We start from the raw sequence: 136,326 nt of genomic DNA on the forward strand, positions 1-136,326 counted from the left end.
AGCTGATACATGGCCGTAAAAGGAGCCGACATTATAGCAGACATAAACATTGCAGGTGTGCAGGCATAAAAAAATAATGGCCAATAAAAATCACAACTACTCATTGAAGGCAGGGAGATTAGGGCAGATTCTGGTCTTAAAATGAAAAAAATCACAAACCCTTTCAGTACCATTTTAACCTCTTTTATTTCCCTATAGTGTGACTAGCTGTCACATAAATGTCCAGATCCACTCTTTATTCCAAGCCTTCATCAAATTCAGCATTCTGTGTACTTACAATTAAAGCTTTTCCAATGGGAAACTGAATTTTGTGTCTTTTTTTTCTAAACCGCTCAATCCCCCTGCACCAAAGACCAGTGAGAAAATATTTACTTTGACTAGTATTTTATATGCTTTTTCCAAAATTAGAAACACATACCAGCTAATGCAGCACCTGAGCAGCAACTTCTGTGGGCAGTTTGCTAAAACGGTCATTTAGATATAGAATTAAGACACAAAATGAATCAACAAATCTTAAATTAAGCCAATAATAAGTCTATAATGACACAGAAAAGCTTGTATATGTAATTTCATGTTTTCATAGTACGAGCCGCATGTAATCCATTGGGGGGGGCACATATGGCCCGCGTGCCACCAGTTTGACACCTCTGCTTTAAGACGATTATTTAAGAATTTGAGAAAAATAATGATGTGTTGAGGCCTGATTTAAATGAGCTGACGGCTTCACCTGGAAACCCATTGTATTATATTTTATTTTACTATCGTGACATGACAAAGCGCAGTCGAGTGGAATGAACTCACGGTATGAGTGGGGATTTAAAGCAGCCGCGCTCACCCAGTCATTAATCCACCGCCCTCTACCCGACCTGCGCCAGACTGCGACGGCACAAAGTCACAGAGACAAGCTGCTCAACGTAATGGAGCATTTAGCAGCTGAAAAGGCTACTTTAAGTAATGTCACGTCTCCCCCCCCCCGGTAGGACAGCAGAGTCTGGCTGTCCAGAACAGCAATAAATACAGTTGAAGTCCAACATGGTCAGACAAACCTTTCCTGCGTATATTTCTACATTTATTTCTTTTTTTTACGCCTCCTTGCCTGGCAACAGCAGAGTAGCTGGAGGCGTTATGTGTTCCTGTTGTCTCCGTCCGTCCATTCCCATTCTCGTGAAAACGATATCTCAAGAGCGCCTTGAGGGAATTTCCTTCCATTTGGTTCAGTTAGACTCAAGGATGAGTAAAACATAGTCATTTACACACACAGAAGTACACATATATATATATATATATATATATATATATATATATATTATACAGGTCACCGCTGTGTAAGTCCAGCGGAGTTGAGTGAAGAGGTGTCGGACTCCGGAGGCAAAAAAGAAGACGTGCAATCAAGTGAAAGCATTTCTCTAAGTTGACATCACTTTGATTTTGAAAATCTAACCTCCAGTTTTGCATTTAAGTGCCGTTTCTTACAGCGCAGTGCTCAAACGCGACAATCTGATCAGATATTCACAGCCATGTCGGAGCGCTTGACTTGATTACAGTTTTTTGACACATTCTTTAAAGGGACAAACAAAGGACTGCTGGTTTGTTTTCCACTCCACAAGAATAAAAGGACCCAAAGTTCTTATTCAAAACAACACCGACACTGCTCTTGATGACAACGTCGTATATGTTTCAAGCACCATCGAGCCGATGCAGCTGGGGGATTCGGTGTCCTGCTCGAGAACTCTTCAGCGCGTCAGACATTTCGCCAAAAACACTCGAGAGCGATTCTCCGTGTTCAGAGTGTGTTTATCCGCCGGGACGCGCTGCCACTCCACGCTGTTTTGCACATTCTTTCAAGTTAAAAAGTGTCAAGCGAGAGAGCAGATTTCCGTGCCCGCCTCACGTGTGCTGACGATGCACACGCAAGAGGACACCTCGGCGGATCTCCGGGACGCTTGGTGATTGGCAGGAAAGATATCGTGAGGAAAGGAAGGAAAGCAAAAGCAATTTTCAGGGGCTGAGGAGAAATATATTGAGGTCAAATGAACTTAATTTCTTTTCTTTTTTTTTTCTCTCCCCCCCAGATTCACTTTGCATGACGTCGGCTCTCCAACACATATCATTATGTTTGAACAGCAGCTCGTGGCCCCCATCCTGAATACTGATGTCCTGTGCTCTCCATGATTTCAAAATAATGTTTGTTTTTCAAATGAAATGTAGAAAGTGGAGGATCCACCACGATGTCATCCATTGGGTTGTAAAGTGCACACAGGAAGTGATTCCTTTTACGTCAAAGCGGTAAGCTGCTATTAAAGGGAGATGACTATTTTGGAACTTTTTCCTCCCCTATTTATGCGAAACCTTTTCCTTTCTTAAAGGCGTTTACGTCATGACAGAGACTTTCTCACGCTGCCGGTCTCAGGAAGCATTAAATATGGGCATTCGTACTGGCAATAAACCCAGAATTCTCAAGGAATAGGAAGTCATTTTCTCCACCATGCTTTAAAAAAACGGACTAAACTAAAAAAGGAACGCTGCATTTCTGTGACAATGTGAAAATCAGTCTACGGAAAAAAACCCGAACAAAGACATCAAAGAATCTACAGTACATCAAGCATTACATTTAAAAATTCAATTAAAACCACTATGTTACGGCAGGACATACAATGAAATGTGTTCAATTTGAATAACTAATAACTAAGAATTTGAATAACTTGAATAAAATAATTAACACATTTTCCCTTTGAAGTTTTGTAAATTGCTTGTTTGTCTGTGTTGGACTAAATTGATTCATTGGGATAAAGGGGCAGAGTGAATAAGATATTTCTAATTTCTGCTCCTTTTCATAGGACTTTTCAGGACAATTTTGTGTGTATATTAAAATGTGTTTTTGTTTTTTATTTGCGCATGAAATTAAATAAATGAAATAAACTAGACTAAACTAAACTAAAAACATTCTATTGTGGACTGGTCTCACAGAGGCATACCAGTTTGGGTGTGGTGATTGATTTCTGTATGATTTTGTATCTAAAATTCAATATATATATATCAATAAATATAATCACAATAAAAAAAGTGAGATGGCTGCAAACAGGATGAAATAAGACTGAAAACACAAAGACGTGTCGACAAAAAGGAGACAAATGATGTTATCGGTTCACGAAGAGTAGAAAAAAATCAATGCAGTGACATAATATTGCTACAATATAATATAGCAGTATCAAATATCAATTTTTCTAGTTGTTGCAAATAAACATTTAACTTTTTGTGGATATACTCGCAAATACTCAGTATATCGCAATATCATGATGTTATTGTATCGTGACTAAAATATCGTGACAATCCCAAAACTACAGAAATCAACAAACAGAAGTTATTCCCTATGGCTTTAAGTCAAATGAAATAACAAAATAAGCACAACAACAAAACAAAAACTCAGACACCGTGTTCAGCTGTACTTGAAGAGAGTCCAGGAGCCTTCACACCACTCACACACAGACGGTGAAATGTGCTGGGATGCAGGATTTTACGTGGGGTCCCAGCTCTTATGTCGTCCCGCGATTCTGCAAAAGAAAAAAGAAAAAGGCATCTCACTCTGTGGGTTTATTGACCGGCTCCTTTCTGCCTGGGCTGCAGTGACCATCAGATCAGCCATCCTTTGCTTCACAGTTTATGAACTTCAGAGCCGCGACAGACAGAAGTGTGCAGATGATGGACTGTGAGGACGTTAAAAAGAGAGAAAGCAGAGCGTGCCGAGCCTGCTGCTGCTGCTGCTGCTGCTGCTGCTCCCGGCTATTTAATTTCAAATAAGCGAGATGACAAGGCATGGCTGTGCGTGGAGAGTATGGGCCGGCCTGATGGGTAGTAAATAAATCAGAGCAACCTAAAGCACAAGGACTACGAGTTTTAGAGCGATTCACACGATAACAAACAGATAAGCAAAGTTGCACTGTAAAATATTTGACCGTGCATTCACAGTAAATCACTGGTTGGATTATCTTTACTATAGTTACAGTAAACTTCACAGTTATGCTTTGGCAGCATTTTCTTTTATAAATCACTATCGAGGAGTTTTTGTATCAGCTACCAGAATAAAGTCGCCGAGAATAAAGTTGTAATATTATGAGAATAAAGTTGTAATATTATGAGAATAAAGTTGTAGTATTAAAAAGTCATAATATTACGAGAATAGAGTAGTAATATTATGAGAAAAAAGTCCTAAATTACCAGAATAAAGGCGTAATACTAAGAGAATAAAATCATAATATTAAAAAAGTTGTAATATTATGAGAATAAAGTCGTAGCATGAGAATCAAGTCGTAATATTATGAGAAGAAAGTCAAAGTATAAAATGAAATCTTGTAATATTACGACATTATTCTCGAAAGATTCGATCTTTGTTGTTTGGCACTAATACTGCAGGCAGAATGGCAAATATTGCACTTAGGCAAGGGGACTTGTGAGAATGCTGGGAATGAGACCATCCACTCTCACAGCTACGGTCAATTTAGAGTGTCCAATTTGTCTAATCCCAAATCTGCATGTTTCTGGACTGCAGGAGGAAACTGGCGAGTCTGGAGAAAACCCACACACACACACACACTCCAAACCTCTTCAAGCTATTTGAGCTACAAAGACTGAAGATGGAGCATTGTTTTTTTTTTTTCTATCAATATAACTTATAACACACGAGCGAAGAACCTCAACACCAAAGATCTGAATATGTAATTCCCCACCTTTTTTTAAACGAGGAACACATTTGCTTTGTCTCCGGATCTTCAGATCTGCTCATTTCAGCGAGACAATTGAAAGTGGGGGCTGTGGCACACAGGAACAGTTTGTGTGTGCATGATGAATTTAATGAGTTTAAGTCTTTGTGGGGAGCGGTGACCTTCGGGAAAAAAAAAAAATGACATTGCCAGATAAAAAAAAACAAAAAACGAGAGTTTGTCTCCAGCCTGCTCAAACAAAACAACAGCAAATGTCACCCCACAGGTCCCACTGAGTCTGATTTCAGGTGATATTTCCTGCACACCTATTGTACGCATGCCCCCACACACACACACACACTTGGTGACACAGACAAAAACAACCACCCAAACACACAGTCTGCTTTGCATAAGGAAGAGGAAGAAGATTGCAGGGGAGTTTCTTTTGTCAACAACCTATTCTCCACTGCAGAGAAGCAGAAAATGTGCAACACACACACACGAAATCAAAGGAGGAAAATGGATCCTTCCTTCTGAATGTTGGCGTTTGCGGCACCAGCGTTGTGATCTAATCTGCACAGCCTTTATTTCCACTTGTAATTATAGCCAATTTAATCTTAATGAAGTCTTTTAGCGGCATATTATATATTCATGTATGCCATCAGGATGTAACAGGACACCTTCAAACTACAAAATGTTGAAGTCTATGTTTTTCCAACTCTCAAATTCAATTTCAAATTCTCACACAGACGTGGTGGTGGTCTAGGAGAGTGATGAAGAGCAAGAGTTCGATACCGAGCCATAGACCATAGATTGAAACCAAATTAAGATCTGACTTGTTGTTATGGATTTTACCCCTTCAACACCGTGCGTATCGCATGTTTTCGGACACTGAGACAACAACTCAAAACAAATGTCATTTTAAATGTGTGTACTGTGTGTAATGTATACTGTTCAAATGTCAAACACGTTTAATTAACGTACGATTTGAAATCTCTGACGTTTACCCCTCACACTACAGGGTCATTTGGACAAATAATCAGCCTGGCGCAGGCATAAAACGGCATAATACATTTGGATTTCACAGATCAGATATTACTTTATCAATACAAAACAGAGGTAAAAAGGTTTACTGTTTATATAACTGATCACCTTCTGTAAATTCAAGATAACAGCACTAAGTAAAATTAGCCTCCTGACGGCTGTTGGCTGTTTGTTATGTGACCTTCTCTTTTATATTAAACCCAACAAAGACAGCAGGAATTGACAAACCTTTCTGTTTCAACTCTCTTTTTTCCCCCTCTCTTCATTTCTATAAGCCACCATTTCTCTCCTTTTACGACCTTGTTTCTGCTGCAGTAAATAAATCCAATTTTTTCGAGACCTTGAAGGAACTCTGTGGATCTGTGAGCTTGGGAAAGCCAAAGATGAAAAGCGAGTCTTTGATGCATCTTGTATGACATCCGTCCCTTTACAATGAGTCACACTTCTTGTTTAAATAACCTTTCTCAGGATGAACCATTTATACGTGAGGAGGTTATACGTGAACTTGGAGTGAGATGATGACGACGGCTGAATCACCTGAACATGCTCCATTGTATTATAGTTGAGTGGCAAACACAACTCTACAGACCAACTCCATTGCCCTGTTTTTGCTAGAATCTCCCTAATATCAATAAGGCTTAAACTACAATGTCATTTAATGTAATATATTACAACACCTCTGCTATAACAGCTGTCTTTCTTAAAATCATAAAGTTTAGTTTGACTTTTAACGTGGTCATAGTCAAAGTCCACATCATACTATTATATTAAGGGGTGTAAAACTAGCTAAAACGATTGCTCACTAAAAGGACAACTTGCTAGCTAATGATAGAAAGATGGATAGATAGATAGATAGATAGATAAACAATTGCTAGCTAAAATGATTTCTTGCTAAAATGATAGCTCGCTAGCTAATAGATAGATGGATGGATGATGGATGGATAGATAGATAGATAGATAGATAGATAGATAGATAGATAGATAGATAGATAGATAGATAGATAAACAATTGCTAGCTAAAATGATTTCTTGCTAAAATGATAGCTCACTAATAGATAGATAGATAGATAGATAGATAAATAGATAGATAGATAGATAGATAGATAGATAGATAGATATAGATAGATAGATAAACAATTGCTAGCTAAAATGATTTCTTGCTAAAATTAATGCTCGCTAAAATGATAGCTTACTGAAATGATAGCTAGATAGATAGATAGATAGATAGATGGATGGATAGATAGATAGATATCCATTGAAGTACAGCAGGTACATGGACAAACATGGAAAGCATAATAAGTGCTGGTTTAAGCGTTTCGGTGAAAAGAACTATTGCAAGAGGAGTACAATATGGATAAGAAAATATCAAAAGATAATCCAGGGCCTTAATAACAATGTGTTCCTCATAGTCACCCAGCGACAGGGAAAGTCAATCCATGCAACGTTGTCAAGAACTTAATCTGTACTAACTCATGACTATTGGATGTGCTCCAGCCGTCCTATCTGCTCTCATTTGTGCATCAGGCATCCGTCAACCTCTCTGCTGATTTTTTTTTTTTTTTTAAAACAGTCCCTCTGATGCTTACTGTCACTCTCTCCTGCTCTCAGCCTCACTGAGCCCACGGAAGACTGACGTTACAGTGTCTTAGGTAGCCTACACCTGACAGCTCCCTGATGATTTCTTCAGGCTCGCCTATCCTCCACTGTCTGAGAGTAAGTCATTAGAGCCTGACACAGCTACGATCACTATTTCACTGGGAACAGGTTCATCTGTTTGTGTAGGTTCAACAGGGCCAAGATAAGATAAGACAAGACAAGATAAGATAAGATTAGATAAGAAGGAAATTATGGATTCATGCAACATCCTGAGGAAATGGCGTTGCATGAATCACAATCGATCAATAAAGCTGCATGATATATCATGTGTACATTATTTACCTGACAGAGACAGCCTTTCCGTATGGAAACAAATCATTTGCGCTGTCAATCATCACCTAATGAAATCACATACAAGCTGCACTCTGACTTGATGTTACTTCCTTCACACACTCTTCAGCTCGGACACATCGACGTTCACCAAATTCACCAAAGCCACAGTTTGACCTTAATGCACATGGAATGTCCTCGAGCCTTCACCTGTAAACAACGTGAGCCGCTCTGTTGACCATCTAAAATACACCCCTTACTTCACTTCCACTCTGGATGAGTCCAGACCAACAGTTGTGCTTTAACTCATTGGCTGCCAGCCATTTTCAACGCAGTGGCCGAATTGACGTCTATAGCAGTCAATGGCAGCCAATGAGTTTAATTAAACCTGTGTGTGTGGCATTGACGGCCTGTTAAACCTCAATATTAAACACAAATTCACAGTATACAGTTACTCTGCTAAAAAAAAAATGGAAAAAAAAGCCAAGTCGACCCTCCTTTTTTTAACCCAACCAAGTGGAGTCGCCCCCTGATGGCCATTCAAGAGTACATACAGGTTTCAGACACTTCATTTTTAAACATAGGATTGGAGATCCTGGAAAATAACAATTTGAGCAGGCTACAATTTGAATTCAAAAGTCCAAGAGCCTTTCTTCAGACTTCCCTCCGAAGCTACGCCTCCAGAGCACAGGAACAACGAACACAGATTCACGAGCACTGCGCGGTATCGGTAACTTTCGGTACTTTTGGTGACGCTAGCTTTTTTGGACACTTGTTCAATTGACAATTTGACGATGAAAAACAACAAATACACAAAGACATAAAGTTAAACTAACCATCCAGTCTTGAAGAGTATTTTAAGCAATACCGTAAAAAATGCTCCAGAAAAAATGATCTTCCACCCTACCTTTAATGATTTAACATACAAAGAAGTTCAAATACTAAATATGTGCTTCTACAAGTATGTGTTTTACTGTGTGAAGAAGCTTTATTGCATGTTTCCCCCACATCTTTTTTGACAATTTCATCTATTAGATGTTTCATACATTCATCTTCTGCTCTTAAGTATGACTCAGTCAAAGGGGTTGTCATCAAAGGGCTCTTCTCCAGAGCCTTTAGCTGCCTTAGGTTTTGTTCCCCCCTTTTTATTCTCTTTGCGTTCACTCAAACTCGTTCTGACAACAGCAACACAATCTCATTAGCTCGGTTTTATCCTTCAGATTTTAATCTGGAAAATGCCCTCAGATGTTGAGATTTAACAGGACCAGCTGACTGACAACTTCAAGGAGCAGCACTGAACCAATTCACTTTGTCTTTATCTTGAGGGGGAAATAAGGCAGAGTTTATGGCATTTGTGTAGTATACAGACCTTCAGGCCTCAGGAATTGATGCCAGTTTAAAAAGTTTGGTTTTTTTCCAGTTAGAAAAACTTGGTCAGATATTACCGTCAACTTTTTTTATTATTATTATATCCGGCTATAAAATACACTTGAGTATCAGCTCAGGAGTTTGCCGGTGGACAGTCTGCCACTGCTTAATTAGATACTTCACATAGAACCTATAATAATGAGGATATTTGTCCATAAATGTGTATCTCAGAAGAGTTCTCAGTTCACTTTTAAATATAAACAAATGCACACAATCAGGACTCTCTAGTGGCGTTAAGAGCTCATGTTGCCGCCAGCATTCCTGCACTGCAGCACATGCAGTGAGACGATTTGTCATGTGTCAAGACGGACAGAAGTGAATTCTCCTCCTCGGTCAGGACTGATAGTATTGCTTGACAAAGAATGCAGCGTACAACTGATGAATCATTGGTGCTCACATAGACCAAACAGAGGCTGAATAATAACAAACATTTCCAAAAGTTATGCACTGCAGACTGAAAGCCCCAACTTTAGCTGTCTGCAGTTAAATATAAATGCAGGCCCTAAAGGCAAAAACTCAGTTCAGTGTGTGCCCTGTTCATCCAATAAGGTGTGGGGAAGATTCCCGTTGACATTTAAGGCACAGAACAACACTTGTCAATGTGTCAGTCCCATTTTTGGTTGGTGTTTGTCTGGAAGACTGAAGAAAACATCGCTCCGCCAGAGCACAAGAAGCAAAGTTCAACACTTTATATCCAAGCAATAGTTCTGTTGAGAATCTCCAACGCTTTTAATAGCAACATACGAAACACTTCTATTCCCTGTGCAGCCTTTCTTATCGTTCCCATATTGCCTCATTGTTCCCCTGAGCCTCCCTCAGGCTCTGGCCTCTCACCGTCTTCCCACTCAGAGCCCGAAGGCTCGAGCTTTCTCACAATCCTGTTACGCTCTGAGTCCTGTCTATTCCTGCTCAAACTCTTACTCTCAGTTTAGCTGTGCCTGGCCACATTCAACACGACCTTCTCAGTTCTTTTTTTTTTCACATTTATCTCCTCTCCAAAAACTCCTGGCCCATTATTCAAGCTTTTTTCCTTTCTTTTCTCTATCACTCCACCTGTGAACACCTCATTATCCTTTATCTGCTTTTCTTATTCTCTCCCCCATCTCTCATTGCCATCTTCTCCCTAATCTCCCTCTCTTTTAGTGCCTCGCTGCATCTCCCTCTGCCATTTGCTCACCTCCACATTTTTACTGACCTCAATCAAACCCCACATTGTGTCCCTGTCAAGTGTTGCTGGTGCTAAGGGGATGCGGCTGGAAAATGAATTGATGAATTAACAGCAGAGTACATCTGCTCCATTGTTTCAGATGAGTACCTACAGCAGGCGATGAGGCCACTGGATCAGAAATGATGTTGTAATGTGACAGTGAAATAGGTCCACCATTAGCACAGCCAAGTGCATTTGTAGATAAGGGCACTAGATAGCGAGGGCCTCGGCTCAAGCGCTTTGCGAGGGCGATTTCTTCATTTACATTAACTGAATTCATCTTTACTGCAAATAGCTTCTGCAGGAAACAAGTCATGAGCCAGCACTTTTCCAGCAATTCCGAGCAGTTACAGAATGGGACTTCAAAATCTCTATTAGCGTGCAAGAAGAAGGGTATCATTATAAGGCCTTATGTTACTTTGGGACAAAAGCACAATCTCAGACTGGACGGAATGATTATCTCGACGAAGTAAAAGCTTGATACGTTTCTTCCAACCAGCAAACAACACTTGTTCACTTTAAAAACCCCTCTGCACTGTAACAAGAAGCAACCAGAGAAAATATAGTGTATACACATTTCCCATCAGTCAATGTTTTCAAACAAGGTTGTTTTCAAACTCCTCCATTGCCTGAATCAATGTGTCTTAATGACACAAGAGAACGCAAACACACACACACACAAGCAGCCACAAAGGAGCTGATGACTCATTGTCTGAGTCCACAGCAGCAACAATTGTGTGGAAACTTAAATGTACCTTCAATTCTACATTCCACCATCAACTCCCTGCAACCAAAACCTGATTCTAGCCATTTTCTGAAAGGTGTAAGCTCTCTTTTCACTCCCCCACACCAAAGTCCATCGAGAAAATCAGCGTTTTTCGCTTGCACAGACACAGGAGTTGTTGGTTTATTTCTATTTAAATGTGTGTCACGTGGGTCAATCCTGTCATAGTATTTCAAACACAGAAGTCACGCAATAATACGTTTTAACTTACTGATGCTGGCAGCAGTGGCTCAACAACGCCTGCGTGCCATGATGTGAAATTGATGATTTTCTTTATGGACTTTGGTGCGTTGGAGAAAAAGTTTTCTTCCACTGAAGTCCTTGGTTAATGTAAATTAACACTTAATAGGAGGGAAACACATCCGTGTCACATCCCCTCCGTACACACACTTTAACTAACACTTCCTCCTCGAGCTCCCCCGCTGAACACAGCATATCTGTAAGCTGCGATCGATGTACGTTTAACCGTCTAATGTGTACATTTAGCAGCTGCTGTGTGGACGGCTCTCCTGCAGGAGCGCGGCCAGAACCTGCTCAGTGCACAACTGAGCGTTCCCCCCTTGTCTACATTGTTTAGTCACATAATGAGGCGTACACTGTGTGACCTCCATTCAGAGATGGAAAGTGTGGTGTTCTTTTGTCGCCTTCCAGCTCTTAACGGCACACATTACTGTAGATTTAGATTTCGCTCTCCTGAGCCACGGTTTGTTCCCTCTGTGTCAACAGAGTGAGGTGAAACACTTAGGAAACATCCTCAGAATAAAAAAAGGAAAAAAAAGGCCATTCAGCTCTGATGAATAGGAAGACTCACGGTTGTTCTGATTAGTGTCCCTGCTTCTCCTCCTGCATGGCTGCCTTGTTTGTGTGGAGCGGTGTGCTGGAGCTGCAGTGCCCTCTGCAGGCGAGGGGAAATCACTTCACAGAGCAACAGTGATTTCCTGCAGGCTGTGCCTACTGCTGCGTAACCCCCTATTATACCTATTATCTTTCTCCACCCCATTTTAAAGACAGATGCACAAACCACAAGCCAGAACACAACTTGTTCATTATTGGATCTTTATTTAACCCTGAGGGCGTCGTGACAGGTGGAGAACTGTCGACTTACAGCGCACTGCAGTCATTCTTTTAAACCCATTACACTGTATAATAAGCATCCACTACTGATTATTCTGGGTGACACACACACACACACACACATAAATACCCGGTATAAACACACACACAGAGGGAGGAGGGCGGCGCACAGTAATGGCCTGGCTGCCACATTCCTCCAATATGGCCGGAGTCTGGGAAGATGAAAGGCAAAGGGATTGTCATCATGAAGCCGCCTCCTCTCCTTCATGTTTGTCTTCCTCACTGTCTTCATCACAGCGTGAGCTTCCTGCCTCCAAAGACATAAAGGTACGAGACAGAAGCGTGAGACGGATTCAGGCCACTGTTTTTCCAGGCCGTCAGAGAGACAGAGAGAGAGAGAGAGAGACACTTCCAGATTTGAAAGCTGTGGATGTTGCAGGATGTTGCAGAATCCATGTTGGAACACATTCGGTGCTCATCATTATTATTATTATTATTATATATTCATCCCAAGCAAAGAAGGGGTGGGGAAACTTGATAAACATGTACTTTAATATTCCAGCTGTGCAGAGAGAAGCCACTTCATATATAGTAGATCTTCTTCTACTTGTACAGAATGAGATCATTTGTCTATAAACTCTGATCAAACTTTTAAAGCCTCGTGATTCACTCGATTAACTTCAACTAGGGTTGGGTGGGCCATTAAATATTTAAGGCCACTTATGATAAAGTATGTGATACAGAGACATTCCAGCAGATTTGGATTTACATCTTTTCGCTCGCGCGGTGTGTGAACTTCATACTGCACCAACACTGGCGGTGACACAGCCGATTTTTTAAAACGACGCCAGCGCTCAGCCATCTTCAACTTTGCGGTGTCACTAAATCTTTCCCCGGGAAGTCCCACTGGTCGTCACATCTAATTGCTTTGCTGCTTTAGTTGGCAGACAGGATGTTACAGCCCCAACTCTGAGGATGATGCCCGAGGGGAAGAAACAAAACAAAAACAATAACTCATCAAGGCTCAAAACACAGCGCCGTATTTTACCCTTCTTTTTTTTTTTATAATTGCCTCAGTTGCCATCTTCAATTATTACCTGGATATTGAGCTACAGTGATTGGTCAGACTTCTGTTGTACTAGTATTATTATTATTATCATCTAAAAATGACAGCTAATTAACCTTTTACAAGACCAATCCCAGACAAGCACTACAGCACTTACATTTGCACAAAAGAAGAAAGTAATGTAAGGTGCGAAGTTTCTAAACCGCAGTGAATTTGACCATTTCTTCACTACTATAGCAGCAATTAGAACATTAGTGGAATAATATTAAGCACAGCTGGGATTTCTGCTCACTCATTCACTCACAAACCACTCACAAAATAAAGATAAAGTCTGCTATAAAACTAACACGGAGGGGTGAAATCTTTACAAATTGAGCATGAAAAGAGGTCACACCTCGCTATAAAGAGCGTGAGATGAAATAACAAAAAGTGTGAATACCTTGTTTCACAAAAACATCTCGACGGTTAGAGCTTCATGTAATATTAGCAGTCGCCCTAACAATTTAACCTTTCAGGCCATGGCCGTGATGACAGCGCATACACTTTATATTTAATAACAATAATTATAATATATTTTAAAAGTGGGGCCTTTCAAGTCACTCAAGGTCAGCGTACGGCGTTCTATTCAGGTAAACTGAATAGAAGACTCTTAACCTGGGCGGGGTTAAGAGTCTTGTTAAGAGTCACTGTTAAGTTTTAGGCAGTTGATGGAGAGCCAGGATCTGATTTCCTGTAGGTGGGTGTGAGGGTGTAGGTGGGTTTCAGTGGACAGGTACAGCTGGGTGTCATTCACATAGAATGTTGTGTTTGCGAAATATATGGCAGAGAGGATGGAGGTAGATGATAAACAAAAGGGGCCCAAGTACAGAGCCTTGGGGAACACCAGAAGCCAGAACAGAGGGGGGAATGGACGCGTTGTGAGTGTTTTTAACTGAATAAACTGAGAGCGGCCAGAGGAGTGTGTGAAATAGAAATGAAGGGTAGTTTGTGGAGGAGAATGGTGTGCACTCAGATCGATGAGGTTGAGGGTGCAAAGCAGTCAGGGAGTCAGAGAAGGGTGAGCGTGGAGCTGCAACTGTTCCACAAAACGTTTTTCATTTTACTTGCATTTTAATTCTCTAGCGAGGATTTTTTTTCAAACTAGTTTGACGTTCATAAACGACGTCTACAGTAAAGATTTGTGTGCACAAAAGGGACAGGAAATTAGCCACTTGTAGCATTTTTAAACTACATTTAAATGCAGATTGTACACGCCACTCACAGACTTCGTGTGAGACAGGTGGGCTGCCACTGGTATTGGTTGTATTTTTTCAAAGTGTAGCCTGTTATTGTCTGCTTTTCCTGGCCCCCAGCATGAAAGGTCTAAGGACACACATAATGGTGTGTATTTTTAAGCCCTTTGAGGCCATTTTCTTATTTGCGGCTATAAAAACAACATTGACTTGACTTAATTGGGTTTAGATCTGGTGAGCGTTAAGGCCGTCACTCTCCAACCAACCCTTCAATGAGCCCTGGCATCTGTACAGAAACTTCTCCTTTTGTGAGTCTGCACTCAACACTTACAGCACTTACATTTGCACAACAATACAGCAAGAAAAGCATTGTGGAAAATGGAAAGAAAGAAAGAAAAGAAATACAGCAATTTCTTCCGTGCCAGAATGCCTCAATAGCCTAAAATACAATTCACTTGCAACTGTTGCACCTTGGGACACATAATTGTGACCCACTCATACGTCTTTTTTTTTCTTTAATAAATGTTGTAGTGTTATGCTGAGAGCTGCGCTGCGTCGACCCAGGAGATCATGAATTAAAACAGATGTAGACGAGCAGATTCAAAGGGAGAAGGTGTGGGAAGGAAGTCAATTGCAACACTTCATCACATTATTGCTTCCGGAAGGAGCCAGACATCTTAAGACTGATGATATCAGTGGGTTTAAAGTGTACTGAGGGGACGGGGACGGGGTGAGGGGGATTATTGAGAGCACCTCTGCAGGACACAGTGCAGCTCCAAAATCAACGCCCGTTCACTGTGTGTTAATGACAACGACGACAGCACTAATGAGGCCGCACTTTACTGCAAAAATGACTCATTTTTGAATCATAATCTCAGTCACATGATAATAATAATTCATCAAGATAAAGGAGCGAATCAGCCAGACATATTATTATTATTATTATAACAGGTGTCACTTCTTTATTCCTGCTTTTTGTAGCATGAAACAACAGTTTTTGTTGGGGGGGGGGGAAATGCAGTATGTCTGAAATATGTTTTGCCCTTGGCTAATTCCATCTATATTCATGGCAGATTATCACTGTAGTGTGTGATTATGAACAGAAGGAACATTGCATCCAGCAGGTTGTGTGCGTGTATTCATTTTCGTCACTTTGCTGGTGTAGACAGAACCAGAAGAAGTGAACGTTCTGGGCCTGTAAACACACACTGCGGAGCTGCCGCTGCTTTATTAACACATAACAAAGCTCATTTAAATTCAAAAGCACTTCCCGAAGCCCTAAAGTCGTTTATCAAAACCACACAAAATGTTTCCATACTGTGGTCTGGCACTTTCATCTCGGGCTTTGATTTATTTATTTTTGTCTTGTGTTTTCTCCGAGGAGGAGGAGGAGCTGAAAGTGCTCGTGCAAAAATCCCCCTTTTCACTTCATTTAATCTCTCATTGTTGAAGATCAGAGTCCAGGTTGTACAGACTTAGATGAGGGAACGTGGCTGTAACAGACACAGATTATCTCAGTGTTCTAGGGGCCCTTATGCAGTGTTCAGAAATTATTATACCCAGGGGCATTTGCTCGGTTTCTTTTGTTGCAACACTTCAGATTATAATTTGCAGAAATTTAATTTGCTTGTGATATCAAATTATGTCTCATAAAAACACTTGGTTTGCTTTTTTTTAAGCTTTTGTAAATCAATTACTTTGAGCACAACATTATGAACACTTATGAACAAACATGTTTGACTTGTTACTGTTGAACGACGAGATTCAAAGACGCTGACGCGGTTGTTGTGAAGGGAAAGCACATCCAGAGATAAATCGGCACATTAACGACTCCCACGTTTATCAGCTGAAAAGCTAAACTCTTAAGTGAATACGCTATTGTGACATTAATGTTGTGTTAACTTGAGCGACACGTTGCAGCTGAATGTCCCTCGTCCCTCCCAAGTGTGTGGAAAAACCTCTGTAAAAGGCAAAGATGTGTAGATAGTCCATCGAGGGCGATATATGAAATATAAAAACGTGGTGGTCCAAAAGGGCGGCCTCGATAAAGCTAACCTGGGACCTGACAGGAAGAAGAAAGGGAAGATTCATGATCATGGAAATCCATATTAGTTACAAGCTTACAGTGTTTTAATGTTAAAATAACACAAACCTTTCTGTTTTAAAGTGACTTGACGCCACACGTGTTGAAGAGACACAAATCCACTACAAACCAGTCAACAATATATTACTGAAAACATATTTTATTGTGCCGTTATAAAATTCAAATTGAGTAAAAAAACAGAAGTCTTTTAAACACCTCGCACATTAACTTAAGTTAATGGACGGTGGTGCACTCTAGTTTTCATATACTGTGGTTTCAAAGTGATATTTCAGTGTCTTATTCTCAGGCGTCCTGACCCAGTATCCACTGATCCTGCCGCAACAAAGACCTAAAACTTGGGACGATTTATTTATTTATTTATTTTAAACCCTTTTCAGATTCAATGTTGGCTTCTGCTTCATTTGCTTTGTTGTTTGCCAAAGTGTCCACGAGTGGAGAAGAGTGAGCAACAACAAACAAACAAACAGGAGCAGCAACACTGGCTCCCTCCTTGGTGCCACCTGAGAGGGGATTATTGTGACTCATTTTCTGCCTCCAGAGAAATATCACTTTAAAAAAACAGGTACACAGTGTGAACAGTAGAATGCATAAAAACAATCTGAAGCCCTGCAGACACGTAGATTTTCTGTTTGCCTTTTTTTTAAACAATACATACAAATGTACAGTCCTTTATGATGCTGCTGGCAAAAACACACCAATGTATCATAGATGGGTTTTTTTCTCTTCGTGGCCATAAAAAAAAGCAACTTTACAATTGAAATGTGGAGACATTCAAGAATAAACCCGACCCATTAACATTCATAATGTAGTGTTACATGTCCGCACACAGGAAGATGTTCTATATTACAGTGTGGAGTAGGGATGGGCTCCATACTAATCCTTTTTTTTTTTTTCTTCTTACATTTGGTTTAAAAACAACTAAGCTGTTTATACCACATCTGTGCCAATGCATTTACCGCCGAACCATGAACAGCCACTTCAAAAACAAATATTTTCCTCCCATAATGGAAGAAACAAATTGCTGCAGTAGGCAGAATGGATTTTCCCCGAGTTAAATCTGCAGGATGTTAAAATAACTCCGTCTGTGAACCTCGGTTGTTTTAACTTTTAACTCTTTTTTTTTTTTTAGGTTTTCTTTGCAATTTCCGCCCAAAACATTGTCATTTTAAACAACACGGTTCAGTTTGATACAGCACGGTACATATTTTTGTGCGTTTCCATTAGGAAGAGTACTAAAATAACCAGCCCACAACCGTTCTATTGTTTGTAACAGAGTGAAATGACATGGTATGGTCAGAGTACGCAGAGCCTGACCCAGGGCTTTACCAAACCAAACCATACCGCTCTGTACCAAACCAAAATGTACCGTGACGTAAGCATTTATGGGGATATTTACAGATGATATCGAGTCTTTCTTTATTCTTTTTCTGACCTCCAATCTGGTGATTTTGACCAGTATCGGCCTCCAGAATGTCAGAATGGTGCTAACTTCTTTGTAAGCCTCCTTTCTCACTCCTGCTTTTTCAGGGGGAATATGATTTGTTCCAATTTGAAAAATACCTCATTTAAAGCACTTAAAACTCTTTGTTTCCACTACAAAACTGAAGATACCAAAAATAAATGAATAAAATATGACAGACAAATTCCATATACAGGGTCAGAATGAACATATTTACATATGTTTGTCAGTTTAAAAGCATTTCAGTCCAATCTAACACTGATACACGGAATATAAAACAAAGTTTCAGTCGTTAGAAGTGAAAACACTTCTGACAGATAAAAATAAAAGCAGCTCAGTACAAGTTCAGCGATTCACACCGACTTGTGTCAGCTTGTGAAGACAAATCTCAGCTTCCGAGGAAAGGACTCCATTTCCCATGATGCTCCACGTCACTCGCAGTCCACCACACGCTGGCTCGCACCCCCCCCTCCCGTGCCGTCTGCGCGTTTCGCTGTCTAGACTTCACTCGCTTGAGACAGAAAGTAAAAAAAAGAAAGAAAAAAGAAGGGAGAGCAGTGATTGGTCGGGAGTCAACCTCACTAAAGAGAGGTTTAAAAGATGACGTCATCAGTGTCGCCGTTAGGCCGCGGCCTGTTTGCAAGCGGAGGGAGAGGCTTGTAAAAGTCTGTGGAGGGGACGGAAAGAAAGCTGCGTTAGTAAGCTTCACTCAGCAAGTCCTGCAATAAATAACACTGGCAGTGAGAGCTCTATTTATGACGTGATGTGAGGGGGACAAAAAAAAAACCGTGACAGCTGAGTTACGGGAGGATGGGAAATACACTGGAGGAAGAACACACAGACAGACAGACAGACAGACAGACGAGCCTTTGAGTCAGTTAAGACATCTGCCACCATGAAGGACGCGCACACGTTCCAAAACACATGCCTGGGTGAAGAAGATGCAGAGGGGGAGGAAGAAGAACACAACAACATGTGAGTATGTTACTAATCAAGAGTCAACACACGTCTCCAAGACAGGTTTGTAGTGTTTCCTTTGTGATGCCATGCCTGAATAATCTACCACCACTGCTGTGACGCAAAAACACACAAGCACACACGCACACACACCTCCTGGCTCCTGGCACCTGTGCCGGAGCCGCGAGTGGATCCGAAACGCGGATCCAATTTACACGCGGCGAATTATGCACAGAGGAAACACTCAGAGTCAGAGCCATGACAGTTAGTGAATGAGTTACTCCACACAAAGACGAGGTGAGCGGGGAAGTTAATGGCCGATTGGGGCGATATAACAAAAGGAAGTAATGCATGAAATTAAAAATGCGATGGGCAGTGAGGGATGAAGTGTCACCAGACTTCACGGGCAGCTTTACCAGAATGTTTTGAGTCTCCCAGTGGCTCTAGTTTGGGCAGTCTAGAAACTTTGGGTGTGGCCCATCCCACTAAAAAAACAAAAAACACACAAAATAAGAACCAAAGAAAATTGTCAGGATGTTGAGGTTACAAAGCTAAAGGCAGAAGCTGGTATATGTGACACCTAAAGCCCGATATGAACTCCGTATTTCTCAACGACTTGACTGAAGCTGCAAAACCTCGGCCTACCTGGTGGAGGTGGAGGGGTGGGGCTCTCCGTTGGCCCGTCCTCTGTCCTCAGTGGGTCCACGCGGTGCTTCCTCTTGAGGTGAAGCTTCCGTGTCTTCTTCTTGTTCTGCTCGACAGATGTGGCTGAAGGTACAGAGATATATCGGGGCATTAATTTAGATTATGATCCTTTTTGACTTTTTAACCAGCACTCATACATAAATGTTGATGTTTTGAAGATGTAACACTCACCCGAACTGGAGTGTTCCGGCGTTTGCCTGGAGTCGTCTGGGTCTTCCTCCTCATACTCCTCTTCCTCTTGACCAACATCAGCCTTAGTCCTGCCCTCCTGCAGCTCTCTCTGCCGACTCCGCTCCTTTTCTTTATCCTCATTCTGAAAGCAACACAAAAAGGGCAAAAGCGATCTAATAACTGCAGCTTCAATCAGAAATGAGACGGAAAAAGCCCAAGTACACGAGGGCTAACCACCTCAGAGATGACACTGTTGATTGGCTGGAACGGGCTGAGCACGGTTTCATCATCAGGCTCTTCTTCCTGGATCGGCCTGCCTTCTCGTTCTGCCCCTTCCCGCTCCTGACGTTCTCTGTTGACAGAAAAAAGGATGTTAACTTTCCTGGTCGACACGGTTACATTTACTAAATATTCAGATTTCACTTCGCTGTGTTTTCCTCACCTCTCTTCTCGTATCCGCCGTACTCTCTCGGCCCGCTCCTTCTTGTCCTGCTCCTCCTGCGCGCGTTGCTCAGCCGTGTCCTTCTGCACACGCTCAGTAATTGTCTCGTAGTCTTTGGCGATGTTGCTGAGGAGCCAGTTCAGGCCCTTCTTGATGGACTTGTCCACCTTTTTGCCGTAACCCAGGACCGCAGAGCATGGCTCCTGGGGTTGGAGCACATTTTCAATGAATAATATTGTACAAACCTGTGTTGGTTTATTTGACTTTTATTTGACTTTTCTAATAAAAGCATCCTTGAAGCGATTCAAACTACTATGCTGCTATGGCAAACAAGGGAAAATACAACACAACCTAACCTGCATTGTATGGGTAAAAATGCCACTCAAGGGCCATCACACAACAGGTGCACAAACACTTACGATCTGACAGAGACACTTGTTCTCATTTACAAGCTTCTCTAACGACAGGTTCTCAATGATGTCTGCTTCAGCTAACGCTCCATCCTGGTCCTGTTTGTTTGCAAGTCTGAAAGCACAGACAGTAACGCACACATCATCAGTGTTGAGGTAGAGGAAAAAGCTAAAAGAAAATTAAATATAAATATGCTTTGTCCCAGGATTAGACAAGATTATATGCATTTTCTGGTGTGAAAGCGGCCTTAGTGTTGCTTTAACTCCGCTCACTCACACTAGCACCGGTTTGCCTGCGATGCGTGGATGCTGAAGGACCTCGGCCATGGTCTCCCGCGTCTCCTGGATCCGCTGCACATCGCTGGAGTCCACCACGAACACCACACCGTATGACTCGGAGTAGTAGTTCTTCCAGATGCCGCGGATTCTCTTCCCGCCGCCGAGGTCAAAGATAGTGACCTCGTACTTGCCCTGCTTCAGGTCGACCTTGGAAAAACCTACGGTCGGGGCCACGTCGTTGGGATCCTCTGTGAGAGAGGACAATAGAAGCAGATGAAGTGAAATGATATCCGAGCAGAGGAGCAAGAGGCGCTGTTTATTCACAGGAAACAAGATGGACTTTACTGTTATTTAAAAAAGATATTTAACAACATGAAAACATTTACAACAAAAGGCATTTACCTCCTTGGATTCCTCGTACCGTTGCCGTCTTCCCTGCATTATCCAGTCCCACCATCACCAGTGTCACTTTCCTGTAGGATCATAAAGGGGGAAAAATGAATGCATCGGCTTATACAGTACATTGTACATAAGCATCACTATTGTAAAATCTGATGCCATCTGTGGTGCCATGTGTCTCAATGTGCATCATCTGTGCTAAAAGACTGACCTGGCATTAGTAACCATGACACACTCAGATATAAGCCTGTTAATAATCTGAATGAATGACGCAATGAGAGACGCGCTCGTAAAATACACCGACCGAGCTGACTCACCGAGCGAGTCAGCAGCGGTCACAAGCAGTTACCGCAGAGTATAATAAACCAAGAAATCCAAAGTAAAATAAACCCGACGACCACCAATTGATTAATAAGCCAAATTGTGGACTTGCTTTCCGTGTCCAGTTCCTTAATCGATATATATCTGTTTACAACACAACTCGTCTTTAAATCTTTCTAAGGAGGCAGGAAACACAGCCAAACTAAAAAGGTTGTAAAGACATACACACAGTCATCTGGGCATTTCTGCAGAATGCACACACCAGCTACCAAGTTTCTCAAAAGTCCAGAGAACTTTGTGAGAAGCCTTGCAAGATTATTTCTGCACCGTAATTCTCTACAAGGCAATAGCATTAAAATATATAGCTAGCATCTTTAAAGGCCCCTTTTGTTGATATTTATCCTGTAATATTAAATATTGTTGCACATGAGTCCACTGAGTAAACATACACTGACATAAACACCTGTTGCTTCCTGGCTGCATACTTAACTTTGACACTTGCGCCGAAACGACAACAACTGCACAATCCATTTAACCGTCTTCTGGAGCCAACTGGCCTTCATCAGTGCCGTCTCTGATATGACCATCAAAGAAGGTGAAACGCTAACTCCCAACATTACCCACCTACTCACTGCGAGTACAAACAAACCCCTCACAGCCACAGGCCAAAGGAAAAAGCACAACTAAACAGACCTGCTTGTAGGATTAGGGAAGGATTTCTGACTAAGTCCACAGGATCAGATGCCTCACAGATACCACGTGAACATAGCACTGTCAATTACATCTTTTTGCTTCACGTTTTCTATTTTAAAATGGCTTTATATTTTGTTTATTAAAATAACAGAACAAAAAGATGTCAACACAATCCTAATACATAATGAATGAAAGGCCTACAACAACGCATTATCATGCAAATATATGCTCAATGTAAGTTAATGTGCAGAGTGTTTATTTGATTTATGAATTCATTTATCTCTAAGGTAAAGTCAAAATCCCCATTAATTACTGAAAGCCCTCATTTTGTTCAAAAACATCACAAATTACCAATAGATTTACAGCAACAGTAAATCTATTGATTGATTAGTACCTGTAACTGATCAAAAACATTCTCTGATTGACTTCAGCTTCTAAAACGTGAATATTTTCAGGTTTCCTCTGCTCCTCTGTGACATTAAACTTTCAACATTCAAGGACATTTTCATTTTGAGGTTTGGAGGGGAAACTGATCTGCATTTCTGACATTTTATGGCCCAAACAAACTCATTCATCAGCAAAGAAAATGACATTTATGTCAACACCATTCATTTACGACCACTTAATGAGCAAAAACACTGCAGGAGGGAACTTTTTAGTGCAGTGCTTCTCAAACTTTTTTATACCAAGAGAGACAATATTGAGCTCTCAAAATAACACCATTATCACCAAGGTTAAAATACAGTGGTGTAAATAAGCTGAGCAAATTCAACTACTGACTTTCCACGGGAGGCAGATTTATTCCATTCATTCATCTTCTGTCGCTTTATCCTCCTCTTGATGCCAATCCCAGCTGACATAGGGGGCGAAAGGCGGAGTACACCCTGGACAGGTCACCAGTCCATCACAGCGTCACATAGACACAAACAACTAGTCACTTTCACACCTACAATGAATTTAGAGGGTCCAATTTAACTAATCCTCATATTGCAGAAAGGCCCTTGTTCCAACCGGGTCGCAAACCTGGGTCTTCTTGCTGCAAAGGGGAGAGTGCTAACCCCCCATCACAATAAGATAATTTGCTCTCTTATAATCCTCATCTTCCTCACTTATAGTTCAAACACATTGAGTAATTAGATTAAGATAGAGATAGAGACACACTCCAGTCACATATCCTGGTATATAGTATTTCTGGAAGAGTACCACCGGAGGAAGCTTGTGTACCACTGATGGTACACGTACCACAGTTTGAGAGCATTTGGTACATCATCAGCAGCGTCACTCCATTTGTGGTTATTTTGAGAAAAGCATCATGACACCATTATAATTGAATGATGTATGAGTGAAATGAAAGGATTTGATCACGTGAAAGGAGTCTCCATCTCATTCTTGTAAAACTACTGAAACAAACCACCTGCAGCTCCGTTTATTTGGCCCCGAGACTATGAATATTAAAGGCTGTCATAACATCTCATAACTCACCTTGCGGGCTCTCGCCAACGTTTTAGCCAACTGCAGCAATTCGCCATGAGGCTAAACATCTCAGTTCGAGTCCAGATGGCAGCAGTGGAGTGGACCGTCACGCCACGATCCAGCCTTGAAGAGGCAGCTCATAGACCGAATTAGCTACATAGCGAGCTAAGTCGTGATAGCACCGACGTTTGCAACCTTCGTATAAACACTCGACATTAAACAGCGCCGATGAATCCAGCGGTTGTCACCAGGTGTTGAAGACACACCTCACTTCAGACAGCATCCATTTCCAGAAATGCTAAATCCGTGCCTCCGTTAGGATTTAAGGTAACTAGCTTGAGCATAAGAAGCTGTCTTTTCTCCTCGTTTAGTTCCAGCACAGGAATAGAGTATTCGTACAAAACGGGGGGGGAAAAACAACCGGTGTTAAAACAACAACAACAATAAAGCGTTTTTCTTAACGAACCGAATGTAGCTATACTGTTGTTAGTCGCGAAACATTAGCTAATTAACGTTAGCTGGTTGTGTTGCTCTCTGCTTTGTTTACGCCGTCCTCTCTTGCTGCTAGGCATGGAGCCTCTATCGGCCTCCCGTGGTATTGCAACCAGAAAATCCCCTGCGGCCCATAGGTTTTGAAAGAGAACAAACTGTTTACAGGACATTGAATTAATATTGTTTTAATATCGTTAGAACTTTCCTTAAGGCCACAACAACCGACACATCTTACAATATGAACAACAACTATATAATGTAACTTAATTTACCATGTTTATGCTGTTCTATATATAATATAATATAGAATAATATAATCTACTGTACAGATAGTTGTATTGGTCTACTTTACTAATTACAGCGCCACCTGCAGCTGCAGTACACCTTTTTTCAATTCAAAAAACTTTATTGATCCCCAAGGGGGAAATTCAAGCTCAGTAGACGAGAAGACCTCAGCTGGTCTTTACTGCGCATGCGTTGTTGTCATTCACCACCCTCCAAGATTGTTGTGCTTGTTCAGCTCTTCCTGAATCCGGAAAAGGACAGCGTGAACTAGTTTAGAACACTCCAGTAAACCGGTCTCAAGCGCAGGTGAGTTGCGGTTTCTTTTAATTAAATTACATTTCTCACGTTGTGTTTTTACAACCTGCACTGCAGTTAATGGCCTGCGTCTTTATTTTGTTTTACAATTCTTACATTGTTTGTTTTAATTCATCCAACCCATTCATCATCAATGGATTGTACGGGGAGCTGTTCACTGTCATGATCTGTGTTTGTGATCATATGTTCTAATTTTGCAGATGTATGGACTGAAAAACTTTGTTAATTAATCAAAAATTATGATAAATAAAAATAATAATGAGCCCGATTGGCATTTGGCTTCTTTTGGTCAGTTAAAAGTAAATCAAATATAAATGATGACTCTCTAACACTTGTGCTTTCCTTGTTTACAGGCGCGTATGTCCTCAAGCATCCACATGATTCGTATCTTTGTCTATGGCACCCTGAAGAAGGGGCAGCCAAACTACTTCCGCATGTTGGACAGCACCAATGGAAAGGCCGAGCTCCTCGCCTCGGCTCTCACCACCGAGAAATACCCACTGGTGATCGCTGGCAAGTGCAACATCCCTTTCCTCCTCAACATCCCTGGCCAGGGTCACAGAGTCCACGGAGAGATCTACAGCGTGGATGACAGGATGCTGAAATTCCTGGACGCCTTCGAGTGCATTCCCACCATGTACCAGCGGACTGGGATTAGTGTCGAGGTGAAAGCGTGGCTGGGGAAGAGCGAGGGTGAGGAGACTCTGTCGCCAGGGAGCATCACTGAGGTGTTTGTGTACAACACGACAACGTACCAGCCAGACTGGCCTTCACTGGCCAACTATGAGAGCTACGACGCCTATGGAGACCACGGCCTGGAATATGTGACCAGAGAAGCACGAGATTGATGCAGCTCGCTAGTTCTTTTGTAACCTCAGGGCATTGGCAATCAAATATGTACGAATGAATGAAGTTCAAATGTCAAACTAGAATGATTATATAAGATCGGTTTTCTGATATGTATTATGATCCTCTGTGTAACATTGAAACAAGTGTTGTGATAGACAACTGTGAATTATCTGATTCTTGAAATCTCTCATTGATGTACTTAAAGGACCAGTGTGTGGGATTAAGTGGCATTTCGAGGTGAAGTTCCCCACCAAAGTGTAACTACGGTGGCCGTTAGGTGGCCTAAAAACATGAAAAGACCTATTTTAAACACATCAGTCCAACTAAAATCGAGCTAGTCTTAGTCGGACTAACATACCTGGATAATGTGATTCATAGTCCAATTACACCTCCATGTATACGTGTATTCAGATTGGAGTTGGACTCGACGTTCTGCACATGCACCAACATTTCCTCCTCCGTCTTTGACCGAGAAGTAGGAGGAGACGAAGCATAAACTGCGACACCGGTAACCACAAGAGCCATGCTCAATCTAATTTGTATCACAATTACAAAACCTACAGAGCCTCGGCACGATCAATCAATCAATCAATCCCACCGTCTGTCATTTGTAACATAATTATACAACATTGATGTTAACAGATCCCTTAATTCGTCACTCTGGACCTTTTTAAAAGCGGCATGTACTGTGAATATATGTTTCAAAGAGCATTTGTCCAACTTGTGTCTGTAGTACCGTCATTTTTGTCATATTCAGTGTAAGCACTCCATTACCTGGAAACACATTTCAGTAATTAATGAAATTAATAAAAAAGATGACAATCTGCTTACTGCATCTTCTGAGGGTTGTGTTACCAGTGTTTGTGTGTGAATCAACTACATGTAGTAAATCAGCCTCAGGAGAAAAATCTGCTTACATGAGTCAACATCTCTAACACCGACTAAAGAAATTCAAAGATGCTTTTCATTTAAACTTCATTTCCTCTTTAAATCTCTTTTCTGCGTTGTTTACATGGCTGTTTACTTCATGTTGTGTTGTTCTAATCTAATCTAATCCCAGCAGGTGCTGTGTAACCATAAGTAAACAAAGTAAAATCAGTTTTCTGGGGCGCTGTCACTTTTTTATGAACACAATGTTTTCTCATCTTTATTTAAAATAGTAAAATAAAAAAAGAGGAATAAGAAGGGAAGGTTTTTTTTTGGCAGTGAACCAGTGAAATCTCTGTTGGCGTTGGAAGCAGTTTTGAAGCCATTTAAAGAGAACTTGCAGGGAAACGGGAAGAAAAGCAACAAAAAAGCAAAAAGAAAAGTCATGAGGGAAAAACATTTCACAGTGTATCAAAGGACTGTACAAAAAGTCGCTTTACAAAACCGGGGGAAAAAATGTTTGTTTTGTAATCGTGTCCAAACTGGCAGCGCATTTAATTCATCAAATTATTCATGGGTTGCCATGGAAACAAAGCGTGTTGAACGCGAGCGTGTTGCACATGCACGGAGGCTACGGGAAACCTGGTTCAGGGCTGAATTATGTACATTTTTTAAAAACCTTATCACAAACTCTGTTTGCTGTGTAGGAAGATTTAGAATAATACAAATTGGGATGGATCCACGCGTGCACGTCAACGCCGCTCAGTGGCACAAACGTAAGGTTGAAAATAAGGAAAAACACTGTCAGTGAATCTTTGTGTTGCCAGTTTGACAAAGCAGGAAATGAAATGAGATAATGAACATCAGACACTGGTCATTGTGTATAAAGGGTGTTAAAGGAAAGTGGACGGAGGAGGTGAAGTGGAAGTAACCTCGTGATAAGAGTGCGAATCAAATCCCAGTGTCAATTCGAGTGTTTGCCGTGTGCAATGTGATTCTGTGTCTGTGATAAAAAAGAGTCATTTCTAGTGTTTTCGGGGCAGTCTAAAGTCTGACGAGGAGGAAGGCAGGCATCGATGCAGCGCCGTCATCAGTAAAGGTCTTTCCTGGTGCTCGGCAGTGAGTGGCTGGAGGAGCAGGTGGCGCTGCGGATCACCTCCATCCACCTGGAGGACAGATTAAAAAATACAAATTATTAAAGCAACAAGTACACCGACCACTATAACCTGGTTTACTACAGTCTTTTACTTAGTTAATTGTTGTTTTTACAGTATATTTTAAGATTGCATGTTTTGAATAGAGTTCTGTGTAAGTACAGGGGTTTAATTGACACCAATAAAGTCATCCATTGTTAGTGATGAAATTGTACAACTTGTAATATTGTAAATAACAAGCATTATTCTATTATTTTGGTATGAGTTAGTGTCTAAAATGTTGTTTTTAACATCTTATGCTAATCATCTGAAAAGCATTCTGAGTTGTACCTGGTTTGTTTGAAAAGCGTTGTATAAATGAAGTTTTATGTATAGAAAAGTATTATTTTTTAATAATACTAGTTGTATTTGTAAAGACTGTAAAATAACCCGAACCCATATTTAGGTCGGAAAAATACTTAATATACCTTGAATGGTTATTCCACAGTGAATATGTCAGAAATACTGTACCTTTCAAAGGTGTACTCGCTCTCTGATCTGAAATAGTACACATGGGACTTGAAGTGTAGTTTGAAAACGTAATCTTTGTGGATGTTTTCCGACTCGGCCGGGACCGTAACTGAGTAGCCGAGCAGAGGGAGGCTGGCCAGAGGGTAATCGTCCTGCATGCAGGAAAAAAAGGACTTAAATTCAACACGTTGACGCTTACAAACGTACGCTCGCTAACCTGTTATTTACCCAGTGTCTTATCACACAGCTATAATTTGTAAAATGACACTCCCATGATTACACAGTCATTACAGAGTTACATCTTCAGTTCGTTCCTGTGAATCCAACCTGATGTGACTTGTAGAAGAAGAGGCTGAAGTTGGTGAAGACCACCCAGAGCTTCTGCCAGCCGTTGCTGTTCTTAAACTTCCTCAGCAGGTTCCCCGACAGCTGGTTCTGAAAACGCAGAACGGCAGACGGGGGAAAAAAAAATCAAATAAAACTTTACATACAGCTGGCAAATTCATTTCTTTCTTTGTAACTTTAATAAAACATCATCAAATAAACACTAAAAAAAAAGGGGTGATTTTTGCATGCAAAGGAAGGACAATTGTGGGGGAAAAAACTAATTATAACTCAGTCTCCTCTATTTGGACATTTTTTTCCCCCACAGAGTTATAATTTGATTTAATTATTAAAATAAAACTGTCTCGTTTCAGCCTTAGTTTGCTGCTGCAATACCTCTCTGCTCCAGTAGGTGTCACTAAAGGACAGGCTGCACATCCTGTGCCAGCAACCCACAGAGAGAGAGACACAGGCCCCTGGTGTCTGCTGAGGGGTCTTTAACTATGCCAGTGTGGACGGACAAGAGGAAGTCGGAGACAGAGAGAGAAAGACAAGTGGACAAGACAAAAGGGAATAGGAAAGGAATAATCTAAACACAGACATGGGAAGAAGAGTGAGACACCAGGACAACGACAACAACATGAAGAGGACGAGACTGCACGGCTGGAAGACAAGAGACAGGAGTGTGTGATGTGTGCAGAGGACTGGACGAGGGACACGCGGTGCTGTACCTCGACGGCAACGCTGAAGTCCACCATGGACACGCTGGTGTTGCGGTGCCAGCAGACATGCACGGTGGTGTTACCACGGTGACCCTGGCGTTCCAGGGAGGAGCGCGAGCCGCAGAGCTCCTCCTCCGACTCCTGCTCGGCCACACCGTCGTCCAGCAGCTCTGCGGAAGAAGAGGGACACGTGAGGTCTCACACATACATTTGAAATGGTGTTTCCTGCATTTTCCTCCATGGTATATATCTATATTTATCTATACCAGGGGTCTGCAACCTGTGGCTCTACAGCCGAATGTGACTCTTTAGCCCTTCAGCACCGGGTTACTAAAAATATGTGTCACATCCTCTATGTCAAATGCGATATTTAAACATTTTCAAGAAAAAACAACAGTTGTTTAGTAGTAGCTATTTTATATCGACACATAAAACTTATTACATATCATTATATGGGTCAAATAGGTTTTACGGCTCCATAATTAATTATATTTGGGTGAAGAGGGCTCGAAAATGGCTCTTCTGATTCTCGAGGTTGCAGACCCCTCATCTATATCCATAAATCCATTCCTATCAATAATTTATATCTCTGTATTTACCAACTGTATAACCATCTAGATCAATAAATGTACACCTATATATATATATATATATATATCGCTAAATCAATCCACACCCCTCAAAAGCTATAAATGTATACCCATCTACATACAGCATATTGAATCTATATTTGCTTTTGAAAAGTGCTTCATCTATAAAACAGTATTTTCCTATTTATAAATATGACATTTGATCTGTATCAGATGCCACATTGGTTTCATTCATGTGCTACTTGAAGATGTGCTGGAGCAAATAATGAAGAATAAATGAAAAATCTGATTTTTCAGTTGTCTGCAAAGTCCTGACAAAGGAACCTCGTGCAGATGTTTAGCACAGCCTTTAAAAACAGCACACAACAATAATAATAATCAAAAGCCACAGCTGTTATTGGGGATGCTCTGCAGCATCTTGTAGACATTTCTGTTCTGCTATAACGGTCTGTGTTTTAACCGGCTGCAGCTGGATGGTGAACATTTCCAGTCTTCTTTCGCTGGACCGCTTCACTCTGGCAGCAAACAGGGGCCGCTTTTACGAGGTTTCTGTGGAAACTTTGCAGCAACGCCGTAGCTTTAAGTGGGGATTTTGCAGCACTGCGAGTCCAGACGGATGCATAAAATGAGCTGATTTAGCTCAGAAAAAGTCATTATCACCTGATGAGGAACATTTACATGAGCCACAGAACAAAGACGTGGGTCCAAACGGTGATCAAAGCAATTGCAATACAATAAAAAAAAAGGACCCCTTTGTTGTCACTTGTAAGCCAATACTCTTTAACTAAAATTCATAGTGGGTGATTTAGCCGAGGCACAATGGAGACGTCAAACCAAAGGTCACCAGCTGGAGGCTTCATTGAATCGTGACAGGTTTTAAAGATAAAAGGAAGACGACTGGACAAAAATGGAGGCTGGTCCTATTGTATATGAATCAAGTGACGGTAAAAATATGATGAAAGAAAAACTGTGACAACTCAGTGAGGTTATTCACTTGGTGCCGACAGCTGATGGGGGGGGAAAAAGAGAGTGGATTGTGTCTACAGGTAGTGCGGGTTGGTGCGTTTCCCCTTAGAGAAAGGCCTTAACTGATGGGAGTGATTATTCCCAGTCACTAAAGCCAACAGCTGGAGTCTGTGTCATATTAGGTCTTCTGAGAGACACTGGCGTCACGGGTGACAAATCACAAATCACATGTGGAGTCAGTTCCAGAAAAATGACGGTTTTCTCACAGGACCTCAGACGCTTCTGCTGCACTTTGATGGTGAGGAGACTTGTGTGCAGAGTCAGAGAGACGGGCCGTTTTCCATTTGCCCAACTTACTGTTGTCAGTGAGGCTCGTGGAGAGCAGGTCGGTGCCCGGGCTGCTGCTCTGCTCCGCCAGGTCGATGGCCATCCTGATGTCCTCCACCCACCGCTCCATCTCTGACGCACAGCTGGAACGAGACAGAAGACGCCAACCGATCCCGTCTCAGTCAACACTTTTACTTCCAAGCTGATGTAACGTACACTTGTTGAATTGAAACGGCTGTTAGTAGTAGAAATAGTTCTATATTTTGACTGTTACTTCTGAGGTAAATCTAGGAGAATCTTTTCCCAGTATCCCATGATATTTTATCTAATCAGGAGCCAGAACTCCACAACGAGGCTGTTTTTAGTTTTCTCTGCTCGAGGGGCCAGACTGTTTGTCTGTGAATAAATCCCCAAAGTCAGCCAAAAAGAGGATATCACTGTCTGCAGCTTAAATAAATGTATTATTCAAGAGGACATCATGGTCTTGACACTTAAGCTTCTGTTACCCACGTTTGAACATTTGAATCCATGGTTTTATGTGAAGAATTGTGCCAAAACTGAACTGACTCTCTCACATTCATCTCTAAACTGGAGAGAAAATTAGTGAATATTTGTACAAATGTGTGTGTGTGTACCTGGCTGCCACCACCACAGACTGCCTGTGTCCAAACAAAGTGAACGAGTGAGGGACTCCCCACTCCTCCTCACTTTCTCTGATCTGCAGAAACACACAGACAATAACTCACTCATTAAACTTCAACACAAACTATAGTCACGCCATTCACTGTTAGTCCGGTGGGAAGCAGTTTTGGGGGATGATAGGACAGAAATGTACAGTGTAAGCACTTTTCTGTTTGATCTTCATCTGCAAATGGTTTTGTCTGTGCCGTTTGTATTTGTGTGACCAAATTAAATACTACTACTACTATGACTTCTTCTTAAACCATAAGTGACTGTATAAGCCACAGAAATGTCATAAAAGAAATCCATCCTTTACTTTAAGTTGTGCTGTTCACAGACAGAAAGACACATGTCGTCAAAAACATAACCTCCTAGGCAGAAGTTGTCATTTCAAGTCAAGTCAAGGTTATTTCTTCATTTCTAGATTTAACGGCACAGCAACATAAAAGGTATTTTATGTTTTAGATTTCATTTCCATGGGTAACTCCAACTCGGGGTGGGGAGTGAAGTTCAGAAGTTCGGAGTGGTAAGATGGCGCCAAACCAACAATACAATTTTAAAATCAATCCACCCACTGTATCACTCAATTCTACGTACCGTCATGCCATAAAGAGGCAGCTGTCCGTGAACTTTGAACTGGTTGGCCGGGGTCATCCCTCGACTGGTGTACACCAACGAGTCACTAAACTGAGGGTGAGGAAAAAAAGGAAGAAAAAAATAGTGTGATTTGCATTTTTTGTAACCATCAACCAATATGAAATATACTTTACTTTGAAAAGTAACTCATACCAGGAAGAACATTCTCTGCTGGAGGCCCTTCCCTGAGAGTTTGCTGAGGCAGCCGAGCCTGATGAACTCCTACAAGTGGAGCACAGACACAGATTTAGAGATCGTCTATTGATTCTATTGGTCTATATGGTTTCGGTAACATGCAAATCAAACAAGAAACATGTTGGAATTATATATTTTTTTTAAATAACGGTATAAAATAATTAGTATAAATGGTCGAACCCTCCCGCGGATGGCAAGGTTGTCGATTCCAGTCAGGTCCTTGTTTAGCTCTAGAAGCTTCTGGAAGTTTTCCATCTTCATCATGGTGCCTTGGAGCTGCAGCACCATCTCGGAGATGTCAGCCAGAGCCGCTGAAAAAGGAACGAGGAGAAAGATGGAGGAGGATGAATAGATGGATAAAAATCGCATCATCTTCCGTTCCTCACCCGCAATCTCACACCACTGTGTCGCGTACCTCTAGAGTCCCTGAAGTCCTCGTGGGTGGGTGGGTAGTGCTTGCAGAGCCTCTCCAGGATGAGTTTGTAGTGCAGCAGGCGATGAAGAGGTCGCAGCAGGAAGATGTTGAAGGGCAGGTAGCAAACTCTCTGCTGCTCAAAGTCCCGACAGAGAGTCTCAACTTTACGACCGGACCTGACCAGCGGAGACAGAGGAGAAACACTATTGTGTGATATTCTCATCTTAAATGTGTGTGTTATCAACAGATACCCCTCTGATACATAAACTGAAGCGATGTTTCATTTTAAAATTAGATCGATTATCGATTAATCTGGCAACTATTTTCTTGATTAATCGAGGAATCATTTGGTCTATAAAATGTCATAAAATTGTGGGGAAAAAAATTTTTCAAAGCAAAAATAATTCAGTTTTACTGATTTCTTTGTTTTATGGAGCAAAGAAAACAGAAAATATTCACATTTAAGAAGCAAAAAAAAACAGAAAACTTGTTTTAATTCTTTAAAAAAAACAGTCAAACCGATTAATCAATTATCAAAATAGTTTACGATGAATGTAGTAATCGATTAATCGAGTAATGTTTTTGTAAAGTAAAAAGAAGTAAAGTAAAAGTATTGTTTCAGCTCTGATTTAAACGGTATGTTTTATTATTAATATTTTGGTTATTTTATTTGACTGATAATTACTTTTACTTTTCTTTGTATATTTGTTAGTTTTCAGAGGATGTGCAAGTATGTTGTAGAACTATCATGCGTGCTATGTTTATTGAAAAAACAGATGCTTAAAATCAGGATGCTAAGAAAGTAAAGGCTATAGAAACAAATAAAAACAAAGGGATGATGTCATTTGTAATCTGATTAAAGCGAGCCATTGATACCAGTATATCCGCCGGCCTTCATTCGAAATGCTGATGAATAAAATATCAGAGAAGACAAAGCACGGCAGACAAACTACAGATTCAAATGTCACCCACCTGCAGGCCCGTTCCAGTTCAACCAGGCACTCTGAATGTTTCTGGAGGTTCACGGTCAAGTGCTGCACATGCAAAAGGAGAAGAGGGGGTAATAAAAGATGTCAGACACAGGAAACAAGAAAAAAACATTTTTTCTCAAACATGATAATATAAAGGAGACATTTACCCTCAAACCCTGAATGTTCTTCAGCAAAACATCACCAATTCGTTGATAGTCTCCTTTAATGTGGGCATTGGAGCGTCCCTCCCTGTGACAGACGGGGAAGAATTTTGATTTATTGGTTTATTTTTTCATGTGCAGTAACATGAATTCACCAGTAGGTGTCAGGCAAGAACCAAGTTTCTCACACCTGGACTGGAAAACCTTGACTCACATTCCCACCATGGCATTTATAATATACTGTATCTTACAAGCTAGTCACTGAGTGTGTGTGTGTGTGTGTTCTTGCATTTGTTGCTTTGTGAGGACCAAAACATTGTGTATATACCATACAAGTGAGGACATTATGGCAAAGTGAGGACATTTGGTCCTCATTTATTTAAAGGGCTTTTTGGGGGATAAGACCTGGCTTTAGGGTTAGGGTAAAGTTTAGGCATTTCGTTGTTAAGGTAAGGGGGTAGGAAATGCATTACTGTATGTCTGAGGGTACTCACTATGAATTCAGTGCAAATGTGTGCGTGTATATGACATAAAGTCACACAAAAACATCACATCCTGAACCTATCTCAAAAAGTAACTTCATCCACTTTTGAATTAGTCCTAGTTTACACAACAACAATAAATTAATAAAAGTATGGTATTCCATTAATGTAAAATATGACAGTACAGATAAGAAAAGGGAAAGAATAGTAGTTTAACAGCACTGTGAGTTTCTGTTTTTGTCTCAGCATGCATTTGTTAAAGCTAAATACTTTTCAGTTCAGTGAATTTTTATTTCCCATTTTGCAGTTTATATGTTCATTCCTTTGTTAAAGTTCATGGGAGCAGGCAGACGGACACACTGACCACTGCGCCAGCCGCTGCTCCACCTCTTTGAGGAATCCCTGGTGAAACTTGTAGACCGGCTCATAGTTGGCAGAAATCAGGTTCTGAACGGGCTCGGGAAACGCCTCGTCTTTGGCCACAAGACTCTGGAAGGACTAGGATTGAGCAAACACAGAGAGAGAGAGAAAACACAGACTGTCAGTTGTTTGAGCTTCTGCAATTTATCTCTTATTAACACTGCAGAAGACGGATGGATGAGCTAATGAAGCTAAAAATGTTGAGGATATAAACAAAACAACTCTTTATCAATCATTAACCAACAGAAAAAAAAAATGTCAATAGTTTGATAATAACTTGTATAGTTTTGGATTATGGAACTGTTCCAGGCCCTCATCACTGTTCTCCTTCACAAAAAGAAAGAAAATGTGTTGTTTTAAGGAAATAATTGGTGGTTGTGTCATAATTTGAGGTCAGAATAGTCATAATGTAAATCCTGAGGATCTGATTTGAAAGCACAATCACAAAGTGATGCTCAAATGACCCCAATCCAACACGACACTGACGTGTTATATTCCCCCTCAATGTAAATCACCAGGGATTGTGAGGGTGAGCACAGACAGAAGGGTCAACCTGCTGTTTCACCTTGCAGAGAGAGCGAGAGAGGGAGAGAGACAGAGAGGAGAGTGGAGGGGGGAAGAACAACAGGGAGGGAAGGGTGTGGGAATTTCAGGCGTGAGCATTGCCAGCCAAAGAAAATATTTAAGAGCTTTTAAAAAAGCACCAGCACACGCCTTCTTCCCACATCAAAGAGGGTGGAATATACCGCTGAGAATAAAAACAGCAGAGAAGGAGAAAAAGGGCACAAGAGAAGGGAAATGTGATGTTATTTTCCCTCTGCAATAAGGTGGCGGGGTCAAGGTCGGAGGCAGGTGCTTAAATTTGTGTTTCATTGGTCATTAGCAAGGTGTTTTAACAAGCTCAAGAAAAAGAAAAGCTCATAAAGCATCTGTTGTTGGGCCTCGCTCTCAAGTTATGGTCCTGGAAATGTATTTTATGCAATTCTGATGCCAAGGATCCATGTTTGCAATTTGCATGCTAAATGTCTAAATTAACAAACTCGCCTGAGCATGTTCATCGTAGCAACATTAAAAAAAAATGTGTCAATGTGTCAGTAAGACAATACATTTCTGAACTGGGGATGTTTCAAAGTCCTCACCTCTGTAATGACCTGTAGGTCTTTGAGGTAGGTCCTCTCCGTGGTCAATAGCTCCTTGGCGATGAAGTAGGCCTTGTCTGTGGGAAACTTCTGGACACAAACCAGAAAATAAGATCGATCCCAACTGTCCATCATTCTACATTTAGTCATTAGCCAAAGAAATGTTCTCTTCCACCATGCCCACCTTCCTCCTCGCCTCCTCCTCCTCATCGTTACGGACATATCCAGCTTCGGTCAGCAGGGGGCTGGTGAGAGGCGATATCTGCCGTCCCTCGGGACTCTGCCCCGGGGCCAGGACACCAGCGCTGCCCATCCCTTGTTCATTTACTGGCCCGTTGCCGTTAACGACCACGTGGGGACTTCCCAGCGGAGAGTCGTCCGAGCCGGGACTTCCTGTGAGAAGAGAGGGGGAAAGAAGGGGGGAAAAATGGAAAAGGAAGGAAGACAGTGAACAGCAGTGGGACAAAGAGTGAGATTCGAGAGAAGATGGTAGGAGAGAATAAGGGACGGTGTTATGGTGGATTCTAGATGGAAGATGAGTTCATGAAATTCACTGCCAGTGGTGTTGTTGTTGTTCTTTTCTCTGAGATATTTTCTCGATTTTAAAACTGATAATTGCTCTGAATGTAACCACCCAGTATGGCAATGGATTTCAGGCATTGGACAATGCTACATTATTATCAACAACTGAAACTATGAGGCAGGACCCAGAATGAGAAGCCGTTTTGTTCTAGGTCACCACATGGAAAAAAAAAAAAAAGCGCTACCGTCCCTCGACACTGAACAAAGCTTCATCTACTCGGTGTCCCCATTAGGATCCTCATGCAAAACAGGGTTTAAAGAGGAAGTTAAAAAACAGTTGAAGCACAATGTTAGGAGCTATGGATTGTTAAGAGTCAGTTTATCTGCAAGAGTGTGCATTATTTGGGAAAGCAGAAAGACAAATAATGCAAGGCGTAATCTGTAATTTATCAATTACAAGAGTCTGCAACAAGCAAATAGTTTTCCTTTTGCTTGGGAAATAACTTACATTAGAACTAGGAAGCCTTTAAATCGCAGAACACTGCTAAGTTGCACTGAATGGCAAACATTAATTGCTATCACAAAGTACCAATGGAATTGTGCTCTTGTTAAAAAGGTGTTATGGCTGCATTTATGACCATTAAAGTCTTTCCATTCCCATTACAATGCCCTACAGACGCACTGAGAGTGATGTGAGATTCATGACGTCTAAAATTAGATGCTTTTCTAATGGGATTCTGATTTGAAACAAAGAATAATAACAAAGTTTTTACTATAGCTAGAGTCACTATAGAGGTTTACTACAAGTTGTGACTGTATACTTGCCCAGGTGTAAAGTTTCCAAAGAGTCCACAGTTACACACCAAACTGGATCATGGGTAAAAAAACCATGGCAACCACTGAGTGCAGATCTGTGACGGGTGTGCTATAAAAGAACTTACCACCACATAGACGACAACTAAGAACAACTACGACAACAAAATAAATAAATAAATAAATAATAACACGACAGCCAAGACAACGAGCTAAGGGGAAAACACCAAACACACCCCAGGTGTGCGCACACAGGAACACTGCGACAAAAGACAACGACACAAAAACATCACTACTCTATGGTCTAACTACCACAGCACAAGACATGGGGAGGGGTTGAGGGTGTGTGGGCAGAAGTGGGGGGAGGGGGGGGCACGTGTGTGTGTGTGTGTGTGAGGGTAGTTGGACAGTGAGAAAATTTCGGAGTCCCCTTTTCGTTTGGAAACATACAAGGTCGTATTTTTATTGACACTAGTGAGCACAATCAGTTACAGTGTTGAAGAAGAGAGAGGAGAAGAAGAAGAAGAAAATAAAAACTGAGAGAAGTGCAAAGAAGAAATGGAAACAATAAAAGGACAGGCTGTGCAGGAATACAAAAGTGTTACAGAGAACAAGTGAGTCCGTGCATTTGTAGGCCTTTACAGTTAGTGTGCGTTAAGAGAACAGAGGATCATCTCAATGCAAAAAAGGTAGAGAAAAGCATTTTCTTCCTCTAAAGTGGCAGCAGTTTCCTGTGTGTCCCACTGTTTACTGTGGTTTTACGCGTTACACATGTCACTCAACAAACACTGCATGCTGTAGTAGCCCCCATTGTCTGATAAACACAGGTTATGCAAAACCAAAAGCGGCAACCGATCCACAAATTAGAAAAACAGCCGTGAAGCTGGGAATTCTCCTTCCCCAAAGGTTTAAGTCAGTCAGTCAGTAAAAAGTCTGGTGTGTAAACAGGAACAGAAGTACAGGTGTGAAGCTCAAAAACTCAAAACATGCAGAAGTTTATCTTTAAAGAAACAGTTTGACATGTTGGGAAATATGTTTAGTTTGTTAGCCAAGCATTAAAACTGGAAAAACAACAAAACGTGAATCTGTGTGCCAACTAAAATAATCCAACTATGCCATTGGACGGATTATGACTTCAGTTGATTTCTCCATGAAGTTTGTTCACTTTAGACAAGCTGCTTATCTGTGTCTAACTGTTGTGCTATAAATTAACCAGCTTCATGAGCCAGATTAAATATCGCACGGTCGTCACATCTGGTAAATAACATTTTTAAAAAAGCACATTTCCCAAACATGTCCAGCCATTGCTTTAAGAAGCCCGACATGATCACAATGCTCATTTCTACTTTGACTTTTAAAGTTAAGCTATTAAATTAAGATCTGATTAAATCCATTGGCATGCAAATTACAATACAGACGTCATAATCTAATCTGCAGTTACTGTATGTATGTACAGTACATTAAAATTACAAAATAAAAGCCTCAATGGAAGTGACAGGCAGTGAAATGGAAGACAAGGAGCACTCAACTCTAGTACTCAAGTATGTGCATGTGTGTCCCCTGACAATGCTCAGCCTTTTCCACCATAACAAAATGACACGTCTCTCAATGATATCGTTATCCTTTTTGCACTTACATTTTCATTAATTGAACTTGACTTGTGTACTGTCAACTTTCACCCTCCCCTCCCCTCCTCTCCTCTCCTCTCTCTCTGCGATAAGAGCACCGGAGTTGAGTCAGCCCTGCTTCGCACTTGTGCAGGAAAATGTGTGAAAATGTGAGAAATGTGCTTCGTAAAGGACGGGGGTGGGTTGCAGTGACGTCATCGTGAGCGTGTGGTGAGAAAGGCAAGGAAACTGTGATATCCCACAAGATGTGATGCGAAGAGGGTTTTGCTGCTGCAGAAAGTGGCATTTGTGTGTCAACCACAACATGCTTGAAAACAACACATTTACAAAAGCATGAACCGTTCGTTCTGTTTGAGGAAGAAGCAGCAGTTGCCGAGGGAAGAGGTGGTCGACTTCAGACAAGGATACAGTTCTGAGTTTAGTCACCTCAAAGATTGAACTTCTGTTTTTCAGGCAAACAGTTTGAATGCATGTTGCCTTCAAATGGAGATGTGTTTATGAGAGGAGTATGTATATAGTTAATATTGTATATTTAGATGTATAGAGTTCAGAAATGTTACAATTATCTTAACTTCAGTGCCATTTGAAGACACAATTTTTGAGAATGTTCTTAAGCATCAGTAGTCAGTTAAGAGCATATAAGCATCAATTTAAACATTAAAAACTGATATTATGCTGGTCGTAAATAATAACTTTTTTATATATACACCTGAATAAAGTTGGAATGTCTTTCCCAAACACAAAGTCAGGAAACGGGACGTTTTTTAGATTTAAAAGATGGTTGTGGGCGAAACACAATGAAAGTTCAGGGCAAAAGAAGCGCTCTGGTTTTCCTTTTGTGAGCGTCATTCACTGAAGTTTGTCTACAGTGCAGTGGAAACAAAATGTCACGGTGAGCAAACAGCCAGCAAATGACAGGGATGAAGACGGAAGGCCAGCACACCTTCAATAAACAGCTTTAGTAACAAAACAAAACAAAAAAACAAGAGGAAACAGCAGCCAAGGAAAGTGAACAGTGACTTTGTTGTTGTTGTTGTTGTTGTGGGGTTGCAGTGAACGCCAAGGCCCAAGCCAAGCAAAGCAAACAACTGCGGATGGTCACAGGTTGACAGATGACTATTGCTTCTTGTGTAAATGTGTGAAAACAAAAGAGCGAGAGTCGGAAATAAAGAGTGGAAACGTAGAAACACACTGAGCTTCGGTTATTATCAAAAATATGGATCCCCCTAAACGTTTTCTATTAAAATCCTGTTCCTCTACTTGGAGTAAATACAAAAAGAGAATGACTACAAAAAGTTTCTACCATCAACATCCAAAATACAGTGCAAGTTGCCCACGACAGACACACACAGACAGACGGATACCGAATGAAAGCATGAAAAAGTGCTCCGAAGAAAACGAGAAGGCTTACTGACCATTAGCTACAGAACCCCTCCTCTGACGCGAGACACAGACGACACGATACAAAATCCAGCGTATTATTCCAAGTATAATCCACTATCTATTGAGAACTCTACAACTCAAATATACTGTACAATTAAAAAGGAACGGATCTCTCATTTCATTTCACTAAAAATCCCTTAATGGACGTTGAGCTATTACCTTAAACCCCTTCTATTGCACAAGACAACAGTCACATAATTATTATAAAAATGTTAGTTTAGAGAAGAACTCTACATTAGGGGAAACATCAGTCAACTCCATGGCTTTGAGGGAAAAAGCCACATCTCATATAAACAATGCAACATGGAAACCTCAACAACTCACATCACGTTTCCTCCATTTACAAATAAAAGGGCAAGAATCTTTCTAGTAAATGGATCATATCAAATGACTGCAACTGTAGAAATGAAGTCCCTACAAAATCATGTCGTTCATCTGTACAGACTTTAAGTTATGGCACATTGTAAAGAAGAGTTTGGGAAAAATCATTTCCAAACCTCATCAAAAGACTGTGTAAAGTTCTAGGTTCAAGACTTTAAAATTCTATATAAAAGGTGGCGCGTTAATGCCTCATCTAGACGTCTAAATGTCTCTATTCACAGTTAGAAATGTGTCAAATACATCTAAAAACAATCATGTTTAAAAAGGTTTCTGCGTTTTCAAAAGGTTTGTCGCTGCAAACCTCGTCTAAGAGGGCAAGAACTACTACAGTATTCATTCGTTTATCTGTAATATGATGACATACTTTGTTATAACTTCTAATAAACTGGATTATATTTGTCGTAGATATTAGACTACTTCTTCTCCAAATCCCCGTTCAACAGCTGAAAACACGGTTGCCTACGTCCTCCTCATTAAAGCGGTAACACCCTCCCTCCTCTCCCTCGCCATCCTCCCCTTCCTCCAGTCGCAGACTCCCGAAGGAGAACTTCCTGCGCGCCAGCGGCGACGAGCTCACGATGTTCGCGTTCACCGACTTCAGGGCACTGACGGCGGCCGGGTTGCCGTACATCAGCGGCTGACTGTACGCGCTGCCGCTGCCAGTGTCCGACTCTGTGTCGCTGGTGTCGGTGCCGCTGCTCGTGGACCCGTCTATCATCTGGACGGGCTGGTTTTGATCGTTGCGGTTGTCGGGTTTCCCGCGGCGGCCGAACAAGCGCTGCGGCGTACTGGGGCGCGCGTGACCGTGAACGCCGACGTTCCCCGCGTGGTTGCCGTTAGTTACGATCACTCGCCGCTCCATCGGGGCAGAGCAGGGAGCTTGGACGTGCACGCCCGCGCGGTGCGGGTCGCGGTGGTGGGTGGGAGTGGACGTCAGCTGGCTAAGGATGAACGGATCCGTGTCGGAGCGGTTCCTCATGTTGTTGTTGCTGCTGTACAGTTTGGACACGTGTGGCGGTGTGCGGCTCGAGGTGATCGGGGAGTAGCTGCCGTAGTAGTTGGGCGGGTGGGACGACGGCGGGTCAGCGGGAGCCTCCACCGGAAACGCCCCGGGGCGCTTACTGAAGTGGTGCCCGCCGTCGTTCCAGCACGTACCCGCGTGCGGCTGACCGTGACCGTTGGTCATCTCGGCGTGGCTGAGCGAGTTCGTGCGCTGGTGGAAGCTGCGGATCACCGGGCTGGAGCACTGACTGCGAGTGCCCGTGCCCAGCGGTCGGTTAAGCGCGGCGCCTCGCACGTCTCGGCCCTGAAAGATCTCGTCCAGCAGCGTGCTGTGGAGCGGAAGGCGGCCGTGAAACGAGCCACCGTTGGACGATGAAACGTCGTCATCTGGCAGACGACTCGCGTTAAACTTGTTCGACACTGGAGGCTGATCTATGACACCTCTGTTACCCAGCATACCCTGCTGCTGCTGCTGTTGCAGCTGCTGCATCAGCCCCTGGTGATTGGTGTGGTAAAACCCATTCACAGCCCCAAACAGGCTCCCCGTTTGCCCCCCATTGTGACTGCTAGCCCCTTGCTTATTACTATATGCAGCGGGCTCATCCTCATTGCTGTCATTTGCATTGCTGTGGCCCCTCGCGACCCTGTGATTCTTTGTCACGTCACATTCGCTGTCTATGTCGCTGCAGTCTATGTAAGGAATAGAGGAGCTGCTGCCTTTGTTTGCCCTGCAGGATGGACCTGGGTTGAGGAGGTGCTGGTCCGGTGCCGATCCGGTGCCGCCATGGCTCCGCCTGGATTGAGTAGGGTCCGAGCCTGGCGCCGCCTGCGTATCCTGGAAGCCGTTGGTGGACGAGACCAGCGGTGGCTCCTCTGAACCATTAGGTGCGGCTTGACGGCTCAGCTTGGCCGAGTCAGGCTGGTCCGCTAATGGGATGGAGAGGGCACTCTGCAGAGGAGAAAGGACTAATGTGAGATGAAGCTTTTGTATTTTTTATCAGAAGAACATCATTTTCACATCAAATGTACATTTGTCATATACCTGATGTTTGATTTGTTTGGTGAACAATTTAAATATAATTTTAAATGTTTAAATACAGCTGCAGAATAATAATAACTTACAAAAATGTGAACATAGGGGTAAGGTTCTGGGTTGGAGTTAGGGTTAGTATGATTTTATGCGATCACTGCAGCTACGCAGGACAAAAACAGGTCCGTGCTTTGCTCCAAAGTGATAACTTAAAAATAAAGAGGCTGTAAATGAATTACTACCTTTTCTGAGCAAAATAAAAGAAATACAATGGGTAAAATGGGTGTTGGAAGTGCAAATGACCTCTTTTGGCACTTGTGATCCGAAGGAAGACGTCCGAGGAGAGAAGCTGCTGTTGGACAGAATCTTACTGTGCTTCCTGAAAGCAGCAAAACAAGACGGATGATTTCAAAATGACTTGCTTCAAAGGTGCATTGTTGTGATGATTGATGGCTGTCGGGCGCAGCAGCGCTTCTGTGGTTGCTGAACAAAGACGGGAGTTTCACCTTTCAAATGGAACTTTCTTGAGCTCCGAGTCCTTCACATAATCAATGATCTGCTTCTGAGTTCGACCGCTGCAGGGAAAACACAGCAGAGAGATGGTGAAAAATGTATAAAAAAAGACTTTAAAACACAATTTCTAAAACCTCTCCTGACCTGAATCGGAACGAGGACCCTCTCGTGAAGAGAATGGGCTTGGGTTTGGGCTTGGGCTCCTCAAAGAGTCTGAAGAAGGCGTGATACTCGACGCAGATCTTCCAAAAGATCTTACAGCAGTCCCTGCTCGCCATGGCAAACTCCAACGTGTCGTGGTGGGCGTTCTGCTGGGAGACGCGCGCACACACACAGATTTCAGTACGAGTGAGGTTTAGAAAGTGAAAAAAAGGGAAGAAGCAGAAAGGGGTGATGTGGACATACAGTGGGGTCTGCCCTCAGCTTAATTTGAAATTTCTTGCGTTTGAAGCTCAGTTTGCGAATCTTGGACCAGTTGAAGGCGTTGATCTTAGTGTATCCCTATAAATAAAGAAGACAACACAATGAAAACCTGATTCATATTCATGAAAAACATGGAAAACAATACTTAAACTAAATAAACCATGAGCTCACATTTACAACCACTAATAAAAAAGTGTTTCGCCCCAATAAGCTGGGCGGAGGCTGACCACATGACCTCATGAACCAATTAACTACACCAGCTGAAGTTATAAGATATAACTTATAAAGAAGAAAAGTTAAGAACATTCAGAAATAGTGTAGCCATTAAATTTCTGGTTCAAGTAAAACAGCATCTTCGCTTTAATGCCACAGATAATGGAAGAGGGTGTTGGAAAAGTCTTTAAAACAAGGGCATGGCAGCCATTAAAGCAGGGAACGCTGACGGAGCAGTGAAACCGCTTTACTGTGACCTGGGTAACCTCCCACCTCGACTGGAGCAGATCAAGACGTTGCTCAATAATGTGTCTCCTTTATATTTAGAAACAATCCCAGGCATTTACAGAGCTGCCCGTTTAAACCACAAATTTGCAGCCTTGTACTCGTTTTCTCTGCAACAGCCTATAATTTATCAAAAGTGTTTTAGAATTTCAGGCAAGGCTGTTAAACTGGGATTTGGTGACAAGGGGAGAATTAGATAAAGTGAAAATGCTTCATCTCGACTCCTCCCCCTCCTCCTTATCATCATTTGAGGCACGTTTTGAAGTGAAGCTGTTAATGCAGAGAAAATTCAACAACTAAAACTCTATAATTGTGGAATTGTGGGAAAGCAGGATACACTCAAATAGGGCTGCAGCTAACGGTTACTTTCATAATCGAATAATCTGTCAATTCATGTGGATCAATGTTTCTCAAACTTGGGAAAGATGATGTCAAAAAACCAAAAATGATCCAGTTTTAATGATTTCTTTGTTATATGGAGCAAAGAAACCAGAAAATATTCACACTTAAGAAGCTAAAAAAAAAAGATCAGAAAACTTGTTTTAATTCCTTAAAAATACTCAAACCGATGATTAAATTCATTGACAATTAACTTAACGATTTATCGAGTAATTGTTTCAACCCTGCACTTGGCTGCACTCTCTCTCATGTGCTCACTAATTTAGGCATGGGCTGTATTTGTTGGACGGCTGCTTTGTTTTATTTTGTACCTGAAAAACCAGAACCCCCGTGTGCGCCACCGCCAGGCTCAGCTTGGTTCCCTCTCTGTCCTTGGCCGGGTGCAGACGGATGCCGTACATCTCCAACCGCCTGCCGATTTCCAGCAGCTGGTAGTCCGACTCCGCAGGAGTCTGCCCGCTGTGAAGGCGGAGCAATCGGTCATTTATCCGTCAATCAACACATTCAAATTAATCAGCATCTCATTTCAACATCCCTCATGCGTAGGTTCTTGTTTTATCTCCTATTATACAAATGAACTGCGTGTCTTCATGTGTTCTCATAGCATCTCAACTCATTTGTCAACACTATCCTTCACTACGTGGTTCATGTGTCCTTGTTTGCACAGATGTGAGGACGGTGGCGGCGCCCGCTCCGTGTTTGTGTAACAGACCGATCGCGGAAGGGGAAACAGTTACGAAAAGCACGGCGGGGATTAGACGGCGGTGCCCGCTGCGCTGCAGGGCGGGAGGAAGCAAATCTGCCACAATAGAAGTTTGTTGCCACAAAAACAGTCTGAAAATAGCTTCCTGTTTCCTGTATAAGCCCCCTGAATTAGCCACTTCCTTCCTGTGTTGGCAAGAGGAGGCCGCGGCACTGGAGAGAAGAAGGTGGCGGCGGCAGCGGAGGAGGAGGAGGGGAAGTGAGTGAGTGAGTGGGAGAGCCCACAGGAAGTGAAAGGGGTTTGTGGTGAAGTCTGCGGCTGTGACAACAAATCAACAAGGCTGGGGTTTGGTTTTTTTTAGTGCTTATCTGTGTGTGATGACAGCTTTTAGTGGAATTTACATTTCTAGAAAACAAGAAAATAACATTTGTTCTTTGATTTGTAAACTATGGCGAGGAAAGCTACAGAGCAAAAAATGTGTGTGTGTGTTTATATGTGTGGTCTCAGGGGTGTAGCAGGGATGCAGATAGCCACCTCTGCAGAGGGGAGATTATAACATATGTGTGTGTGTGTGTGTGAGCAGCAACTGTGATTAAGTGATACATATCTGAGCAGGAGAGAGAGGTATGGGTTGGGTGTAATTGACTAACGGGGGTGTGTTTTGTTTGTGTGAGGGCACAGATAAGTATCTCTGTAGATCAAATTAATAGCACTGTGAAAGCACATGTGCTGTGTGTGTGTGTGTGTGTTAAGTCCAGACATCTTCAGTCTTTATGCAACCAAGACACTGATCCCCCAATCAGACCAAAGCTCAGCTCGCTGCTGTTTTCCAAGCAGAGATAATCTGGAGCAGCTGTTTCCAGGAAAACGGTGTCGCTTCACTGATTGTTACAACGACCCCATTTGTTGGTTTTTTTCACTCTTGTTTCTCGTAATTTCCTGTCACTTCAAAGTGCATGCGAGCAACATAAAATAGATGTATAATCACTCTGGGTGTGTACAATATAACATACACAACACGAGTATGAGCAGAATATCAGTATGAAGATATATAGTCATCCGAATTTGTGCGATATAGACAGTTTCCCCATCAATTTGTCTCACCAGCAACAACTTAATCACAGGAATGAGGGAAGTAAATATGGTATTTTTCCTTTTTTGGGATTATTTTGTATTCTTATATCATAATATATTATATATGATTTGCAAGACAAACCAACGCAGTGACTCACACGTGCTTGCGGTGGCACTCGGTGATCTTGTCTCTGATGGCGTCCTGGTCGGGCAGGTACTTGTTGTGGAGGAGATGTTGCCAACTCTGGGTCTCATCGAAGTCCCCAATCTCAGCTGATGGAGGGAAGGAGGACGACAAGGAAGGGGAGGGACGGAAGGAGAATTCAGTATTTACGCGACATGAATATAAAAAGGTGGTGACACGCAAGGTCAGGAGAGGACAAAATAAAGAATATAATAAAAATATATTGTTTTTTTACACATTTTCTGTATGTAAGTCTGCTTCTGATTATATACACATCATATACTGTATATGTATATTCTCCATCTGTAGCCGCAATAATACTAGACCACCCTGCAGGTGCACATACATACAGTATATCTGCACTGACGGTTGCCACAGCAACAGTGATATCCTTTAGCATGTTGTGCTGTAGCCCACCTGCGGGACTGAAATTGAAATCCATAAATCCCATATCCTCTGCATAAGCAGCAGCAGATATGGAGTAGTTAAATATCATTTCAACCTAATCCGTATTTAATCTTGTGCTATATGTAAAGTGCTATTTTGCTTGATATATTCATTTTATTTAATATTTAATATTAAGGCATTTAACACAAGAAGTTCTCACACTGTCTGCAGTAGCTGGGACACGCCACACTTACACTGAATGATGTGGGAGACCATGAGGGCAGCGCTGGTGTCGTTACAGATGAGGCGACCGCAGGCCAGGTCGCGCTTAATCTGCAGGGCAAACAAATACCTGGAGGACGGAGAAACGAGAGAGAGAGAGGGATTAAGAGGCACAGAGGGAGAGAGAGTGTGTGTAAGGGAAGCGGAGACGGGACAGGTTAATGGGTTAATGGAGGTCAAAAAAAAGCTAACAGCTTATGAAGTGAAAAGCAATGTAAGTTACGTTAAAACACAGTCGCACACTTTTCCTGGATTCAGACTTCTGTTAATAATTATGCTCTGCATTAACCTGTATGATACTATACTGACTCTCGGTTTACATTTTGTTTTAAAGCAAAGAATTTCTGGTGGAGTGCTAGGGTTTTGTTGCACGTCGTGATAATAAATCGATCTTGGTCAATTTCTGGTATAGTGAAAATATCAAATGCTGGTGCAAGTCAAGGACTGAAGGGTCCCTAGCAGACAGTGGGTTAAATGCAGAGAGGAATTTCCCTAAAGGGATTAATAAAGTACAAACCAAAAAAAAAGGGTAGTCCAGAAAGGCCACAGGGGGGAGCTTGCATCTTTCCTGTCATTCCAGGAATTAATGCTTTTTATTACCTTACTGAAGAGCTCCTTTTTTACACTTTACAATGTTCATTTTAAGTGATTTCAGCATGTTTTAAACTGTATATTTACCTTTATTGCAATTATTTTGGTCGGGCTATGCCATGCCTAATTAGGACACGCTAAAACAACCCAAAAACAATGTGTTTACAAATTGGTCAAGACCCGATTCATTCAGACTTTATAACCGGCTGCCTGAGGTGCATCCACGTGTACGTCAGGGTGGAATTAACACTCCAGCCGCTTTTTACGTGACATCCAATTCAACCTTTTTTTTTTTTTATCACTGTGTCATTACCTCGACCGTAAAGTTAATGAGGCTTCTGCAGCGTTTCTATATCGTTTTTGTTTTAGCCTCAAGAGAAAGAGCAGCGGGCGCGGATTTTATTGTTTAAGAAAACAGCACGGCAGCTTACGACGTCACTATGTTGAGAGATTAGAGCGTTATTGGCGAAATGATTAACCACAGACTGAACGTAAATCATACTGAAGCCATTGGCCCGTGTCCCGTTTTAATAAAAAACAGCTAATGACAAACTGTGAGTCTGCGTGTTTGGTCTGCACACGGTCAAACAAAAACACTGTCAACGCCTGAGAGACGTCACCTACTTCCTGTTAAATGCTACAGTAAGCTGGCACATGCATGAATAGACAGAGCTTTTTAGAGATGAAACAATTAACCGATTATTTATAGATTACTAAATTAATCGGCAACTATTTTGATAATTTTGATAAGTTTGAAGCTTTATTTCATGATTAAAACAAGATTTCCGATTGTTTAAGATTCTTAAATGTGAATATTTCCTTCATTTCTTTGCTCTGGATAACAAGGACGTCATTATTTGAGAACATCATCATTTCCAGGTTTGACGAACACCGATCAACATTTTTTAAGGTTCTCTGATATTTTATGGACCAAACGATTGATCGGTTGCCCCAACACTTCCTGCTTTGCCGGGGGTCAAACCATTCTATGTTGCACTGCGCACAGACAGTGTTGGTGACACTGTTGAGCTTTTAGTCAGACAAAACAAGAAGGAGAGCCGGGCGAGATGGTCGCTGATAAACAAGTGGGTGTAAACTAGATCTTTCCTCTTACATAATCTAATCTTAAATGAGAAGAAAATCCTTTCTCCCGATGCACCGGTGGTTCCTATACGATAAAAGAAGCGTCTAACACAGGGACAAACTTCAGTACTCAGAAACAGAAATCTCCACATGTTTTCATGAGTCTGGTTCTCATTTAAAGAGACAAAAAGTGCCAGAAAGGGGACGAAAAAAAAAAAAAAAAAAGGAAAACCGTGCTGGATGCTGTGGCATGTGGACAAAAATGTGTTACAAATGGTGCGTAGCTGACCAAAAACACAAAGCAAGAAGACAAACACATAAGTAGAGGTCTGAGTTTCATGTTCACATGCAGCTGTGAGCCATATTTGGGGTCCCCACCGAAAATACTCAAAACAACATGGCATTTACTCTGAGGAGCTCTCCCTCCATGAGACCTTACCGAGTCAGCTCCTCCATGAGCTGCGTGTGGTCAGGAGGGAAGAATTTCACCACGAAACGGAGGATGGTGTTTTTAGGCCCTGAGGGAGGGAAAATGAAGGGTGTGAGTGCAGATGAAGGGGACGGCCAGAGAAGTCAAGATACAGACAAAAATAATCTCAACACCACTGCTGTGGTATATATGATAAGTGTAGTGTGTCTTGTGTCTAATTTAGAAAGGAGGTAAAGTCTATTTTTTAAAGGAAAACTTAAGAAATTCAAATCGAGACATTTAATCCGCATTTGAAAATAAAGCACCAAAATCAAATCTGCACTTTTGACACTTGTACAACATTTTAAAGGAGACTCATTTACCCAGATTCACATCCTTAAATGCAGTTCATGTTAATTCAAATTGTAAATTGACACCGATTCAGAGTTTAGAAAAAAGCACTAATCAGCACTGGATTGGCAGTAATCAATCCCTACATTTGAACGCCTGTATCACATCTCTGTGTGCATATGTTTGCGGCGAGAACTGTAAATAAATGTGGACGACATTGAAAGCAGAATATCATTACAAAGAGACAGATACTCACGTCTGATCTGTTTTAGCGTCGGCTTCAGCAGATCCAGCCACAACTGAGGGAGAGAGAACAATTTCACTTATCCATAACGAGTTTAATCATCATTATAACGTAATTATTGTGAAGAATTTCCATAAAGGAAAGTTAGGTAGGTCCTTTGGTTCTCACTGGTAAATGAAATCAACAATTTCCTTGACAAGGAAAGGACAGGAAAACTTCTCGGAATATTAGATTAAATAACTACCAAACACCATGGAGATGCAGCAACACATCATTATGGAGCATAATCACAACTTGTTAGGCACATGAGCGCATGTGAAACGCTCCGTGTAATAGCTTTTGATTATGATGTAGCATATTTTGATCCTGGGTTATTCATTATATCTATAAATCACAGAAAAACAACACAAGACCGGAAACAGCTGCTGATATTCCCTTGGTGAATCGCTTCAAGCGTACGCGTCTTTCTTCTGTGCATGCACCGACACTGTGGCCATTATTTCTACGCCGTGACATCATGTGTTCCACTTGTCCACTTTCAATCTGCTCTCAAACCCGAGGCAGTGAGAGCGCACAGAGAGCATCCGTGTCTGGCGTCTGACTGTGCACATTGATACGTGAATGTGTTCACCTTCCGGCTACGTGTCTTTCACACACTGACAGGGGAAAAAAAAAAGAGTCCACCAGCAAACACAGGAAAACACAGACACGCCCCCAGGCATTTACATCCAATTATTACAAGCAGCTGCTCCGCGATGAAACGGCAAGACGAAACTGAGATCACATGAAATCAGTGATGTCCAGGCGATGAACTGCAGATAAAAGAGTCCTCCTGTGGTACATGACGAAGAAGAACTTCCTTTCCATTACACCGAACTAATCACAACCTTCCAGGGAGCACACATGTCATTTAAGCTAAAGATAAACTTGTGGGAGAAGATGACGCTTCACACTCAGAGTGAAGAGAAAGAGGACGCACAGAGAGGAGAGATCAACAAGTGATAAAATATGTATTTACAGTATCTTTGTATATTAGATACCTCTGTACCTTAGATATGCCATAGACCATGTGTATGTGTACACTATATACAATGAATGTGTGTATATATACATATGATACATGCAGTATGTATGTATGCATGTAGGCTCTTTAGGACCTTTTCTTGCATAAACACTGGCTTTGTCAGGACCAGTAGTCCACATAGTGACCAAAACCTGGTCCCAATTAGAGAGAACCTAAAGCCAGTCTATTCAAGTGGTGGCCTATGACCATCATGTTAGTGGCCCAGCCTGTGGTTCCACCAGAAACAACTAAAGAAATAACTCGAGAAACACTTTTCACGGTCCCTCAAAGACTCCTACAGCAGGTCTGATAACACTGATGGTTCATGTGGGTCATATATGACATTTGATTCTCTTATTTCAAAGAGCAACAAATGCTAATATTGTGCCACTTTTAGATTTTATGCACACAAGATGACATTATGTGCTTAAAATAGTTACAGCTACTACTGTGCACTGTTTTTTAAATGCACTTTGAGGTCTGCAAAGGTATAGTTCTTTTATTATTATTTTGAATGGACTTTTTCCATGTCCTCACTGCTTCTTACTGGCTACAGAAAATGTCGAGCCCAGCTGGATGTCAACTGTAATTCAATAGTCGTGTGGTTAACTTAAGGGATTTGAATTGTATTAGGTTAAAGTTGGGAAATGAACTGGTTATGGTTCGGTTAAAACCAGACAGAAAATCATACCGACAGTACCCTAGATTCTGTCTCACCGTCATTTTGCGATGGTCCAGATACTCCAGCCCAAAATAGTCTCCCTCCGTCAGGTTGAGATGGACGCAAATCAGGTCAAACAGCACTTTGCCGGGAGAACGTTGCTGAAAGAGAAAGAGAAAGAAATCAACATTAATAAAACATTTGAAACTAGAAGATGGATGAGTACGACGTTGTCGCAAAGCATCGCATCACAGGGTGATTTTAAGGTCAAGTCTGTAACATTTTAGGAGGTTTTACAGGCAGACTGAGGCTGCCATTTTCTGTCACAACGCTGCAGGACAGAGCGTGTGTGTGCACTTGAACACAGACATCATCTGTCGTCTGTTAAATCACGTCATGTCTGCGCGTTTGCCGTTGTTTACCACTGTTTACCAGTGGTTTGCTGGAGTCGTCCAGCAGCAGCAGAGACATGAGAAGCATGAAGCAATCTCCTCCCCGCAGTTTGGGACTTAATCGATCCCCACCGACAAGAACATGAAAGGAAACACACACAGACATGGAAGCAACCCCAAAATTAGTACGCAACAATTATCTCCCCACGTGGTTTCGAGCTAAATGGTACCAGCCTGTCAGACTGCAGTTTTATTGAGTCTAGAAATGTCAAAATTGAACAAAATAAAAACAATATAAATGGCATACACCTTAGATACATTCATAATTCTACATAAATCCATTTCTCTTAAACAAACTAGCATTTTACACTTTTCTACACTTTCCAAAGATCAAAAACACCCACAATATGAATTGCGAGTGATTATTTTAGTCACTTCTTGATTATATAATAGTCCCATATTGTATTTAACACCGTCTTTCACCAACATTAAGACACTCTTTATTTTTGATTCTTTCACCATAGATTTACTTCCATAAATGCCCTCTTTTCATGAGAAAGAAGCAGGAAGCATGTCGTAATCTGGTTGGGGCAAGTTCACAATTTCAGGCAAATTAAACAAAAGGTAGTGAAAGTCTATTGGCTCATTGCCATATACTGTACCTTGTTTCAGTTAGTATCATTATTTTGCACAACGTTTTACAGGGTCAGAGTTCTTTTATGCGATTAAGGGGAACATTTTCTACGCTATGCCAGGTTCCCATGAGACTAAAAATAAGACTCGGTTCAAACGGATAAGACGCGTGTTAATGCCGGACAAAGAGAGGGTGAAACTTCACAATAGATAACAGAGAGAGAGAGACGATGAGTGGGGGAGAAGGAGAGGAATCAGAGCAGGGAAGCCCACGGTAGTGTGATCCAAGTCTGACACCATCTGGCTACCGTGTGTGTGTGTCTGTGTGTGTGTCCATCTGTTTCTGTGTGGTTTAGACTGTCAGTACGGACACGCCCACATACAGTACTCACTCGCCTCGCACATTTAAAAAAAGGACACGCAAACACGCATTGTGACGCAAGCTAAGCCTCTCGAGCCAACAGTGATAAATTACAATACACCGTCGTAGATCAGCTTTGCCTCAGAACAAATCCTGACCCAGTGACATCCTTATTACACGTTGGTAACAGAGAAAAGCTCAAGGATTCTTCTGGGGTGGGACAAAATCCAGATACGGGTTTGTGGCAAACGTGGTCGACGATGTTAAAACTGCTGTCAGCCGCGTTGTTTTCGGCTTCCTGTACTTAGCCGCCTTTGCCTGTGCCTCCCACACTACATAAACATTTAGAGCTGAAACAATTAATCGATTACTAAATTAATCGACAACTATTTTGATCATCGATGAATCGGTTTGAAGCTTCTTTCGTGATTAAAACAAGATTTCCGATTGTTTAAGCTTCTTAAATTTGAGTGTTTACTTAATTTCTTTGCACCGGATAACAAAGAAATCATTCAAAGTTAATAATTTTGGTTTGTGGACAAAACAAGACATTTGAGAACATCATCATTTCCAGGTTTGACAAACACCAATTTCTGAAATTTTATGGACCAAACGATGAATCGAGAAAAAAATCGATAGATTAATCGAGTATGAAAAGAATCGCTAGTTGCAGCTCTACTTCCCTTGATTTAATGTAAAGATCTGATAGCTGAATAAAGGACACGAGAGAGAAAGAAATTGTGGGCTTTGTTAACACAAAATTGAGTTTTATGGAGTACAACACATCCTAAGAAACTAAATAGAGCAAGATGCTGGAGTATTACGGCGGAGGTTTTAACTAAAAATAGGCGAAAAGGTTTGGCTAAGCAGTAAATTTAAGCAAAAATGGAATTGAATGGAACTCTGGGTGAACATATACTGTAGTGCGAGAGAGAGAAAGAAAGAGAAGGAGGAATCTGAAATGCCTGGAAACAGATCTTTGTGTTTCACAAAAATAATAATAGGTTGAATTCCATGTATGTTTTTGGGCAAAAGCAATTTCCTCAAATATCAGCCAAAAAAAAAAAACCCTCTCCAATAAAGAGAGTAAGCCCTTGCAGTACATACCTGGGGGAGATATCCTATATCGCATTCAGGTAATGTTAGATAGGAGGTGGAATGCAGACAGAGGGGGTGGGGGGGTGTTACAAAGAAAACAAGAGGTGAAAGATTTAAATGTCGATAGCAGATATGGTATAATAACAAAGGTCGTGAGAAGTGTCATTGTATAAGTCGATGTGTCTCGTTAGAGTGATGCCTTCACCGACTCTCGTGAACCCGGATACTGTTTAAGGAGAAGAGGAAAGGGAAAGAGTCTTGAGGAAGGAGGGATCTCGATTTGACACAAAAACGTACAGCTGGAAAAACCTACTATTCTTTGCCTTACACCAAGGGCCTCAAACTCAAAATAAGCTGGGGGTGAGTGAACTTCTAGTCTGGTCAGGAGGGGGGCGGCCGGGGGTCACTCAAGTATGAAAAAAAAAAAAAAAAAGAAGTCCAACAGTTATGTAAAACAGCTGTAAGGATGTTGCAATTAAAAACATTTAGGATGATACTGCACACCATTTCACAGTAAAGGTGTTAGTTTTGATAGATAGTTTACAACAACAGAAACACAATTCTGATGCAAAAATGAATCTGTAAATAACACCGACAGACCGAAATCAAACCACTAAATCAAAATAAACGTGGAGACAGTTAAACACTACAAGCATGTATACAATTAAATGTTGAATGTATAGAAATATCTTTAGAAACACTGTTGGGCAGTTTGGAAGTGAAGGGCCGCATGACATTGACTGGGGAGCCACATGTTTGAAACCCCCTGCCTTACAACATTCACTGCTGTACAGGTCTCGCCTCACTTTTACACCTTCTATGCATGAGATTTATTTACAAAATCATTGCTGCGCTGCATAAACTGCATCCACCAACACTTCCTGTGTTCCTACATTATACATGGAATCCCAGCGCTGCCACATGCAGCTCCTTACTAAATAAAAGTGGCACTTAAAACGGAACCATCCAGCCTGTTCTCATGATCCGCTCTTGGCAACAGTTCACGCAGAGGAAATGGACACTCGACCGCCCGAGGTCAAAAATATAACATACATACAGTATTTACAGTTTTATTTATAATGAAATAGGAGAGTAAAAACAGGTCATACTTTTGAGATCAAGTCATGGGAGAAATGACGTTAATGACAAAGTATCACAGGGCCTATAAATGACTGCATGTATGAGAACGTTGAAATCTGTGAGCTGTGTAGGGGCCGAGCAGACGAGGCTCCTGTGGAGTTCAGACCGGGCTGCTTTCAGTTCAAATCACAATCACTTCATTGAGCGGGCCTCCATCAATGAGCCTTTTCTCAGCCGGCCAAAAGCACACACACACAGACAAATATCTTGTCTAGATGTGGAATGGTGCACGACAAATCCAGATATTTCTCTGCTGCGTGTAAAACTCTGCACAGTAAAGAGGCTGAAAAATAAAAATGTCAGGTGGTTGTCTACAGACAGTTAAATGCAACCTGCAGCAGAGGCCAAGGTCTTTAAAGGCAGGGTCCACTTTCAAACAGCTGTCCTGCTTCACCAACGTGGCAAGATAATTAGAAGGCTAGCCAGTCTAGAGGCGAGGCTTAACAAACTAACTGTCCAGCACTGAACTGTGCCGGAATCTGGCTTCAGGTCTGGTGACCGTCATCCAAACATCCAAAACACAAACAGACCTCTTTGAGGATAAATGGACACAGGAGAAGAGAGGGGGGGAGGAAAAAGCAGCACTTCTGCGTATATCTTCACAGCTCCTGTTGTTTGTGACTAAACTAATGAGAGAAGCACACGCTCTGATAGATGAGACAGCACGAAAAAAATACTGCTTTTTCTGGCAGCAAGTGCTGAGTCTAAAAATAAGGCTAATAAAACAGAGAGGCATATCTGCAGCTGATCCAACTGCTTCCTGCTTCTGTTTACGTTTCAGAGAATGACTCATGCACTTTTATTTTTGCAGCAAACGAGGCTCAGATTATGCCGACGTCATAGAGGATTGTAGGTCACAAAGAGCAAATTGAGACTGCCTGGTGGATCACAAGTGTGATAGCAAAACAAAGTAAGGCAGTTTGCTTAGGAATTAGGAAACGCTCACTCCCTCTTTCCTCGGATCTTTGGATTCGGACTCCATCACTTGCCAGCTTTTGTGTTCATTCACCAGACTGTCTCCATGCCAAAACTATCCTCACGGTTACCCTGCAAAGTCATCAGTCACAAAACAACAACACAAACGCACACTCCCTCGCTCCTTGAATACAGGTTCTCACGCACGGGGTCAACAAGAGTGTGTGATTTACTTCTCTTGCTCCGTTTATGTCAGAGATGAAAGCTCATGAAAATGCACAAGTCGTACATAAGAGAGTAAATCAAAAGTTTCATCATCGGCTGATTATCAGAAAATCTAACCAGGTCGGATTTATTTAAACAACAACTTTAGGGGCCCAATGTATATTATATAGAGGATATTGTTGCTAATTGAACAGACAGTCACAAAAAGTCCGTATAAGTATCACTTTTTTAGTAGGCCATAATAAACCCATTGTCGTGATCAATTATTTTGCTCGTCTTCTACATTCTCCTCCTCCTCCTCCTCTCTTTCTTTCTTTGGATCCCGTCTTCTCGTGCAATTTACAGCCAAGTAAAACACTCTCACCATCTGCGGTGGCATGCCGAGTGTTCCACGGCGTCACTGATGCAAATGGCCTATGAAAATACAAATATTTTTAGGTGTAACTCCTAAATTCCTTGCACAAGGCGTCTGCTCCTGCTCTGGTTTGTTAAAAAAGAAGAAATCTCACTGAATTCTGTTCAATGTCTCGGAGCAAACTGGCATGAAGTGAAGAGATGTTTGAAAGGTACCACTCCTCTGGAGCTCGGCAGCACTTGGACTAACGTCGACAGGGATAGAAACCAGATGGGTGAGACTGATGATAAGAACTCTACACAAGGGAAAAGACAGGACGGGGGACGGGGGGGGGAGAAAAAAAAGCACCTCCGAGCTGTTCAATTTCTTCTCTTGTTCCCCTGCCATGAGTTCCAGCAGGGAATCTTTCAGCAAAGCGCTTTGTCAAACTTTCTCATACATCTCTTTGTTTCATCTATCACACACATCTCGTGTTTTTTTAGATTTCCATCTCACTGACAAAGTAGACATTTGCTCTGTGGATGTGTTTTTATTTTTTGGGGGGGGGTATTTTCTCATTCTCATACCAGAGAACCTGCTGTGCCCTGTTGCTGCACTTCAGGTCAGTGGGACAGAGGGGAAATAAAAAAACACACACACTGGAGTCACAGCACCGAGCGTGCAATGTGACACTATCACTCGCAGCAATGTATTTTACTGTTCTGGATTTTCTGCGTCTGTATGCACGTTGCCTGCAAACTGTCCGTTTATCTCCGCACCAGCTGCTGGGACGTTTTGAAATGAGATCGACTGCTGTTTGTTGCCCCAAGCCTCACAATAATGTGTCTATAAGACGTTTAACAACACACAAGACTGTTGTCTGCTGCAAGGGCCGAGCACAGCAGCGCATCAGGTCTACTTTAATAATGTCATGTTAAAGCCATTGTTGTGGTGGTGCTACTTCTTCTTCAGTCTGAGCAAACAGACACCCCCCCCACCACCTTCCTGCAGCCGGGCTTTCCCCCCGCTGTGCTTGCTGCACTGCTAACTCAGCAGCCGCTCAGAGAGAAGAAAAAGTCACTGGGTTTCCCTACAGCTTGTTGGTGTTGGCCATAGAATGATGAAAGTATTTAAGTGTTACAACCTTTCATAACAACGCCCGCTGCTGCAGCCACTGCTTGAGAAAATATATATATATATATATATATATATATATATATATATATATATATATATTGTGCACCTGTGGGTTACTACTAATGTCATTGTCCATTGTTTTCTGTGCAATTTAACCAATTATTTGAAATTTGCAACATACAGATAGATAAAAGATATAAAGATTAGTATTGTCAGCCTGGGTCATCTCTCGACGCGCTCCCCATATCCAAATAATGATGTATGCAGTGTTACCAACCAAGCTGGCAGACCCCCGAACCATAGTAAGGAGACCTCCGAAGACCGCTAGCTCCTTTAGCTCATTGCGGCAACAACACGTTAAACCGTGGGACTCCGCCTAAGTTGAAGAACGGCACTTTAGCAGGGTGATACACAGCTTAATTGCGATTCATTGCGAGTTAACTATGACATTAATGCGATTAATCGCGATTAAATATTTTAAATAGCACTAATATTAAGATAAATGTGGACTGTGCCTTGGCCAAGAACCTGATAGAGAAAGCCATAAACAGACACAGCATGTTATTGTGTGCAAATGTTTCTCTCTTTTTCCATGACATGTTTCACCCGTTCAGACACACTGGTATAAAATGTGAAGAATGCCAGTGGCCCACACGGCGCTTTTTCCATCTCCAGGAAATAAAATGAGGAACACAAAACAGCAGCGGCCAGCAGGACAGATGGGCGAGGCCTCCTCCCTCCTTGTACCGTCCACCAATCACATTCTCTCCTTAAGATTAGGTTAAAAGGCTTAACCCACTGGCACCAGTTCCCTCCATCGCTGCCAGAAGGAAAAGGACACGCGGTTCACACACAGACAGAGGGACGCGCACATACGTAAGTGGACTGTTGAATATTCGGCGTGTTGGCAGAGCACCTGCTAGCACGGACAGCGAGGCATGGTGGCGTTACCCCTGATGCAGGATGATGAAAATGCCTACAGGCTACAGGGAGGACAACAGTGCGTATCTAAGTGCGTGTGTGTGTGTGTGAGTGAGTGTGTTACGGCTCACAGAACACTTGAGGCAGACAATTAGATTGAGCAGCAGAGGGGAATACGTGCACAATGTTGTACCATTACAAAAAAGGCAATTAGTGTGATGTGTGTAGGACGGCGTTTGTGCGATGCCTGGCACAATAATGAGATCTGTAAATCTCACGACGGGGCTTTTTTTTCTTAAAAGCATCTGGAGCTCCGTTGGGAAACAAGGCGGTCAAATGAAAAGTGTAGGACACGTGGTGGTCTAAGCTTTTATCTTAAGTGTCTACCAGTTTGTCACAGTAAACAAACTTCCTCTGCTTCTGGGTCTCAAACCTTTCATCTCAAATAAATCCCCACAGACACAAGCTCTTCCATACAACCTTGTTGTTTTTATATATTTTCTTCAGTGCCACAATAATCCTTTGGCCAATGAGTTTTCAGTGTCACCAGAATGTAAACAACAATGTCTGACGTGACTGTGGAGGCCATAAAGTATAAAATGTGACCTATGGGAGGAGACTAGAATGCGGCTCAGGCCACATTTTTCTGTCCCAACCCAATTTTTCTGTACATTATGGTTTTTGGGTATGAAAATGACACAAACTAGTGAAGCACAAAAGGTAACAAATGATTTTAGTGGGATTTAGTGGCATGTAGGGGTGAAATTGCATATTGCTCCCAAATGAATACTATTTGCCCTGCAAATGTGTGCGAGTTGGCCTTCAAATTAGAGGTCGACTGATGTGGGGTTTTCTTTGGGTGATGCCAATTTTTAAAAATCAGAGCAACCAGTTGCCGATTATTATTGGTGATTTTCTTGTGGCCCATGTACAGAGCTGATTTTTCTGATCAAATTTAACTGTTTATCCGTCCATCCATCCATTTTCTACCTCTTTATCTATATGCTCAACCACTTATTGAACAACACTATCAACCTTAATCTTATGTCTGCACTGCAAAGAATTTTCAATAAAATAATGCATGAACTAAATATTAAATACACAAAAGAAAGAACTTTTGGGTGAACATCTTCTGGTTTCAGTGACTTCAGTAACATTCATTAAGTTTCTGAACACGAATACACCATTTGTTATCATTGCTTACATCATGGCAAACATCAGCCCCTTCGTAGACTCAGTGTTTGATTTGTCAATTCTGGGCAACTGGCAGCACAACATGGTGGACTCAAAAACAGCAGTAAATCTATTAAAACACAAACCTAGCATTAGAATAGGGTGTTTGTTTGGCACTTGTTTGTGTGTGCATCTGCTGTATGCGCCAGTTGCTGAGACCCAGGATTTGGGTCTAAATAAAAGAGGGTGTGGAGACAATTGAATAATTTAACTACGCCTGCATGTGTGTGGTTATCGCGAAGATACGCCGATGATTTACGAGCGAGCGTCAAATCTAATTAAGCCACAGCCCCAAAAATCTTCATTGCAATTAAAAGTGGAGACCACAATGACATTAAAGCATGTCAATCAACACACACCCACACACACACACACACACACACACACACACACACCATTTTCCAACAGGAAATAAGTCTCTCATGACTTCTGCAGCCATTCTGCATCAAATGAAATGCTCCAGATAAGCCAAACAGGCACAAAAAAACTAAATCAATCCAAAGCCAAAAGAGTGGTGACAGTGATTCATCATGGGACAAAACGCTGGAAAGTCCCAGTCTGGTATGAAGTATGATGGAGCTGTCTGTAAATCTGTCAGAGAGAGACAGAGTCTGGGAGACACAAGGCTGGTGATAAAAATAAGAGGAAAAAGAACATGAAGGTGGGGATAGGTAAAAAACTAACACTACCATTTTTCTTCCTCCCAACCACCACACGTCGGCCGACATTCCTCTGTTAAGTTACTCGGAGAAACGCAACGCTGGTAAATTTGGTAAATTCCACCGAGGGCTCCTTGAAAACATTCAGACAGAGGCGACGAGGAGGGAGCAAGGACACGGGAGCAGAAACACTTCACCTATTGAAAAGGAAGGAAAACCCGGTGCTGCACCTCCCACACAAACACACTCGCTCAACAGCGTCCAAAAAAAAGTTAAAGAGCCTTGGCCAGAGCTGCAAACACACACAGAATGAGGCAGATCAGGGACCGCACACAATTCTAATCAGGAGTTTGGGGTTTTTAAGCTGTTTGCTAAACTCTTAGCTTTCACACTTGTGCAGTTTCTTTCTGGTTCCCACGCCAGGAACAGAATTCTAGTACACAACTAGTTGACCTGATCTCAGTCTTCCAAATACCTTAAAGGTAAATACCACCCACCAGTTTCCCAGTACACCACCAGTGAACAGTGCAGCTACAGCCTAAACAATTTGTTTCCCGAATCAAATAACACAAAACACACACGCTTGTTGACTTAAAGGGAAATGTAATGTTCAAGGAGACAAAAACATGTTTGGTGAGGTCACCGCCACTCAAATCTAAATAGTTCATCCATTAAAAGGATTCTCTTGAGGCATTGTTGTAGGTGACCACAAAATATTCATGCTATGCTCAAGTTCAAGCGAGTATTCATCAAAACCTTCGACCTGAACCATGAAAATCTATTACGCAGTTTATCTTATGAGTCCAATAGAAGGTTTGTAGCAAATACCAGGATTCCCTGGAGGTGTGTCAGAGATATCATGGTCGCAAGGCAATAAATGTGGCTTGTACCAATTACTTCACAGTGTCTTCTAAATAACATTGTAAAAGAACAGGATGAAAACTGGATGATGGACGCAGCCGCTGGATATCGCCAAGGCCTGCGGAGAAGTCACACACGCCCTTCCCTCCAACACAACCTTCCACTCGCTGATGACTTTTTCACCTTACGACCGGGGAGAGCCCCGACTCCTCCTCAACATCACGGAGGGAAGATTTACGGCAGCAGAGGCGACAGCTACGCGGGCCCCAACTCCACCCACTTACATCTGTCGACCTCTCAGCAGACAAAGACAACTTTAGATTTGTTCTTATTGACATATTGATCATCTGGCTAATGTCATCAAATCCAGGTGGCCTGAGAAGTGACACACTGCAGCATCAGCCAGATTCACTTGTCAAATACACTGTGGGCCACCTGCCATGATGTCTGCTGATGCTGCTGTTGCTGGTGCTGGTGCTGGTGCACGGTGGTGGTGATGGTGATAAACCTAAACGGCAGCAGATGCTCTTAATTTTCTGTTGTGTCAAAATCAAAAACGCTGAGGTTTCACTGTGGGAGGAGGGGGGTTGTGGCGATGAAGAGGCCAACACAAAGAAAGAAAGACGAGGAGGTCTTTCATTCATTATCTTTAAATTAAGGATGTGAAGGTATACGATCAGTCTAGTCATTAATGGACCTCATTATTAATGATCTTATTTAAGATTCTTGTGTTTTTTTTACATATTAACTATAAAATATGTATACTAAGTGTGAAGCGATTAAACTTTAACACCACCTTGAGTGAATATTTAGGGCTCATTCTATAATGATACTTCCATAAATCAGTGCACCCTCACTTGTAATATACAAAGAACATGACATAGCTGTGATGTAATGGTGGAGTTACAGTGATTACCCTGAACGAGGCCCAGCTCCTGGCTCCGTCACTGGGGACTCATTCACTGGCTGCTGGTGAGGCAGAATGCTTCTGTGGGAGTCGGATGTGTGTCTGTGTGCGTCGTTCTCCCCCCCGTCACAATCACAGAAACACAGACCTCTCTTTTTTCCTCAGTGGGGCCCTCTTTTCTTTTCTTCCCTCCCCCCTCCCTGTCTCACTCCCTTTCAGAGGCACTCTTTCTGTAATTGTGTCTCTATAAGCAACAGACACTCCACTTAGTGAATAATAATCTGTCCGACGTGTTCCCTCACTCCGCGTCAGCTCCGTCTGTGACCCTGTCTTTGAACTCGGCGCGTCTAAGCACTTCCACGTGGCTCCGTGTGTGCACACGCCCCAAACTAAGGGCAGAGTGACAGAAAAGGGCCAGCGTTGCCGCACAATGCGACACCAGCGCGCGCGAAGGGTTTCCAACGGTATGGAGATTCCTCACTCCACAGGGAGGTCAACGTCTGGGGTCGAGAAGCAAGAAGAGGAGAGAGGGGAAAAGCTGAGAGGAAACAGTCAGAAGTCCCTCTCTGAAGTCTCTGACCACAGGAATGAGACAGTGAATGCCAAGTACCATTACATAATACTGAGCAGATCCTTTGTATGAAAGCTGCACTGTGCTGCATCCACATGTTGCTCAAACCTCTAGTCAAAGAACATGACACGGCTGACCCCCTTTATTAAGCTTGTTAGTAACCATGGCTCCGACTGTCAAATGTTCCATCAGTGCAACACACATGCACAGATGGAATCTCTCCGGGCTGCCAATTATTTTTGAAACAATGCAATCTTTGACTTCATAGAGAAAGAAAGCAGAACCAGACTGGGTGCTGAAATTACATTACATTCACGAATCCTCTTTTAATGTTTCGACGTGTTTTCAAATGAGATTCAAGGATAGTGCTTTACTTTTATAGTGTAGGGCTGCAACTAACGATTATAATCAATTAATCGAATAAAATGTCAGAAAATGTTGATCAGCATGTCTCAAACCTGGAAAGGACGATGTCCTCAAATGTCTAATTTTGTCCAAAAACCCAAAGTGATTCAGTTTTAATGATTTCGTCGTATTTTGTCATATAAAGCAGAGACACCAGAAAATATTCACATTTAAGAAGCTGGAAAAGTAGAACTAGTTTACAAGTGGTTCCCTGTAGCTCTTGAATAAAGTATGTTTCTCTTTATTTTGTTTCTTTCTTTCATTATTTCACTTGTTTTTTTAGGGATCAAGGCGATAAATGAAAGTGGTTTAATATTCCGTCCACTATCATATGCGTTGCATCCTATGTCTGCGTCAAATGTGTTGTCCAAGAATCAGAACTGTGGAGAGACATTCCCAGCACTTAAATGAGGACATTTTGTAATTGAAGGTTTTTCTCAAGCATGAACTATATAAAATAAAGAGGTAAAAACAGTAATGAAATATATACATATAGTATATAAAATGAAGATAACATCATGTATCAAGTCTTATATATAGTGTTACAACCCGGTTGAGTCTAGGGCTTAGGGTTGCAACACTATATATAAAACTTTGATCCATAAAATGAAGATAAAATCATATATAAATAGGTTTTGTTGCTCCAGATTACATTTATTTGGGTGGAGAGGGACAAAAATGGCTCTTATAATACTACAGGGTGCAGCAAAGAACCGAGGCGTACTGACTTAAAGCCCGTAATGATGTCATGACAATGGCTATACTGCCTTCTGTTCTGTTAATTCATGAGTATTGCATGTAGCATATCATTTTAAATCTGAGGAAACGCACAACTGATGCAACAATTTACTTTTGGCATGGATTATTTTTGATTTACACATATTGTTCATGCAGAACTGGAGCAAAACTTTAAACGTTTGTCTCATTTTCCAGTCGAAAACAGCGTAGATGCTAAACTGCAATAACACAATGACGCAACCATGCACACATGCATGTCCTCTGCAACTCAGCAACTGCTCATTATTTATTCATATGTGTACCTCAGACAGAGAAAGACGTGGAAAGACATCACATCTGCAAATCACATCAAATGTTTATTTGAATAGGACTGTCATTAAATGGTCTCTTTCTGCATGCACACATGCTCTGGATGCTGTACATTCAAGCACATGGGCTCATAAAGTCAAATTTCCATGTAATGTGGATTTATGTGGCCCTTGTGAGTCCATACGAACAGCATCAACATGTAGCTGTGTGTGTGTGTGTGTGTGTGTAAGATGATGGATGAGACCTGTCAGAGCTACTGTTGCTTTTGTACAGTATGTGCTCAAAGAGGAAAGAAGAGTCATAAACTTGCAGAAATCATAAAGACAGAGGATTCAGCCTCATCCTAAAATAACTACAATGCTGTGCTTAAACATCACCTCGGCGCTGACCGCACACGCACACACCACAGCAGCGACTTCAGCTTTCAGCAGCTCCTGAAACATGAGGACAATTTGGCTCCGGACCTCAAAAACACACATTTTCTTACATTGAATCACTCTTTGACCAGCCTGCGTGTTTCTCCTTTCTCTCCGTTTCATTTAAATGTCAGGGAAAAAGACCGAAGAAGGGGGTAAAATATTCCGGCAGAGCCTACAAACATCTCCAGCTGACTTTAACAACACTTTAGCTCTGTGCAGACTAGTCTGCTCATGGGAGGACGCATTAAAGCTAATTTCTGCTCTTGTTAAGCACCAACCAGTCGAGGTCTCAGAGGCAGGAGGGCAACAATGAGGCAATACCGTAACTAACAAGACCAAGAGGACAACAGTAAATAACAGTTTCTTTTCCTGGTATAACTGTAGATGTAATACTTTTATATATATACACTTGCTTCCCAGCCACTGTAGCTCAGTGGACAGGTCACTGATTGTAGCTCCTTATGAAAACTATCATAAGTTTGGAGCTCAGGCTCCATCATGTTGGCTGGGCGTCTTATTTTTTTTATCTGTGTGTGATAGGGGTCATTTACACTGCACGTGACTGTAATCGGAGGAAAACAAGCATTGACAAGGCAGAAACCTGTCAGGGAAAGTCAGTGAAGCTTAGATCAACTGCACAGTGGCAAGAAAATGTGCTGCGTTTCAAAAATTGAGACGCTGCCACTGCATTTTGTGTATTTTAATGTGATCATCATCCTTTCATCGAATCTGCTCTCCTCACACACATCAATTCCTCAGGCCGCCGACAGCACAAAGACTCATCCATTTGAAATGTCAGCCACTCCTCGTCCAACACGAGTGAGCGTGTCTGTGTGCGTATTTGTGCATAATGTGGCAGGGGACCTGAAGCTCATCTATCATCATCATCATCATCCTTGAGGGACCGATAGTCCATCAGTTCCATCATCTTAATCCAAATAAACCTCCCCCATGTAGTCACGAATCGTTCCCCAGCTCCCACTTTGACAAACACACTCAAAAGGTCACACGACGAGTGCAGATAATAAAGTCACAAACCAATCACGCAGCAAAAACACGCCACAAGATCGTCCTGCACCCACACACACACACCACTGTCCACTCTGTCTCAGTGGACATCAGAAGCTTTAACAAAACAACAACAGGATTGTGGGACAGACTGTGTTTATGTATGTATGGATTAAGGTCAGAAAGAGGGACCAAATACACCAATTAGACTCCACTGATTGAAAGACATGATGAAAAACACTCACTCAATCATGCCACATATGGCTCTACATGCTGGATGGACAGCGGTTCACGTCACACTTGCTTGACAGTGAATTCAGGACTTTCCAGGACCAGTTCCCTTCAAATTCAAGGATCAAATGTGCTGACACAGCTTAGGGTAAAAGGGCAACTTGTAAGAGCTGCTTTGCCCACTTTTATTGATTTGCAGCACACTCTGCATCCGGCCAAGTGAGCCAAAGATCATGGAATTTTCATTTCCCAGACATCACGTCATTTGCTCTCTCTTGCTTAACGTTACTCGCTCATTGTTCTGCATGGAATCTCACGTCAACGGCAGAGATATAGAGAGAGAGAGTGTGTGTGTACAGTGTCCACAACACTGCTAGTAATTACGACTCCATGTCCTAGTCTAGGTAAAGCACATCAAACAATGCAGGAATGGGAGACGTTTACCTAAATATCAAGTTAACTCAATTTTGTTTTCAAAATTTACAAACTTTCAAGGATTTCAAGAACCCCTGGGAACCCTGGATGGAATTAACTGGGTCCAAGTGATCCCTGGGGACTCAGCGGGACTTCACCTGTCACCACAACGAAGCGATTGTGTCAAAGATACACTGGAGCCTCCATGGCGGCTCCATGGCGGCTCACTGGAGAATAATGTGTGCATATAAACACACATTTCAGGCAGTAATGGAACAGACAGAGCATGTGATTGCGTCAAGTTCGGGTCAAATTTGATTATTTGTCTCAGACAGAGAAAGTTGATGTTGTTTAATTTTACAATTTTAAAATGTTTTATTATTATTTGATTGACACCTGCTTTGTACGTCTGTTAAAGTGTTATAAAAACAAATTTGACACACTTATTTGCAAATAGACAGCATTTAAAGTCTAAATGTTTGCGTAAAAATCATTGGACACACTTTTTTTGGTGCTGGCACTATTTTCAGCCGTGCCTAAATATACAGTCGGTGCATGACTGAGTGTTTCCAGCAGCAGTGGCGATATTTCTGTTGCACTGACAAAATAAACTCATGCTAGACAGACAATGCTTATAATTAGAACGGACCTAATTCAGTCCACAACTTGACCATGTAGAAAAACACAGAATATAACCTGACATGTGCTCTATTATTCTGGTCATGTTTCTCTGATTGTCGTCCAGTTAAAGCTGCAATTCTCCAACAATGAGAGCTAAACTCATGAGCAGAGAGGGCCAGTAGAGTTCTGGCTCCTCCGGACTGGATAAAGTCTTGTAGGATACTGGAACTGGATTTTCTGTCAGGGTACTGACACCGAGAGACTAAAAGAGTGAAAATAAAAGATGGCTGCACATGCTATAAACAGGTGAGGGTTACAGTAAAGTTATTTATTTATCTTTGTTGCATTAATGCTTCCCATGCAAAAAATAAAACAGCTTCCTTGGAAATACCCCCCTCTCTCGCTGATGCCGTGACCTCAAGATAAACTCAAGTCAAAATCTGGGAAAGGGTGTGTGCATGTGTTTACTTGTATATCTCTCCAGGATACAAGTAAACGCAGCAGTTTAAAACTGACTCAAACTGTAATTTAACTAAGTGTGTGACGCAGGAAAAAGAAGGAATATAATACTGTGGGTTCACCGTAACAGTAATGATGCTTTTCCATGAACAGTTCTGGCTCTACTCGACTCGATTTAGCATCAGAAACGTCGTTTTCAATCACCACAGAGCAGGGTTCTCAACGGCCTGTTATGTTATAATTTGCAGACGTTACGTTAACGCCCTCAATTTCGCGCGTCAATGTCAATACCGTGCCGATTTCCTCGCTGTAACGTGTCGTGTTCGTGGCTACGGTGATCCAATCACGCCAGGGTAACCCCCGGTTCAGGTAGCCATTGTCTTTCCCACTCGTACTTTTTATCATCTGCGTAGAACAAGAAGAGCGGAAAAGCCAAACAACGGAGTAGAGTCCAGTCAAGTCATGAACTGTATCACGTAAAAGCGCCATAATAGGATCAGTGACTGGCTTTAGGTGAAATTTAGGTGAAACCCAGTTAAACCAAAACGTGTAGCATATGTCACGAGGCATGCAAGCACACATACCGAGAACAGATAAAGCCCCCACTATACACACATGCAGCACATTCACTATACCTTTAATTATTTACCAGGTGGGAGTGAGTGATAACTCCTCCACCATGCTGCTTCCACTCCAAATTAATAATGAAGCCTCCGTGTGTGTGTGTGTGTGTAGCTTTAGTGGTCACTAATGTCTACTCGTAATGTTTTATTGATGACACATTCACTCAAAATGTACAGGTTCTCAAGCAGAGAAATAAAGACAAAGAAAATGCCCATAAATAATTAAAATTTAAATAATTATAATGTAGAATTATTCTTCATTGGCAGTAAAAAAAAATAGCGCTGGACTGAAGCCGAGCAGTACGCTGCTGCTGCTGTAATTCGGTTAGAGAGAGAAGCTACATTAGATTTCAATGGTATTTGTGGCTGTAAACACAGAGGAGAACAGTTATAACTCCTCATGGGAATCTGGAGGAGAGAGGAAGGGGGGGGATGTCACATTCCTAAGTGACGGCCCGAGGACACAGCTGATTTTATAAAAAGTAATATATCACATTCAACCACCTGCATTCAAGAAATGTAGCTTTATTGAAGACATGTGTCTTACCAGGACCAAACCTGAATTCCAGGTCACGATTATCCTGACCAAAATAAATGCCAGACACAACATCAGTGCGGGACATGTCACAGAGAAATGATTTAAATGAGTTGAAATTGTGCTACTATATGCACTGAATCACTGAAATCCTTTCACTTACTGGTGAGAATACAATGTTTTTGCTTGCAGCTGCAGTTAGTTAGTGAATAACAAGAATGTTAATTAAGCTGATCATAAATAATGAGGTCCTGTTAGACTGGAAATACTACTGTAAAGTAAATAGCCAATGTCAAAGTTTGCAAAGTCATCTCTAAAAGATTGAATTAAAAAATTTCCATTGAAATATCAAACGCTGTTTAACGATAGATTCGCCGCTGTGTCTGCAGAACAATGGGCTGAGCTTTTAAGACCCGTTAACCTCCCCGCGGTGACAAACTCCCAAAACTAGTGCAAGTGTAAGCTGCGGGATTATCTGTTGATTCACATGCCAGTCAACACCTCCTGTGCAAATACACTGCAGGAGTATCGTAATGGGAGGAAGAGAGAAAAAAAAAGGAAAAAACAAACGACAATGCCTCCTTTATTTAACCCAAACCGTGATAAGTTCACTTTCACAGAGCTCCTCCTATGCTGTCCTGATTTTTCTCCTCAATTTCAGCAGTTACACCTTTCCTCGTCACCACCTCACCTCCTCGTTAAATTATTACTCAAACAGCAAAAAAACTAAGTATTTGACAAAATATTAAATGGCATTTCCCAAACCTTGAAATGACCTTGAATTTCAAAATGATTCACTTTGAATGATTTGTTTGTTTCATGGAGCAAAGAAACCAGAAAATGTTTGCACTTAACTTCTTTTAATTGTTAAAATAAACCAATTCATCAATTACCAAAATAGTTAGCAAGTAAGTCCATCAATCGTAGAAACCCTGTTAATGCAAGTTACATTTTTACATACTGACTTTTCCTTAAAAGTAGGGCTGAAACGACTACTCGATTATTCAGTTTGAGTGTTTTCCAAAGAATTAAAGCCAGATTTTTCAAATTCTTAAATGTGAATATTGTCTGGACAAAACAAGACATTTGAGGACATCGTCACATCCAGGTTAGAGAAGCACTGATCAATATTTTTCAACAATTTATGGACCAAGCAAGAAAATAATTGACACAATTAGCACGATTCATCATCTCGTCACCCCCGTGTCTGTGTAGTGTCGCCAGACGCTTGTCGATACACAACCCCCTGCAGTAGCACAATCTTAACATTCTCACAGAAACCCTTCATTTTTAAGATAAAAGAAAAAAAGAGAGGTGACATCCATCCCACAGACTGTCACACTGTAGCCGAGCCTTCTGTCAAACTGTCCACTCGGCCTCAGGCACCAACTCGCACAACGACCACATACATTCTTGGCATTTCAACAAGACCCAATTACGGCTTCCCTGCACAGGCAGCTCTGGATGTTCGACACTCTCTGTGGATTCCTTCTTTATCATCATCATCATCATCATCATCATCATCATCATCATGACAAAAACTCGCCAAACTTCGAGCTGCTGCTGATGATGATGATGATACAGTGCAGCTTCACTGAGGAGGGCATGAAACCAAACACCCCGCCGGCGTGCAAAAAGAACATTAAATTCGGAACACATGATCACACCACACCCGCTCGCAGATGACATACAGTACAGGAGCCCAGCGGCACCGATGTCATTAAAACTGCAGCCTCTCAGGGGGAATCTCTCTGAACAGCATTAGGAAGCTGGAGAGCTGCATGACTTCCATTAATAAGATGCAGTTCTATACATTTGTACGGAGACAATAAATGGAATAAGATTAAAACAGAAAGGGAGCACAAAGTCACGAGTCTTCCCGTCTGTGAAAGCAGGATCAGCTGTCTGGAGGTGTGGTGAGCCGAGACAGGAAGCTGGCTCCTATCCCACTTCCTGTGTATCTCCAGGAAGTGGAGATAAAGATTTAAAGAGCATATGGGACTCAAACAGCTGATGGCAGCAGCCGCTCTTGGGGTTTGTTCATGCGTTTTTTTTGTCAATGTGGATGGGGATGAAGGGACAGATGTGAAGGAGAAGTTAAAAAAAAGACAGCAGACTGACGGAGCGGCTCGGCTGAACCCTGAAGGCACCGCCGTCACCTGACTGACTACTTCATCACACAGGAGAAGTCCTGAGAAACTGCATTCTTCCTGAGAATAACAGATTTCCTAGATATTAATACAAAAGAAAACGGGTTCTAGTATGAATTTGTTTTCAAGAGAACAGGATTACTCGGCAGACTATTTGATAACTGCATTCAAGATGTATGAATCATCTCCAAATCTGAAGGCATCAGGCGTAACCGAAACAAAACTGTCACCAGTGTCTTCTTGAATTGATTTAATTAAATCACAAGATCTCAACATGATCTAGTGATTCAAATCTTTCTTAGAGTAAGTAATTGTTCTCTGTTGTTATTGTTGTTTCAAATCCAAAATAAAACCAGACATCTGCTTGCTTGCATGCTTGGTGGTGCCTTCGGTGGAGTAGTTCCTGATGGTCCTCGCCATGTTTTCACTATTTCATTATTCTCTTACACGGGCAGCTCTTGGAACAGTAAAAGGGATAAATGACATTATCACTGTTATCGTCTACAGCGCTGTCACAACTTTATTGCCAGTGGAAAAAGAAATCCACACTCTTATGACCACGTTTTCACAGTTACGCAAGGATCCGCACCTTCCTACACACTCATTCCCGATCATTCATCTGCAAAATCCCTAAATTGGGGCTTGTGAGCAAACGCCCACGACCCGTACACATTACTCACCGATATCTGGAAGACTTCCTGTGTGTCATCGAGCATCTGCACCCGTATGGAGACCTGCTTTCCCGGAGCCTGAGCAGGGGGACGTAGGCCGGGCTCCAGGGTGGACACCCCAAAACTTTCAGGGGCGCCCAGCCGCTGACCGGCTGAGGACGACCTGTCGGCTGGTTCGACCATGGTGACGGCTGCTACGGTGAGGGACCTCTGCTCACACCTACAGGAGACAGATAAAAAGCAACAGTAAGAAAACTGAGGGGCTGCTGTTTGAGTCGTTTTTATGGGACTCAAAGCCAACAATCTTTTGACTCTGTAATTTGGGGTATTTTTTTTATTTTTGGCTTCTTAAAACACACAGGAAGGTATTTTAAAGTAGAAAACTCAGGCATTTCCTCTATAATATCCACATTTTTATACAAACGCACCCTCAAAATAGCGCGGGTAAATCACATCCACTTTGATAGCCTGCTTATTGTGGGTTTTAGTACAACCAAAAACAGCTTTTTTGGAAGGAAAACAGGCAAACTTCAAACTCTGTTCCATCAGATGAAGACTCTCTCTGGAATGAACCGTCTTAAAGATAGTTTTTTTTTTGGCATTTATTAAAAAAAAATAAAAAATATGGGAGTCTGAGAACAAAAACAAGACTGAAAACCTTTGAAATTCTGTGGTAAATGGGTTCATAAAAAAAATTGAAATCAGACACACACACAATTAAAAACCACCAGGAATTTGCTCCGTGAGCACAAAGGAGGAGACGGGGAGACAGACATGTTTCACACCTTGTACGACACACACTCATTCCAGCTGCAGCACATGCAGGTGGGATTTACCCACACACACACACGGAGAGAGCTCAGCTTTTTTAGACCAGTTCAGACTTGAAGCAGAGCTTCAGATGTAGGGCAGATGAGATACAGCCGGAGAACACACAGACACTCAGTCACTCACAAACACACACCCCCACTTCTTTCACTTGATAAACCTCAACCTCAGACAATAAATATCCTCTCAGACGCTTGGTGACATCAGGGCTGAGGAATGCTTTGGGAGGACGGTCAGGGGGTAAAACGAGGCTGACGGTTACACACTGCTGAGCTGCTGCTGCCCCTTCACACACACACAGACAAAACACACTTGTTTGGACCACTGAACAAAAACATACAGTACTTGCATGCTGCTATGTCAGGTACCTTTTCGATTAGCTTCGGCCAAGGTTAAAATCATGTTTTCACCTTATACATTAACATCTCGTCAATGTATAATTAGAATCAATTTGTCGTTAGGGACCAATTGGATGTCACATTGATTAACAACGCCTGAAGACCTTTCTCTGGAGGGGGCATGTAAACGAGGCCTGCAACGATTAATCAATTACTAAATTAATTGTCTATTGAGTGAGTATTTTCTGGTTACTTTGCTCTGTATAACACGGTTTGAGGACAAAACGCCTTCATTTAAAAAGGTTTTTTCAACACTTTCTGACATTTTCGAGCAATCTATCAACCAATCCTATTAGAGAATGCACACTTTGTAAAATGAAACTTTTGTCATGTGTATTAAGGATTAAGAATGTTTTTTAATAAAGCAATAAAAAACTTTTTTTAGTGTCTGCTACACTGTATAGCCTAGTCTGTGTTTAGGTTACCAGTAAACCTAAAGCTGGAAGTCATACTGATATCATGACATGCAGCCTCAGTTTTTATCTAAAAATAATGAAGTTCAGTGAAAAAGACTCCCCTCTTTGATCTGGGGTGACCAAACAAAAGTATATCATCGCATGAATGAGATCGTCTGTCCCGAGTCCAGAGTCCTGGAGGATTTACAGTTGTCTTTTATCCACATCTGGAGAATAAACCCAGTGTATAATGAGTGGGTTTTCTGCGGCTCATCCTAAAAATCTACCAAAAGCTTCAGGTCACATTTTTCTGCCATGAAGAATATGATGCAGAGTTTGTATTCAAGGACAAGACAGTGTGCAAGCAATCAATTAAATGACTGATCTGCAGCCATAGGTGACATAAATAATGGATACACACTCAAAGTCTGGAAAGTGAAGCTAATGGCTCAACTCTGTATTGTTTTAAATGACCATCAGAGGGCGACTTGACAAAACAGACACAAAGAACCTTGTGCAGTGTTGCAAAACTCCTAAGAAATCAAGCCTTTTGATTGTCAAGTGAAAAATAAGACAAGCTATAATCACCACATTTAAAAAAATAAAAATAAAAAGGAGCTTAGGTTGTACACAAAGACGTACAGATTGACAAAGACATTGTGTTTTCCTAATCCGTTCACCTGCACACAAACCCACCAGCACCTCAATTCTCTTCACTGACAAAAGCTGAAGCTGGAAACTAGAGCCAAACCAAGGAAGTGACCTGACGATAAAACAAGAAAAAAATAAAAGAGAGACCTGACATTCAGGTTACTCATACACCTGTGGGAACAAATTTGTTCCCAGTGCCACTTCCTTAGTGCTGCCGATATGAATGAACGCCGTTTATCAGTAGTTGGATTATCAGATTCTGTGAAACCCGACACCTTCCTGGATCTCACTTCAGAGTAAAAACTGACTCAAGAGCTTTATAGCCCCGACAATAACTCAACCACTCAACGGGTAGGTGCTAATTTCCCTGACAAACACTAGTGGGTCATCATTAGTCTTTGTACGCAATCTTTTTCTACAACTTTCTAGAATCTGAGAAGTGAAAGTTTGGAAGCAGAAGTTCCGTTGTGTCCTCACTCGGTCGGCAGGGGCCCGGGGGATTATACATGCAGCAAGAGAGGAATACAGAGTGAGCTGCTCACATGGGCACAAAGGAGGCTACTGTGGGAGCTTCCAGCCACAGGGCCTTAACTCAGCGGGACCATGGCCTCTCAACCAGCCTTTGAACTGGTGTTAGTTAAACTTTTTCCCAAGGGTTTGTGAGAGAGAGAGAGAGAGAGAGAGAGAGAGAGAGAGAGAGAGAGAGAGAGAGAGAGAGAGAGAGCCAGGCCCTGGGAATCGGATGTGAAGTGCATCTATTTTGTGTGTTACGTAAGTATGGAGAGGTTACAATATCTGGTTGTTGCACTTTTGCTATTAGGAATAAGCAATATAACACACACACAGTGAATTTTGAGGTTGCACAACATGCAGCATGTCTGACAAGAACACAGAAACTAAATGACTAATCCACAGATAAGACATGTCTAAAAAAAAATTGTGATTATAAACAGGGTCAAGATCAAACACACACACACACACATATATAAATATATATGTATATGTATGTATATATGTATATATATGTATGTATATATATATATATATATATATATATATACACACATACACATATATATATACATACATATATATATACATACATATATATACATACATATATACACACACACACACACACACACACACACACACACACATATATATATATATATATATATATACACATACATACATATATATACATACATATATATACATATATATACATATATATATATACATATATATACATAAAGATGCATACTTGTCATCTTTTAGGACCTTTTTTTGGCATAAACACTGACCTTGACAGGACCAGTAGTCCAAATGGAAACCAAAACCTGGTCCTCATGAGGCACAACCTCATTTCTGAAACACTGTTTGAGATTTAGGCTAAGATTAAAATTGTAGTTAGAGAGATAACACATTGTTTAGGCTGCCCAAAGGCATGGAAATCAGTGCAGAGACCTACAAAGAATAGCTCTGCAAACATGTCCGTGCATTAGGCTGAATGATTGTTTCAAAATCTAAATTGCACACGACTGACACGACACATCTTCCTTCCACAGCTGAGGACGCCAAAGCCAATGACTCTATATCTGTAACCACGCAGCATTACCTGCTGCCAGCTGTACAATTGACAACAGTACAGTGTTCAATCCGCCTCGACTGAGAAATGACACCCTGGGGTGTCAACAGCCACTTGTCGACAGGGAGCGAGATCAAGGCTACAGCTCTGCCCGCTTATACCTGTGCTCGGTGCCAGATCAATGACTGTGCTTGAAACCACCTTTTATCAAGGTGACACTCTCCACTTGTGGAGACATTAAGCTGCTCCACTGGCCTCGGGGGAGGATTTCTATTGTGAGCTTGTTGAAAATCCATTCCACTGGCTTGGTGATATTGATCACAAAAGTGAGTGGGACCGGCACTGGGATTTGACAGGTCCTGCTCTTACCTCAACGACCCCTTGCGCCAACATCCATTAGCAAAATGAGGTGTGGGGAATAAGACAATGGTGGTCACTGGCGCTGCTTCATGCACTGAACACCCCCCCCCACCACAGGAGGAGACGGGGTGCAAAAAAGTCTTTGTGTGTGGGTACGGGTGTCAAAAATCAATAAAGGAAAGGGCTTTTGTTTTCCGTTTGCACTCAAAAATTAAAACTTAAGAGCAGGAGCGATGCAATGTCCACCATAGTCAAGTGACAAGAAGAAACTGCATTGACTTTCCTTCATTTGGACAGCCTAAACAAAGCATTATCCCTCACCTTAACCCTAACCAGATAATGCCTAACCTTAACCAAACCACAGTTCAAATCTTACCCGCACACAAACACAATACAGCTGAAGCCCATGAATGTGGGTTAACGGTGTAATCCCTTTAGGACAGGAGCAAAGGTGTCAGTAGGCTAAGACAACCTGCTCACACTCAAAGTGTACACACATGTATGCGTGTTACCTCTTTAGAACATTTTCTGTGATTTTAAAACACATGGAACCAGATTAAAAGCATCCCGAGAAGGTTCTCTAGACTCAATCAGTGCCAACACAGATTGCAAACCATTAGTTTACAGGGATTACCACCACATTTTAGGGGTCAAACAAAACTGTTCCTGGCCTGTTTCTTTAGCTTCAACCAAGACCATCATCCTGGTTCTTTGGAGGCGAGTTCATTTTACGGATTGTCCCTTTACTGGTTTTGTTGTCGGTAATAAACTAGAAAACTATGTTCTAATGGTAAATGTAGTTATTATTTTTAATTTAGTGCCATTAAGTGTAATCAAGATTACAGGAAATGGTTATCAACTAAATTTAAGGTCACATCATCAGCAGAGCAGCTTCTATGGACATTATGAGAACCCAAAGCCTGGTCCTAATGAGGCAGAACCTGATTCCAATTACAATGATTAAGATGTAAATTATGATTAAGTAGAGGTTATAGGTTAGGCTGTCCAAATGAATGGGAGTCAACGTAATGTCCTAACATGACTAGCTGTGCAAACCAGTGTGTTGTGCCACTCAATATTAATAATGTGCACGTTGTGACAATGACAGGCTTTGACAAGCACTGCAGGGTCATGGGAAATTAGAGTAGCACCAACTACCACTAAAACACTGAGCAGGAGACACATGAAAAGGAAGAAAACGCACACAAAAAGGCTCCTCCGTGAAAAACTACACATACGCTGCAGTGTCTGAAAACGTTTAAAAGACGTTAGTGGGTCATGCTCAGCTCCTATTTCACGAAGCTTACAGTGAAAGAAGCTGCTGGAGATCAGCAGATTAGGAAAACGAACAAGCTGCTCGCAATCGACGCGAGCTTACACTTAAGAATACACCAGGTCACGCACTGTTTCCTGGACAAAACTCAAACGTTTACTCTCTTTATTATTTGAAAACCATAAGTATAAACGTGTTGCACTGTGCACGGAAAAACAGACCGACTACACGTAGCCACGCTTCGTGGTTTCCTTACCCCGCTAGGTTCTGTTCTTCGGGATCCACAGATCGACGGTGGGCGCGGAGCTTCGGGTGGAGAACCCCGCACAGAGTGCTTCCTGCCCGGCAGTGAGGATTCAACTGGGGCCGCTCCCTCTCAGGTGGGACGTGGAGACCGTGCGGCAGCCATTGAGCCAACTGTGGGGAAACCGTGCTCTCTCACTCTTTCTCCTTCTCCCTCTCCCGGCCTGAAACAATGAAAACCACACACACCGAGAGAGAGAAAGAGAAACACACAGTCACACCGCGGGCACCCCGGCGCTACAAGCAACACACACACACACAGCCGGGGAGAATGTGCCACCTGTACAGCGCGACAGCTCCACCCCGCGGTGCTTCAGTGTAATGCAGCTCAGAATGCAATTAAGTGCATTTACTTTTTCTGCTTTTTATACATATTTTTTTCGTACTCGTGGTATATGTAAAGAGTACATGTATGTTATTAATCTGTAGTTATATTAATTTTGTGTAGATGCCCAGTACCATTTGTACAGGTAATGTCTACTAATTCTTGTAGTCACATACTGTAGATTAATTGTGTTTAGCTCCCCCTAGTGGTCACTAAGCAATATCAACAATTTATCTTGCCTGATTTAGCTGGAAACTAGGGGTGGATCAAAATCGGCGATATATCACCTGCCTCCCTAGTGAAATACGATAATTTAATGCACCAGGGTAAATATAGATATTTTAATTAACAAATTAAAAGCGTTCTAAAGTAAACAGTGCCTGCTGGTTTCACTAGGGAAACTTGAGCGGAAGTTTACGGCAGTATTATGGCGGAGAGGGTTATATTAAGAGATGTCCCATCCATATTAAATACATAGACTTAATGTACTTTATTCTCTATGTTGTGAATAAATAGAGAAATCCTGCACTTTGAACTTTTCACAGACATTTTGTTTTCTTGATTGTCTTGCAATACATTGATTATCACAGAATTGTATCATGAGGTACCCGCTACTGAAAACTATCCAAGGCCACATAGGTATGAAAAAGGTATTATTTGGTGCTTTAAAAAAACAAAACTGAACTCTACTCATAGCACATGTTGTTTGGGAGCATGTATTTGTATTTATTGAGTATTAAAGCAATGTATACTGAAGGCTACAGTTGGCTGTCCATCAATTTTGCAGATGAAAATAAAACATGACAGTGTAAAGAGGGAACAGCTTGCTGATGGAAACAGTGCTTCTGTCTCGTGGTAGGTGGAGTGTTGATTTGGCTCCTGATTGATGGGGTCATGGCAAGTTGCTACTAAGTGGCAACCAGTTGTGATCTCACCCATGAGACGTCTCCAGAATTGCAATTTTTTTGCAACCAGAAGTTCAGAGGCATCACCTGGATCTAGGGTCCCAATGTCCCAGTTTGGTTCAGTACAGCATGGGGCATTGGTGCCCTTCCCTTAGGGTACTAGAGTAAAATTATATGGTACGGTCCGACAATCAGCCGATTGGGTGACAGAAAACATAACTCCCTTGCGACCGGTGTTTCTTCCAAGCCCGCGGTCTATCTCCATACAACACTTGATGTCTTGACATCCACAAACCGAGCAGCAAAAAAGAAGAGCTGCTGGATGTCCTCCGTTGTTGTCCGTTGTGTTGTTGTCTCTTATGTCACGTTCGATGACGCTGTTCGCTCTCATGCCCCGCCTGCCTATCACGTAAAGGTACTGTTCTCAGTCGAATAGCAAGCCTGACCCAGGGCTTTAACATTCCAAACTGTACCGTACCAAACCAAACTGTGCCATGATGGAAACATGGCTATCAACTTCCATTCAAATGGAGTTGCCCCCTAATGGCTGTTCAATGTCTTTTCATTTCATGGTTGGCTTCAGAGGAGTGTGTCCATTATTTATATGTGGTTCAGGTTTGCTACACAAAGTCTTAGGAGCCTCTTCTGGTCTTTTCTTCAGAAACCTCCCCATTTTCTTCACAAAGTTGCCCTTTTCTCGCTCTTGCAGTTGTTGCTTCAAAAGGTTAGCAACAGCCTCCTCAAAGTTTCCGTCAGTGGATGACATGGCCCAGAGCAGAAACTTTGCTGGTCCAAACTCTGTACCCAGCTTATTGTAGACGGCCATTTGGATCTTCTCAAGATTTTTCGGGAGGGTGGTTGTTAATTGTCCCACAGTGTTTTCTCGCAGACGTGCCAGCATCCCTTCTAAGTTCAGGCCGTACAGTGATGTCTTTGTTTCTTTCGAAATGTGGATTATCAGTGCTGACAGGAATAAAAAAGTAAAGTGTCTATCTCGCTGTAGCAGCTCCTCGTCGCTGTAGTTGAGATTTGCAGACCTCACTGAAATGATGGCAATGTCCGGTTGTGCAGGCTCCTTGTTTTCACATGGCTCAGGCTCTTTGGTTGCAGTCAACGTCAGTGCATATGCAAGAAGGTTAGCCATTTCCCTCGGTTGCATTAAACGCAGCCTTGTCCGTGGGGTTTTAAGTGGAAGGATATTCATCCATTTGTTAACTGCGCGTGTCACCTCGACTGCAATCAGCTCCTTCATTTTGTTTGCGACATAAGCGTGTTTCCTCGTAAGCCCCAGCGCTGCTTCGAGGCCGAGGTGAACAGAATCTCCAAGGCTGGACATGATGTCTACCTCTGTCACGTACGTATGCTCTAAGCGGCTGAGCCAAAGTCCTGTTAATAATGAGCCAAAGTGAGCACCTATCTGAGGCTCTAAGGTGTTTAGAGCTGTGTTGGTAATCTCCAACACAATTGAATGACTGACTTGAGTCAGCAGACTGGCAGCCTGCGTTTTTACATTCCAGCCATCCATCACTTGCTTCCTTGGTGGAAAGGCCTTAATGACGTATGTGGTGAAGATGTGTTTCATGTAGTCAGATTTAAACACAGGCATGACCAAGTCAGGTCCTCCAGTACTTGATTCCATGTTGTCAATTCTTTACAGGGTGCTATTGAAAATCACATTGGGTGATGTGTGTGTATATTTTAGAGCTACGTGGCCAAACCTCTTTGGTGTTTCATGGCAGTTGGCAGCTGTAATGTTGAATGAACGCCTTCTTCTCCTCTTTCCTACTTCTCGTTCTTCTTGTAATAATGTCCAACAGGCTATACGCTGAGAGGTGTAAGGCTGTCCTCCACAGTTTGAGGTTCACAGTTCAGTAGTTCAGAGCTCTTAAACAAAGTTTCTCCACCCATGTGCTTCCTCATCTGCCCAGTCTCTTCATCCCTTCTTCTTATAAGTCCTTCCAGTAGGTTCAGGCAGGCTGTTCTTCTGTCATGTCACTGCTTCCTTTGCTCCTTTGTTCCTTTACTGTTTGTTCTTTGTTCTGTAGTGTGGCTTTTTGAGGGTGGAGGAATCCAAAACCTTCAACTGTAGGGGGTAACATTACACTTATTATATATACTTATTATACACACCTATTATTCTGATAAGAAGAGAATGAGACTGAAGAGACCAGAGATGTATCCATGGAGGGGACAGAGTCGTTTGGTGGAGATCTTTGAAGAACTTTGATCTGCAATTAAGAATTTTGAAGTGCATTTAAGAGCTTTGACAGACTGTCGCCCTATGTCAGCTGAGATTGGCACAGTGTGGAGGAAAAGGTGTTAGAAGGTGGATGAACCTGCGTTGAAGAAGGATGAGAAGACGATGAGACTGAGGAGACAAGGATGAGAAGAGCCTTTAAACTGTGGAGAGCAGTATCTACGTGTACAGCTTGCCAGCGTTTACAATTAGAAGAAGATGAAGAGTGACAACATAACGGGCTGCTCTGGGAACTTCAATTTTGAAAGACCTGAGAGAATTGATAAGCTTAAAAGTTCGGTTGGCCCGTACGGGGATCGAACCCGCGACCTTGGCGTTATTAGCACCACGCTCTAACCAACTGAGCTAACCGGCCACCGTATGTGCCCCATGACTATCCCTCATTTCTACAACATCTACAACTACTCCGAGTTAACATTTAATCATATAGTTTATTAACTATCTAACAGCGCGCGTGTATAAGTTTACCTCGCCGTCGTAACGACAGAAGCTGTCTTTCTTTACAAATGGGCACCCGCACCCGTCCGTTGCCATAGCGACCCTGTAGAGAGGGCGAGACTGGTCACGTGACCCAGCAAGATGGCGACCACAATGCAGAATGGATGTGAATGTGAGTACTACGTGTTATTATTATCTTACCGTTAGACGAATAAAACAGCGCGTGTTTCCACCGTCGCCGGTTCACATCCACCGGTTAACTGCAATCATTTTTTTTGCCCACAATAAAGAGTCAGTCCCGCCTTAGCCTCGTCTCAGTGTGGTCGCTAAAGTAACACTGAGCACAGCGGGGTCCGCTAACATTAGCCCCTCTGTGATGTGGTCATTTATTGTTAAACGTTACTCAGCTATTTTCACCATCTAACCATCGTCATCTTTACAGACAGTAACGGACTAGTGTATTCACTGTGTTTTGTATCTGTGTGTGTGGTTGTGTTCTCTTTCAGGATTTAAACTAAGCGGGTCCGTTTTGCTGGGAATTTGGATCTGCTGATTAATTGTTCCTCACCATTATCAACATCATCATATCAGAGCGTCAAGATGGCCCTGAATGTGTTTGGTAAGCCGCAGCAGCACACATTAGAGAAAAATAGCTGTTAAGTGTAAAATGAACGTTTTTTTCTGTGTTTATTTAATTATTATATAGATAATTCAACTTATCCTAAGTACAATTCCCAGGCTTTGCATTTCACCTCATGTTGTTCTTCATAGTCCACTACATTTATTTATCGTTTAACACTCACGATTATCTTATTCAAATATGATAAGTAAATTAAATACAATCCCTTTGTATGTATTAAACTATAGAAAGTGTCTAAGGTCTGCTACACCCATTACAATGCTGCTTATACAGTAATGATTCAGCAATAATTTCATAGTTTTCATAGTGTAAATGTTATTGTAAATATAATTTAAACTCTGCCACTTACTGTCAATGTTTAATGTAATGATAATATCAATTTGCGAATAAGTGCATATTATATCTATATATATATATATTTTTTTTTGTGGTTGGTTCATGTAAAATATGTCTATATATGTAAATATATATGTAAATAGTATAAAAGATATAGGAGAAATAGGATATTGTATACATTTCTGTGCATTTTTGAAAAACTATATGTACATATTATGAAGAGACACAAATTAAAATGTTACAAAACAAAAACCTAAACATAGCACATGGGTATATTTACATAGTACAGTGTGGTAAACACATTTTATTTGCTCTTATATAGGTTAGATTATTAGATAGATTATGTACATTATGCCGTTATATTACTGCACAACAACTGTGAACCAAATCCGTTGAAAGTTCAATATTAAGCATTATTCTTCACCACAAAAGAAATGCTGTGTGCGAGTGCATCACAACTGTGCCTGCAGCAGTTTTGAGCCGTTACAGAGTGTCAGCACTCTGCATGTTGTGTCTGCTGCTTTCTCATTAGTGTGACTCTCTATGAGGCCGTGTTGCCTCGAGGAGCAAGGCGAGCCACACTTTACTTACACTAAACCCTGGAGTTATTTTGAAGACAGGATACTGGGGACGGCAACTGCTGCATAGATAAGTGTTGAAGAGTGAACACAGCGTAAACCAAGACAGGAAACACTCTGTATTATGCATTATTATGCATGCAGTGAAGGTGGAAGTGTTCTTGAATGTGTCAGACGCTGGCCAAAATACTGCAGAGTCTGACAATGGTCGTTTCAGTTACATAAGAACCCTATTTGTTATTGTTCATAGTTTTTTGCAGGAATGGCTGCAAAAATTTAATTTAATTAAACAACTATTATTTAATGTTTAAGTGCAGTACAGTAACTACTTGGTGTAAAAACTGTATTTCCATGTGCCGCTGTTCAGTAGCCACTGCACTGCAGAGTTCAGCTAACTGCAACTGACTGCCTGGGGCTAAAATCATTTATTTGGCTTTGCGCTTATAGTCTATTATTAATGGTTAGCATAGTTTACTGTATGCTCTGCAGCTCAATTTAAAATACAATTTATTTTTTAGTTGTTTGAAAAGTTGCACATTATTAAACAGTTGTGCATCCTGAGGTTAATTACAAAGTAATTAAAGAAAGCTGAAAGCCTTGTTGCTTCATGTGTCTTGCTGTCAGTGTAAAGTAAACAGCTGTTTGTTTTAATGTAGCTGGTGGAGCAAAAAATGAATTAGAAAATTAATTGTCCTTGAAAATAAGGTGATTGCTCAGATCATCCATTAAACCAGTCTTTGATTACATTTGATTTGACATGTTTTAGATGTTTTATACACTGTTGTGTTTTGTCCACATGGGGACGCTGTAGCGAAGGAAGTGAAGTTGTAGAGCACTGTTGCAACTGTTTTATCCATAACTGTGCTTTTTCTCTTTCCAGATCATGATGAATACAGACCACCAGTGTGGAAGTCTTATTGTAAGTGTCCATTTTTGAGACACACTGGATTATAATCCTGATTATAACTGTGATATACCTGTGTACATGTGTTTGTTTTTAGTTTTACTCATTGATCGCTGTGTATTTTCGCCCCTAGTATACCAACTCCAGCAGGAGGCACCTCACCCACGCCGACTCACCTGCACCTGTGAGGTGAGGACATCCTCTTACATTGTTGACCAGTTTGCGGTGTTCAGTGTCATATTATCACAATATAATAACAATAATCAACTTTATTATGAAGAACTATATATATATATATATATATATATATATATATATATATATATATATAAATAAATGTAGAACATACTTTACAAGAAGAAATTAATTGTATACATAAAAAAACCCCAGCATAAATTAAGTAAGAACAGTATAAAGAAGTTTGGGAAGACAAAGAGATGGAAACTAATGTATGTCATATGTTGTAGTAAAAGTTTGTTGCATGAGCACAAAAATACATAAATGGATACAGTAGCTTGTCCAAAAACTTCAACTTTTTGACATTTGCAGCATAAAATAGTCTAAATTTTGAATTTTGAAGCTCAATAAATGTTGTTAGTGGACGTGCTATTGTGGGTTACACTGAAATAACTTCATAAATAAATGAATACACAAATGTAAAGCTCCATATGTGTTTTGTAAGTAGTGGACTAAGTGTTAGCAGAGGCAGCGTCCTGGCCCAGGGCATCCAGGTGAGACACAGTATTGCTGATATTCACAAAATGCCACGCACCAGCATGTCTACCTCATTGAGAGGCAACCACCAGATGTGTGTGTGTGTGTGTGTGTGTGTGTGAGATGCTTGATAAATAGCTGTTGGTTTCGATTCCCTGGCCTGGTCAGGTAATGGGTGCTGACCTAGTTAAAAGCAGCAGACGGATGGATTGGCCACCCGCCACCACCTCAGTGCTGCCACCAGCCCCATGTTGTCTTCAGGGAGTCCAGCCATATGTGGTTTAATGATGCACCAATAAGCTGCTGCTTATTCATTTGTGTTATGTCTGGTTGACTTTGTAAGACCATGAGTTATAATGTTTTGGTTGTGACTCTTGGTGCTAACAAAACAAGCAATAAGAGGATCCCAACACGGGCTTAGGAGCAGCAATAATTATTATCATTTCTAGTGAAAACAAAGGTCCTTGTTTCAACCTTTCCATGCCACAGATGCTCGGTCAGGATCTTCAATGTCTTTGCAAATGTCAATCGAGAAAAGTTAGCTTCACCATGAAGAGAAAAGAAGGAAAATAATACTGACTGCTTTTACAGGCAGCTGCTTTTTCTCCTGCTCCTTTTTCGCTTGGAAAATATGAACGTTTCATGTTGTGAATCAAGATGATAGAAGAAGGAAAAAAAGGGAGAATCAGAATTACATGTGCTTTATTGGCTAGATATGAGTGCACAGCACATTATTAGTCAATTTTCTGCTTTAATTTGTTCTCAACTTTAACTTGAAGTTATTGCTGCCTCGTTGTGCGCTGCACAAGGTTTCACCGTGCAACAATTTATTTCATCATTTCTTTTAAAAAACCTGCTCTGCAGCGGGACATTGAGATTGTCTTCTTCTTCTTCTTTCAAACACCTTTTTTTATCCTTCAGCTCAGCAGGAGGTTGGGTGAGCATTAGTGACGGCTGTTAGGGCCTTTGAGCGCAGTACTGGGAAACATCCAGAGGTGAACATGCTTGATTCCCTCCCTGACTAGCTCCAACACCAAATTTTATTATTGTACTCACTTCTTATGGACTGTAAAAGCTGACGTTTGGATCCTAATATTCACTTTATTGTGACAAATCTTTGACAAATGCACTTCACACACACACACACACATACACACAGAGCGTAGGAATTAATATTCACCACCGCTTGTCGGGTCTTTGTTGATTTATTGGCTCAACAGCAATTTTTGTGGAGCACAACAGAAACGTTCCGCCTCTTTTATCTGACTCGTGCAATATTCTCCACACACTCGCACTCACGTGAATGTGCCAAAACATTCGGCAAGAGCACACAGCAGGTATTATTATTATCTGGGAGGCAGTGACATTTCACACACTCGATTGTTGACATCGTTGTATTGACTTTGGACCCACTGTAGAGTTCCCCGCGTGGTCTTTTGTAAATAAAAACCCGCTTGTTGTACTGTTTCTGTACCCACAAGACAGTTGGAAACATAAACCCCACTTTTAAATTGTAAAACGTAAAAGAAAAAAAAACTTTTTTCTCTTTGCAGGTTGATTTGATTCAAATGTGATTTATTCTTTTTTTTCTGCAGGTGGACAACCGACCTAAATACTATGGCAGAGAGTGAGTTTGCATTCTGTGTGTTTTCATTTCCATTGAATTTTTCCCTTCACTTCAAGTGCTGTTTTTTTTTTTTTCAACTCAAAAATGCCAATACTTTCCCCCTCTTCCTCCTCCTCCTCTTCCTCTCTGTCCAGGTACCATGGGATGATCTCAAGAGAAGAGGCCGACCAGTTACTGAGTCAGGCTGAAGGCAGCTACCTCATCAGAGAGAGTCAGAGACAGCCAGGCACATACACGTTGGCTCTAAGGTTTGTTTTTATATACACAGTAAATATCTGTGTGTGTGTGTGTGTGTGTGTTTGGCAAATTTAGGGAGACTCATACAATCCTAAATAACCTGAGCTGTATTTGAATCTTTATATCTTTAAGTCTTGAACATGAAGCCCAGTAAATTGGGAGAAATAAAGATTTTTTTTATTTTTGTTAAAATCAACTGACAATTCATAGCAAAATGGAAATTTTGAAAACATAAACCATAGAATAAATTATTATTATATATTAACAGAGTGGCTTTCCTTGTGGATGATACTGTTTCTTATTTAGAGTGGCCATAAGGGGCAGTTTGCATCTTTGTGAAAGATCAATGTGCTCATGTGAACAGGCCGCCAGGTATTTGTGAGATCAGGTGTGAGGGTTTTAACCTCATGTTACTTTTAAGGTAGTTTTAAGCTGCTCAGCAGCGCTCATCTCTTAACTCACATGGCTCCACCACCACTCCACCGTCCAGTGAATCTGTTCTTGTGTTTGTCTCTAACTGTGCACAACAAATTTGACGTTTTAGGAATCATTATAGCAGGTAGTGAGCCTATTTCTTGCTCAGAGGCACTTCAGTTGTCACAGAAGAGCAGAAGCTGAATCCAAAGAACCTAAAACAAAAACTAAATGATTAAAAGTTGCAGATGAATCGCAGTTAAGTTTGACGTGAATGGGAGCTGTCAGTTCCTCAGAGTAGGTGTCACACTTTTTAAATGGGTGCATGGCTCCATTTGCATGCAGTTTTGGGTCAGTTTGTTCTATTCATAGTCGCGTCATTCTTCCACCTGCACATTTCACTCCGTCTCCTCCATCCCTCTGGTTATAATTACATTCCATAAATACACCACAGTCAGAAACTTGGGTCCCAGTTCGGGGTTTGTTAGAGAAAGGAAAGGTTGGATTCTGGGTTAATGATGGACTGACTCGGTTTTGTCTCGAGGTGGTTTCGTGGTGATTCGCTGAGGAGCAGAACTCGTGTGTTGGCCCAGTTCAGAGTCACTATTTTAAGTAAACGGCTGCGTTTGGCTCTGTTTAAATTGTCCCCGTGATCAATTTTGATCATGTTATATCCAAAATGGACATTTAAGTAAGATCTTAAGCTTTAAAACTAGACTTAAACTTTTAGTGCACATCTGTAACTCTAGTTAACTATACTATAGTTACAGTAACTTTTTTCTGTTCAGTGTTTGTTGTCCTAGTTTCCATGACTTTTAATATGTACGTACATCAAGTAATTGAGAACTTGGAATTAAAATTCCCCCAGTATGTACCTCTCATACTTCTTTCCTTCTTCTTCCCTCTCGTCAGATTTGGGAACCAGACGAGAAACTTCCGTCTCTACCATGACGGGAAGCACTTTGTCGGGGAGAAGAGGTTCGAGTCCATCCATGACCTGGTCACGGACGGTCTCATCACGCTCTACATAGAGACAAAGGTGTGTGTTTGTATTAAGAGGCACACACAAACCCCTGGAAACAAAACCTCTGACTGCACGTCGATGTTTGAAACTGCCCTCTCCCCTGTCAGGCGGCGGAGTACATCGCTAAGATGACCATAAACCCGATCTACGAGCATGTGGGCTACACCACTCTGAACCAGGAGCCCACTCTGAAGAAACACCTGCCACAAAGCCCTGAGGCTCCTGATGGACCTGCTGCGGTCAAAGATGACTGCAATGCAGAGGAGAGGGTGAGAACGCTCGCTATCCTATGTCATGTATGTTTAAAACAATGACAGTGGACTGGCCGTGCTCACTATCATGGAAAACACTGTTAAACAGATGATGATGGATGTATTATTCTGTTATTGGTAGTGTGGGTTGCACTCTTTATTATATTCAGTCAGTGTTCTCATATATAGCATCCTCATTATTCCATTATGTGGAAATAGGTATAAAACAATGATATACACCACAGTGAATGGATAGTATGCTCCAAACTAGTTGGCAGTTTTGTCTTTATTGGTAAGTATTGGGAAAAAGTGCAGAGCTAAAACAAGGGTAAAGGTGAGAAAAGTTTGTGTTTGTACAGAACTGAGATGGAAGCATGTGAGTTGATGAACATGGTGAGAGGAGGAGGAGGAGGAGGATGGATGCAGAGGAGAGATGGCCTCCAGCCAAGGGCTCTGCAGTAAAATTGCATAACAGCAGCTTGCCTGCAGAAACCGCCTACCTCCCGAAAGCCATGTTCATGAATGGAGTTTGCAGTTGTTGCCTCGTTTGTTTCCATTCAGCTTTGAGGCAATCGCGGTTTGTTCGCGCGGGTGTCTAAATTTCTTTTCTTTTCTTTTGTTTTGGGGGTGGTTGAAAACAAAAGAGGAGAAGTGCTTGCGCGACCGCGACGAGAACCTCGCTCATGAATATAAACATGCACAGCCCGCTCGCGCTGGACACCGAGCGCACACGACACTTGTGGTGTGCAACATTTGACGCGTTTATCTGTTACACCGCTGCGGAGCCTCCTGAGGCCTTGTGTGACCCGCAGTGCGTGACCACCTACACTGCACCTCATTCATCACTGTCTGCACATGTGCACATGTGTGTGCTTGTATGTATATCTTCTTGAGGACCAAAACATTTATAAACCATAAGAAGCAAGTGCATTTTGGCTGGTCCTCACGACTTAAAAGAGCCTTTTGCGGGGTTAAAACCTCATTTTTAGGCTTTAGGGTTGGATTCGGTTTGGGTTAGACATTAAGTTATTATGGATAACATTATATTTAAAAGTGTCCTCACTAAGAATACAGCACAAGAATGTGTGTGTTGGATGGTCCAGTGTACGTGTGTGCTTTTATAATTGGGTGGATTTGCAGACAAAGCAGTGTGGTTTGTGACATTGAGACCAGAGGTCTCTCTCTCGCGCTCGCTCTCTCTGCCTGTAGGGAAGTCAGGAAATGCATATTTCATATATGTTGACGTTAACGCAGCTAATCGGTGTTTATGTTGCGTTAAATGCAGCTTTTACGGCCCACACAGGGGCTGATGAAGACGCGGTTGAGGCGATGCAGCTTTAAAAATTAATTCTTTAAAGGGCTTGTTATGGGATTAGATTCACGAGACGGTGACGGGGACGATCGCTAAGTGGAGATTTCATTTTCTAATGCACCTTTAATCACATTTCGTAGAGTATTTCTTCCTTCATCTACGTATAGTTCTAGATCTGTGTGTGTAATCGTGTTGCTCTATTGTTAGCAACGCAGTCTGTCTCAACACAGTGTGAAAAAAAGCAGTCATTAAAAAACCATGACCAAGTCATACATATTCACTGTGTTGTGTACATGAGCCGAGGATAAGGGAATTTGAATCTGTTGCGTGGCTGGAAATTCGCGTTTTTCTTGGTGATATCTGCTGAGGACGTCACCAAAAAATCAGTTTTTATTAGTATTCAAAGAGCATAAAGCGTGTAGGTTGTTGCAGAGTAACAGGATTTAGTGCCCTCCTGCTGTTTTGTTGACATTAGGCAGAGGGAAAAACCAGATTCCAGCGTCCTCATCCTCCCCAGAGGCAACATTTTAAAGGATTCATAGAGTCGTGAAACAATAGAGAAACAGATTACACGTTGTATAAAATCGATACCAGTTGAAGGCCACTTTTCTGACAGGAAACCATACCTGCAGTCCTGCACAGGTGCAAATGTACCTCATCTTACCTCCATGCATATGCTCAGTTGTGCTATTTTTAGCGGTTAATGGCTGAGTTTGCAATTTTTAATCATTAGCATTGGCCATTTATCGTCACAGGTGGAGTTTCCTCTTTTATAAGTGCCCTAAAGCATTTTTATTTTCATCTAAAAGTTGATTAGACAAAGTTAATTTTGGGTTTCATATTTAGTTTATACATATTTTGTGACTTTGGGTGTTTGAAAGCTTTCATTTGGATTTAATCCAAATATAAAGTCAGTGGTGGAGCAGCAACTCCTTTGTGCTGTGTTTTTGTCAATGGACTCTGGTTTAAAAAAAACTATTCCTTTTAACCAGAAAAGGGAATTTCTTCAGGTTGAAAGTGCGCTTTCATTGTGTTTCTTCTCTTCTGGCGGAAATTGATGAACCACAGCAGATGCAGACGCTTGTTTACAGTGTCGCAGAAACCCGTGGAACATCAGCGGTGGAGGAGCTGGTGATGAGGAGGAACGGAGCGAAACAAAGAGGAACGCAAAGTGCGAACGAGAGAATGAAATAAACAGCTCATTCTCCCCCCCTCCTCCTCCTTCTCCTCCTCCTCCTCCTTCTCTCCTGGGACTGATGAGGTCGGCAGGATTGGTGGCAAAAACAACAAGAATCACGGCTATTCTGATTGGCTCCCGCTCCTCTCAATGTGACCTGTTAAATTCATCCATTACGGCTCCGTAGCTCAGCCTCCCCCCATCACCTCCTCTTCCTCGCCTTGCTCACTCCGCCCCCCCCCTGCCTCCTCCTCTTCCTCCTCCTCTGCTGGTTCTGCCTGGTGAGTGTGTAGAGGGAAAGCAGATTAACGCACACACTGAGCCATGTGGGCTGAAGCGCTCACCAACACGAGACAGGGATTGGAGCGCTCACTGTGCCGCAGCACTTTGGTTTGAGGGATTTCTGCGAGGATTGGAGATTTGTTGAATTGTATTCTTTTAAATTCTTCTTATTTAGATCTTTTATGAGCTTCGTTTTTGTGAACTGGAATTGCAGCATGCAGCGCCATCAGCATGCTGAGCTGATGTGATTGGCTGATCTATTTCAGCTCCTCGCTTTGGGATGTTGTTGATGTGATTTGAAAATCCAGCTCTTGCATCATATTTACCCCTTTTCTTTTTTATTCGGTTACAGTTTTTCCTTGTTTTTTTAATTGTTTTTTATTCACGGGATTCAGGTTTTGGTGTCAAAAGCCAAGGTTTTGTTTTAAAACTTCCACACCGAAACGGCACATGCCACGATGCCGAGCCGTGAGTCACACATGACTAAAAGAGGGAAAAAGCAAACGCGCAGGCGAGCCAAGAAGGACACAAGTCAGAAGGGCTCTTTGTTTACGGCCGCGCTTGGGCTAAATGTCAGCACTGGTTCAATTCCCTCCCTGCCAGTCTCTGGCAGCACATCTGACCCCGGCACGGGCTCAGGGACCTTTCTCAAGCGGGCACCAGCCCCTTCTAAACCCACCTCCCCTGCTTCCACCTTCTGGCGACCAATCAGATCTTTTGCCCTTTCACAGCTCACGTCTTTGGTGCGGCGGGCGACACTGAGGGAGAGCGACTTGGCGCCCAAGTACGAGAAGGTCCACAACTTCAAGGTGAGGGAATGATTTCGCTTTGCAAATCCTCTGCGTGTGTGTGTGTGTGTGTGTGTGTGTAAAGAGTTGCTGATTCAGCTCATGGGGTCTTATTTAAATTTACCTCAGAGAGCGCACACACACACACATTTCCACATTTACATGTCAAGCGTTCAGCTTTTGTTTGCCTTATTTCCATATTACAAGTGGCCATTAATAAAGAACACAAAGGTCAGGGCCACAGTTTACTGAGCTCCAGAGAAATGTGTGTGAACACACACACGCACACACTGACACACACAGCACTATGAAGTGACAAAGATCATTTGCATTTCCTTATATAGAACCAATTTATGCAATAAATGGGACAGAGTTAAACTCTGTCCGCCCTCTCAGGACCTCCATTATGTCTCCACCGCTCTTTTGTCAGTGTCTGTTATTGCGTAAGAAAACCTTGATGTCTCTTAAATCACTTTTAAGAATAAAGTAACACACAAATAAACATCATTTTCTCCACTGTCCTCATCTCCTGCGCTAGGTTCATACGTTCAGGGGGCCTCACTGGTGCGAGTACTGTGCCAACTTCATGTGGGGTCTCATCGCTCAGGGAGTCAAGTGTGCAGGTGAGAACCACAAAATGTGATCACACATTTACACACTGTATGCTTGTATCTCAACTGTTGCGTGTTGCCTCCTCCTCCTTCTCCACCTCCACCTCCACCTCAGGAAGTGGGACGGCGGGCTAAAGTTAGCCGTCACTTCTGCCGTTTGACTCATCCACTTTTTAAATGTTAAAATATTCAACTTGGTTCCAGTGCGATCGTGACGGTGTGTGGGTGCATCTGCAGCGTCTATTTCCAAATGCTGCTTTTTACCAGCTCGTCCTTTGTAGATTCATAGATTCAGTGTGTTGTACACGAGCATTTAAAAACAACACAAGTACAGACAGAATTAAAATAAATCAATACATCAATCAATCAATAACAAACTGCTGGTAGAGCTGACTTCTGTCTTTCCTCCCTGACAGACTGCGGCTTGAACGTCCATAAGCAGTGCTCCAAAGTCGTGCCCAACGACTGCCAGCCGGACCTGCGGCACGTCAAGAAGGTGTACAGCTGTGACCTGACCACGCTCGTCAAAGCCCACAACACCAAGAGGCCGATGGTGGTCGACATGTGCATCCAGGAAATCGAGGCTAGAGGTGAGACGCAGTCAGTACTGTATGTCCCTATGTCGACATACTGTAGCTTAACTACGTCTTTTAATTGTTCCGCTCACTTTATTTGTTGTCTGCCTCCGGTACACTAGGTGGCGATACGCCCGCTTTCAGCTTGGTAGTAGTAGGTGGTTTCCAGTTCACCTCGCGATTACTTGTTGTAACGTTTTCTCCGTCACTACACTACAGATCTCCGCGCGTCTTTTGCATCGGTACGGAGGCTTACGCAGTACTTCCACTAGAGGGTAGTGCCGAGCACCGAGTTGGAAAGCATCAACAAACACTGAGAGGTTATTTTTATTGCGCTTGAGTCGAAAATAGACTGAAACACAGGCGGATTTCGTGGCGGTGGAATGTAAGACCACTGAATGTGAGTCATCGTGTTGCTCATTGGTGTCGGCGAGTGGAGAAGCGGCAGCACCAGTGGCATTTTCAATATTTCTGTATGTCCGCCACAACTTTTCACAACTTGCTTCATTGAACAGCCCCTTGAAATCAAACCACAGCACGACAGTGAGTGAAGCCAAGTGCCTGGAAGTCACTCTCTGTTTTCTGACTGCAGGGATAAACCAGGGAAAATGTCTTAAATTGGACACTGCAGCTTAGGTCGCTTCTTCGTCCTTTCTTCTGACTGATTGGACTGTTGACTCTAATACTGCCCCCCACGATACGCAAATTTAGCGTATAAATGGTCCTTTTCAGGAATAAATGCAGTAATAATTCAACTACCAATCGCATTATTTGGGTGTTAGTTTAGTACCATTTCAGTCAGATTTTACATGTGTTTTAAAAGTCCCATTTTAGTCAGACTAACACAATAAGTAGTATGTTGTTGACAAAAAAAGCCATATCTATGTAAAGGTGTGTTCCCAGGCAGAATAAACGCTGCCACACACAGCAGTTTGCAGTTATCGACTGCAGTTCGAGACCAGAGTCTAATTAATACGTTAAATCAATAAAGACATTTAAGTTGAAGTAATTGTACTCGACTGGAACATCCCCACAGAGGACCTACCTACATATTTTCCCAAGTAACTGACACCGTTCGATAAAGTAGCTCCAAAAAAGAGTCGCTATAATTATGTCTGGAAATTACAGACGCTCCCAATTTATCAGCTGAACATCAGTGTTGATTTAAATTCACTTTATTGACTGTCGTCACAGCGTTAAATGGCATTGATGGTTAGATTATGGACCATGTATATGTCATCATGTAAATGTAATTTAAAACTATAGACTTATTATAGTTTTATTAGAATTATATATGTGACAGTTGTTCTTTTCTGAAAGAAAGAACTTTTTTGGCTAAAACTTTGTTAAAAGTGATTTTAGAGTGTTATGTGTTTTTATTGGTCCCCTATCAGCCTAGGTATCACTGCTTTATGCTCTTTGAACGTAGTTTTCAAGGAAAAAAGACAACTTAATTGTATTATTGCTTTATTTGACTATCTAAATATTGTTTTTCTCAAGAAAGAGGAAAAAAGGGGTGCTAATTTTATATTATTTATGATTTTAAAAGCACAATTGTAAGCACAAGTTTTGGCTCCCCTAAATTATATGCACTGGACCTTTTAAAATGTCTTCTTTCTTCAAAGTGACATTATTTGCTTTTGAGAGGCTAAAGCCAGAAAATGTTATCACCATAGAAGTCTCCTACATTATTAATCAGATACAGAGAGTGTAGCCAATAATCAAAGCTCTAAAAGTGATTATTAATTACCCTGAAGCTCAGGTTTGATTCCTCCAACTCTCCTTGTTGTCCTGCAGGTCTTCAGTCGGAGGGTTTGTACAGAATATCAGGCTTCAGTGAGCTCATCGAAGACGTCAAGCTGGCGTTTGACCGAGGTGAGACTCCTTCATCTTCCGTTATCTGTCGGTATATCAACACAGTCACTCATTGATATATTAAATTTCTCCGCAGATGGAGAGAAAGCAGACATTTCCTCAAATGCTTACGAGGACATCAACATCATCACGGGAGCCCTTAAACTCTACTTCAGAGAGCTGCCCATCCCCCTCATCACATACGACGCCTACCCACGATTCATAGAAACCGCAAGTACGGCCCGATGCTCTTCATGTCATACGAGATTTGAGCCATAATTTGATCCAATTTCCAGTGCGGTATTTATCACGTTTGTCTTTCACAGAGGTCTCAGACCCAGAGAAAAGGCTGGAGTCGCTCCATGAGTCCTTGAAGCTGCTGCCGCCGGCTCACTGCGAGACTCTGCGATACCTCATGGCTCACCTCAAGAGGTCGGAATAAGCCGCGGCTTCACTCACAGCTGATTTAACTTGTGAAGTTTCTTATTTGGCTTGAATCCTTGTGTTTTTGTGTGTCCGTCCAGGGTGACCCAGTGCGACAAGGACAACCTGATGCCCAGCGAGAACCTGGGCATCGTCTTTGGCCCGACACTGATGAGGGCCCCCGACCTGGACGCCATGACGGCACTCAATGACATACGATATCAGAGACTGGTGGTGGAGATGCTTATTACCAATGAAGACGTGCTGTTCTGAGAGGAAAGGAGGGGTAATATTCTTCTAAGGAGGAGGAGGAGGAGGAGAGGAAGGACACAGATGCTCGTACAGTGTGCACTGACTTATTGTGGACAGATGAAAATGAAGGAGAAACACGCACGATACATGAGCAGTGAAGGAGGCGGCGGTTTGCAAAGATGAGACACTTGAGTGGAAGTGGAAGGACGCAGTGTTTTCACTACGTTTGAATGAAGTAAAACTTAATCAATAAAACCAACTTGAAGCTTTTACAAAATGTAATGTTACAACTTCACAAAAAGGTTTAAAGAATCATTCCCTTTCTTTGTGGAGAAAAGAGAAACACTGCGATCCAACCTCATGTTCACATCTTTTTTCTTCTTAAATGGATGCCTTGACTTTTTATATATATATATATATAGTTAGCCGTCCTCACCCTGCTTATTTGGGGGGAGACTAGAAAGAAGATCAGCCATCGTTTTAAAAAGCTCCGCTCTGCATTGGAACCAATTGAAAAATGCTGGTGAGGACAAAGTGCCACCTAGTGGCCACTCATTGTTTCAGTAGAATAAAATGAAGAAGCGCCGCTTCCAAGTTAGTGTCAAACTGTGACTGTAAGAAGACGTGTCGTGTCCTTTTCATCCTCTCCGGGACAGAGTAGAAGCCCTGGTGTTGTAACAGTGAACAGCTGGATGAATGGACTAATGCATGAATGGATGAAGAATGAATGGAAAGTGTGAATAACTCACCTGGAACTGAAGTGACTTGGACCTATTGTGTTTGCAGTACTTTTGTTTTTTGTTAATTCTGTGCAGCTCTTATGTGTAATTAAACCCCAGCAACATTAGTTTTACAGTTATATAACATAGAAAATCAACTCGGGCTGCAATTAACCTTCAATCAGTTAATCTGTACATTATTTTCTTCATAAATCAAGTACTTATTTGATAAAATGTGGGAAAATGTCGACGGTTGTTTACCAAACCTGGAAATGATGATTTTCTCAAACCGAAATGACTCTTGATTTAATGATTTCTTTGTGATATGACGCAAAGAAACCAGAAAATATTCACATTTAAGAAGCTGAAAAATCAGAAAGCTTGTTTTAATTATTGAAAAAAAATATCAAAATAGTTGACGACGGCCAGTGTTAACCAGTGTTGTTGCAGTGTAATTACACTCAGTATTGGAGCTGTAAAATGAATGATTCCCCCTTTTTTTTGTCACTGTTTCGGAATCTATTTGATGTTCTCACGCTTCTCCACCTTCCAGCTTCAGGATGAAAACCCTCCTGAAAGCTCAGCGTCAGGCTGTGCGATGCTTGGGGAAAACCTCAGTAATAAGTGTTAGTGGTCATATTTTACAGCAGGGGCAGATTGTGAAGTGAGACGCGCATCATCATTGAATTGAAACAGTGCTTTATGTTGTTTTTGCTTTGGGTTTATGTACATTTTTGTCTAAAAAGAAAAAAAGCAGTATTATACTTGAGCAGTGTTAAGATGCAGATGCCTGGATGCAGCTACTACACGGATAACTAAATAATTATTGGCCTTGTTAATTCAAAGATAACTAAATGTTGGATACTGTAAAAATTTGAATATCGCGCATCCCATCCTGGAAAAATTAAAAGCGAAAAAATGTGGTACAAAAAGATTAATAAGTGTTCAAGGTTGTATGAGTATTTGTAGTTTTTCATCAGTGTAATATTCCTTCCCTGCTCAGTGTGCCTATTGACGGGGAGGCCGTAACTGTGAAATACTCAAGAGTTAATATTGTTTTCTCATGAATAAAACAAGGGACCAATTAAATAGGTTTTTGATCTGCGGACTCTGCCTTGTACAGACAGATTCTCCTACTTGAAAGTCATCAAAAATGTGAAATGATTGAAAATACAGAAGAGCAGTATGTAATGTGGGACAATGATGTGTTTGAATTCTCTGTTTTCTGCCATTTGACTCCCCAATCCCTGGTCGCTAATAACACACACTCATTTATTTCGACACCCCCCCCCATTTCTGTCGGGGGACCACTAACGACATCTTACTAATTAATGTTCTTCATTTGCAAAGCAGCGGCGACTTGCCGCCACGCTGCAAGACACACTTTACAAAGCAAAGACAGAGTTGTAAAAAAAAAGTTAAGTGTAATATACGTTTTTTTTTGTTTTAGTTGTTTAATTGTTCTTTATTTTTACTGCTGTGTTTGACCTTTATGTTTGTTAATTTCTTCAATAACTAACTAGCATCAGTTACAAATAGTGAGCCCTCCATCATGACATGTGTTTTTTTTTTTATAATTGTCACTGCTGTAAAGGATTTTCTATATGGTTTATGCATGGTGGAATTAAATTATTAATTATGGCTTTGAGTACTATTCCTTACATACTGTATTCCCACCTTTATATACATAATTGGAGTATGATTTTTAAAACTACCTATTGCCTCAGTGCAATACATGTATGGTGTTTTCGATTTGTAAGGTGAATAAAATCAACTTTAAGGGGGAAAATCACTTTTCAAAGCAGCAAAAAAAGTCAAAGGGAGACAAGTTAATTAGGGCCACATAGGAATAAAATTAAAACAGCATGAATTTTGAGATTAAAGTCAGAATTCTGACATTAATCTCAGAATTCATGCTGTTTTATTTATTTATTTATTTTTACTTGAGGCCCTAATACTCATTTGAAAAGTAGTAATACTATTGTACATATATGCAATCAGTGGTTTAAGTGGTTATTAAATGTGAAGTTGGTGTGCTCAGCTTGCACCACGTGATCCAGGGCTGCATTTTGAGCTTCTCCTATTGGCTGTTCCTTGATTGAAGGCGCCTCAGCGTCTAGAACTGGAGATGAGCTCATCGAAAGTGGTGGTCTCAGACTCTTAGTTATAGAAGAGAAAAGTTAGAGGAAAAACACGGTCGCGTCTACTTTCGTCAGGGGCTGACTGCAGGAAAACAGGAGGGCCAAAGTATCGAGACAACATGTTCACCATTCACGCACACAGTCCCACACCTACGGGCAATTGAAAGTGTAAAATTAAACCTAGGTGGTCACGTGGCCTAGCTAGCTATCTGAAGGTCGCGAGTTCGATCCTCACTTGCCGCAGTGGTTTTCTTCTGCTTGCTCTTGAATGAGAATTTGTATTCTTCAGATTTAAACCTCGGCAGCTGTATTTAGTGTTAATTGCAGACAGTGGAGTGTTTTCTACGTGGGTATGCTGCGTGGCGACATACCTGTCGCGGAAATTGAACGTTGCACTTGTTTCCAGGTGTGATGTTAGTACTGGCCGACAGTTCCAGGTACGTTTTAAACGTATTTGTTCAAGCGTTTTGGGGGAAAAGTGGACGCTAACGTTAGCTGCATGTGTTAGCTGCTAGCTAGATGTAGCTAGACTGCTGTGGAGAGTTTAGTGAGTAGTTGGAGAACTTGTTCTACAGATTAAAACATCACGTAAATGTCTTGTGTTGGATAACCAGCACAAAACCAACATATTTTCAGCTTCAAATTGGTTACTGGGTGTTTGTTATTTTAAAATTGTTCAAAAATACTTGTTTTTCAATCTAGCTAATATAACTTCCCCATTTTATCAAGTATTTAAATTACTTGTCCATGATATTTATGCCATCGTATAACAACATATAACTTGACTGCTTGTATTAATATTGTTAATCCATTGTGGGTTATTGGAGCAGGAACTGAATGAGAACCCAAAAGTATTTTATTTTGAAAGATCCTCACACTTATCCAACCAGAGCTGGGGACACACTACACAACCTACAGTCATTACCGATTGCAAAACACTCGGCGCACACACACCAACAGATTTCTGTGCCAACTAGCTAATGCCCAGTGTCCCCAACTAGTGTTGACTGGAGCTGACTCTGCCCAAATGTGAATTGTGGGTAAAATTGGACAATCTTGTAGTGTGTGTTCCCTTTTCATTTGAATTCTGCTTCTATCGGTGTACATGTGCAGGTATTCAGCTTGGAGTGAATGAGATGGCTGAAGGCCATGCCAGGTGTGACAACCACAGGAGATCCACACCTGCCTCCTCCTCCTCCCCTCTGTCATCTCCTTGCCACAGTTCCACCCAAACATGGCCGCCAGCCAGCTCTCCCCCACAGCCTCACTGGTTGAATGGTCTTCAAATGGCACAAGACATGGACTTGGAGGAAGATCACGTGCAGAGGAGTTCATCTCGTTTCTATGAGGAGCTCTTTTGTAGCAGCCAGTCTTGCGGGTCCTTGGTTCCTCCGGTTCCCCTGGTTCCCCTGCTTCCCCTGGCCGGGGCCCTCCTGGCCTCCTCTCGGCCACAGAGTGATGCAGTGAAACAAGGCTACCTGGGGAAGATGGAGCGCAGCCACAGGCGATATTTTGTCCTGAGAGAAGGAAGTCACATTGGGCCGAGTCGACTGGAGTGGTACAAGAGCCAGGAGAAGTTCACAGCGATGCAGAAGTCTGCTAGCAAAGCTGCGCTATTCGGGTCGAGCAAGCAAGGGTTAGTATCGGTACATGATCTTATTTCGCACACGATCATTTCATACAACTCAATAATTAGGAATCCTAGACGTGTTTAGTTGATCAACTGAGTAGGGCTGCAATTTAATTGTTCTATTATTTTAATGTTCTGTGTTCTATAAATATTCCATTACTTTTTATCTACATTACAATGAATGTTGAACTGTAACTTGACCTGCTCCACAGGGTGATTTACCTGCGATGCTGTCTCGGTGTGAGTCGGACCGGCAGTTCCAGGAAAGGCCACACGGTGGCGTTGTATGCCAGGGATCAGACCATGGTGCTGGTGGTGGGGGACCAGCAGGAACAAGAAGCGTGGTACTTTGCCATTAAGACACTAATGGAGGAGGAGCGAAAGGATGATGAGCACAGAGAAGGGTGTGATGAAGATGATGATGGTTATTGTACTCTACCCCCTGCTGCTTTCTTCAAAGAGGTGAGAATAGACTTCAGTGTAATTGTGAAGAAAATACATAAAACCACACACATTTTAAGTACCAGCTCTAAATACAGCTGCTCTCTTCACCCTTGTCTGAAGGTCTGGCCCGTCTCCGTGAAAGCCAGAGGTCTGGGTCGCTCAAAGTCCCTGACCGGTGAGTCTCGGCTTTGCCTCACAGCTACGTCGCTCATCCTGGTCAGAGTGACAACCTGCAGCGATTTGCCATCGGTTCCCATACCTCTGCTGAGCGTGCGGCGCTTTGGACACTTGGACGGCTCGTTCTTTGTGGAGCTTGGCAGGTCGGCGCCCGATGGTCCAGGGGAGATCTGGATGGAAGCGAGAGACCAAGGTTATAAAGAAGAAACGCTACCATAAATCTAGATCCATACTAATACGTTTTATAAAGTTTTTCAGCTGCATCAGCACTAATCTGCTAACAAACCTAATTTTCTTAAATTGATGATGAAAAATTAATGCATGCATATGTTTGATAAATAAATAAAATAAAATGGAAAGTACTACTAATGAAAAGCAACAACGGTGAAAAGTCTGAATGGGCCTTAAGGCTGATACTCTTAATGTCTTGCTCTGTCCAGGTAACACAGCGATTGCCCAGCAAATCCACGAGGCAGTGCGGGAGGCGGTGCGGGCCCTGCGAGCTCTTCCTGACTTCAGCCGGTCACCAACTTCCAACCCCAGTCAGCCTCAAGCACTTGTGTTCTCCAAACGCAGCAGACCCAAATACAGAGACAAGCCGCTTACTGCGAGGCCGCCAAGTTCTCTCCTGGTCCACCCGCCCAGGAACTCTGACATCCAGACGAGTCCCGCACCGGCTTACGAAAATCCTTGCAAACCGGACAGAACCCTGTCTGACTCCAGTGTCAGCCCTCTTAGAGCCCAGCGGGAGTCCAGCTCCTCTGAGTCTACGGGCAGCTACAAGGAAAAGATGATGGAGCAATGCAGGGTGGAGACCTGGGAGCAGGGAGAGGAGCAGCAGGGAGGCCGAGGCTACATGATGATGTCCCCGCAGGGCAGCCACAGCTCGTCTCTGTCGCTTCAGGATGATTACATGACCATGGCGAGTCCACCGAAATGCCACTGGCCCCCATCATCTTCAACGTCATCTCTCCTTTCCAAGTCATTCAACAGGTGAGCTGCGAATTGTCGGGATGCACAAAATCATATTATCAGATTTTGGCAAACATCCTCCGGTATGACAAATAACTATAACAGTTGTTTGAATAAGCTGCTACCTCCTTGACCTCTATGCTAGAGCCCTCTACAGTTGCTTATTTTGCACAAGAAATATATATATATCTACACCTCCTGAGTATGAAAAAAATGTTAATTTTACTACAGAAGAGACTAAATAACGTTTGCAGTGGTTGTCAGTATCGGCTTACATTAGATATCGCATATTGCGTTTTTTTGCAATCATCGGAATTCGAAAATCTGCTACGCGTTTTCAGACTTTTATTTTGAAGAAAATCCACGTGGAACTGGAGCGCTTCATGCATCACGCAGAGACGGACTTGGTTTATAAGAAGTATTTTGGCTTTAAAGCCGGAGAAACTGGAGAGGCAAAGTATCTAAATAAGACATGTGTCCAACATGTTCAAGTAAGAGAGGACAGCGGAGTTCTTCTCACTCACAACAGATTTATGGTCCACTGTTGACATTTCTCGCAGTTGGCAGAAGAGGAGATTTCCAATAAAGCCCAGAACATTAAGGTAACTTTCAGTAATAGTTATTTGTCGTGGTATTCAAAAATGTTGTGTGTTGTGAATATGAAAGCAAATAGATATTGATTGAAGCTGAAGATTTTATTACGTGCAATTATGTTGGTAATTTTGACAATAATTATGTCTATTTTGATCTATTTTCAACCCACTTTGACTTTTGAACTTTTAAATCTCTGAAGTAGTGCAGGACTAAATTTGAACTACTGTTCCTTTTTCCTTTTCTTGTTTAGCTCCGCCTCTGACTCTCCTGTGCAGACATCACATCAGCCCCTCTGGCTGCTGACGTCAGTCCAACAGCCAGAGATGACCATCAACCCGGCACTGATCACGGCCTCACCTCCCTCTCCTGCGCACAGTATTGTCACAAGTCGACCAGGTTGTACCAGGCCAGTGCAAACGGGTGCAAAATCTGATACACGGCAAGTGTCAAGTGAAACTGTCCCAGACCAACCTGCTGTTAGAAGATCCCGCCTGTCCTCCTGTCTGCTCTCTTGTTTACAAGCTGAGGAAAGATCCTGAGTGTCTATGATCTCAAAGATGAGTGACAACGATGTTTCTGGGTGTCATGGTTCACTAAATCAGCTTGTGAATCATGTGATCTTCTGCATCTGTTGAGCAAAGTACAGATTCATTCATGTTTTCTCTGGTGCTAAAAGTATATTTTGAGATATGTCTACGCCTCGGATAATGGACCTATGAGGTTTAGAAAAATAATATATTTTTTGCTGACAATTTAAGTCCATTATTTGAGAATTTATTTAGTATGTGTTTGATATGTTTGTTTTTCGAAGAATCTGTGAATTCACAACACTTAAAAGATGTTGCACTAGCATATAATGTTATTAAAAGAAAAAAATAAAGTCAAATGAATGCACATCGTCTTAAGTCTTTATTGAAACGGTCAGACACAGGTCTCAATAAGGACCAGCGAAAATGGCCACATTGTCAATTTTAATAGTCCTCTAATACTGGCTTTCAGCAGTGCTATCACTAAATACAGACTTCTTTGTTAAATATTGAGATTTTAGACATTTCAATGCTAAATGTTGGACATTAACGCAAGTAAGTCTTTTTTATTGATCTATAGTTCGGCATTGTTCGGTTTGATTCTTGCGTCGGACGTCTTGCTCATGGCTCTTCCAGTGACGGCACTCTGCCCAATCAGTGGCTGGCATTCTGTCACTCATAGTATCGGCTCGGCTCGCTTGGAACCTCACCAGGTCCAGTTCTAAATAGGTACCAGGTACTATCGCTAATGGAAAAGCAATGTAGTGGACCATTTAGTGAAAAGCAGCATTTGTGGGACAGTGAAATGTGTTTCTCATTCAAAATGGCTGCTAGAGGGCTCTAACACTGCATTCCATTTACATTGAAAGTCGGAGCTGGTTGTGTCGTCACCTCGTTGAGGCAAATTGTGTTTATGATGTGATTCCAAAGTTAGAAAAAACATGGATGCTGTGGGCTAGCCATTGTTAGCAAAACCTTGTTGGTAACGACCTCTATGCAGTACCTATGTGAGGTTGCTCCGGGGCGTTCCTTAAATTCTGAGTACAAATGGAATGAGTGGTTACTGACTGACCCTTTAATGCATGGCAGTCTGTGAGGGTGTGAAAATGATCTTTAATGAGGCAAAGGGAAAAAAATAGTAAAATAGTTTATTGTGTCAGTAAAGATCATAACAAAAGGCACACAGCTTGAAGAAGCTGAAGTTACTGCAACGTACTAGCAGACAGAACTCTGCAGCTCATAACTCAGCGACAAGAACACGGAGCCTTGAGCAAAAATATATTCATATATAATAATTATACACCTTTTCTACACAGAGAAGCAAATCAAATATACAAAAGGCAGAAAACTATCTCGGTACAATGACTGTTAGCCGTAAGAAAGTACATGCTGAACGTTGGCATCAGAGTGCTACGGAATCAAAAATAGAAGCTGTACCTTTGTCATAAAACAGTTATAGGAAAACGTACGTTAAAATGTCCATATAATGCCAAAAATATTAGCTTTTAAAAACAGGAAAACGTACACAAGAGACAATTCAGTACAAGTTATTTATAGGTCTCAAAAAACAAAACAAAAACAATGATAGGTTCGTCAGGAGATGAATGCCATGGCTTCCAGATATATATATATAATTTTTTTTTCATATATATTTATTTGGTTCAAAAACCAGATCCCAGAGTTCACGACATATGCGAGGACTATAGCAACGGCCATGCGACGAAATTAGCTCCAGCTTTAACCACAAAAAAATGTAGATATTGAAAATAAAACTAGTATTTTCACAGAATTCATGATATTAAAGGTAAAGTGAATAAAACCTCTATTATTTTAAGATTAAAGTCATTGTATTGTGGTTACTTAACACTTATGTAAAGCAAAATGTAGCATGTGCCATTTTCTTCCCTCAGAAACAGTCAATATTATATATTTACTATTAATCATAGTAAATTTATTATTATTTATTATTTGTATCGTTGTGACTATACTACTTTTTTTAAGTGGAAAAACTACGTAATATTGACTTGTAGCCATATTATGCTTTTTCAAAATATTAATTTATTCCGTATTATGAGCCTTTTAAGTAAAATTTTACATATCTATGCTGCTGGAATGAAATATTGTGATTTTTTTTTTGTCTCCCGTTATGGACAGACAACAGTTTTGCCATTAAAATGACAAGAAAAATAATAGTATAATAATAATGTTTTGTTTGAAATATAATCTTCTCTCAAATTGAACAAATTTTACAACTTTATAGTTGAACAGTGGCCCTGAAGTTGTGATAACAAATGGGACCAAATCAGGACAAAAATAGACTTACATACAGGGTTTCCTTTTTTGAAATGGGTTCAAATTAAAATGAGCAGTCTCAGATTATCCGATGTCTCATTGAGCAAATTAAGCGTATGCCGTAAGAGACATTTACCTTTTAATTTTAGAAAACTTCCAGCTGAGTCTAGTACATGTAGCCGTCAGGGAAAGTCAGTCCCTGGTTGCCCTGCTCGCCTGCGTCTGGAAGGTACGGACCTTCCTCATCAAAGCTGGGCAGGGGGAGACCGTCCTCCTCGCTGGGAAGCGGGACAGAGTCCGGGTCGGCCTTCAGCCTCGGCCTCTGGTTGTCTGGGAACGCCATGGAGAAAAGAGCCTCGGAGTTGCACACAAACTTGTAGACGTACCTTTCCCCTGCCACCTATGAATGAATGAATGAATGAATGAATGAATGCATGTTTATTTTGAATATCATAACAAAAACACATAAAATAGCAATGCAACAAACAAAAGTATTGTTCAAAAAGATGTAGGATGAAGCACATGCTTATCCAGTCCTACCCCTATTCTCTTTTTTTTTCACTGTAAATTCAATTTAAATGTATTTTGTACAATACATTTTTAATTTCACAACAGAGGGAAATTTTTTTAAGACAGTTATATCCAGATTATGGCAGATTGTTGGCCTAGGTATAAAAAGAACTGAAAAAACGAAATAAATACACGCGTTGGTGTGATGGAGGGGGAAAGTGAATGTCGCCTTTACCTTCTGCATGATTCCCTTCTCGTAGTAATATCTCAGTGAGCGGCTCAGCTTGTCGTAGTTCATGGCAGGTCGGTTCTTCTGCAGCCCCCAGAGCCGAGCCACCTGCAACACGTGGGAGCAAAACCTTCATTAAATATTCCGATGCGTAAAACTAGATGGTCCATAATATAACTACAACCATAGAAATTCACAACAGAAGTTCCCCATGAATGACATCAGCCAAAGTCCCACATCCGGCTCTCAGGTCGGTGACTGACCTCTTCAGGGTCGATCAGTTTGAACTCCATGTTGCGTCCCGTCCACACGATCAGGTGACTGTTAGCTGGGTTGTCGAGCAGCGTTAGCAGAAACTGCCAGAGCTGCAGGGATCCACGGCGCTGGTATGGCAAACACTCCTGCTTCACTTTAGCTGCTACTACAGTTGGACACACAGATGAAATGACTCATTAGCAGTGAACACTAATACATCCTTTTAAAAGGTCCAGTGTGTTGAATTGATGATATGCATGAAGCCACTCTTAGTTCAGCTCTTTAACTTCTGGTCAGTTGTCGCTAAGGGGAAATTTGGACCTTGTAAAGTAACTTTAAAGCAGCTTTGAGTAGTCATCAAGACTAGGAAAGCACTATATAAATAAAGACCATTTAGGATATTCAATTTCAACCAATAATTCATCCTAAACGTCACACACTTGACCCTTAAATCTCAAATAGTTACACATTCAGGTGCCAATCTTGTTTCACTCGTCACCTTCTAGTCTTTCCGGCACAACACACGTGTCGTCGTAGTACAGATGTGGATCTCTGTCTTGGCCAAATCCTGTGGGGGCAGTGAAATGTAAAAATTACCAAGCACAAACGTAATAAAAGAAAAAAGGTTGGCATCAAAGTTAACAACAACTCACCAATATTGTTTTGGTAAGAGACGGGAGACTTCCGAAACGATGACGACTGACAGGTTTGAACCTCTGGAAGACACAAGTCAACAACATCAGTTGTCTAGCAGCATGTCCTTGATCCATGTTTGTCAATCAAGCTGCAAATCACTCGCAAATGTAGAACATTTTAACAGAATGCTTTTTGTTGTTGTTGTTGTTTAGATGTTAGATATCGTATCAAGATGAAAATGTAGACCTGAGTCGAAGGTGAAGTCTCTGGGCTCCTGTTTGATGGTGACGTGGTTGAACGTGGTTTGGTTCTGGGTCAGACCCGGACCAGGTGGCTCCTGCTCTGCGTATCGCGGGTCCACCAGCTCCTGTTTGAAAACTTGCGGGGGGCCGTGGGGAACCAGGGGCTCAGAGAGGTGGCGCTGGTACAGTGGGCGCCCGTCCTGGCTCGTGCCGGGGTACAGTGCGTTTGTTTTCTTCTCTGGGGGCAGGAAGGGCAAGCAGGGCTCTGACAGCTGCCGCTGGAACCTGAGACATTAAAGAACAGCAGCAGCAGACTGTGAATCTTTCTTCTTGTCCCTGGTTAGGTTTCTGATAATATATAATAAAAGGACCTTGCGTGGATCACTCACCTCTGTTCCCTGCTGAAGCTGATCGGGGGACCCGGCAGAGCAAAGTGTTGATTTTGGGTTGCGGGTGGGAGGCTGTGGTGGTGGTGGTGGTGTTGTTGTTGTTGTTGGCGGTGGTGGTGTGAGGGGCTCATGACAGGAACGTGGCTTGGGAGGCAGCTTGTGGCGAGCTGCGGCGCTGACGGCTGCAGCTGTGTGGGGCCACGCTGGAGTGCAGGTGTGGAGGCTGGAGTCACAGCTGGTTTGTTGTCACAGGCACTGAAGAGGGAGGCGACAGGAAGGAGAGGAGAGTGTGGCGTTAGTTACCGCGACATGATATTTGTGTTTGTACTGTATCATGCAGACGGGTGTGTGACATTCATGTACCTGTAATTATAAAGGCACATTACAGCTGAAGGCTTCCTGCAGGGGGACAGGTCTTTGGACGGACTGGGCTCTTGTTTCACTTTGCCCACAGGCGGCCCATGAAACATCACTGCAATTATACACACACACACAATTAGAGGCAAGCTGAGTTACCTGACAAAATAGAAAACAACTGTCTTATATTTTCAGCAAAACAGATTATCTGCAGAGACGACGACACTACGCCACTGACGTGTCCACACAAACAACTCGATCTCTGCCGTCACGCTCACTTGCTCCACACCTCTGCTGTTTGAACAATAATTAATACGCGCCGTACGTGTTGGGCAGCATCTGCCTTATCTATCAGTGGTTTTACTGCCTTCACCGTTTCCTGTGCCACACATACAGTAACTATCATTTCACTGGCACAGATCTACATGAACGCTCTTCGGTGACCTTGAGAGGATGAACTTCACACCGACTGCATGTTCTGCATTGGACAAATTCATGCTTACTAGTCAACAGTTACTAGTAAATTGACAAGTGCAGCACCTGTTCAATATGAGCCTGTTTTTAACCTGCCAAGTTTGAACTTTTGGGCAGTTATATATAGTCTGTATTTGTATATAATTTGTACAGTCTTGTATAAAGTAGCTACAAGAGATACTTGACTGATACTTTCTCTTATATCTTACCAGAAAATGACTGAATGACTGGGGTTAGATGACAATCGTATGTGGCTTAGCATTGAGTTTGCACTCCCACCCAATAAATGTAATTCAACATTAAAAATATGCAAACCTTTATATTTTTAAATAATTTTCAAAAACAGCAAACAGGAGATTTGCGGGGTGACTATTTTTGGCTGCACAATAACGCTTATTTTCCTTATGTACAGCAGCAGGTTATTGACAGTGGCAGTGTTTCCCAAAACTTAATTTTTAAAGCTGAAATCACAATATCAATTGTGACAGAAGCAAATTTGTGCATAGCATAGCAACAAATTTACAGGGAAAAAAATCTAATGTATTAACATGAACAAGAATGTTTGTTAAATTAATCGAAACTGAATTTTAAATGTTATTTAAAACATCTACACATCTTGAATAAAAAGGTTGGAAAAAATCTGAAAATTAGTCTGTTTCAGTCACTGCTCTGCACACACTGCATAGCTTCATTAACATACACAAGCAGCATAATGAAAGCATGCACGTTGTTATAAATATATATATTTAAGGAGAAGCAGCTACTCACGGTTACTGGACTGGAAATCGGGGACAAACTGCTCATCGTCGGGAACCTGAGCTGTTGGGGGGGAAACAACAGGAAATTTAAGTGAATCTTCTCACAACATTCCTGCAGGCACATATTATTAAGGACAGAGCAAGTACATGGTTGTCAATCAAAGACAAAATAGATGACGTGTCTGTTTTATGGTCTCACCCTCTGCAATCCAGATTTCTTGGAGCTGGCTCAGATCCTGAAAAAGCTCTGTAAAGCAATTATGACATACGTATTACTTTCTAGAGATGGTCTGATACCAATAATTTAAAGCTGTTTAAAAACAATCTGCTTCTATTAAGAAGAAATTAATAGTCAGATATTTGCTGCCTTTGCTTAGTCAAGCATTTATGTGACATTTAAAAATCCAATTCCCCAGGTTTCCAGGTTTCCCTAAAGGTTTCCCCAGGTTTCCTCTAAAGCCAAAAAGTCTACCCTCAATAATTGTAAAGAGTCAAGTAAAGGTCCATGTCCTACCTTCTGTGTCCTGAGCCAACTCTGTGTCCATGAACTTCCTTTTCCTGGCACTGAGACATGTCTCTGCTTCCTCTGCATGACTTTTCTAGAGAGATATACGATGAGAAAACAGCTCAGTTAGCAAACTTTATCAACATAAATATAACGTAATATTAAATTTAATTCAATGTTTTTAAAAACTCACACTCTCTGGGATGAGGAAGGGAACCTGTTGGTCATAAAAGCCGTCCATGTTGCAGGAGTCTTCACTCTGGAATAAAGAGGATGCGGGACACATTAGGGACATGTCGGTTGAAGCACTGAAGTGGACCATGTTTGTTGTTTCTCTCCACAGTCTTATGGCGGCTGTAAACGCTTCACTGTCAATGACAGCGTTACGCAAACTCCCGTAAACTCGCGTCTGACTGGGGGTTTTCGGGAAGATAAAGACAAAACATGACGTGCCAAGATGCTAATAGACCCACAGACATGGCAGCTTTCTCCATTATCATCAACACAGCAAACATTCTCAGTAAAAAACACAACATTGACTAGAAAATGTCTGGAAAAACATCTTTTAACCATTTTTAAAGCCAGCATTTATATTTATTTTTGCAGAAAAGCAAAGTTTAAAATGTACATAAACAGATCAGTTTCATTATTTAGAGTGGGGTTTTTGTCACTATTTTGAGATATGTGCCTTAAGTGGTTTATTTTTGTTATTTACATTCACATATTCTATTGTTACGGTTGTAGTAATAGGTCAAACAAATCTGACAAATCTATAATTTCAATTAATACCGGTTGCAAATTTACTGATATTTTTTTTTAAAAAAAGGGTAATTAGAAAAAAATACAAAATAGGAAAATATTTAAAATACTGTAGGTCGTGTATGGGTGGGTCAAAATATTGATTTGGTGATACATACGTCCTGCCGCGTGCAATACAATAATTGATACACCAGGGTAAATATTGACATTTAACTAACAAATTATGGTGCTCTAAATATAAACAGTTCCTGGCAATTTTCACTCGCCGGGTGTCGCTACTTGATCAAGTGAATGAGGCCGAAGAAGAGCGGGATAATGGTGGAGAAAGCTACGATAAGAGATGCTCCATCCACGCTATATGGTTGTCTTGAAATATATTGATTATCACAGAATTGTTCTATCGTGATACTATTGGTATCATATCGTGAGGTGGTGTGGTCACCGCAGAATAATAACAATAATAATAGTAGTGGAGGAATGTTGTTTGTGGTTTTGTCATCAGCCCACACATTCCTCCTCTCAACGGCTACTTCTCATGGTTTTTTTCCCCAGTGTGGAAAAGTAAAGTCTATTTATTTACAAAAATATTTTTCAACATGATTTTGTAAAAGACAGTCAATCATGACAGCTGAGGGGGGCCTGGGCTGAGAAAGGGCCCCCGAGAACTTCCTGAGGAGAAGCAATGTCTCTGTACTATAGCCTCTTTTTAGTTTTTAGCAGGAGAAATGCCAGCAGAATTCAGTGCAGCTTGAAAGTGGAAACTACCACACAAGACAACTTAAACTAATTGTTATATATTTTCATTTCCATTCTTAACAGTATGCGGCATTGATGTTTTAGATGAATCTCTGGTGTTTTCTATTCTTTGCTAATTTCCCACTGGGGTTCATTTAAGTATTGTCACCTTCAATTGTTTCCCCCATGAACACAGGCAGGCAGGAACAAAAAAGCAAGGGGAATGTACATAAGAACCTATATAATGTCGTTATTACTATTATTACACATGTATATACTAACAATATATTATGCTCACTCAATTCCCGAATAGTATTACACAACCAAATATGCAATATAAATAACTATGGATACAACAGCAACAACAATAATAGACACCATATTTATGTTTACAGTGACACGGATTGTCTTCAACACACAGACGTCGTACTCTGGCGAAAGTGTTTGCTTCTGAGACAGTTTTCTTCTGTGTGGAAACTGGAAAGTGTGTGGTGGTGGTGAAGTTTGGTCAATGAGGCCAAACTTAGCCAAACTCAACCATTTCACGCGCTGTTTTCGGCGCGTCACAGTGTAAACAAAGGCGAGGCAACGTGAGAGATTTGTGAATGGAGCTCGGTGTGAGGCACTCTCGTGTGGTGGAGGTGGACCTCCTTGTTTTTCTCAATGAAGTGAAACTTGACCCGAGGAGGAGGAGGAGGGGTAAGAGAGGGGGGAGGCAGCGGCTCACCATTGTGAAATACCCCCGTTTTTCACCGACCGCGGAGAAAAGAGTGGCGGCGCCAACGGGCCGTGAAGGCAACGGCCCGCACGCGCACAATCAGTCGCCGCTGCAAAGATGCGGAGAAACGAGCGGGGACGTCGCCTTTGGTTTTCCTAGAAAATGGCGTTCGCCTCCTCGCCCATATCTGACTGCGAGTGGACAACAGCGACCACGAAATCACACAAAGCTCGCGTACATACGCCCGTCCTTGTCTGACTGCACCGACATGACAAAAATCATAACAACAACAACATTATTAATAATGCAAAACTCACTGTGTGAAGTTTCTTGGCCGTGCGGGATTTTTCCTTCTCTACATCCCCTGCAGCTCCGCGACCAAATTGATCTCCGGTGGATTTTTCTCAATGAAAAGCTGCGGTCGCTGAATCTGAGCCAAGTCCTGCGCTGGGCTGCCATTGGCCGGAGCAGCGAGTCAGTCAAAGAGAGAGCCAATCGGCGTCGAGACTGCTCTGACGTGTGTTGCCAGTGTTTTTTATGAATGACTGCGTGTCATGGATCCATCTTTAAGCGCTCATCTTAAAGGGCCAGCGCTGCCATTCAATGAAATAACAAGGAAGTTAAGAAGACACATAAACAAATACACAACGGTAAACGTTGACACAGTATGTCATAACTTATCTCATAACATATTACTATTATTGCATGGTTAGATCAGAATAAGTTAAGACTAAGTTTTGTTTAGAAATGGGAGTAACAAAAAAAGAAGTAAGAAATGCACTAAAATAATTAGTAGTAAAACATATTTACAGTGAAGTCATCACTCACTGCTCATAGGTATCATGTACAGTTGTAAAAATGATTTGGCTCGATGACATAATAACAACAACAATAATAATAATAATAATAATAAGCACCATGTATTTATGCTGCATTCCAGATGTAGTCACTGTCGTGGGTGGAGCCGGTCTAGCTCCACCCTGACCACTTTAGGAAAGGTGCCAAAAGAGTGGAACACTTGATTATTTTGGTACAATTCTCATGGATACACAGAAACCAAAAAGGTCTGTACCGAACCAAACTGTTCCACTCGGTGGGTTCTCTAACACACATGGAAGGAAAGTGAGGTGAGGGACAGCTGCAACAGTTGGAGAAGATACCCTGCTTCATCACATGCCCCAGCACATCCTCAGATGTGTAAGTACTGAAATACATTGTTACCACTGCAGGCAGCTTTATAACTGTTGCACGTTTGACAGATTTAATCCAGAATCACACATGAGTGCCTCAAAGTCCATTCATCTCAGTGGGTGGCAGAGCACTTCCTCCACTTTTAATTCCACTTTGGTCCTTTTCCACTTCATTACCAGTCACAGTGGAGAGATCAGCCAGTGTGTCACCTGATCGTGTGTGAACTTGGCGTGCTTTTATGAGCTCACTTTGAGGTTTTCATGCGGTGACTCTGACATTGGATGATTGTCGACAATTTCAACAATGTTTTTATCGGAAATAAGCGCCGTTATCCCCTTTATAACCTGGTAATTAAGGTGAATATCTCCTTTTTTTCATGTTGCAGTGATTGTTTGTGCTCTACTTTGCAAACTGCCAGATCAGCATCGATGCGTGCCAGAACAGATCTGTGTGCCATGATAAAGGCTCCAATTCAAACATCACATGACCTCAGGAGCTCTGTTACTGATTTGCAACACCACCTGTTTACTCAGCCATTACACGTCCACCACTGCAAATATGCCATATCACTGATTTCTATCCTTCCGCTTGGACAGATTAAAATGTATGAGATTATCCGACATATCCTGCAACAGGAAATTAGAGTCACGCAGTCGTTTATTATGTGAATATTGCATCTGGAAGCTGTGTTTATGATGTTTTTATTCTTTAAGATATGAATCAGTAAATCCCTTTGTTTTATTCCTCACATTCCTTACAGCCTTAAATAGATGAAAATGAAATTATGACTGTTCTTTTGCAGTCATAAATGTTAACTTTATCTACAAGTGCCACTAACGGTAAAGTAGCAGTGCCTGGAGTGACCTCACAGTGATCAGTGCTTCTGCTACTACATCTTAAACAGCAACACCACGGCTAACATTGCTGTCTACCGCCATCAATTCTTCTACCCATCTCCTATGATTCTACTAGTGCTACAATATAATGTTTTGCATGAAACGTCAGATGTTATATAACATTTGTTTGTCTGAAGAGGCTCTAACGTTCTATTTTGCGTAGCTAATGTGGAAATAGTAAATGGAACTACGTTTAATGACCACTCAAAGCACTTTGCGCTATGAATCATCGCTCATTCATGAATTCATGCTATAAATATGCACACACAATGGCACACACAGCCAAAAATACCTTTTTATTCACAGGTGATGTGATACAAGATGGGTCCAATGCGTACCAACGCCCCCAAGTGGCAGAAAACTAAACGAAAAACACAATATTTTGCAGCTCTTGTGTTTTTTCCTGTGCAGTTTCACTGTTTTTACATCTAATTTTATGAATACAGTAAGTTTGCATGTCTGTTAGTTTAACTAATGAAGAAACAATAAAGCATACCATAGCGCGTAGTGATGAATCCACCAGTTAGTATGAGATGCATAAGAGCATTTTTTTTTCAGTTTTTTCCATAATCACTTTGTAGCCAATCAAATCAAAGCCACACCGGCGAGTCACTTTTATATACATGTCAATGAAATGCTTTGCCAAGTGAAAAGATTGTTATTCAAGTGAGATCTCAATTTCTTTTTCTTTGGTCACATCCGTACATGACATATGGTCAAATTGCTGCTACTTTCTAAGCACAATAAAGTAGAACAAAAAAACCAAGGGCACGGTCTGCTCTGTGTGAAGTGGATAATGATTCCTATATTGACACAGGCTTACCTCATTGTTCTGATGCAGTTAATCCTATTTCACCAAACAATGCAAATGCAAAGGCGCAAAGCATCCCAGAGCCACTGGTGAGAGTGAGTGGATTGAGCTGACACTGCAGGACATTTGGTTTGATATAAAATGCTTTGAGCTGATTTGGTGACACAGCAGGAAGGCACCAGAGACTTTAAGCGAGATGCTTAGTCATGATTTTACACACTGCGCCACTAGTTCATATTTTCTGGAGACACTGAACGAAGCTATGGTGATGTTATTCTCCCGGGATATAACACAAATACTATTGACATGGAAAACACAGTGAATACTCTGAATATTCATTGTGTTTTGTCATAATACGTTGCAGTTTACAGAGTTATGGCCACAACGATCTTTACCCTTTGTCCCATTCATTGATACAAAGTTGTTTCAATGTGTTCCACTGCCCCCTAGTGGCAAAAAAAGACCAATTTCTGTGTCTTCACTGATTTTACTACACGATATGGACATTACACCAACAGTAACACCTGTAATGATGTATTCAAATACATATTTTAATTTGAATATGGAGTTGGTCCCCCTTTTGCAGCGACTTTACTAATTCAGTAAAGTATACTTTAGGTACCAGTGCAGTTAAGTACCAGTGCTAGTACTGCTGTAGTAGCAAAAACAGAGGTAAAGGGGGGGATAAATACTCTAAAGTACTAAAGTAATACACTAAAGTATTTAGTGTATTACTAAAGTAATTTTGCTCCTCTCTCATCACGAAGAACCTTTAAGCTAAATCAGACAAAATTAGCCCATCTTATGTGTTAGCAAACTACTGCTGTTTTTCACAACATGTAGCATCATAATTATTGATGTAGAATAATCTCAGTGTCCAGTATTTATCACCTGTTACCTCTGTTTTTACTACTACATTTAATACAGTAAAGTAAATAAATAAATAAAAACAAACTTAGCTTTAAGCTAAATCAAACCCTGGAGCTAATTGCAGACCTATATATACATATATATGTATATATATATATATATACATATATATGTATATATATATATATATATATATATATATATATATCAATCTATATATATATATATACATATATATATAATCTTAATTTCGAAAGTCTTACAAAAAGGTTGTTACATACTGCAGCTTTAAATGTTCACGAGATCTCTTGTATTTACAAAATTTCATTTAAAATCATTCCTCATATATTAGATGACAGACTACATTCTTAGCCCTACCTTATTATAAAGTGGCACGATAATAACATTATGTGCTCTATCAATAGTCATAGAGTAACATCTGAGTGCTCCGTCATTACCCAGTGCAAATGGAAAGGATAACCTCAGCTTAGAAGTGAAACAGCTGATGGGCTTTGTTGACCGCACAAAACAAAAAACACTATTCTGGCAGAAAAAGCTGACGAGCCTGGTTATTGTTGTGTGTGCCACAATGACGCGTGTCATCCGTGGGTTATAAAGGCAGCCAGTGGAGCCTGGTGCTGCTGCTCCAGTGTGACCAAGGTTAGCTGACACAATGGGAAAGGTAAGTCTGCGTGTTTTCCTCGGTGTCTTTTGTGGATTACTCAGGCAAAACTGGTGGTACAGTAGCTGTAGTCGTATTTTATTCAACTTGTGTCAACAATGATGTAGATTCTGAAAAAAACCCTCGACTAATGTGCTTTCAGATTATCTTCTACGAAGACAGGAACTTCCAGGGTCGCTCCTATGAGTGCACCAGCGAATGCTCGGACCTGCATTCCCACTTCAGCCGCTGCAACTCCATCAGAGTGGACAGCGGGGACTGGATGGTCTATGAGAGGCCCAGCTACATGGGCTACCAGTATTTCCTGAGGAAGGGCGACTACGCAGACTACCAGCGGTGGATGGGATTTAACGACTGTGTGCGATCCTGCCGTATGATCCCCACGGTAAACCTCAGCTGGACAAGTTTCTTTCTAATTCCTATAATTTTGCTTTAATATCAAATAAGTCACTTCATTCTCTCCGCAGCACCAAGGCTCTCACAGAATGAGGATCTACGAGCGCTCGGAGTACGGTGGCCAGATGATGGAGCTGACCGATGACTGCCCCTCCCTTTACGAGCGCTTCCATTACAACGACATCCATTCCTGCAACGTGATGGACGGCTACTGGATCTTCTACGAACATCCCAACTACAGAGGACGCCAGTACCTGGTGCGTCCCGGCGAGTACAGGAGGTTCAACGAGTGGGGGAGCATGAGTTCCCGGGTGGGATCCATCAGACGAGTCACCATGTGAGGAAACTGATGTTTGCACAGTTTATGTCAATAAAATAAGGTGATATAAATCTATCAAATACTCACTTTCTGTCCGTGGTTGAAGGGTAAGGGTGCTGGGAATTTCTATCCACGTAGAATCCATCCATCCATGCATCCATTGTCTACCGCTTTACTCTCCACACGAGGGTCGCGGGGGCCAATCCTTGCTGACACAAAAAAAGCGTGTGCATTTTGTGACCTCTGCACAGTTATTGCTACTTTATATCACTACTTAAAATGCGAAATAAAACGAATCATAACTTTGACTGAACAATAGATAAGAATATGAGAAAACCCCAAATTCTTTAAACCCTCAATATTTGACCTATAAACACCGCCCCCCAGGATGTCCATATAAGGCACTAAGGGTTAAAACTAAAATAAGTCTCCTAATGTGATGAATCTGCACTAGAACACACCTTTAACTACTGCACACAGAAACTCATTCATTAAGATTATATACATCAAAAATAAAAATAATAATAATTATAGCTCTAGTGCACAACCTCTGTCTCCAGAACATTGCTAGTGTGTCTGCCCCTCCATGTTGTAACACCTAAACCTAACCAATATGTGTCCAAAGTGGCAGAAACAAACTTTTGTGTTACCTGTTTAACACGTTAAATCTGAGAATAAAACTCAATGAATGCATTGTCACAGATGATGACGTACAGGAGTGATTCAAGCTAATCCAACATGGAAAAAAACAAAGCGCGTATGTTATGATGTTGTTAATTATTACTAAAAATGTTCTGTACATCTTGTGAATCAATTACAAGTCAAAGGAGAGTTGACACTACTCCATGCTCTCATTCTGACCTCAACTCATTCTTTGCTGCTCTCGAGTGTCTGTCTCGTGTCTACCCTTAAAAAAAGAAAATTATTTAAGTTATAAAGATTATACGTACATTCTGTAAATATCTATCAACCAACAAGATACCAACTATTGCTTGTTGTCAGTCAATGACGCACAAAAATGTCTTTATATGAGCTGACATTTTATAAATTACAGGCAAATTTGCATTGGATATTCACCCTAATGCAAACCAGTATTTTAAGAAAATTAACAAAATCACAAAAACTCTATTTTGTAAAGTAAGAAAAACAAATTTTAGTCGACTTCCAGCAATTAAATTAAAGGATAACAAGTGTGGCATTTTTACTTGAGTAGAATATTTCAGTCGTCTTCCACCTCCAGGTGGCATTATATATATATATATATGTATATATACTGTATATACATAAAGCTTCTTAACTTTACTTTCATGATCCATGTACATAATTACTCACTTACCCTGCAGTACCACACACTGCCTCTACAGGGAGCAATTTCCCTGCAAATAAACCGGTTTAATCTTCATGAAAAGGTTGTTTCTGTGGGAACTTTTCCTACTTTTTATTCTTCATATACGAGGGTGGTATTTGACACGCTGGTGCCTATAAGGACATGCCTTCAACTATAATCTGTTGCTTTTAAGTTAAATACACAGATTTAAATTAGTGACGGGCAAATAACCAAAGCACTTTTCTTTAGCTCGTGCATCTATAGTTGGTGATCGGAAACTTTCAGTTATGATACAAGTAAAAAAAAAACAAATATTCAAATGTAAATCCTCTCACATGTCACATTATTACAGGCTCTTTTTCTCCTCATTGTACCGAGCACAGCGGGCACACACCAGGACTTGCCACTCATTTACAGCTTTTCCTAATTACTGGGTGAATTTGCAAACAAGGTCTGACTGTGCAAAATGAGAAGCACAATGTTTGATAATTACAGCAATTTACTAACTAAAAGTCCCTTTATATGCGACACAGATCGTTTACGACACAAGTGCCGTCAGGACAAGTTGTCTGTCTGTCTGTCTCACTGACTGACTTCTTTCACTGAAAACATAAAGTGCGATTAAAGCTGCAAGTTAAGTTTCTTTGTCGTTGTGCTCGCTGTGTTGATTAAGTCTGTTTCATGCTTAATATTATTTCCATGTATGTGCACCAAGAAGACCCGGTCGGAACAAGGGCCTGTCTGCATGGAGTTTGCATGTTCTTCCCGTGTGTGTGTGTGCGTGGGTTAATGTTCTCCAGGTTCTCCAGTTTCCTCTCACTGTCCAAAGACATGCAGATTTGGGCATTAGGTAAATTGGACACTATGTCTCTATGTGGCCCTGTGATGGACTGGCGAACTGTCCAGGGTGTAACCCCGCCTATCGCCCTATGCCAGCTGAGATTGGCACCAGCGCCCCCCCGGTGACCCTCATGTGGAGTATAAAGTGGTAGAAAATGGATGGATGGATGAGACTAAACAGATTATGCAGATTTGTTTTACTCTTTTGAACCCTATCAGGACAGGAAGTAAAACTTAAAAAAAGGAAAATACTACAAAATAAAACAGGAAACATTGGAAACTAGAAAACTAGACACAAACAGAATATTCTCCAACAAAAAGTATATAAAATTAAAGCAAGAAAACTGAGATATAAAATCAATATCTTCATCACGTTATGATGAAAATCATGCACTAACCTGCCATTAGTGCACTCACTCTATAGCAATAATCCAGTATGTGTTTTTTTTTCAAAATGCAGTTATTTGGTGCTTTATTAGCTGGATTCTTTTTTTTTTTGGTTGTAAACTATTGGTGCGTTCCATTTGTAGTGGGAACTCGGACGTTCCAACTCGGAGCAACCTCGCCAACCCCGACCAACTGCCGGCGCGCAAACACGGCTACTTTTACCTTTAATAGCACGTCTGTCGTATGTTGTTTCACAGTAAATCAGATGTAAACGTCATACAGGTTCATTTTCAACAGGAGAGGAAATGTTGCCATAGATTTCTTTGTGTTCGTTTGCAGCTTTGCGGCTTTTTATTAGGTGCTTCGTGATCAGCTTCTGGTTTGGTTTAATTATAATAAAAGCGTGAAAACTTTGGTGTAGCTGAAAAATGCAGCACGTCTGTCACAGTTTTGATATTTTTGTTATTATCACCATGATTAACTGAAAATCCTTCATCTGATACTGAATACCGAAAGTCAAGTCCTATAATCTACATAACAAAATCAGTTTGTCATTTTTCGCCTCCTTTCTAATCTGATGTGTGTTTTTTTGAGCTGACGCCTCAATTAAACGATGACAACAATATTAAAAAACGGCAGAATTTGTCGTTTGTTTTTTACCAAACTACAAACAGCTGGGAGCAGTTGTCGTATCAGACCCGCTCCAGTACGTTATTGTCATCACAGTTGTGTTTACCAAAATCACAACTGCTATTTTCAGCTGTGTGCGTGTGTGTGAAAAGACTCTGAGGTCAGAGATCAGGTCAGACGTGGATGTCCTATTGAGAAAATGGCCTTTTTAGTCAAGTCGGTCAGTCAGTCACTCAGTCAGACAGTCATGGAGACAGAGGTTGATGAAAAATGAGCCATAACAGAAGGGTTTGACGCTGGCTCTGTAATTACTCTACAAATCTCTGATTTCCCCTCCTTCATCTCCAGACTATTTATAGCCGTTGCATTCCTCTCGGAGAATAAAATGATCTCTTTGAGACACTACAATGCCAGAAATAACAGGTTTGGACAAACATTTGCTGAGGCGTGGTGGGCCTGGCTGACCATTACTGAGTTCCACTGTGGTTTCACTCCACTGTTTTCCCCCCTCGTCTTTTTATTCATCTGTTATTCTAAATGGCAGCGGCTTTGCTGGGGGAGGCGGTGGCGAGTAAAGATGTGATGGTTCGACAAAATAGCTCATGTGAACCGGGATGAAATCGCTTTGTTGTACAGGGTGAAAAGCCCCAGCGAGGCCCTGGGCTGCATGTTTTTTATTTATTTATTTATTTATTTATTTATTTGTACCCCTGCGTTTGCAGGAGTGCGGAAACAAAAGAGAAGGAAAACACACACTCGCAAACACACACCTTCATGTCTGGGAACACTCAGGTGACTGCAGCGCGTAGACCTCCCCTCTTTGTGCCGCGCTCGTGTTTATGTTACAATCACGAGACTTCAGTGGAAAATATCATTGACTGTGACATGGCGCTGAGTGGGAATATGTGTATATGCAGTCAGATTTTGTTTTCCCACTGTGTTTGAAATAGTAGATCTTTATTGTTATTGTTAGAAGAAGAAGAAAAAAGCAACAAATTATAAAGCACATTAATTATAGAAGCTACGTAATTACCTGACATAAACATGCATTAAAGTGTTCCAGTAAATAAAGTACATAAGTATCAATTATAAAAGTATAATGTATATGTATATATGTGTATATATATATATAGATATATATATATCTATATATATATATATTAAAACAATTTTAAAAGACCCCCCAACTAATTTAATCATGATATATCGTTAGAACAATATCTGTGATAATATTTCATAGACATTTCAAAATAAAAGTGTTTTTATATTTATGATACAAAATCAATGTGTGAATTAAAATAACTGACATAAATGACTCATTCTAACTTAATATTAAGGGGAGGTCCTCATGGAGATGATTGTTTGAGACCCCTGATATGGTAAATGGTATATATTTAGATTTTCTTGATTGTCTTGATGTCCACTTAAAGCGACACTACAGTTTTGCCATTCACCCATTCACAACACATCGACGTGCGTCACACATACCCATTATACCCATTCAAACGCTGCTGGAACAGCCGGGTTAAGTGTTTTGCCCAAGCCACATTGGTGCATGTAGACTAGGGGAGCGGGGATTGGAACCCACAACCTTCCTGTACCACTGAGCCACCCCTTCTTGTACCCTATGATCATCGGATGCTTCCATTTCATCCATCCTTCTCATGCAATGTGCGGTTAAAGTATCAACTATGAAAGCCAACATTGGCTAACGATGGCTAATGTTAGCCGACGTTAGCAAATGTTCTACGTAATGTTCATCTACTTCTACTTGTTCCTTCAGCATCGCAGTTTATTTTTTAGTGAATATATCTATATACCTGTAAGCACATCTGCCGCTGTAGCAGCCAGATGTTTGCCCCTGTCTTCACATATTATTCTAAGCTAAACTAAATGTTTGTAGCTTCACACCTAATGGACAGTAATGAGCGATATCAATCTTCTTGTGTCGCCCTTGACAAGAAAGTAAATCATATTTCTCCCATTCAATCTTCTACTCCTGATCAAAACTCATAAAACAGATTTACAATGTTTGTGGAGAAAATGTGATTATTGTATGTATGTTAAACAGCATTTAGGCCTGTAGATACGTGATTATGCTCACGTGTTTGCAGATGACACTCGAAAAGACTAATGACCCACTGTATGTTTAAATCATCGATAATTGTATTAGTTATACCAGGGTTTTTTAAACTCCTTTTAGTTCAGGGGTCACATACAACGCAATTTGATCTCAAGTGGGCGGGACTAGTAAAAATAATAGCAAATAACCTATAAACAACAATAAACTCCAAATGTTTCCCTTTGTTTTACATCGAATGAAGCATCTTTTTTACAAAAAGTGCAATTTCAACAATATTATACAAACGTTTCCCATTTACGCATGTGCATAACGACGTACAGATCACAGTGGATCTGAAACTGACAGATATAGTTCTGAGACACATTATGACTGTAATCATACTGTGAAATTTGAACAAATTCATCCTTCCTGCGGGCCGGATTGGACCCTTGGGTGGTTCAGTTCTGCCCCGTGGGCCGTATGTTTGACACCCCTGAGTTATACTGTGAAATGTCAAAATGTTTTCTATGAAAAAAAAACCCCCAAAAGAACGACAGACTGTAGTTTGAATCCTTCTCTGAAATTGACTCCAACATCAGTTTGAACAGATACGTTTGCAGCGAAGCAAACGTTTGGCCATGAAACCACGCACACGCATTGTACACATTGTACACAGTAAGTACGTAGTGTCTGTATCTACTCTAAGCAGTCTTTTGCACTGATATCCAAACACTTCAATACACTTTCAAAGCTACACTTTCATCGGTTACGCCCTTTGAAAAGAAAGTACACGGCTTCACGTCGATGACATTGGACCGTATCAACATGACTACAGTATTTGGTCCCCGCTCTGGCTTTGTCCAGTGGTTGTTTGTTCTTTTGTGAAATAGCTTCACCACAAACATTGTTGCATTCCACAGCGACACCCAATGATTTCTCTAAATGTAGACATATTATTTAGGGTTTTATATGATGGGGCCCTGGCTATAGTTAGTGGGTGTGTACACACTGACCTATAATAAAGTAAACACACTCAACTGGGCTTTGGCCAGTGAGCTAAAAGTAATGCTAACTGAACTGGCCTGGCTGTTGGATTTTATCTTCCATTTTTCTTTATTGAACAGACCTGGATTATGTAATGGCAGAGCGTGACTGTGAGGGTTATTTTCAGGGGTGTGGTATCTGGCAGTTTCCTCCTGAGGATCGTAATGTTCACTTTAACAATGTTACTCACTTATTGACAAGCATTACCCACAATCCAACAGCTAATTCAGGTTTTTTTTTTTAGGTGTGGTTGAATGAGGCATTGATACATTATCACCACTGATGTCACTGCACGTACAGTACCAACATTTCTCTGGCTCCATGACTGATAACATGGCTGCTGGCAGGGAGTGTAGGAAACAATGATTTAAGCAACTAAAAAAGGTTCACCTGATTAATATTACTACTTTATTCTTGTAAAATTATGACTTTATTCTCATAAACCTACAACTTTATTCTTATAATATTTCAACTTTATTCTTGTAAACTTACGACTTTATTCTTGCAAATTTAGGATTTTATTCTTGTAAAATTACAAATTTATTCTAGTAATATTACGACTTTATTCTCGTAAACTTCCGACTTTATTCTCATAATATTACGACATTATTCTATTATATTGCGATTTTATTCTTGTAAAATTGCAACTTTATTCTCATGACATTGCGACTTTATTCTTGTAATATTACCACTTTATTCCTGTAATCTAACAACTTTATTCTCATAATATTACAAATTTATTCTCATAAAAATTTGAACTTTATTCTCATGAACCTACCACTTTATTCTCATAAAATTGCGATTAAAGTAGCAAGCATTGGCAGAGGTATCCAAAAAACAAAAAATGGTGGTGGTCAACAGGCAGAAGTTAGGTCTAAACTCACAAGAAATAATCATGTTGGAGCTCTTGACACAGAGGATGAAGACAAACCGGCAGAGACACGATGGGGAAGGACATGTGTATATACATGTGTGTATATATACAGTATGTACTTAGTGTGGTTGGAGACAATCACACACAGGTGGAACACATTAGGGCAGATGCAGGGTTGGATGCAGGGTGGGAAACACCTGAGGACAGGAAGTGAAGACACCTGAAATGAGACAGGAAATCACAAAACTGAACTGTAAAACAAAATAAGCGACTTTAATCCAAGAGGCTTCTTCAGATAAACCAACCATAGAAGAACCATCTTGTCTTATCGTCAATTTCCACCAAATAAAACAAATTTCACCTCAATTTCTTCACCGTATTGTTCCCTTTTCCATGACATTAAGCACAACCCTCTATATACTGAAAATATCTGTGACCTCACTTCTGTTTTTAATGCATTCTTTGGCTCGAATCAGGTCTAAGAGTCATTTGGGGATCAAAGCGGGGGGATTTGCCAAATGTAGCTGTAGCTTATTTACTAGTTTCCGCTCCATGTGACATTTTGAATAAATCATCATCCATTGGGGAGAGCGACAAGGGCCGAGGGGAGATGACAAGGCGAGTCATTGGGCTATAAATTTGAATGCGGGATCATGAATTATTTGGCAGGGAGATAACACTAATTTTGCATTAGATTCACAGCCCAGTGCACCTGCAGGGTTTACAACCCCGACACACACATTATACTGTACACATTACTGACACCCTGTTGTTTGTGTACGGTGAATGTAGGTCAGAAATGTGTCTGTGTGTTTGTCTGTAGCTCTGTGTGTGTGTGTGTTTGGTTCATGTGGATGCACAGTGAGCTCTGGCGGTCTCCTGACATGACTGCAAATAAGAATCCTCACACACACACGCACACACACGCACACACACACACACACGTGTGTGCGTACTCCAGCGGTAGGTCAGTTTAATATTTCATTTGGCTGATGGACGGCGTCTGCTGCTCCAAGAGCGAAACATCATTACAACACAAAGTGACTTAACTCCAATTAGAGCTGAAAATCACATTAAAGCTGCGCCGTGATGCAGGAGTTGGGTCACCTTTTTTTTCCCATCATGCTTCATTTTGGGGTCCGTGTATAGCTGCACCGCGAGATGCGCAACCATAACATAAAGAGTCCGAAAGTTTACAGACGTGAGTAAACAAATGGTAATAATAATAATAATTGTCGTTGAAATAAAATGTTAAAAAGCTGTTGAGTCTCTATGTTTCCCCTCTCCGTGTGGTCTCTAAAATTTGAATTTTTATCACAATGTTTGTTTTTTGGTTTTAATTGCACTATTAGTTTTTGTGTGACTTGACAACAGAGAAATTAGATTTTTTTTTTATTTGTGTGTGTGTGTCTGTGAATGGAGAATGTGTGTATTTATGTGTATAATGTATGAACAACAAGGGAGTAAACAGCTTCATTTTGATAACATGCTTTTGACAGCAACGCTTGAATTAACAGCACAGTGGATCTCTTCACAGACTTGCTCTGCTGTTGGACAGATAGACAGATAGATAGATATATATATATGTAGATAGACAGATAGATAGATAGATAGATAGATAGATAGATAGATAGATAGATAGATAGATAGATAGATAGATAGAGAGAGAGACAGTTTTATCTAAAGACAAAGTGAAATTCCAAAGGAAAAACCTCACGTCATGCCTCACATGTGTATGGACAGTCTCAAGCCACATAAACACTACTTTGCATGTTGGAAACATGAACTTATAAATCCACTCTCTATCCATCCGTCCCCCTGCACAGCACCATGCTTCACCCATGGCAGGAGTCAGAGATGTCCTTGTTTTCTCCTCCCTCCATCCCTCCATCCCTCCATCCCTCGCTGTGTTTGCACTGAACAGATGCCAGCGCTGGGTTAAGTCCTCTCCAGAGGGGCTGCCAGCAGCATATTGGTTTATAATTAATGAAATTAGGACCGCTGTCTGCCAAGGAGGCTTCAGTCCCAGTGTAGGATAGACTGCTGCCTGCCAGGAAGACAGACGACTTGAGAGATGGGAGAGGACAGACAGAGAGCGGGTACAGATGTAGTTGGATTGTCGTCCGTCCGCGGCGAGGCATGGTTTAGTGAGCACACACTCAGGACCTTCATCTTCATTATCAGTGTTAATTACAACACTTTTTATTCTTGTGCTCGTCTCAAAATGTCCCCCTGAACGCTGTTGGGAAATGATAAAAAAAAATTAAAATGTATGTGAAATAAATTGTAAAGAAGTGTAAGAAGTACAAATATGTAGTTTTTCCTTTGAACTGAAGTGACATTTTATCATTATATGAGTAGCAGGATTTATTATTATTAGAATAATCGATTACTAAATTAATTGTCGACTATTTTGATAATTGAGTAATCGGTTTTTTTGCTTATTTTAACCATAAAAGGGCCTGTGAATAGGTGCTTTTGCCCATTTTTCCAGAATAACTTTCAGTATCTGGCAGCTATTTACAATTTACGGCATGTTAAAATAGTGTATTAATGATTTAAAATGAAGAAAAACACTGTCGTCGTATATGAACACCAGATTTTGCGTGCTAAATTTGAAATTTGAAAAGTATATAACGTATTTCAAACAAAACATTTTTGAAATGTTTGTCTCAATGTCCAAAAATAGGCCAAAAAATGGAAACTATGCACAGGCGTTTATTCAAACAAAGTCGCTGATTCGCCGGCTTCCTGCAACAGCGCATGTGAAATTACCGTAATAACCACATGTTGGCTTTAACGTGCAACTTCTCAGCTTTCAGAAACTGTTGGGATTTTTCCGATAGCATGAACCGTCGGTGTTCAAGGGCTAAAACAAGCTTTTTGATTTTTCAGCTTCTTAAATCATTAGAACTGAATACAACACAGAGAACATTTTAATATTACACACAAACACGCAGACACAGAAAGTCACACACTCTCATATTCATGCCCACTAACCTTGTTTTAGACACTTGCCAGTTCCCTTTCTCCAGTTAATCCACTTAGAGAGACGCAGCAGTGGCCGTTAATGCTCTCCTGCAGTGTCCTACCTGCCTTAATGTGACACGTTACTGTGACCACAGCGTGTCACTGCACGCTGCTTTTAATCCAGAGGTCAAGAGAAATTAATTGTGTTTGCCGTCCTCCATGGACGCGAACGTCACAGCTTCAGTATCATAAAACGTGCACAAGGGAAAACTACCACAAACTACAGCCGGTGGAACGATTGGGTTTGGTCCAACGCGGTACGTAACTTTGTGTGTTTCCATTAGGAATAGTAACAAAATAACCAGCCTCACCCGCGGACCCTGGTATACTCGCACTTCAGGGTCCTGTAGTTTCTCACTTTACCATCAGGTGGCGGTACAAGTCTGGACGCAGGGAATAGGACGCATTCCTACCAAAGTAGAAGAGAACGATGCTACAGCTCCATCGGACGCGCCTGAGTCACAGATGAAAGGTATCAGCCGGTTTTACTTTATATCTTGAAACGAGGGATATTAACGTGTGCTAGAAATAGTGCGACTGACTATAAATATGGTCAAATTCTGCTAAAACACAAAAAATTTTATGTTGTCAATTTTAATAAAAATGTAGTATCTTTAAAAGCAGTAAAAGTCATCACAGATATGTAATTATCCAAAATCTAAGACCATATCTTGTCTCATGTCACCATTTAGATGAATTATCCACAATAAAATCTGGTTTAAATTAATTTATTTGGCTTTTTAAGCTCGCCAGATCGAGGTTTGGGAAAAAACAGCTGTTCAGTAGGAGTGGGCCATATGAACTAAAAATGATATCATCATTTCATCATCGTGAACGACATTTGGGACACTATTTGGCATAATTTCTGTTCTGCAGGAGTGGGTGATATGAGTTAACAATTATTTCGCAATATTCCAAAAAATGGCAAAGATTTGACATACAAATTTCAAAATAAAAGCGCTTGGAACGACATAATTATAGTCCACATATGCAACAGATATAGTTATGAGCGTGTGATGAAAGATTGATGTCTGCTTTGCTTTTAAATCAGTCCTGAAAACAATAATCATCATCGCAGTTATCAATTCATTCTTGTCTTGTAAATGCACTTTTATCTCTCGTGATTTTAACGTCTATTTTAATGGCTTTGATTTTCTTGTATTTCTATGCCTTTGTAAAGCTCTTTGAGTTGCGCTGTGTATGGCGGTGTGGCCGCTCTAATCTGCTCTAATCTGTGCTTTGAATGAAAAGCAAGACGTTCCAGGAAGCAGACGCACTCCTAGCTCATCCACTGAGGCTCAAGTGAGCCAGCTTAAGTGAGTAGTAGAGGACCGAGACAAATGTGCACACTTCCTGTGTTTCTTTCATGGACTTCCGTGGCTCCGCCGTAGTTTGACGCGGGGCTGGACGTCGAGGACGTCGGCGACGTTGAGGCATCACACCGGTCGTGCATCTTGTTTGTCTCAAGCTTCACTGTTATGACATTTGTGTTCGATCACATTATAAACAGGCTGTGTGGCTGGCTGGCAATGTTCAACCACTAATTGTTGTAATTGTTTGCAGTTGTTGGGGGCTGCAAATATGGGACGTCTGGTGTGAATATTGTGTGTGTATTTAGGTTTATGAACATGCTTACATATTCATCTTTGCACATATTTGTGCGTGTGTGTTCTTGCAGTTGTCACCTCTTTAGGACCTTGTTAAGATGATGTTAGGGTTAGTAGGGTTAGTGGTAGTTATGGTTAAGGTTAGAGATTTAATGTTAGTGAATTTCATGTCCTCTGAAGTCATGAAAACCAGACAGTGTGTGTGTGTGTGTGTGTGTATTTTTCTAAACACTTGCTTTCTTTGTTTACATCCCAGCTAAACTCCAAACACTCGTGATTACACAGTGGAAAGATGGAGGAAGCTAGGAAGGAAGGAAGGAATGAAGGAAACACGGAAGGATCAAACAAATAACATCTTAAAATACAAATATGTGTGCTGAAGATGGAGAACTAATGAAATTGAAGGACAGATTGACGTCTGTCCTTAGAGGTCCAGTCACAAGTGGACAGAAGTGTCTCCTGTGACGGCGTGTGATCAGATACACAGATGTGTTTTTGTGTGTCTGTGTGTGACAGGTGGAGGAGCTGTGTGGTGAACCTACTCACGCTGCTGTAACATGAAATAAGACAAGAGATAGACAATAAAAGAAAAAAGAAATAATGTCTTGATCACTATTACAATTGTGCCAGAGGCAACAACTGTAATTGTCTTGTTGCAGAATAAACTCGGGTTCAAACGCAGCCTCTTTCGTCTTGTGCAAGGGAGACAGAGCACAAGTGAACATGCAGTGGAGCGTTCGCCGTGGGCTCGTGGAGGCACCGTGGAGAAACAGCCGGTGTTAATCCAACCCAGTAATGATTCAACAGGCTGCAGAGAGAGAGGGAGAGAGGGAGAGAGGGAGAGAAAGAGAGAGCCAGTGGAGGAAGGAAGGAGCGTGAAATCCCAGACACCTGGTGGCTCTTTCTGCAGCTGTCTGCAGTCTGGTGTGAGGAGCCCACAGCCAGCCGGGCCGTGCAGCTGTGTCTCCATGTCGACTCCACTGGCGTACAGTGAGGTCACATGGGCTCATGTTAGCCCGTCAGCTGTGGTCCAGTTATTATCTAACATCGACAGCACATCACAGATTTGAATATGTTTTTTTAAAAAAGTTCACCACGAGAAAAGGGTTCGGATTTTCGTATAACCACATAAAAATGAGCATTTATATGAATCAATGTATTAAAACTGTTCTTTGACAGAACAAAACTGTATAAAAATAGGGGATGACAGTCGTTTTGAAGTTAAATATTTTACAATTCATCATGTGCACTATTTTTGTAGATAATTGACTATACTCTGTGTTTGCAGAAGTTACCAGGAGTGTTAAAGACAAATTATAGAATTCAGCAGAGGATACATTTATATTTATATGTATATATATATATATATATATATATGATTCAGTACACAGAAAAAAAACTGCATTCACGCACTAAGCCTCTGTTGGTCATATTGACTAAACTGACTTTTTTGTCACATTCTGGACAACATACTAAACTATGACTGCACAAAGACACACTGATTTAAAAGCCTTTGTGTACTTTCCATGACTTGGTACATTCCACTCCTCCCCTCTGAGTCGATCTATTTGGAATGTTCCACTTCCTTTGTCGGAGGCGGAGCTTCTTCTACGCAGAGACAGAAACGAAAAGAGGACGAGGAGCAGGGGGATACAAACATGTAGACAAACGTGTGGTAACAGCAGCTTAAAAATGACCCACACATTTCTTAGATGCTCTGTTGACGCTCTGTTCACACCTGCTGTTCACATCCGACCACAGGTGTTCAGATTACACCTGCTAACGCTAACGTGACGTCACTGCTCCACAGGAAACACACTTTCCTACTACATTATGTCATCAAAAACGTTAAAATATAAATTCTCCACGTGTCCTCAAAGAACTGTCCAAAACGTCAAAGAATGACCTCAACAAAAAATGTCAATAGACCATTAAAACTGTTCAGAACTGTTCTAGTCTGGCCAGTAGCAGGTTAGCTGCTGCTAATGTGACGTCACTGCTCCACAGTAAACGTGTGTTTTCAACGCATTTGTTTTCAAAAAACTGACTGTGTCAAATACTATTATACTATACTATACTTATACTATTATACTTTACTATTTAATGAATTATTTCATGATGTACTGCAACACAGGACCATGAAATAATTCACTAAATAGTGAAGAAATTATATTTGTTTTTTAACATCGAATGAATTAGGTATTTTAATGAATGAATGTCACATTTAATAATGAGACATTTATATATTTAATTCCATTGTGAATGAATGAATGTGAGACACATTTGAGTCATTATTTAATGGTGTATTTATTGATGGAAAATGTCTTTGTCAAAAAAGAGAAAAGTGGATAGTGAGTGAAGAGTTTGAATGGGAAACCTGTGTGGTTGGTGTGTAATCAACAAGTGTCGGTGCTCAAGGAATATAATATGCGAAGCCACTATGAGACTCATCATGGTGAAAAATATGAACACTTGCAAGGACAACTGACAAGAGAGAAGATACATTGCTGCTGGGTCTGAGGAAACAGCAGTCCATTTTATTTATTTTAAGGTTTGTTTTTTTGTTATTCATTGTATTTGTACAAACACTGTGACCAGTTGTAATGTACACATGTAAATGATAATCAGAAGCAAGTTGCACATGTTTGTCTTAAGAAATCTGAGGTTGTTCATGACATGTTTTGTAAAAGGACATTAAATATAAAGATTTTCCTAATGTACTTGTGCTTCTTTGCACGAAAACAAAGGGAAAAACATGGACTAATATTGTTATTTATAGGTAATTATGCTATGATTTTACTGGTCCGGCCCACTTGACATCTGTTTAGGCAGTATGTGGCCCCTGGACTACAATGAGTTTGACATCTCTGTACTATACTATGACTTGTTTAGGTGATTTTGGACGACATACTATACTATGACTTTTTGGACTGATTTTGGACGACATACCATACTATGAGCTTTTGTCTGTCTATCTGTTTGAGCTTCACAATGGTGGCCAAAATAAAAAAAACACAAGATCCTAAACCTCACTGACTTGAAGAACCATGAGGAAGTGAGTCTGACACCTTGAGGACTTGAACAACACAACTTCATGGTCTGATGAAGTAGATCAGTTGATTAAAGTGATTCTAATGTTTGTAAGACTCTGAGAATGTTAAAAACTCAAGAAGACCAAGCAATTCACCCTCTGATCATCTGCAGAAATAGCTCAGTCCATCAGAGAATGACTTGTGTGTTTGAGGTTGTGTGTTCAACTCTTACTGTCAACTGAACTTCTGCACTACTTTCAAACTTCAGACCAAAATAAGAAGTTAAAAATACCAGCAGAGTGTTGTTCTTTAGCTCAGGACGAATAGATTCTGCTACAAGAACAAGACAAGATAACCCCTAAGTGACTGTTCTCGAAATTCCAGTTCAGGTTTCTCAAAATTCTGAACTGGATAAGAAAGTTAAGTACACCAACTAATTCAAAGCATCATCGTCAGCATTAATGGCTCATGCCATCAGAAGCAGTCTTGGATATCTGAGTTTGTGAGTTCAACTCTTGCAATCAACTCAACTTCCTCCATCTTTAGAACTTCAGACCAACATAAGAATTAAAAAATACCAGCAACGTGTTCTTCTGCAGGTCAGTAAGAATAGCTCATGCTGGAGGAATAAGACTTGTATGTCAAAGGTTATGAGTTCAAGTCTTATGGTGAACTGTTTGAGTGCGATGTTCAAAGTAAACAGTCAAAAGCTCTAAGAGAAGTGGATGATGAGAAGTTACAGGTAGCTCAGTGGACAAGAATGCTGCTGTGAAGTCCAGAGGTTGTAGGTTCAGTTCTTGTGAGGACCAACATGTTTTAAAGGTCAACATCCAAAGTGAAGATTGAAAGGAGACCGAAAGTCCTAATTACAGTAGGAATTGGTAGTGCCGTGGTTTTGTTCACAACCATGGGAATGTGTGAGTTACAAGGTGACCGGTTCAATTCCACAGCCTTGCAGGGGTGGGGCATGGCAGGTTGCATAAGGTGAGCTTGGAGCAGGGCATGTAGTGAGAGGAGAGGAGGGGCAGGGCAGGTAGTGAGAGTTCAGGTGAGGAGAGGAGGGAGGGGCAGGGCAGGTGTGAGAGTTCAGGTGAGGAGAGGGAGGGCAGGTGGTGAGTGAGGGGAGGAGGGCAGGGCAGGTGAGGGGTGGGGGGGGGTAGGGAAGGGTCAAAGGTCAAATACTTTATATTACACTGTGCAGCAAAAGGTAACCACATTAAGACACTTGGGTGGGGGCACCACCCAACTGTCTTAATGTGGATTTAAGACAGTTGTCCTGGGGGTGGGGGCCTTCGGCCCCCACCATGCTTCCAACTGTTTTGCTTGTGGGTCTTAGACTTGCTGTACTTATACTTTGGTCACAGCCACCACCCTTCCAGCTGTTTTGCTTGCTGGACGGTACGACGCACTCGGGGTTGGTCACCTGGTTGGTACGACGCACTTGCCTGGGAGTGTCCAGGAAGCTTGACTGGGCGGTACGACGCACTCGGGGTTGGTCACCTGGGTGGTATGACACACTCAGGGTTGGTCACCTGGTGTGCTGTGTGGTTGTGTCAGTCAGCAAGAGGTTAGGTTTGGATCTGTTGCAGTGAACAACGGCCAGATTGGGAATTGAACCTCCGACCTCACTGTTGAGACACAACCTTATGGTTTGGAACAAAGCCACCACACCACAAAGGCCGCCTTCGTCTAAGATTGCTGTCTGCTTTTAATCTTGAGTTAGGATGTGGCGCTTTAAAAGGACCTGCTCCTCACAAGAACTGAACCCATGACTTCAGGACTTCACAGCAGCGTTCTTGTCCACTGAGCTACCTGCTCTTCGGAGTTCTTCATGTTCTCTTAGAGCTTTTGACTGTTTACTTTGAACACTGAACTCAAACACTCGAGTTCTTCATAAGACTTGAACTGACAACCTCAGACATGCAAGTCTAGTTCTTCCAGCAAGAGCTATTCTTACAGAGGTACAAGACACTATGTTGCTGGTATTTTTAACTTCTTATTTTGGTCTGAAGTTTGAAAGTAGTGTAGAAGTTCAGTTGACAGTAAGAGTTGAACTCACAACCTCAGAGAGGTAAGTCATCTTCTGATGGCCTGAGCTATTTGTGTTGATAACTACAAGGTGAATGTCTTGGTGTTTCTTAAGTTTCTCATGCATTATTATTTTAAATTCAGCAGTTGTTAGAAGCTGCAAGACGGCAAGGTCGGTTCCACAACAGCAGGGTTGTCCCAGTCCAGCAGTTGACAGGTTCTCAGACTCTGACACATGATCAGGTGATGACATACTGTACTATGACTTTTTTTGGTGACTTTTTGGACAACACACTAAACAAAGCAATCAGAGATGGCAGACTTTACCCCATTCACGCAACAAGCCTCTGTAACTTGGAGGTCGCAGCCTTTGCCTACTGAGACAAAGCTCGAGGGAAAAAGGTGTGAAACAGTCCTTTCTGGTATGTGAAGGCCACCAAAGTTCTGTAGGTCACTATTTCTTACACACTAAACCTCTAGTGTCATTTTGTTGGATAGCAGTGTTAACACTGTAGTACTGTATGTTTTTCCAGTTACAGTCAATCCCATTGTCTGTGATCAGCACTTTACTTGTGGTTTATCTGAGTACTTTTTCACATTCAGACAAGGAAATGAAAACTCTAGGTATCAGATTGAAAGTTGTTCCTTTTTCCCCGCGATACACTCTCATCAAAGCCTCTTTTTTTCTGGGTTGATTTTCTTTAAATGTTTCCTATTTTTATTTTTTTTTTTAAAGTTGGATTCAGACACGGTGAAATCCAGGGGTGGTGAAGCGCACTCGCTGTGCAATGACACAGTTATTTACAGAGCGTGAACCAAACCACCCCTGCCTTACGCAACCACAGGATGACAAATCACTCATACATACTCTCACTCTTGCTATAGTCAGCAGGCGCAGGGATGTATTACTGTTACTGCTGAAACATACTCACTGACCACATTCTCTTTTGTCAGTTGTTTTGCCATAAAGCTTTTGGTCAAGAAAGCTTGAGTATGACTGTAGCATTGAAGGTCAAGTAAGGTGAATATACTTTACTTCATTTTTTTATTTCATTCAATTTTACAGTTAATAGTTATTCTAATATGGGTGTATCTGGACAGATGTCAAAACTGCTGATATTACCCTGGCTTTCTGTGGTCTTTGTGAATAGAAACAATGCAACTCCATTTGCGTCCTTCATCTGAAAACAGGCTCAGTCAAGTGAAAGTATCAGACCCGACTGAGGGAGCGTTCGTGTGAATACAGCAGCAGCACAGAGGTGGGCGGGGAGGAGAAGTGTTAATCCCATCAAGCAGCTGAACACACTCCAACCTGTTTGCAGTCCTCTCACTTTTATTCGCAGTTTTAATAGAGTTCATTTATGAATTGCTGTTGTAATCTTTTGTTTGTCATTTCTTAGGACCTCAAATGCTGTCTAATTGAGATTTATGCCAGCAGAGGGCGTACATCCAACGGAATTAGCAGAGTGAAAAGTCAAAGAACCTTTGCTAGAGGAAAGAGCCATGACTTGGTCAAGGGACAGCAGCAGTTGACTATATTCCAAAAGTTATATATTACTTATATACAGTAATATTGATTATCCTGTTCAATTATCAGTAAACCACCAAGACTTAAAGACCTGTTTTGAAACATCTGTAATGTTGTCACCAACTTTGAAATCAACAGGGGGCCAATGACACTGCCCTGTGTTACATGTGTTACAGGTTTAATAAGTAAGTTGGATAAGTAACTTTAATTCTTATTTATAAGTTATGTAAATTATATCAAATACAGCACTTTACTAGATGAAAAAATTAAAAAACAGATCTCAGTCTTTTAAAAGTTAAGGCATCTGTAGTTTTTTTTTGGTCATTTTCCCCTTAAAAGGATTTGCATTTTTAAGTGTTTTTGTGGGTGTAAAAATATTATTTCGAGGTGAACATCAAAAGTCGCTGCTCCACCACTGATGCAGCATTGCTGCCGTAATTAAAAAGTTTGTTTTTGACGGCGATGTGATGTGGTTGTTTATGGATTTGTTTCATGTTTGGTTCTTTTTGGGGGTGTTTTTCCACCATCTGTGTGTGTGTGCGATGCAGCACAATAATTAAATGATACTGTTAGCGTTGGACTCATGCTACGCACACACACTCACCCTCCCACACTCTTTACTCTAGCCTTAACCATAGGTGTTGCATGCTGAGAATGGTCTCACAAAAACAGCCGGTTACATTTTAGCCTGTAGCAACATCTTTGTGAAAATGTCCTTTCATTTTATTATTAGCTGCAATGTCAACATGGTTGGAAACCCATTACCAAGGGCCAGTTTGCTTAGGTTCGATTCAGTGTAGGGCCCCCAGGTCTCTTTATCCTGGGGCCCTCAAAAGTCCATGACCTTAACCAGTACAATTTTATACTTATGTTTAATCTAACCTATACCGAACTTTAACCTAGGCCATAGTTTAACGCAGGTTTTCTCGATCCTGGTCATAGGGACCTCACTATGTTTTA

General features: G+C 41.4%; 7 protein-coding genes and 1 non-coding gene across 15 annotated transcripts; 4 read left to right on the forward strand and 4 right to left on the reverse strand.

Moving 5' to 3' along the window:
• Positions 1–16,683: 16,683 nt before the first annotated feature.
• arl13b (ADP-ribosylation factor-like 13b) lies at positions 16,684–24,441 on the reverse strand. Of its 4 annotated transcripts, none has more exons than XM_044019211.1 (10): positions 23,881–24,441; positions 21,388–21,458; positions 20,984–21,233; positions 20,716–20,821; positions 20,297–20,499; positions 20,092–20,206; positions 19,855–19,996; positions 19,624–19,746; positions 19,395–19,463; positions 16,684–18,688 (listed from the first exon to the last, which is right to left on the reverse strand). In XM_044019211.1, exons 1-10 carry the CDS (start codon positions 23,937–23,939, stop codon positions 18,615–18,617), a joined length of 1,212 nt encoding a protein of 403 aa, XP_043875146.1. In that variant the 5' UTR covers positions 23,940–24,441; the 3' UTR covers positions 16,684–18,614. The 4 variants fall into 4 exon arrangements, with proteins under 4 accessions (XP_043875146.1, XP_043875145.1, XP_043875144.1 ...); XM_044019210.1 differs by lacking the exon at positions 23,881–24,441 and adding an exon at positions 22,195–22,378 and having other exon boundaries at positions 16,684–18,532; XM_044019209.1 differs by lacking the exon at positions 23,881–24,441 and adding an exon at positions 22,195–22,378.
• LOC122765114 (gamma-glutamylaminecyclotransferase B-like) lies at positions 24,435–26,638 on the forward strand. The gene is made up of 2 exons (XM_044019213.1): positions 24,435–24,954; positions 25,317–26,638. The coding sequence occupies exon 2, from the start codon at positions 25,323–25,325 to the stop codon at positions 25,809–25,811; it is 489 nt and encodes a 162-aa protein (XP_043875148.1). The 5' UTR covers positions 24,435–24,954; positions 25,317–25,322; the 3' UTR covers positions 25,812–26,638.
• A 411-nt stretch (positions 26,639–27,049) lies between these two features.
• Positions 27,050–78,024, reverse strand: LOC122765115 (FERM, ARHGEF and pleckstrin domain-containing protein 1-like). Of its 3 annotated transcripts, none has more exons than XM_044019216.1 (28): positions 77,779–78,024; positions 72,036–72,246; positions 52,113–52,217; positions 50,345–50,387; positions 49,768–49,846; positions 47,627–47,724; positions 46,960–47,074; positions 45,336–45,483; positions 44,110–44,205; positions 43,849–44,012; positions 43,698–43,766; positions 43,495–43,570; positions 42,903–43,110; positions 36,557–36,765; positions 36,373–36,462; positions 35,178–35,311; positions 34,338–34,419; positions 34,172–34,233; positions 33,200–33,375; positions 32,965–33,095; positions 32,743–32,811; positions 32,551–32,640; positions 31,908–31,990; positions 31,303–31,415; positions 29,399–29,559; positions 28,671–28,778; positions 28,344–28,495; positions 27,050–27,845 (listed from the first exon to the last, which is right to left on the reverse strand). In XM_044019216.1, exons 2-28 carry the CDS (start codon positions 72,207–72,209, stop codon positions 27,770–27,772), a joined length of 3,111 nt encoding a protein of 1,036 aa, XP_043875151.1. In that variant the 5' UTR covers positions 72,210–72,246; positions 77,779–78,024; the 3' UTR covers positions 27,050–27,769. The 3 variants fall into 3 exon arrangements, with proteins under 3 accessions (XP_043875151.1, XP_043875152.1, XP_043875150.1); XM_044019217.1 differs by having other exon boundaries at positions 36,373–36,459; positions 43,849–44,015; XM_044019215.1 differs by having other exon boundaries at positions 43,849–44,015.
• A 3,569-nt stretch (positions 78,025–81,593) lies between these two features.
• Positions 81,594–81,667, reverse strand: trnai-aau. Its single transcript has one exon. It is a non-coding gene; the product is annotated as a tRNA-Ile (tRNA).
• A 217-nt stretch (positions 81,668–81,884) lies between these two features.
• Positions 81,885–98,109, forward strand: LOC122765347 (N-chimaerin). The gene is made up of 15 exons (XM_044019554.1): positions 81,885–81,922; positions 82,257–82,369; positions 84,185–84,223; positions 84,342–84,397; positions 86,518–86,549; positions 86,684–86,797; positions 88,113–88,239; positions 88,332–88,493; positions 91,978–92,055; positions 92,573–92,657; positions 93,062–93,235; positions 95,018–95,095; positions 95,172–95,309; positions 95,401–95,506; positions 95,599–98,109. The coding sequence occupies exons 2-15, from the start codon at positions 82,351–82,353 to the stop codon at positions 95,768–95,770; spliced, it is 1,380 nt and encodes a 459-aa protein (XP_043875489.1). The 5' UTR covers positions 81,885–81,922; positions 82,257–82,350; the 3' UTR covers positions 95,771–98,109.
• Positions 98,110–98,604: 495 nt separating this feature from the next.
• Positions 98,605–103,306, forward strand: LOC122765237 (insulin receptor substrate 2-A-like). Its single transcript, XM_044019391.1, has 6 exons — positions 98,605–99,046; positions 99,723–100,245; positions 100,452–100,701; positions 100,804–101,053; positions 101,301–101,853; positions 102,677–103,306. Exons 2-6 carry the CDS (start codon positions 99,746–99,748, stop codon positions 102,963–102,965), a joined length of 1,842 nt encoding a protein of 613 aa, XP_043875326.1. The 5' UTR covers positions 98,605–99,046; positions 99,723–99,745; the 3' UTR covers positions 102,966–103,306.
• Positions 103,307–104,084: 778 nt separating this feature from the next.
• Positions 104,085–112,258, reverse strand: LOC122765580 (ETS translocation variant 5-like). Of its 2 annotated transcripts, none has more exons than XM_044019927.1 (13): positions 112,130–112,258; positions 109,794–109,859; positions 109,610–109,694; positions 109,295–109,342; positions 109,106–109,156; positions 107,870–107,978; positions 107,507–107,761; positions 107,122–107,402; positions 106,893–106,955; positions 106,739–106,807; positions 106,248–106,402; positions 105,991–106,092; positions 104,085–105,645 (listed from the first exon to the last, which is right to left on the reverse strand). In XM_044019927.1, exons 2-13 carry the CDS (start codon positions 109,839–109,841, stop codon positions 105,412–105,414), a joined length of 1,500 nt encoding a protein of 499 aa, XP_043875862.1. In that variant the 5' UTR covers positions 109,842–109,859; positions 112,130–112,258; the 3' UTR covers positions 104,085–105,411. The 2 variants fall into 2 exon arrangements, with proteins under 2 accessions (XP_043875862.1, XP_043875861.1); XM_044019926.1 differs by having other exon boundaries at positions 106,248–106,405; positions 112,130–112,256.
• Positions 112,259–116,177: 3,919 nt separating this feature from the next.
• On the forward strand, positions 116,178–117,052 carry LOC122784161 (gamma-crystallin S-1-like). 2 transcript variants are annotated; one of them, XM_044049306.1, is made up of 3 exons: positions 116,178–116,262; positions 116,405–116,647; positions 116,730–117,052. In XM_044049306.1, the coding sequence occupies exons 1-3, from the start codon at positions 116,254–116,256 to the stop codon at positions 116,997–116,999; spliced, it is 522 nt and encodes a 173-aa protein (XP_043905241.1). In that variant the 5' UTR covers positions 116,178–116,253; the 3' UTR covers positions 117,000–117,052. The 2 variants fall into 2 exon arrangements, with proteins under 2 accessions (XP_043905241.1, XP_043905233.1); XM_044049298.1 differs by lacking the exon at positions 116,178–116,262 and having other exon boundaries at positions 116,378–116,647.
• Positions 117,053–136,326: the final 19,274 nt, after the last annotated feature.

Source organism: Solea senegalensis, linkage group LG2, assembly GCF_019176455.1.
Source record: "Solea senegalensis isolate Sse05_10M linkage group LG2, IFAPA_SoseM_1, whole genome shotgun sequence".
Taxonomy (NCBI): Eukaryota; Metazoa; Chordata; class Actinopteri; order Pleuronectiformes; family Soleidae; genus Solea; species Solea senegalensis.

Bases quoted from the DNA above. Each gene is read 5' to 3' on its own strand.
- LOC122765347 (XM_044019554.1), top strand. The intron at 84,398-86,517 runs GTGAGGACATCC...TTTTTTCTGCAG, and splicing joins GACTCACCTGCACCTGTGAG to GTGGACAACCGACCTAAATA. The intron at 95,507-95,598 runs GTCGGAATAAGC...GTGTCCGTCCAG, and splicing joins CTCATGGCTCACCTCAAGAG to GGTGACCCAGTGCGACAAGG.
- LOC122765115 (XM_044019215.1), bottom strand. From the start codon at position 72,209: ATGGTCGAACCAGCCGACAGGTCGTCCTCAGCCGGTCAGCGGCTGGGC. The intron at 43,767-43,848 runs GTCAGGAGAGGT...TTTTCCCTGCAG, and splicing joins GGGTCCTCGTTCCGATTCAG to CGGTCGAACTCAGAAGCAGA. The intron at 34,234-34,337 runs GTAAATGTCTCC...TTGCATGTGCAG, and splicing joins AGAACATTCAGGGTTTGAGG to CACTTGACCGTGAACCTCCA.
- arl13b (XM_044019209.1), bottom strand. From the start codon at position 22,322: ATGTTGGGAGTTAGCGTTTCACCTTCTTTGATGGTCATATCAGAGACG. The intron at 21,459-22,194 runs TTAAGTATGCAG...ATGATCCTACAG, and splicing joins TTTCGGCGCAAGTGTCAAAG to GAAAGTGACACTGGTGATGG. The intron at 19,747-19,854 runs GTGAGTGTTACA...CTGTACCTTCAG, and splicing joins GCCGGAACACTCCAGTTCGG to CCACATCTGTCGAGCAGAAC.
- LOC122784161 (XM_044049298.1), top strand. From the start codon at position 116,393: ATGTGCTTTCAGATTATCTTCTACGAAGACAGGAACTTCCAGGGTCGC. The intron at 116,648-116,729 runs GTAAACCTCAGC...TTCTCTCCGCAG, and splicing joins CCTGCCGTATGATCCCCACG to CACCAAGGCTCTCACAGAAT.
- LOC122765580 (XM_044019926.1), bottom strand. From the start codon at position 109,841: ATGGACGGCTTTTATGACCAACAGGTTCCCTTCCTCATCCCAGAGAGT. The intron at 109,343-109,609 runs GTAGGACATGGA...ATTGCTTTACAG, and splicing joins GTTGGCTCAGGACACAGAAG to AGCTTTTTCAGGATCTGAGC. The intron at 106,956-107,121 runs GTCTACATTTTC...TGTGTCTTCCAG, and splicing joins AGACTTCACCTTCGACTCAG to AGGTTCAAACCTGTCAGTCG.
- LOC122765237 (XM_044019391.1), top strand. From the start codon at position 99,746: ATGGCTGAAGGCCATGCCAGGTGTGACAACCACAGGAGATCCACACCT. The intron at 100,246-100,451 runs GTTAGTATCGGT...CCTGCTCCACAG, and splicing joins TTCGGGTCGAGCAAGCAAGG to GGTGATTTACCTGCGATGCT. The intron at 101,854-102,676 runs GTGAGCTGCGAA...TTTCTTGTTTAG, and splicing joins CTTTCCAAGTCATTCAACAG to CTCCGCCTCTGACTCTCCTG.
- LOC122765114 (XM_044019213.1), top strand. From the start codon at position 25,323: ATGTCCTCAAGCATCCACATGATTCGTATCTTTGTCTATGGCACCCTG.